The following is a 136,871-nucleotide window of genomic DNA, read 5'->3' on the forward strand; positions in this document are numbered from 1 at the left end:
ACAGATGTGTAGACGGAGAGGTCTGGAACGACTGGATAAAATAAGATAACTTCCACGCAAAAGATGAGATCAAGATGAAATTTTAAGACAAAATAGGCCACAGGCAGGTACTTGACATCTACACAACAATATGGCAGCATAAAGAAGGATCATGATGTGCAATTTAGGCTGGCACCCTAGCAGCTGCACATGACAGTCTGTCTTAAAAGTCAGTCACTTTCTAACCTGCTTTGTCCTGAGCAGGGTTGCAGGGGTATGCGGGAGCCTATCCCAGCTAGAACTGGGTGCAAGGCAGGAACAAACCCTGGAAAGGGCACCAGTCCATCACAGGGCAAACATACACATACACACACCCCAACCACACACTTGGGCCAAGTCAGTATTGCTAATCCACCTAAATTTCATGTCTTTGAACTATGGGTGGAAACCCACACAGACATTGGGTTAGGGTTAGTGTTAGGGAGAACATGTAAACTCCACTCAGGAAGGAACCGGAACAAAAACTCAGGCCCCTTTACTGCGAGCAGCAACACTACCATTGTGCAACCATGAGCCCCATTTTAAAAGATAAACATGTTATTACTTGATCAAAGTAAGGCCGATACATTGTGAGAAGGTAAATTGAAACACAAATTATATAATAATTCAGTGTATTGTGGTGTTGAAGAACAAATGGAGTACATACAATGACAATGTTTTTCTTTAATGGCTTTATTGGTCTTTTTTAAAGTAACAATTCTTTAGTACATACAATGACAATGTTTTCTTTAATGGCTTTATTGGTCTTTTTTAAAGTAACAATTCTTTAGCCTGAAAGCAGCTAACAAAAGGCAAATAAATAAGAGCAGCACAAAATCTATGCTGATGTTTTTCTTGACCTACTTTCTCGATTGTTGGAATATTCAATTTATATACAGGCATACCACATTTGAAAATTTCAGACAGAAAAAAAAGGCTGCATTGAAGTAAGTGTGATAAAACAAGTGACATGAATGTGCGTACATCAGTTTTTTTTCTTTTTTACATACTAATTTAACAATTAAGCCAAAGATTTTATCCTTCTGTTTTTTTCATGAACACCTCACAAATTAAACAGCAGACTATTGCAAATGGTTTGATATCCTGCTTTATCAAACATGGCAGGTGAATACATTTAATTATAAAAAGTGCACATATATTAGATATATAAGTGTGTATTATACAGTTGTGCCTTCCACGGTTACTAAAGTATAGTTGAATATAATCATTTTCAAGCGTACCTTCCAGTGGCAATAGTGATACTGGCATGGGCTACACTGCAGTGCATATGCTTCATAAATCCATCTCTAGAGTAATTGCAGCTTATGTATCTGTTTCCAGCTACTGACATGCAATGGCTATAATAGAATAAAAGAGGGGATTAACAAAATGTCAGCAACAGAACAGGAACCTGAATATACTTTAAATTTTTGCCCTATACATTAATAATACCAGTCAAAATTACAATTGCAGCATGGGATTTTCAACCCAGGTGGAAAATCACAAGTTACTGAGTGGCACTCTTTTTCCAAAATACGACAAGAAACAAACTTACAAAATTCCTTTTGTATAACAAGCTAAGAGGACTTATTTAGCAATTGGTTTGATAACAACCATTACAATACAAACTTTTATATAACAGAAAAAACTGTTAACCTGACTGTACAAATGACAATTTATTAAATGGATAAATTTGCTACTACATTGAACTGTCCAGAATGGCTAAACTCAATTGACTAACATATTCTGTCTTACCACAAAACACTTTATCTTAGTTTTAACATAAGACATAAAGTTTTACCTGTACCTGATACTAGGAAGGTTCTGCTGCACTATTTTCTGCTCAGGATAAAGCAAAATGTTAAAAACAAAAGGAAATGCAGCACAGATAACAAACAAACTGGTGATGAATAACTATGCTCAACTGAGTCAGCACGTTTTCATATATGAGCAATGTATTATTCAGCAGCCAGAATCAGTGATTCCAAATGCAATGCTGTATACTTCATCAGTCCAAAGGAACTGAAATCAACCTAACTCGGACAAAACTGATATAGGAAATGACTACCACCTTTAAAAAATGTCTTTCGAGAAAAAAATTCTTAGTTCAACATTTGGATCATTTTCAGGTATTTGTATAATTTACATTTAGAAGAGTAATTTCTGAATAGCATTTCTCACTTTTCTGCCTGTTTCCCTTGACAATTTGGACTTTAAGTGTGTATCTTTTATCCAAAATCCTTAAATTATACGGAGGAGGTTGACAGATCAGTCACTTGAAAAATATCAAACAAAAAGGGACAATTATCCTGAATATTCTAAAATCCATATACTAAAACACAGTACATCATTTGGCTTTCTTAAAGTCAGACATGACGTTTCCTGTTCTCTGCTACATATCAAAGCAAATTTGAAAAGTGAGGAAATAGGATTGACAGTAAAAGAAGACGAATGTGGCACATAAAGAGAATAAGAGATTTCTTGTCATTTATGATGTCTCAGTCTGTTACAATATCAATGTCCCCCTACAGCAGGAAAAAAAATGAGTCACCTAAAAAACAAACAGGCCAGCAATTCAGCTAAAAATAAGCACATTGACTGTTTCTCAGTAGGCATCTATAACTCCTACATTCATCCACATTCCTGCAAACTGACACCTTTATGTACAAATTATTACATGCCATAACGTAAAATACAGTATGTAGCTTAAAAGTCAACCAGAAGCATTTCCCTCTTCAGAATAAGTACTGTATGAACACTACTTTACCGAATTGATCACTCTTCTCCCTCCCAGGTTCACCACAGTACAGTATACCCTTCCAATTTAAAATGTATGACTGTCAAAGTCATTTCAAGGCCACATCTGATGCATAGCAGGCTGCTGGTCTGGCACATCCAAAGCCATTCTAGCATGATACCTGGTAAGACTCGGTTTACACACATTTAAACATGGCAGATGCCAACATACTACATCTCAAGGCACAGCAGAGGAACTGCTTTCCACACGTTTCATGTATATAAACTACAGGTTTATTGTCTGATTGCTGCATCTAAAGAACAAAAAAAATTAACAATGCCTACTGAAGACTGATGGGAGTGACCTTGGTAAGGCAACTGCATTTCATCTAATTAAAGTGCTGGAAACTATAAAGAGAGCAAAATGGTTTACTGGAAGTTAGCACACCAGCAGTGAAGGCTACACACAGCCTTCTTCTGCTACAATATTGTAAATATATATGCCATGCTACAAATTACAACAAAAAAAAAACAATATATGACAGTTTGGTATAAAGCGTAAAGTCCATCCGACTCTTGGTTTTGTGTGTAAACAATACTATAAAAAACAACTGAGGACACAAGAAGAAAGAAAGAGTTTAGCTCATGAAGCAATGAAAAGTCCAGGCTTGTTCAGGATTACACAGGCTCCATGGTCAGTTCACACTCATCTCCTCCCTCAATTTCATGGAAGGCAGCATGAGAGCCAATAATGGCCATTGTAGCACCTGGGTAAAGAAAAGAGAGAGACAGAGAAAGTGAGCAATGCCACTGATTATTGGTGTTTGTCATATATGGCTATTGAGTAACAATTAAGAAAATTAAGTATTAAAATGAGCCAACAGATATTATTTGACACCAGTAATGGATCACTGCACAATAGTGTGCAGTGAATAAATACACTTGACTTGAGCATTCCTAGTTTTCATACTTTTTCTCTGTATGTTTAGCATTCGTTTGCTCAGAGGTTGATGCGCTAGCTGCTTCCTGAGCAGCTCTCCCTTTCTCCACCCTAGCGGCCCCCTTTTATCTTCTTTCGTCGCCATCTTTTCAGGTGAAAAGTGATTAAATCAGTGTTTGTGTTGCAATTGCTTAGTACTTTTTCCTTAATTTTTCACTTAAGCTGGCACATAAGTCTCCAATCTGCCTCAAGGTTCAGAAAACCTCCTATGATGCATACAAACCTTGGATGGCATTTTCCCTCGCCCGGACGCAAGTCACCGGGGTACACCCTCTGGAGCCAGGCCTGCACCCATGGGGCTCGGCCAGGCACAGCCCAAATAGGCAACGTGGGTCCCCCTTTCTATGTGCTCACCACCTGTAGGAGGGGCCAAGGAGGTTGGGTGCAGTGTGAGTCGGGTGGTGGCTGAAGGCGGGGACCTTGGCGGTCTGATCCTCGGCTACAGAAGCTGGCACTTGGGATGTGGAATGTCACCTCTCTGAAGGGGAAGTGTGTAAGGCCTGGCTCGCAGTCTCCGCTCTAATTTATACCCAAGGTGTTCTATCAGGTTGAAATCAGGGCTCTCTGCAGGCCAGTCAAGTTCCTCCACAACAACCTCACTCATCCATTTACTGTATTTATAGAGCTTGCTTTGTGCACTGGTGTGCAGTCATGTTGGAACAGGAAAGGGCCATCCCCAAACTGTTCCAACAAAGTTGGGAGCATGAAATTGTCCAAAATGGCTTTGTATGCTGAAGCATTAAGAGTTCCTTTCACTGGAACTAATGGGTCAAGACCAACCCCTGAAAAATAACCCCACACCATAATCCCCCCTCCACCAAATTTTACAATTGGCAAAATGCAGTCAGGCAAGTACCATTCTTCTGGCAACCGTTAAACCCAGACTAGTCCATCGGATTGCCAGACAGAGAAGCGTGATTTGACACTCCAGAAGACATGTCTCCTCTGCTCTAGAGTCCAGTGGCGGTGTGCTTTACACCACTGCATCCGACGCTTTACATTGCACTTGGTGATGTAACGCTTGGATGCAGCTGCTCAGCCATGGAAACCCATTCCATGAAGCTCTCGATGCACTGTTCTTGAGCTTTTGGAGGTCTGTATCTATTGACTCTGCAGAAAGTTAACGACTTCTGCACACTGTGCATCTCAGCATGCACTGCTCCTGCTCTCTGATTTTACATGGCCTACTACTTCATGGCTGAGTTGCTGTTGTTCCCAATTGTTTCCACTTTGTTATAATACCACTAATAGTTGACCATGGAATATTTAGTAGCGAGGAAATTTCATGAATGGACTTATTGCATTAGAGGCATCCTATCACAGTACCATGTTTGAATCCACTGAGCTCCCAAGAATGACCAATTCTTTCAAAAACGTTTGTAGAAGCAGTCTGCATGCCTAAGTGCTTGATTTTATACACCTGTGGCCATGGAAGTGACTGGGATACCTGAATTAAATGATGTGGAAGGATGTCCCAATACTTTTGGCAATATAGTGTACATATTAAACAGGATGCTGAAAATGAAATTTGCCCACTTTTACACAGATTTGCGAAAAAGCATTTAATCCAGTGGACTAACAACACTTGTTCACTTAAACCCAAGTGTTTATGACACTAACGTAGCACACTAAATTGCAACATGAGAATTACACAACCATATGATATACCTAGACTTCATAACTCAAACACAAATCTTATTTAGGAATTCCAAAAGCAATTAAGGAAGAAAAAGGTTCAGAACAGTGAGTTTTTATTTGGCATGCTGTCACTTTGAGACTGAGCAATTATTAGTCATATCATAATTGAACACTGCGTAGCAATCCAGCCCACGTGCCTTCATCAAGCGAGTGCTCTTAAGAGCAACTGATGGACGTTTCTATTTTACATTAGTAGACAGAATACTGTAGGTATTGTTCTCTTGTACAAAACTGATTTGCATTTTCAGGATGCATCCTGTTGTGCTAACAGGATGTAAATAATAGCTGCTTATAACACATGTAGAATGCTGACAACAATCAGGCTTAAACTATCATTTTTGGTTCCAGAATCTGGAAGAAATTGTACCAGTGCTGCCTACTAGTTATTTACATTAATAAAAGTAATTTTCTTGTATCACTGACTTAACTAAAACAACAAAATGTTCCTTTTGTCGACTGTTTCATCTACTGACATACAGTAGATAATATGATTGTAATTAACACCTCATTAATTCCTCCTGTCCCAAGTCTCAGGGACATTGTTGTACATATTAAACTGGTGACTTGCACACAACATTTTCATTATAGCCTAATGGGTAAAGTTCACTTCATTATATTGATAATATGTATTTCAGTCCGTGCTATATGTTCTGTCTCTTGTGATACTCCTCAGTACCGGCCAGTTTTACACTTTCTGGGCACTATGAGGTGGTGCCTACAAATACTTACCAAGGACCCAGAAGACAGCAGAGCCTGCTCCTGCAAGCCAGAAAAAAGGGAATGATACTCCACCAGCTAGGCCATACTGGTGAGCTGCGGTGACCTCACGACCTGATAGGAGACAGATTTGAACAAATTTTAGAAAATGTTTACTAAAGATCAGTCCATTCATTTTCGTAACATATTTAAAGTGATACAACTTGATAGCACTAGGTGCAGGGCTGAAATCAACCCTGGAGTGAGTATTAGTTCATCAGAGGACAAACTTGCACACATACAACACATGTTGAGTCTTTCATAAACCTAACCTGCACATCTTTGTAATATTGGAGGAAACAAGAACACCCAGAAAAAAATACTGTACATCCAGGTAGAGAAAGAGCAATCCAATAATTGAGCCAGGATTCAGATCCACTGTCCAGTGGGTAAGAAGCACTAATAATCATCTAATTGTGTACCACACAACCTACCGAAAACTCATTCCTCAGTCCCATTTGCAATGGTGTTTTTAACCAGCATGGGGTTACAATTAAAACATATATAATGAAGACATGTCAGGAAATTTAGCAAGTTACCTGTAAAATGCAGGACAGAGACTATAACTAATCAGAGAGAGTTTATATAAGCTCCTATACTATATCACTGAACAATCAAAAAGTGGCTTTTACTATAACTTTTTACCACAGTGATATGCACTGCTGCTTTGTAGCTCTGTAGTTTGGAGTTGGAATCTCAACTGGTCCCTGTCTGTGTGGAGCCTGGACATTTTAATGTCTATGTGCATGGGTTTTTCTAGGTGTATCACAATTTTCTTCTCACATTCATGCATGCCTTGCAATAGCCAAACACCCATTTCATGGGTAGGTCCTGCTTTATGCCCTGTGCTACTGTGATAGGCAGAGGCTACCCATGGCCTTTACGTGCCTTGCAGGTACGAATACAGATGGATGGATTGATTTATGCAATTAAACTGCATGAAAAAGCTTATGTTAGCTTTTTATCATAAATTTTAGAATGCCATCGTTAATCCTGAATTTAGTCTGCACTAGATGTGTCTTGTTCATCATTTACTAGCAATGCACTGTATATTTACTTTGGACATTTCCTGTCCTGTCAGATTAATGCCACAGTTTCTGTCAAAGTTGTGACATTTATAATAATATTTCAAAATGTACCTGAAAACATCAATATTAATATGAAAAAGTACATTGTGCATTTGAAAATATGACAACACACTTTTCTGTTAAAATTCAGAATCCCTAATTGCTTATTTTCAATTTAAACAGCTGAATTTAGGTTTTAATTGGTTGTTATTTTCTTAACCAGTCACAAGTTAATAATGAGATTTAATGACAAAGAAATAGGCAGTTCTCCAGCTAATCCATTTAAAACTGTGTACAGTATGTACCAGAAGGAATCCGTTTTAATAAAATAGTTAGAAGTAAATCTGAGAAAGAAAAAGGGAAAGTCCAAGAAGACTCTGTTCCTGTCTCCATAACATTATCCTGAATGTCCTCAGAGAAGGAAAACCTACAATATGATTAAGAAAAAGGAAAAATTAATTCACTAAAAGCCATATAATTAAATATTATGTTTCATTCTCAGCAAGGACTGGTGTCTAATTATGAAACTTTTTGGAATGAAAACCTGCAAGCACTGTGGCCCTCCCGGGCAATAATTGAAGATCCTGCTGTATGCCTTAGTAGGCAATGAGGGGGACTGGAGACCAATTCTTGCCTGCCGCTGACTCACTATGTGATGAAGAACGAGTCACTCCCAATGCAAGGAGAAGTTACATTTATCAAAATGTGCTGTGCTACTTGAATAGTGTTAACCATCAAGGCACCACAGAAAATAAAGCTTAGTTCTTAACACACCATATAATACTACCAATAAAACTACTGACCCTCAGTTTTAATATTAGTGTCACATGCATTGTGAATTTAGAAATTTTATTTAGGTTAAAAAAGTCAACCACTGCGATTAAAATTAAAAATTATTAGACACTTGTTTCTTTTTTTATTATTCTATGAAAACAGAGCCTAACACACACTTACTACACACACTATTTTATATATATATATATATATATATATATATATATATATATATATATATATATATATATATATATATGTATATGTATATATATATATATATTCACGGCATTCGTCCCGAGGTTCGATTCCCGAGAGGGAGTGCAGTGGAGTGTGTACGCCTGATGAGCCCAGAATGAGGGCGAAACACGTGTCGCGTACTCTTTGCATTTATTTGACAGTAAACTATTTCAACCATATATTATATTATATATATATATATATATATACACATATACATATATATATATATATATATATATATATATATATATATATATATATATATATACACACACACACACACTGCCTGGCCAAAAAAAAAGTCGCCACCTGGATTTAACTAAGCAAATAGGTACGAGCCTCCTATTGGATAATTACTGCATGGGCGATTATCTTTCAGCTGGCAACAAGTTATTTAACCCCAACTGGTGCAATGAGTTGCTTCTCATTTCTTAAACAACCATATGGAAAGACACATCTCGTGGTCGTGGAAAAGATGTTAGTCTGTTTGAGAAGGGTCAAATCATTGGCATGCATCAAGCAGAGAAAACATCTAAGGAGATTGCAGAAACTACTAAAATTGGGTTAAGAACAGTCCAACGCATTATTAAAAACTGGAAGGATAGTGGGACCCATCGTCTTCGAGGAAGAAATGTGGCCGGAAAAAAATCCTGAATGATCGTGATCGGCGATCACTTAAACGCTTGGTGAAATCAAATCGAAGGAAAACAACAGTAGAACTCAGGTCTATGTTTAATAGTGAAAGTAAGAGCATTTCCACACGCACAATGCGAAGGGAACTCAATGGATTGGGACTGAACAGCTGTGTAGCCGTAAGGCACGGGCATATTCCAAGATGACAATGCCAGGATTCAGCGGGCTCAACTTGTGAAAGAGTGGTTCAGGGAGCATGAGACATCATTTTCACACATGGATTGGCCACCACAGAGTCCAGACCTTAACCCCATTGAGAATATTTGGGATGTGCTGGAGAAGGCTTTGCGCAGCGGTCAGACTCTAACATCATCAATGCAAGATCTTGGTGAAAAATTAATGCAACACTGGATGGAACTAAATCTTGTGACATTGCAGAAGCTTATTGAAACAATGCCACAGTGAATGCGTGCCGTAATCAAAGCTAAAGGCGGTCCAACAAAATATTAGAGTGCGTGACCTTTTTTTTTTTGGTGGCAACTTTTTTTTTTAGCCAGGCAGTGTATATTACACACACACGCAAATTTAATACTAAGCATACAGTAGACACTTTTAGTCCTGGTGGTTAAGAGGTCATGCTTGAAACAACATAAGAAGAAGATATACTAAACAAATTGCTATGTTTCACTTGCACAGATTGTGTTATACATGTTGAATATTTATATCTGCCATTTATGTATTTATTTGTATACTAATGCTCATTTACTTACACTTATTGCTATGGTTTATTATTTTGTTTTGTTTAGTAACTTGTGTCTGTTGTGTCACTATATATATTTGTGTCTGCACCAACTTAAACTTGGCATTTTAGGCTTTTTGGTTTATGCAAGGTTATATGCGTTTTGCTTTTGTGTAGTCCACCGCAAGTAGCTCCTGTTATCATCATTTAATTTAATGGTGCCCCGACTATGGCATGTCCATGTTCCTTAGCCATCCTGTTAAACTACAGCCTCAGCATGTTTTCACCAGAGCAGATTTTCAAATTGCTGAATAATGCAGTAAAATTGACTTTTCTGTGATTGTGATTTTTTTTTAGGGTGCCATCACCTTTTGTGATCTGATATGCAAGACAGAAGCAAACAGATATTTAACAAGAGTGAACTGACAGATAAATCAGTGAAATGTTGTGGAATAAAACAAAAAAAAAATGTGAAAAACACAAAGTCAGGAGACTTTGATAAGAAATGTGACTGAACAATCAACTGACATTTCATTAAATATTGAATATATGGTACTTTCCCATCCACTTGGGATTGTCAACACATCGGTTATCAAGCTTAACACAATTTGGACATTTTTGCTCAAAAATTTTAGAGTAATTATGCAACATGAAGACTCTAGTATTGCAGTGCATGTTTAGGAGACAGCTAGAAAATACAGAAACATCAAACTATTAAACTTGTCTGGAGTTCCCCATTTTTCCTTTCTCTGTAACCAGTTTTATATTTTTTACCAAACATCTAAACAGTTACTTATTCATTTGAAGTAGCATATACACCAAAATGTACATAGTTGGAAAAACTAATGATCAGGGATTTTCAGCAGTGAAATCCTTACCAGAACTACAGAATGCTCATGTCATCAGCCTTAAAATGCACCAAACAGCACAATCACACACTCGACCTGACAGCATCAGCCTGCGTCTTTCAAGGTGACTGTGATTCTGAAGATCATCTATCAGGCTATAAAAAAATAAATATTGGAGAGCCTGCATAGCTAACAATCTGAACAATATGTAGGCTGAGACCGCACGTGAGCTTTTTTTTTAGCCGCAATGGTAATGGTTAATTTCCACCACTGATAAAAGTATGTGATCCTGAGGAAATCACGTAAACCACCAAGAGTTCAGAATTATTAATCACTCTTTATTTTATAAAATGAACAGTCACAATGTATTTTATATGGCAACTGTGCTCTTCCTCTGCAATTTGTGAAATGAAATGTGTCAAAAAAAAAATTGTAACCATCAAAAAGTGATTACTTCTGATGTTTCCAAACATTTCTGTTTGTTTTTCAAACATTAGTTTTCACATGTAACATGTTTTCTTCTTTGTGCAGTAGTATTTGATCTATGTATTATCTCCTTTTGCTTTTCACCAGTGGCTGTCTAGCTCCCTTTATTTATTGTCACCAGTAAATCTAAAAGCTTACTACTTTGCAGTAAGGAGACTGTGGAAGATTGTGGGTTCACTTCCCGGTTCCTCCGCTTTGAGTACTGAGAAAAGCACTATATAAATGTAATGAATTATTATTATTATTATTACTACTTACTACCTATCCTGCAAGAGTTACGCAACATATTTCTTCATGGAACACCACCCCAGATATCTTTATGTAAGTAAAAAGCCTTACAGCCTTAAAGAATTTCCAGGTAGGTTAATTGACTTATTCAGAGTCACATCATGAGCCAGTCACAGAAACTGAAGTTACAGTGTAAATTCCTAGAGCACTCTGCATAACAAATACTTTAGAAATAAGATATTGAATGTGTCCTTTTACTTCTGTCTGTAATAACTACTACCCAGAATAATTTCTCAAATGTTTAGGGTAATGTTCACAAAGATTGCTATATACTGTAAAAATACACTACTACTTTTTAGATGCATTGTGGCTAAAACTTGTATCACTTCTTAATATTTACCTGTCTGCTTTGAGATAAAACATTAATTTTAAATACATAGTTATGTCTAACTTTTTGGGATTCTGTCACACAAATAAATATTCTGCTGTTCTGATATTCACTGGTTGTACTTACAGAGAGCATTTAAATGAATAAATAGCACAAACAAGTTATACACTTGAATGATCAATTTAAGACTGGAAAGGTAAAACATATTGCACAGTATTAATGGGTGTAATTTGTTGCATTCATTATTTTAAATGATGTCTCCAATTTCAATAAGATATGGTCCATTAGTCATACATTACAATAAATCTTTGCTGCAGGTGAGGATTTTTTCCACCCATCTCCCTTTAAGAAATTATTGTACAGCAACTAACACAAAATGACAACTGGATCCAGGTTTCTATGTAGTGAATGATTATTTTGTTACCCCATTTGAAATCATAACTGCTGTATTAATTCAGTAAAATGACATTTGTGAAATTTCACAAAAAGGAAAAAATGGTGTAGGAGTTAATACAGTAATCCCTCCTCCATCGCGGGGGTTGCGTTCCAGAGCCACCCGCGAAATAAGAAAATCTGCGAAGTAGAAACCATATGTTTATATGGTTATTTTTATATTGTCATGCTTGGGTCACAGATTTGCGCAGAAACACAGGAGGTTGTAGAGAGACAGGAACGTTATTCAAACACTGCAAACAAACATTTGTCTCTTTTTCAAAAGTTTAAACTGCGCTCCATGACAAGACAGAGATGACAGTTCTGTCTCACAATTAAAAGAATGCAAACATATCTTCCTCTTCAAAAGAGTGTGTGTCAGGAGCACAGAATGTCACATAGAGAGAGAAAACAATCTCTAGCAAACAAATCAATAGGGCTGTTTGGCTTTTAAGTATGTGAAGCACTGCGGCACAAAGCTGTTGAAGGCGGCAGCTCACACCCCCTCCGTCAGGAGCAGGGAGAGGGAGAGGGAGAGAGAGAGAGAGAGAGAGAGAGAGAGAGAGAGAGAGAGAGAGACAAAGAGTTTGTTTTTCAGTCAAAAATCAATACATGCCCTTCGAGCTTTTAAGTATGCGAAGCACCGTGCAGCATGTCGTTTCAGGAAGCAGCTGCACAAAAGATAGCAATGTGAAGATAATCTTTCAGCATTTTTAGACGAGCGTCCGTATCGTCTAGGTGTGCAAACAGCCCCCCTGCTCAATCCCCATACGTCAGGATCAGAGAAAGTCAGAGCAAGAGAGAGAGAAAAGTAAGCAATCTAGCTTCTCAGCCATCTGCCAATAGCGTCCCTTGTATGAAATCAACTGGGCAAACCAACTGAGGAAGCATGTACCAGAAATTAAAAGACCCATTGTCCGCAGAAATCCGCGAACCAGTGAAAAATCCGCGATATATATTTAAATATGCTTACATATAAAATCCGCGATGGAGTGAAGCCGCGAAAGGTGAAGCGCGATATAGCAAGGGATCACTGTATATTCGTATGGCTTTTGAATATTAGTGTTTGAATTTGTAGACCTAAAGTATAGACCTCGCTGTGCCAATTTATCTCTGATCACAAAGATACCTGTGTGGTTCTACAGTACAACTAATTAAATATTTAAAAGTGGATTTTCTTAGGAAAGTAAATCTCATTCTAGTAAAATATTTTAATAGACAGAATGTGACAAATAAAACGTCAGTGAAAGTTTAGTTAGCATGAATACAATTAAAAGTGAACAGTCAGACATAGCATTCTTTCAAGAATCCCATTTCACTGTACTACTTGTTTTAAAATTGTTAATATTAATTTTAAATTTAATGCAACACCAGGGGGTACAGTTCTTGCTTTAATCAAACAAGATATTGGTTATGTACAAGGTACAGATGCAAGTCACCCAAAGCTTAATGTACATCAAAGAAATGTTTATAAAACTTGAGTTACTACCGCAAAAATGTTTCTGTATAAAGGCAAAACTTTCTGGCTTTAATGAGCTAGAAAATTCATAATAAAATATAAAACTTTAACCTAAAATGTACAGACATCAATTATTCATACCAAATATTAATATGGCACTATTTACATTAATCAATTATTAAACCATTTATGCATTTCTTTAACCTACTCAATTTAAAAAAAGTTAGTGAGAAATTAGAGCGTATCCCAGCAGTTATCAGCCATGAGGCAGGAATCTTTGTCATTCATATTCATACAATTTAAGCACAGGCATGTTGAGAGACTATCCTTACAGGTAACAGACGCAATGGTGCCAAGTGAATCATTGACTTTGGAACACGAAGTATCATTCCTCCATTACTCAGCCACATAACCAGCAATATACATATTATTTTGTAAAATCAGCTTCAAAAAAATTATTATGCAAAATAACGTGGTTAAAAACAACAAAAAAAACACAAATATTACAGCCAATGTTCATGAGGTGCTAACATCTCCATATATAATAGGCAACATTTACAGTCTGAAAGCTACAATTACATCAGGGTAGTATGCTGCAAATAAGGTCAAAGGGACACTTTGCAGTCACTTCAGGATCAGTACACCAAAACATGACTCAAACTGACATCTTGTGGTTAGGAAAGTTATAGTACATCTTTGGTATTAAAAAGTCAACAGCTGAGTTACAGTGACACATTGTGGTCAGGAAGTGAATAGCATTGAGAAATGCAAAAATTTCATATTGATCCTTAATAAGCATTATGAATGTTTTCTAAAAATGTAACCAGATTTGTTTCAGAAACATTTATGCTAATGCAGCCTTCATACAGAAGCCTACTACTATTGACTCTCAGATGCAACTTGGTACAAGCCAAATTTCCCCCTGGGAACAAATAAGGTTCTATCTATCTATCTATCTATCTGCAGGAGAGTATCATACAAGATGCATTATAAATTAAATGAATTATAATAATTGTTAAAAGCGCATGACTAACTCAGAAAGGTCTGCAAGAATTGCCTTTTTGACAAGAACCATCAACCGTTTAAGATTTATTTTCACAAATCTGCATTATACAGAAGCCTTTATTTTACATGTAGAAACCACTTCATTAAAGTCTGTTCCTAAGACTTTTTGTTATTGTACATTTGAAATGATTTTCTTTTTGGATAATGTGTATAATACTGTAAGCCAACCTAATGTGAAAATGATCTTTTCTATAGGTAATGTAAACTTGTCCTTGCTGACAATTAAAAGTTAAAGTAGCAAGTGTATCTTCCATAATACACTGACTTTTGGTAATAAAGCATGCACATACATTCCAACCACTGATAAATGTTTATATACCTGAATTAGCAGATATTATTTACATGTTCACAAAACAGAAGGAAAAGTAGCATAACATAATTATGATTCTTAACCCCAACAATTTGGGGTCATGGGGAGCCAGAAACTATCACTTGCAGCAAAACTTGCCATAAGGTAGAAAACAGCCTTGGATAGGGTAACAGTCCATTTCAGGGCCCACACACACATACAGTCACATTTACATTCATACTGTACATGGATTGCTTGAAACTGACAATCAACCTAAACAGTAGATCTTTAGAAAACCGGGAGGGTCATCCTACTCAGATGCAGAAAGAGTTTGTGACAACACAGTAATAACTGGACAACAATTGGGCATAGGCTTTGAACCAAGGGAGCTGATCGTCAGCTCTCACATATACAGAGCCTATACCTAAGACTTGAGGAAAAAAAAAAAATCATACTGGTTTATTTTGTCAGGGCAAGTCGCAGACCTGATTGACTAAGTCACTGGGGATGTCAAGCTATGCTACTAGCATGTGCTACATCGATCCCCAGCTCACTAAGATTATAGAAATGAAGTTAGCATTTCTGCTAACTTCTGGGACTGAAAATTTTTGAAAAAGTCATGTGGGGTGTGTGGTAAAGTGGGTCCATGGCTAGCAAATTAGTTGCCAATTTTAAATAAATAATTGAGTCCCGAGGATGTGTAGGTGCCAGTCAGGTGCAGGTGTGTGTCAGTATGATTCGCTCCATGTTTAATTGGGGAACTGGCTGGCCGCACTGCATACACCTGTGGAAGCAGGCAGATCAGTTAGCTGCCTCAACCATGCAACAGAGGGAATGGCTCTTCGCACCTGCACCCAATTTAAACAGGCAATATAAAGGAGCCTGCATGCAACACAATGAAAAAGAAAGACAAAACAAAAGAGAAATGAAAGGAGGTTAATGGAAGGAAGGAGAAAAGGCGGGAGGTGGAGACAGCCAGTGCACTAGCAAGCCAGAGAGAGAGAGAGAGAGAGAGAGAGAGAGAGAGAGAGAGAGGAGGCAGGCATCTGGAAGGAGAATCCCGTGGGGAATGTGTGGCCGATGCTCAGGGATTGGAGGAGGCTACTCCAGCTGAGCAACCAGGAAGCTAGAGTTATCTGCCAGTGGGACTCACTGCAGAGGTTCGGGAAAGCAATGGGAGTTGGGGAACCCTGTCAAGGCCATGAATGGCCACAGGGACCTAAGCTTTCACAAGTTGAGGTTTGGACTGGGAGCCCTGCTGAGAGCCATGGGAGAGCAGGGACCCAGACCAGTAGGGGTTGGATGGCTGTGCCTGTCGGTTGGGTGTCTCCTCTGCTGCAAGGTCCCTTTTGGGGTTAGCAGAGGAGATGTTGATTTTAAAGGATTGTGCCAGGGTCTGAGTTTTAAGGACAGCTTCTTACACAGTGTTTTAATCCTGTTTTAATGGAATATTTGCTTGACTGTGATTTTAACCTCCATTTGTTCACTGACTTTTTATGGGATTGTTTATTTATTACAGAACTTTTTGCACTGCACTATTTACTTGGACGCTGATTTGTTGTTTTAATTTTTTTTTAATAAAGGCACTTTAGCACCTTTGCACCTGTTCCTTGCTATGTGTAAGCATCCTCATTTGCCTGGCTCATCTCTTTGCTACGTTATTGGCGGTAGGTTTGAGAGGTTCCTAGAAGGACCCGGTCACGTGGAACTGACCCACACCGTCACAGGGTGATGTAAACAAAAGAGGTGACAGCAAATCTTAACATGATGTAGAAACAGATCCTTGGTTCGCTGTGCCATGCACAGCATCAAAACAATATAATCTTCCCAAATTGTGAAGTCACCATTGCTTCAAAGCAATAAGGGGTTTGTCCACTGTAAGCTCAAAATCGTGCCACAATTTGCATCACATCACTCTTCACTGCTGTGCCATGCACCATATCGAAGCAATTGGCGGGGGCTGTTCGGGGCACCATGAAGTCCCAAATGCACCTCATTTCACACCACATCACTCTTCTTTGCAACTCACATAAGTTTCAGAAAGGTTACAGTTCCTGCTCTCCGGCGGGAACGCAATACATGAAAATCGTACAATGTACAGTTGCATAGGAACTTGTTGGTTCCTTTTAACAAAGTTCCTGGGGTGCGAAGCAACATATTTAAAGCAGGGGAAAACTTATTTAAAACATTATTTTCCAGATGTATCTACAATTAGGAATAATTTCTCTCTTTCATACCATATAAATGTGATAATCTTTTAGTACCATGTGAAATGTATTGTGTGCTTCATGTTATTGTCTGATTTCCATGATTTATTTAATGATGCGTCATTATGAAAACTTTTCAGAACTTACTCAGTGACTCATCATCAAGCCATTTTTGAAATCTGAAGCTTTTCAATCAATATACCATACTACAAAATTTAATTTAAAAAAAAAAAACAAAAAAAAAACTTTGTCCTTCATTGTTTACCTGTACAGACTGAATAAACCTGTCTTATTGATAAGGCAATGGAAACACTGAATGCTTTAATGTTAAAAATAAAGTGAAAAATGTCAACAGGAGTATAGCTGATCATTGTTAACATTTGAAACTCTTGAAGGATCTGTGCATTAACAAAGCTTAGAAAGTGTACATATTCAAGATTCTTTCAGAAGTGTTGTGAACCAGAGAACAACTCCATTCAGTTCTGTTGATTAAGAGCTACTCAAGTCATCGAATTGTATTTTCAGTCACATGCTGTGACAGCATCCCAAGCTGTGGAACATAACCCATGAAAAGAATGATAATGTTCAAAACTATATGGAGCAAGCTAAAAATGATTCATTTTGCTTATGAATAATTTTCAGTTACAGCAAAAATCTCATGACTGTTCCCTGGAATACATTGCATAGGGTATGAATTATACTTCTACATTTCTTCTGGAACTATTTGTGTTATATGGTATTTTATCACATTTATTATCAATACACTGTTTTTTTGGAAACTAACATAAAACGATTACATAAATAGTTCCACTAAGCTGTACATGTCATTGAACTTATGGAATTCAATCTTAGGTTGCTGCCAGTGTTAAGTCCAAGTCTCAGCATGATGATGTAGATATTCAGTGCTGCCTAATGTAATGGCAATCTGTCCCTGGCACACACTCACTTACTCCCACAATTATAATTATAGTACAAAGCCTTTAAAAAGGAAATTAAGAATAATCCTAATGGTTAGGTTACATATATCAAGTATTTACTCATTATCACCTCAAAACCACATACATACTCTCCATATGTTCCCATAGCTTTATACCTACAGAGGTAATCTATACTTATACAGTGGATATAAAAAGAATCACTCCCTTCGAAATATTCCCTTTTTTTGCTTTATAGCCTTAAATGAAAACACACAAACCAATATTTTTTCCAGCTTTACTTACTCAATGCAATCTATAACATCCAAGTGAAAGATATCACAGCTACAGTTCAGAAGAATTTAAAAAAATAAAAAACAAGAAATACGGGGATTAATAAAGTAGCACAAAACACAATATTTGTAAACTCAATCAGGTGTAAGTAACCACCATTATCATTGCAGACCATGGTTACTGGCTTCCACCTGTGATCAACTGTAATCAGTGTGATTACTGAAGCATAAAAACAGCTGTTCCTGAAGCATTCTCTTTTTTTGGTAGTGCAACTGACAGCAAACAATGGACTATGGGTGACAAGCCACTTTCAAAAGATCTCAGGGATAGAGTTGTGGACAGACTTAAGGCAGGAGGTTGATACAACAAAAAAAATCTCAAAGGCTTTATCAATCCCAAGCAGCCCAAGTAAAATCCATAATAAAGAAGTGGCAAGTGTTTGGTACTACTAGGACCCTCCCTGGATCCGGCTGTCCCTCCAAATTGGATGGAAGAGTAAGGAGGAAACTAATAAGAGAGGCTACCAAGAGGCCAATGGCCACTTTGAAGGAGTTACAGGATTTTATGGAAAAATGTGGTCATTGTGTGCATGTGACAACAATTTCATGAGACTCCACAATTGTGGATTGTTCAGGAGGGTCACAAGGAAAAAGCCCTTCTGAGGAAATAGCCACTTCTCAAGAAAGGACACATTAAGGCTTGTTTGAGCTTTGACAAAATGCACCTTGAAGATTCTGATGCCAAGTGGAAAAAGGTCTTATGGTCAGATGAGACCAAAATCAAACTATTTGGCCTCAATACTAAATGGTACACCTGGCGGAAATCCAATGTACCCCACCATCCACAACACACCAAACCTACAGTAAAGCATGGAGGTGACAGCATCCTGTTGTGGGGGTGTTTCTCTGCCGAAGGGCCTGGGGCTCTCGTTAGGGTAAAAGGAAAAATGGATGGGACAAAATACCATCAAATTCTTGAGGAAAACATGCTACCCTCTGCCAGAAAGTTGAAGATGGGCAGAATGTTCACCTTTCAACACGACAATGACCCCGAAGCACACAGCAAAATTGACCACACAGTGGCTGAAGGGGAGAAAAAAGTGAATGTCCTCGTATGGCCCAGTCAGAGCCCAGACCTAAATCCCATTGAAAATCGATGGAAAGATTTGAAGATAGCAGTCCACCAATGCTCACCATCCAATATGACTGAACTTGGAACAGTTCTGTAAAAAACAATGGGCAAATATTGCTCAATCTAAACGTGCAAAGCTGATAGAAAAGTATTCCAACAGACTCAAGGCTGTCATTATATTCCACCCGGGGGGGGGAGGGGGTAAACATTAAAATTATACAAAGTTATTGTCTGTCTGTATACCTGCATTGTTATCACTCTTTAATTTAATAATTTAATATTGTTCTTTATCAGTATGCTGCTGCTGCAGTATGTGAATTTCCCCTTGGGATTAATAATCTATCTATCTATCTATCTATCTATCTATCAAAGCAAAAGGTGGCTCAACAAAATATTGACATTGGGGGGGTGATCCTTTATTAATCTTAGTATGTCTTGTTTAGATTTTTCATAATTTTTCTGAACTGTAGCTGTGATATCTTTCACTTGGATGTTATAGGTTGCATTGAGTAAGTAAAGCTGGGAAGAAATATTTTTTATGTGTGTTTTCATTTAAGGCTGCAAAGCAAAAAAAACGGGAATATCTCAAAGGGATTGATTCTTTTCTATACCCACCGTATCTCCTTTGTAATGGATGTTCTTCTCTGATTTTGTCTATATTTACATAACAAAAACACAATTAAAAAAAGAATATAAAGGCACTAAAGATATAAAGGTAATATACATGCCTTCACAGTTACACTTATTTTAAGAAAAACCTTTATCTGAACAGTACAGCAGGGAGGAAGCAACACATTGCTCATTAACTGCAGAGACAGAGAATGTGAGAATGACAGAGCTAAAAGTGACTCAGAATTACTATTTGTGCATAGCCAGTTAACATGGCAACAGGAAGACAGCAGTTATGCCACAATCCAAAAAATGAGTGAAGCAGGCTTGATGGACAAGCAACACTTTGCAAACTGAATTGTGCTTACTTAACCACAATGGTAAATAAAAGTTCCAATAATAGATTTAATGTTTAAAAATGAATTATTGTAGTAACAAATTGTATTATTTTATCCATCCATCCATCCATTATCCAACCCGCTATGTCCTAACTACAGGGTCACGGGGGTCTGCTGGAGCCAATCCCGGCCAACACAGGGCGCAAAGCAGGAAACAAACCCCAGGCAGGGCGCCAGCCACCACAAGGCCTACACACGCACACACACACACCAAGCACACACTAGGGACAATTTTGAATCGCCAATGCACCTAACCTGCATGTCTTTGGACTGTGGGAGGAAACCAGAGTACCCGGAGGAAACGCACGCAGACACAGGGAGAACATGCAAACTTCATGCAGGGAGGACCTGGGAAGCAAACCCGGGTCTCCTAACTGTGAGGCAGCAGCGCTACCCACTGCGCCGCCCCTGTATTATTTTATTTTGATTTTAATTATGTTATGGATAAGAGTACATAAATAAGGCAAAATGATTCTCAAATAGCACACTTTAAGGCAAAAGGCACTACTACCTATGACACAGGCTCATATGCAGGCAGAGAACTGAAATGGACAGGTAGTATGGTATTAGGTAGAACAAGGTGTGGCATCCATTATAGGGAATGGAATGGGGTTTTCACCTCAATGGAAAACTGTATTAGCAAGTGACCATTATTAATACTGCTAAGGATATATATCATTGTTTGTAAGGTATAAATATTATATCATCTTCCTTGGAAGATCTCAGCATTAGCCTGTTTGATGACTTTTGCTATGGTTTTGCCATGATTGATACCCTGCCCAAAGAAAAAAAAAATCTTAAAAGTGGGTATCCGGAAAAACAAAAACGGGGGTTGGTGAGCGAAGCCCCCTAGTATTATTTAAAAAAAAAAAAACTGTAACGTAACATTATATATCATCTATAGTCAGCTTTAGTCATATTATGAAACAATTTAACACTATGTTGTTTAATGATACTAAACAATAAAAAAAAAGTGCAGAATTTGTTATCTTACCAAAAAGTACAAGTTTGGACTCCTGGGCTTTTAGATGTATGATGTACAGGGCTCCAAAGAAGACAGCAAGTGCAATAAGCAGCATAGGTGAACTGATTCTATAAAACAAAAGAGTTAATAGCTTTAAGTGTTTTGTTTCAGGCTATATCAAATTACCTCAGGCAATGTTCACACTAGTTTAACCTGTTATATTTACATACTGTAAATACTATAAATTGAACCTCTTTGGTAAAGTTATTACAATCGACAATGTCAAAATAAAATTAACATAAACAAGTATTAGTATAAAGGAAACCAAAATTTCACACCAAGGAATTAGGAGTTGATCAAATACTAGTAAAGAATTTAAACTCGAGAAGGTTAAATTAGGTTGGCATCAGCTTGCTTTTGAATATAATCATGAATGTTTTTTTTTCAGATGATGACAGCATAGCTCTCTCTCTTTTAAATCCACTCAATGTGACATTATACTCTTAAAAGACTGATCTAATCTGTTTTCACAGAATGCTGTACCTTTTGTACCGAGCTAGTAAATAAACTTCAGGTATACAGTATCCTAGGCATTCCTTTTACTTACACACAGTAGGCAATTAAGCCAAGGAAGACAAAAATGTAGTTGCTCTGAAAGTGGTCTAGATTCTTAACCAGTCTCTTGCAAACTTCACCAAAGTTCTTTGGTTTTGAGAAACGTCGCTGATCACCAAAGCTTGACCATGGTCGAATTGATGACCTTCGTCGGTCAAACCATTCCTTAGCTGCACCTCCTGAAATAACCTTGGGAATGTTAAGCCTAAAAAAAAAAAAATCAAAACATTCAAAATAGTAAAATGTGTGCCTCAGTTTAAACATTTAATGCCTAAATATTCTTGATTGTAATAAAATTTTGTTATTTTTCATCTTAGACTCCAAAGGCTAGATCCATAGTAAAGGATCAAAAATAACATATTCTTAATCACTGACCTTGATATAGTCTAAAATGATAACTTACATGCATATGTTTGAATTTGTCATTTTTTACTATGTGGAAGTAGCTCTTAGAGGGCTAGGACCACCAGTAAAGTATTAAATATCATATTTGTGATTGGCAACCTCAAAACAGTATAAAACAACACTTCACATGTCAATACTACTGATCCCCATATTTGAAGTTTTGTGAAATGGAGTAAATTTGACCCCTTGTATCCCATTAGTGGGCAAATCCCTGGGATTGGTTATGACATGCACAACTTCAAGTCCTTCTGATCATTTTTCCTGAAGACATCTATTGGTTTACTTTTTATCATAAGGGTGTCATTTTCTGCGAAAACTGTGGTCCAGAATGGTATAAAAATAAAGGTTTTTCAAGTCTAGAGGGCCGAAAATAGAAGGACTCCCAAAAAGCTTAACATCTTGCATAACTAAACATCAAGATAAGTTGAATGGTATATCATATGTGGGAGTTTTCTTGTACCAGTGAGTCAGGAGGAGCCGGGCAAAAAAAAATACTGAACTGATTTCAAAGTATTCATTCATAAGTAATTGCTATGGACACAATGACATGTTGAGAAATGATGGAGAGAAACACCTACCAGCATTTACCTATTGCTATATTAAGCATTTCACCTCAACACATTAATTTTCAATTACCATTCCCCAGATAGTAACATATTAGTTGATGTATTATAAAATAATAATGAAATACTCTTACTACATTTTTTAATGCACACTACAAGTACTGCTTCCACAAGTGTCCTACTTATTATCCAGATTCTTGTCTGCATTTCACATACAGGTGTTTTTTTAAAAGCAGTCAAAGGTTCTGCTTTAGGTATTTGATTTCAGTTCTTGGTTTCAGATTCCTATAACCATTTGTGTGAGGATTTACTTCCTGTCTTTAGTTTTAGCAGTGTTTATCTTTAATTTGTATTTGGCTATTCTGGAACAACTTTATCAATGCCTTTAAGAATATCAAAGACCTAGATTAATTTGGACATTAATTTAAGATCAAACAGCATCAATTCCCTTAGTAAGTCTGTGTAGAACTAGCACTTAAGTGTAAGAGGTCTAAAGAGTTTCTCTTCTCTGCATAATTTATAGTTCTGCTATGTATCTTTTGTAGCATTACCATTGCTGCATACAGTACTCCAGATGACGTTTCATTAGTATATTACAAAGTCTGAGCATAAAGTTCCTTGATGTATATTCAACAGATTTTACAAGAGCTTATTGCATTTTTAATTATGACTGTTCATCACCTGAATGAATGTAAACCCCAGATTCTTACCAATGTTTCCATTCAGTGTAGCCCCTCTTGCATTTAAAATGAATGCTCCTTTTACCTACAAGAAACACTTTCATCTTGATTATATTTTTTAAGTGTTTATCTAATTTTAAAAATTTTCCTCTTTTAAAATGTTTTCGCTGCCTACTTGCTGTTTTCTATTCTATCAATTTTGATGTCAACTGCAAACTTCACAGGTTTTTTCACTATAGTATATCAGTATTTATTGCGTTTTGGCCAGTGTTTAAACCCTGTCTTAGGGTTTTATGCCCTTTTCATTAATATTTGAAATTGAATTATTTAGTATGTTTATTTCTGTTAATATTGTTCTGTTCATTTATCATTTAGTTTATATGTTTAATGTATTTTTGTTTTTTGTTATTCTAAAAATACTTAGGTACCGTTTCGTTAAATGTCTTTTTATTCTTTGTATTTTGTAAGTGGTAAATTTCGTTATACTTGTATGTTTTACTTTCAGCTACCACCCCAGCTGCCTGTGCAACAGATAGGCCTCATAGAATTTTCCTCTTGAAAACACATTCTGAAAAGAACCTAAGTCAAAGAGGTACACACAAGGCAAGAAACGCAGTGAACAAGTATTTAAAATATGCTGGCTCTGCTCTGGCAATAAAAAACTAAGTTGTGTATTTAAAAATAGCCACCAAACTTCACAGCTGTACACATACTTTTAAAACTAGAAGTGCCATGGATGACACAAATGAGTGTGGAGTTTTTACATTTTTAATTACTTTATTAGTGCACGTGTCATGCTCATGTCCTTTCTTAACCTTCCATAAATAAATACACTGCAAGTGTCCATGTTGTTATATCTTGAAAATGCTATTCAGAAAATTTGACTGATATTTCTCTCTCTCTTTTTTTTTTTAAATAAAAAAACACCAAAGACTATTGCAAGCAAATTAACACAAATACTCCGGTGTAAATCTCTGTCTCACTCACACAGGCTTGCACTAGACTGCATTTGTGTATTATTTTTACCTTCACAAATCCTCTATAGATGCTGTTACTAAAATTATTGAACATTAATTTTGAATTTCCCCCTGGGATTAATAAAGTTTATCTAATTTAATCTAATTATTGCAAAAGTAGTAATAGACAACATCTGAAAAACAGGTTGATGCTGTAGTTAGTTCATTTAGGTAAAAAACAAACATAAACTGACTAGAAATGGCATTATAATATTTTTCACACAACTTGGAATATGCTGTTCACAGCCAGCATCAGTCTGACGTAGGGAAAGAAGAACCTGGGAGATAGCACATTGTTGAAGGAGCAAGCTACAAAGGAAGAGCACAGCGCTGGTAGGAATCTCACTCACAATGTTTTTTTTAGAGACCTAGCAGACCCTACAATGTTTGCAAATATGAGAATTAACTGTCAACTTGTGTTACATGAACATGCTGAATACTCATCTGAGACTATGCTAAAGCTGGAAGGACCTTGGGGCTATGCCTTCAACAAGGTGCCACAATGAGGATTAAAAAAAACATATATAATTGTAGAAAAGCTGTACAGATATTGGGGTACATGGACTGGGTACCATGTCACACATTTGTATTGTTTTATATAGGAAACTAGGGAGCTTCACTTGCCAACCCCCCTGCCTGCGCTACGCGCCAGCCACTTCACATCTCTTCTGCTCGCTTATGTGGATTTCACTTTCACCAAACAACTTCATTGGGAAGAAACACTACTTTTCCCTGATGGCAACACAAAGTAGACGATCTACAAGTCTCCGACTTAAAGTTTAAATCCGAACAATATATTCGATCTCTTTTCACTGTTCCGTTATTTCACCGAGTAATAATTTCCGTTTGTTTGTGCTAATGCGATCTTTACTATCATTTTTTTTGAGACTTTCGAATTTTAGTACTTTCATTATCTCTAACCTGCTCTGCATGTGTATCGCGCCAACGTTTTTGAACCTCTTTACGATGTTCTACTTTGTCATCTACTCTTTGTCTTTTATTTCCGGCCCCGGGCATGGTTAAATCTCTTGGCACAAAGTCTCGTCTTGCGGGACTTGAAAGTATCTCTCTAAAAAAGTCACATCTCATCCAAGGCTAAAAAGTCTTGTCTCGTCCCTGGATTTTTTTTATATAATAGAGAGATATGGATGATAATGTTGTTTGAACTACTTACTGGCCTGTAATGCCTCCAAGGTCCAGGTTGCTTTCCAAAGACTTTCCTTCCATTGTAATGTTCCTTCAGAATCCTCGTCTTACAATATTTCCAGGGATTTTCTGTTCTAAGAGAAGAACATACAGTAAGTGTATCAGTAGTGCATTTACTGTACAAGAAAAAAGTGTAAAACTGCATACCAAGAAAGGTGTTATTTAGTGGGTGTACACCAACTATGAGAGTTCATGTTCTTCAGTTAAGCATTTTTTTTTTTTTTTTTTTACTTTCTTCTCTGTTTTGTATTAATATCATTCTGACAGGTCTTCAGATTCACTAGATAATGTATATGTGGAGCTTGCAGGTTCTTGTGCACACATGAATATTCTCTAGCTGCTCTACTTTCCTGTCAATGATGGGCATAGTAGTTTGGCATAGTCATTTAGGGTCCACTACCTCTCGTCAGACGATCAAATGAATACTACAGTCGTCTGCTAGGATTAAACAACTGGCTGAAACGCTTCTGCGAGAATCAAGACATCGGGTTCAGCGACAACTGGGACCTCTTTTGGGAAAGGTCGCGTTTCTTCAAGCGGGATGGCCTGCATCCGAATAGATTCGGCGCCTGGGTCCTCTCCGAAAACATCGCTAAGGTAATTCGTTTATCTTGACGGTCTATTTCTACTCTTAACCTCTTCCGTAATGCTATTGCTGTGCTAGGACATGATAATTGCTTAACAAAGTCTTCTGTAAATGTGCACAACATTAATACTCTAATAACCAATCTCAATGCACCTAGAAAATCTAGGCAACACAGCATAAACACCAATAATTTAATTACAATTACTACTTTAGATGAACAATGTATTAAAACTATAAAAACAGACTATAGATTAAATAAAAAATACACACAGAGCGGCGCTAACAAAAATAACTCAATAACGCACATAGTATTCATCTCTGCCCCTCTGAAACATTAAATATGGCACTATTAAATGTTAGAGCTTTAACTAACAAGACGTTTTTTATCAACAATCTTATTAGTGATAGAAAAATTGATTTTACTGCACTAAGTGAAACATGGCTTAGCTCAGATGGCGTGGCTGTTTTAATCGAATCTGCGCCTCCGGATTACAGTTTTACTTGTGCGGATCGCCAAGGTAAAAGAGGCGGTGGCCTAGCAAACATTTACTCAAGCCGGTTAAAGTGTAAAGATGTCAGTTTTGGTAAATTCAAGTCCTTTGAGTATCTCGCCGTTGTCATTTATGGAGATTCACACGTTCTAGTATTATCCGTGTATAGCCCTCCTAAATTTAACGCGTCTTTCTTTGAGGAATTCTCTGAATTAATGTCAATTTTAATTACGAACTATGACACACTCTTAATAGTCGGCGACTTTAACTTTCATATAGATAATCAGTGTGACCAAAAAGTAAAAGAATTCATGAACCTCCTGGACTCTTTTGATTTGAGACAGCTCGTTAATCAGTCTACACATAAAGCAGGTCATATGTTAGACTTAGTAATTACTAAAGGACTAAAAGTTGATGTAAAGCAGGTCATTGATATTGGTCTATCAGACCATTTTCTTCTACTATTTAATACAGAAATATTGATAGAAAACAGTCATGAGAAGCATATTGTTAAAAAACGCTTCTTTGACTCATCAGCAGCTTTAAAACTTACAAACATTCTAAGCAATCAGTCCGTTTATAGTGCCAACTATAATAGTGAGGATAATGTAAATAGTAAGGTGGAAAGATTTAATACTAAAGTGAGAGCTGCTGTTGACATAGTTGTACCTGAAAAGACAGTTAAAAAATCTTCTAGCATTGTTATACCATGGAAGACCCAAAGAGTGTCTGATTTAAAGAGAACATGCTGTAGAGCTGAGCGTAAATGGAGGAAAACTAAACTAACCATCCATTATGAAATATTAAAGGTTAAAATAACAGAATACAATAACAGTCTGTCTTGAGAGGCACTGCTATTTCTCTAAGATTATAAATAACAATGGTAGTAATCCCACAGTCTTATTCTCGACGATTGATCGTCTGCTAAACCCAGGTAACTCAAAGGAAAGCCTCCAAAGTACTTCCAGTAAAACCTGTGAGGCTATTACTGTATTTTTCAATCAAAAAATTAATGATATTAGAAATAACATAGTATATCTCCCCAACACTGAGAATCCTCCTAAACCCCAGTACTCCGTTACAAACAAATTAAATTCTTTCATCAGGATTGATTTACATAAAATAATTTCTCAACTGAAACCCTCCACCTGTGTTCTTGACCCAATACCAACAAGTTTTTTCAAAGAAGTATCGGGCGTGCTAATTGATAATATTCTTGACATAGTAAATTCATCATTAGATATGGGGGTCTTCCCAGACTGTCTTAAGACTGCTGTAGTTAAACCCCTACTTAAGAAAAATAATCTTGACCCCTCTGCTCTTGAAAATTTTAGACCCATCTCTAACCTGCCTTTCTTAAGTAAAATTCTAGAGAAGGCAGTCATTATGCAGTTAAATGACCACCTCAATAAACATGTAATTCTTGATAAATTTCAGTCAGGTTTTAGAACAAATCACAGCACAGAAACTGCACTCGTTAAAATGGTAAATGACTTGCGGGTAAATGCAGACAGAGGCCATGTATCTGTTCTTATCCTCCTAGATCTGAGTGCCGCATTTGACACCATTGATCATAATATTCTTAGAAATCGCCTTAGTCAATGGGTGGGCCTCTCTGGCAGTGTCTTAAATTGGCTTGAATCCTACCTAGCAGGGAGAAAATTCTTTGTTAGTTGTGGTAATTACAACTCAAAGACACATGATATCCTATAAGGTGTTCCACAAGGCTCTATCCTGGGTCCGCTGCTCTTCTCAATCTACATGCTTCCGTTAGGTCAGATTATATCAGGGCACAACGTGAGCTACCACAGCTATGCTGATGACACACAGCTGTACCTATCAATAGCATCTGATGACCCCGATTCTCTTGATTCACTAACACAATGTCTTACTTGTATTTCTGAATGAATGAATAGTAATTTTCTAAAGCTAAATAAAGAGAAAACTGAAATTTTAGTGATTGGCAATAATGGATACAATGAGGCCATTAGAAATAAACTGGATGCATTAGGATTAAAAGTCAAGACGGAGGTAAAAAGCTTAGGGGTAACTGTTGACTAATCTGAATTTTAAATTGCATATTCATCAGACCACTAGGACAGCATTTTTTCACTTAAACATAGCAAAAGTTAGACCTCTTATATCACTGAAAGATGCTGAGAAATTAGTTCACACGTTTGTTTTCAGTCGACTAGATTACTGTAACGCACTCCTCTCAGGACTACCCAAAAAAGACATAAATCGTTTGCAACTAGTGCAGAATGCAGCTGCTAGAATCCTAACTAGGAAAAGAAAATCTGAGCACATTTCTCCAGTTTTGATGGCACTACACTGGTTACCTGTGTCATTCAGGATTGACTTTAAAATTCTGCTTATGGTTTATAAAGCCTTAAATAATCTTGCCCCATCTTATATATCGGAATGTCTGACATCTTATATTCCAAATCATAACCTTAGATCCTCAAATGTGTGTCTCCTTAGAATTCCAAGAGCAAAACTTAAAACAAGTGGTGAGGCGGCCTTTTGCTGTTATGCACCTAAGATCTGGAATAGCCTGCCAAAAGGAATTCGCCAGGCTAATACAGTGGAGCACTTTAAAAAACTACTGAAAACACATTATTTTAACATGGTTTTCTCATAACTTCACTTTAATTTAATCCTGATACTCTGTATATTCAATTCATTATAATAACTATTCATGGTGGCTCTAAAATCCGTACTAACTACTACTAACTAACTAGTTCCAGACAGGTCTAGCAGACATAAGGAATAGTGAAGTAGGCTCAAAGGAGTAGTGAGGCAGGCTCTTAATTGAGAAGGGTTCAGAAATGATGGTTCACTGCATACTGCACCAGCTACTGTCATTTTATATACAAAGCACTGTCAACTCTTGTCAAGCAGGCCAGGTGGTATGAAAGAACAGAAAATTTCAAATACTTGCACAGACAAAAAAAAGTTTAACAAAGATTGCTGCATACCAGCTGTCACTTGCAATCAAACAACCTATCATACGAAAAAAACATGCAAAAGAAAATGGGCAGCTGTCTGAAAAGTAGCTGTTCACAGATTAATCTAACCATTTACCTAAAATTAGCTTTGAACAGTTAACATACCATGTGTTTGTAGTTTTATTCAGGTTCACTGCACATTTATTTTAGGAAATTCTCAAAAACTTAGCTTCTCAGTGGTATGCATTATGTTTAATAAAACAAATAATGGCTGCATAGTTTTTACTTTCATTTTTTATGTTTTTAGACTTAGTGACCTATTAATTGACACCATGAACAGATTAGCAGTGTGGAAGGCATTCAGAAAGCAAAGGGTGTTCATTTTAAAGTCAAAGTGATTCAATGAACAGAAGGAAAAGAACCTACAGGTACATGGGTTACTGCTGCTCAAGCCTCTGAGTACTAAATTTTGCTAAAATATAAAAATATCTTTTCTTTTTTGTCTTACGTAGACCAATGATATGCATAGAATTATAATATTCTTCATGGATATGCAATCATTACTAACCTCTACTTTTCTCAGCTTTCTTTTCAAGTTTTTCTGTGGTGGAGTTTTGTGCTTCCATCACCTGATGAAGACACTGTGCAACCCCCTATGATGCACAAATGAAGCTGGATACACTTGCTGTCTACGAGACCCACTGCATCAAATCATCTTGGATGTAGCCTAGAAACAATGAGGAATGACGCAAGTACATTTATGTTAGGTCAAATACCCACTGGGGACTAGGCTGTCTTTTGGCCTTTGAACCCCTGCAGATTTTGTTTCGTTTTCTCCAGTGTATCTGGAGTTTTTTTTTTTTTTTTTTTTACTTTCTCTTCTCCCCAGCCATCTGACTCTATCATTACACATGTCTTCAGAGTAGTGCTGGGCAGTATGACCAAAATTCTATATCACGGTATTTTTCAAAAGTATACCGGTTTCACGGTATTCAACGGTATTCTGTCATGAGAATTGTACAAAAAAATATTTTAATGTGCACAAAAGTATTAATACAGGCTTGTATGGCCCCATAAAGTGATAGTTTTCAAGGGGGTGGCACTAATGAAGAGAAGGAATCACATTGCATGACAGTTGCAGTCGAAATATTGAACCTTTTTATTGAACAAATTTTGCAAACAACTTATTTGACAATATTTTTTCAACTATCCAAAGAGGAATTTTGACTTAGTAAAATATCCAGAGGTGCTTGTCAAAAGTTGTATTGCACTGAACATGTCTTAGAAAAGGAATAAATAGTAAATATTATTTGTAAACCAACTACACTTTCTGTTAATGTTAACAATCTCTGTCCACGGACATGTTAAAGTGACCTTTTTAAACAACTTTAACATCATTAAACTGCATAATATTTAAACTAATAAATAATAATAAAATAAATAATAGTGCAACTTCCAGTAATAATACTATTATTTCCAAGCCCAGGTGCATTACACAGTATTCACCAAATAAAAATAAAATGAAACAAAACAAGTGCAACTTGGTGATGACATCTTTACCAACTGAACCATCATTAAGGTAAATTGCATTAATATGGACCTTGCTTCAAGCTAAGCAATATACATAAAAAATAAAACTGCAACTTGCATTTATAATGCTATTTGTGGTATAGCCCTACGGAAGCATATTAGGGCCATGGTGAAGAAACAAAATACGGACACAGTGAAGAAAAAAAAAAACTATATGTCGGGAATAAAGTCGACAAGTTGACTTTAATCTCAACGCTTATAATGATAATAAAGTCGACATGTTGACTTTATTATCGACATTTCCACTTTATTCTCATAGTTTATTTTGTCATTAAAGCAGAATGTCGCAAACTAAACTTCATCCTGAAATCAATGATTAATTTACTAGATTTTCTCAAACCCCGTCAAAAGTTAATGTAGCACATTAAATGCTTTGTGTTAAATGTTCCTCGACCCAGTTGTTAATCGCTACGCGCTACTTAAACTGACTTCCTCTGCACTAAGAGGAGGCGCAGGCAGCGATCGCCACACAGAATACATTCAGTTCATGATACTCCTGCTCTCTGAAAATTTAGAAGATAAGATAAATACTTGATATCATTTTCATGATGAAATGCATTAAAGCAGGTATTAAACATGCTCAGTAGTGTGGCGGTAGTGCTGCTCCCTTGCAGTAAGGAGTGCCCAGGTGTACACTCAGTGTAGAGAAGTTTATGGCAGGTGTGAGGAGGCTCCAAAAAAAACTGGATGTATCAATGAGTATCGCACAGGTTTAACTTAAATATTGTGTAAATGTTGGGTTCGTGATCTGGTGGTCGGTGACACAAACAAAGAATTCAATGGATGTCCTTCTGAGCGGACTTTCTTTATTACATGCGTGCTGTCTCCGTCTGACGTACCAAACCCCCAGTTCTTATCCTTCCTTTTTCTTTCTCCACATAACCAATCACAACACGATAAACATCTTTGTAAAATTAAAACTAGTTATAAACTTAAACCACAGATTGTTCAGAACTTTAAAAAAATCTTCATTATACATGTTCAATTATGCCAACCATTCAGGGTTGCGCCCATCACAGCAAGAATTGTGTGCGAGGCAGGAGCAAATCCTGAACGTGGCGCCAGCACATCGCAGGATGAATACGAGCAATACATACACTAGCAGGGTCAATATAATGTAGCAAAACCCCACATCCTACATGACTTTGAAAGGAAACTGAAGCATGCCGAGTAAACCCACCAGAAAAACATGCAAATTCAAGGCAGGGAACACCCGGGACCCCCTTGCTGCGAGGCAGCAGTGCAACCTCCATGTCACCGTGCCCCCACAGGATTAATACATGCTTTAATGCATTTCATTATGAAAATTATATCAAGTATTTATCTTAGCATTATAAATGTTCAGAGAGCAGGAATATCATGAAATAAATGTATTCTGTGTGTTGATCGCTGCCTGCGCCTCCTCTTAGAGCAAGAGGAAGTCAGTTTAAGAAGCACGTATCGATTAACATGGCTCCGGGAACACTTAACGCAAAGCATTTAATGTGCTACATAACTTATGACGGGGTTTGAGAAAATCTAGTAAATTAAATATTCATTTTAAGATGAAGTTTAGTTTACGATGTTCTACTTTAATGACAAATTACGAGAATAAAGTCAACATGTTGACTTTAATCTCGACATAAACGGCGAGAATAAAGTAAGAAATGTTGTCACACTATTACACAGTACCTAAGTACATTACACAGTATTGAAAAAAAAAATAAAAGAACTACAACTTGGCTTGCAGTATTATCCAGTAGTATAGAAACAGTATTCACACTTTTGAACATAATGGTCCATATCCGACCTTTTAAAACCAAAGTATCTCCAGACAATAGACACGGCTACTTTTTTCGGCAAAAGTTCTTCTGTGTCATCATGTTCAACTTTATTGTCTGCTACTGCTTCAGTTTCGGAATGTTCTCTGTCCATTTTCACTACTCAATACCTCCACTAACGCATGTACTCTGTTGCATGCATGTTTAGCGGTGCAGCAGTGAAAAAGCTCCCTCCTTAAACAGTTTCCTGCTGCACCACGTTGCAAACATTGTTAAGTCTATTTAAACCGGTGTTGCGGTATAAGAAAAATCCATATCATAACAAAAAAAAAAAAAAAAAACGGTTTTGGTATGAACCGGTATACCCCCCAGCACTACTTCAGAGACTTAAAAAAATGACACTATATATAAAGACTCTACCTTTCTACTAATCATATATCTATTTAAAAAAAATGACACTATAAGGACTTTGCCTTTCTACTAATTATATGTCTATTTTATGTAAGTCCGTATTTAATTTGTTTATCTTTTTGTTTTTTAATCATTATTATTCTTACCTAACTTGAATTTCTTTTTGTTTTCTTGCAAATATTTCTTTGGCATCTTGTAAAGTACTTTGAGCTACAAACTGAGTATCAGTATGTGCTATAGAAATAAATGTTAATATAAGTTTTTGCTTAGTCATTGTTTAAATCAGATGACTGATTTCAGTCTTACATAGCCAGAGATGCACCCTAAAGGCCATGTCATATCACACAACTTTTCCAGAGATTTCAGTCGTTCTATAATCTTAGAGAGTCAGACGCAGTTGATAGTGCACTCCTGTGAAGCCTGTTAATAACGTGACATGCCTAGCCACTAAGTTCAACTTATCTGTGACTCACTCGGACAAAATTAAACCTATTTAATTTTGTCTTTAGTCGTGGGGATGGCCTGTGTGTGTGTGAGAGCCAACAACCACCAATGAATCCCCATCTTGAAGTACAATGCATATAATGCAGTGTAGAGGAATAAAGAATGCAGCGTTACTTTGTAAACAGAAGAAAAGCTTATTTCTCTGATGTCTAATGTTTAATGTACCAACGACAAAATGGAAAGAAAAAAAGGCAGAGATCATGATTGAACTTGCTGGAGATGTTCATAGAGCATTGGGTCCATCAGGCAGCACTTTTTTGGCTGTCACAAAAGTGAGCACAACTGTGCTGGTAGGTCACCACGTAGTTGGTAAATATGACATGACCAGCAAGTTTCAGTCACATAAACTTAATTCTCCAGCAACGCAATCAGCATCAGCAGTCGACAAATCTTATATGACTCACAACTAGAAGTCGTGAAATGTGGCTTTGTGTGCAATCTTTTAAGTTTGTTCTTTGTTTTATTCTCATATTAATTTCAAACATCTTGCTTATAGATTTTGTTTTTCACTATTGCTAAACCACTTAAGAATTGTAGGTTACAAATAACCATGTAATCATCTCATTCAGTGTCTATACCACCAGTATCCTCACCCTTGTGGATTCTGTGGACTTCACATAACAAAACTTTCACAGATACTTATGTTTCACTTTATACTCTAAACATGACAAAAGAAGACCATAAAAAAAAATCTTAGTAAAAAATGTCAAAGATCAAATTTTTCAATGAATAAACTAAACAAAGGGCGGCATGGTGGTGCAGTGGGTAGCGCTGCTGCCTCGCAGTTAGAAGACCCGGGTTCGCTTCCCGGGTCCTCCCTGCGTGAAGTTTGCATGTTCTCCCCATGTCTGCATGGGTTTCCTCTGGGTACTACAGTTTCCTCCCACATGCAGGTTAGGTGCATTGGCGATATTAAATTGCCCCTAGTGTGTGCTTGGTGTGTGTTTGTGTGTGTGCCCTGCAGTGGGCTGGCGCCCTGCCTGGGGTTTGTTTCCTGCCTTGCGCCCTGTGTTGGCTGGGATTGGCTCCAGCAGACCCCCGTGATCCTGTTGTTAGGATATAGCAGGTTGGATAATGGATGGATAAACTAAACAAATACCCAGCACAATACAATGGAGGATAACCAGGAGCACCATCACATTGCCATATTTGTACAGTTAAATTTATTAACACATTTTATGCAATAGGCGTCTATTAGGAAAGACAAATAAAAAAAATGTAAATGAGCTTAATCATGCATTTTAATTACATGACTTTTATGGAAATGAAAAACAGATACAGTAATGATTAGCTTCTCTGCTCTTTATCATCACTAAAGAGCTCCCTTTGAGGTGAAGCTACCATAAATAAAGTTGTTACTGTGGATTTCTTATAAATAATCACACTGAAATCATTCCATAAGGGCTGTTTCTTTTAATAAACAGATCTACTTCTTAAGCTTCTCTGCCTAGACAAAGACATTCTTTAACTTATATAGGCATACAGTGCATCCGGAAAGTATTCACAGCGCATCGCTTTTTCCACATTTTGTTATGTTACAGCCTTATTCCAAAATGGATTAAATTCATTTTTTTCCTCAGAATTCTGCACACCCATAATGACAACGTGAAAAAAGTTTACTTGAGGTTTTTGCAAATTTATTAAAAATAAAAAAACTGAGAAATCCCATGTACATAAGTATTCACAGCCTTTGCTCAATACTTTGTCGATGCCCCTTTGGCAGCAATTCCAGCCTTAAGTCTTGTTGAATATGATGCCACAAGCTTGGCACACCTATCCTTGGCCAGTTTCGCCCATTCCTCTTTGCAGCACCTCTCAAGCTCCATCAGGTTGGATGGGAAGCGTTGGTGCACAGCCATTTTAAGATCTCTCCAGAGATGTTCAATCGGATTCAAGTCTGGGCTCTGGCTGGGCCACTCAAGGACATTCACAGAGTTGTCCTGAAGCCACTCCTTTGATATCTTGGCTGTGTGCTTAGGGTCATTGTCCTGCTGGAAGATGAACTGTCGCCCCAGTCTGAGGTCAAGAGCGCTCTGGAGCAGCTTTTCATCCAGGATGTCTCTGTACATTGCTGCAGTCATCTTTCCCTTTATCCTGACTAGTCTCCCAGTTCCTGCCGCTGAAAAACATCCCCACAGCATGATGCTGCCACCACCATGCTTCACTGTAGGGATGGTGCCAGGTTTCCTCCAAACGTGACGCCTGGCATTCACACCAAAGAGTTCAATCGTTGACTCATCAGACCAGAGAATTTTCTTTCTCATGGTCTGAGAGTCCTTCAGGTGCCTTTTGGCAAACTCCAGGCGGGCTGCCATGTGCCTTTTACTAAGGACTGGCTTCCGTCTGGCCACTCTACCATACAGGCCTGATTGGTGGATTGCTGCAGAGATGGTTGTCCTTCAGGAAGGTTCTCCTCTAACTCCAGAGGACCTCTGGAGCTCTGACAGAGTGACCATCGGGTTCTTGGTCACCTCCCTGACTAAGGCCCTTCTCCCCCGATCGCTCAGTTTAGATGGCCGGCCAGCTCTAGGAAGAGTCCTGGTGGTTTCGAACTTCTTCCACTTACGGATGATGGAGGCCATTGTGCTCATTGGGACCTTCAAAGCAGCAGAAAGTTTTCTGTAACCTTCCCCAGATTTGTGCCTTGAGACAATCCTGTCTCAGAGGTCTACAGACAATTCCTTTGACTTCATGCTTGGTTTGTGCTCTGACATGAATTGTCAACTGTGGGACCTTCTATAGACAGGTGTGTGCCTTTCCAAATCATGTCCAACCAACTGAATTTACCACAGGTGGCCTCCAATTAAGCTGCAGAAACATCTTAAGGATGATCAGGGGAAACAGGATGCACCTGAGCTCAATTTCGAGCTTCAAGGCTGTGAATACTTATGTAATGTACATGTGTTTTCTCAATTTTTTTATTTTTAATAAATTTGCAAAAATCTCAAGTAAACATTTTTCACGTTGTCATTATGGGGTGTTGTGTGTAGAATTCTGAGGAAAAAAATGAATTTAATCCATTTTGGAATAAGGCTGTAACATAACAAAATGTGGAAAAGGTGATGCGCTGTGAATACTTTCCGGATGCACTGTAGATAAGAAATGACAACCAGAGAGCAGTTAATCATCTATAGACTGCAGAATGTTAGTAGAAAAGTTACAGACTTATAAAGTAAACAGCTTATTATATTGTCAAATCATTGTTATTTTAAGGTGTAGCTAGCAATGATCCATGCATGCGCATGTGCACACACACACACGCATACATACAGTCACTGGCCACTTTATTATATACATCATGCTAGTACATAGGTAGAACCCCCATTTTGCTTTGAGAACTGCCATAATTCTTCGTAGCACAGATTCAACAAGGTGATGGAAATATTCCTCATGGATTTGGGTCCATATTAACATGGTAGCATCATGTAGTTACTGCAGATTTGTTGGCTGCACATCCATGATGCAAGTCTCCTGTTCCACCACATCCCAAAAGTGCTCTATGTCATGTTCAAGAAACCAGTTTGAAATGATATGAGCTTTGTGACATGGCAGTAGCCATGAAAAGATGGGTACGCTGCAGTCATAAAGGGGTGGACATGGTCAGCAACCATACTCAGGTAGGCTGAGACATTTAAACGATGCTCAGTTGGTACTAAGGGACCCAAAGTGTGCCAAGAAAATATCCCCCACACCATTACACCACCACCACCAGCCAGAACCATTGATATAACGCAGAATGGATCATGCTTTCATGTTGTTGATGCTATTCCACTTATGAGGCCCTTTCACCTTCCATTTTTAAGTTTGTAAATTACATGAGAGATAATAAAATTTTGCTAACAATTTGAATGTAGGCCCCTCTTGATCTTGAGGCCCTAGGCTGAAGCCTAGTTAGCCTATAGGAAAATCCGGCCCTGCAGTACCACCCAAATGCTGCAGCAGAAATCGAGACACATCAGACCAGGCAATGTTTATCCATTCTTCTATTGTCCGATTTTGGTGAGCCTATGGAAACTGTAGCCTCAGTTGCATGTTCTTAGTTGACAGGAGTGGCACCAGGTGTCACTACTGTAGCCCATCTACTTCAAGATTCCATGTATTGTGTGTTCAGAGGTGCTCTCTTGCATACCTGTTGTAATGAGTGGTTATTTGAGTTACAGTTGGCTTTCTATCAGCTCGAACCAGTCTGGCCATTCTCCTCTGACCTCTGTTATCAACAAGGCATTTTTGCCTTCGCAAAGAACTGCTACTCAGTATATTTTCCCTTTTTTTGGACCATTCTCTGTAAACCCTAGAGATGGTTATGAATGAAAATCCCAGCAGATCAGCAGTTATAATACTCCAGCCCATCTGGCACCAACAACCATGCCACATTCAGAGTCACTTTAATCATCTTTGCTATGTGATTGGCTGATTATATATTTGCAGAAACAAGAAGTTGCCAGTGGCCAGTGTGTGTTTGTGTGTGCAGTTACATATATATATATATATATCTGTATCATAATAAAAAAAATCCTGGGACGAGACAAGACTTTTAAGCCTGTGACAAGAGATTTAACCACTCCTGGGGCCAGAAATAAAAGACAAAGAGTAGATGACAAAGTAGAACATGGTAAAGAATTCAAAAACGTTGGCGGGATACACATGCAGAGCAGGTTAAAGGTAATGAAAGTACTAAAATTCGAAAGTCTCAAAAAAAAATGATAGTAAAGTTTGCATTAGTGCGAACAAACGGAAATCATTACTCTGTGAAATAATGGAACAGCAAAAAGAGATTGAATATATTGTTCGAATTTAAACTTTAAGTCGGAGACTTGTAGATCATCTAATTCGTGTTGCCATCAGGGAAAAGTAGTATTTCTTCCCAATGAAGAGGTGTATCCGCGAGAATTAAAAGATTTGTTGTTTGGTTAAAGTGAAATCCATATATGCGAGCGGCAGAGACGAAGCCCCCTAGTGTATTTATATATGGAAAAATACAATTTTCTTCACACTACTCATCAGTCTAGAAAAGATTTTATGGAAATTTCACAACAATTTGAAATCTATCCATCTGCACTGAGAAGGCGAATTTTAGGAAACATTCAAGTTGCCTGCAAATTTTGATGGAGTGAGCTAGGAAATTCACCCAAATGAACAGTCACCAACAAATCAAAGACGACCATATATAATACATAATCAAAATATCACTATACTTTATTCTTTAAATGGTTATGTTGCTATATACACTTAGATTTAGTATTCATACACAAATAAAAAGGTATTTAGCCTATACAAGGAAGAATATAAAATTTAATTAACTTAATATGAACTTAGTTAAGATACAGTATAAGAATGAATTCTGAGTTATAGGACAAGTCCCTTTTTCTTCATATCTCTTTATTAATAATAATAATAACACATTTATATAGCACCTTTCCCATGCTCAAGGCACTTCACAGAGTTTAAGAAAGAACGGCAGGGTATACAGTACATAGCATTGTACTAAACCAAATAAATAAATAAAGAAGAGTAAGACAGTAATTCAGAGAAAAGCCTAACAGACATAACATAATTGATGGTCTAGCACACACATACAGGTTACATGAGCATCTTGACACAGAGGTAAACTGAAAGAAGGGTAATAAAGTCAGGTAGAGCTAAAAGCCTTCCTGAACAGATGAGTTTTGAGTTGTTTTTTTAAAAGAATTCATGGAGTCAGATGATCTAATTAATTTCGGTAGGTCATTCCAGAGTCTGTGTGCTATATAGCTGAAGGCCCTTTCACCTATGGAGTGTAGATTAGTGTGGGGCACAACAAGATTGCCAGAATCAGAGGATCTTATTGGGCGGGCAGGCACATAGTGATGGAGAAGGTCACTGATGTTGTTTGGCGCAAGGTCGTTTAAGGCTTTGTAGGTTATTTAGCAGAACTTTATATTCTATTCTATTAGACATATAAGAGGATGTTACAGTTAGTATACTAAACAACAACTGAGCATAACATAAGTAACACAAGATTCTGTACCAAATCCAGCTTCATCAAAATCTCTAGCCCATCTAGGGAGCTATGAAATCAAATAATATGTGTGTGTCTCTATCACTCACAGTTGAAACAAATTAAACTAAGTACTAATAAATTCTTGGTAAATTCTAAGGATGCTTTGGATAGTTTATTGGGGAGAATTTTTATTTTTTCTGATTTAACATAGAACAGGAAGCTCTTTTTCTAGCTGTGTTACAGTGAATGGGATCAGATTTTTCCAACTGAATAATAAGAGAAGGTCAGTGTGCAATGCAATAAAAAATTATCAGAACAGACTTTTCACTGTGCAAAATATGCCATCCAGTAATACTCTAAACACTGTGAATCAGGACTAATAGTGAATCCAATACAGTATAATAGGTAAGCAAAGATTTATGAGGTGCAGAGCAGCACCAAAACATGTAGCTGAGATACTCCAGATAACAACTTGCAATTAGGATGTCAGCAATGGAAATCTTTCAGTAATCAAAGCTGAGATAAGTGTGGTATATGATTTTAGTTGAATTATATTATGCTTTGTATGGTGAGTGTATCTCGTTAATGGCTGATTTTCACTTTTATCTGAGTTTCTCATTAAAATATTCCTTTCCAAATGCAAACATCCGACAAAACAAGGTAGAGCTGACACACAAGCACAAGCCCTTTCATATACAAAGGATGTGTCAAAATATGCAGGCTACAGAAGGAAAATGAAACAAGAAATGGCTTTTACAGCAGCTACAGAGGTTATTCTACTAATTATTGTAAACACAATAGCACTCTTAAATCTGCTTTACACCTGATTGTTAGTTACCTGAAAACTCAAACTTCAGAAAAAAAATATCACTTAGCTGCCCAATGCTGCCTTCATTTCTTGAAAACAAACAGCTGTTAAGAAACTAGAAGACAGAATATCATCAGAGAAGAATTTCTGATTCAGTAATAAAAACAAAAACACAGATGAGCTTCTTGGAGTCTACATTGATTACTTAGATTTCAGCCCATCTTATACAAGTAGTAGAGCTAGTGCTTTATTAAATAAATAATGCCAAAATAAAACTTATTGTGCTGTTTGTCACCTCAGCTTAAACTTATTTAATTTTAGGACATGTGCTATATGTTCAAAGTTTCACATAATAGGATTTTAAATAGTAGTGTTGAGCTAATCCCTAATATGGACCCATGTTTTGACTGACCCACAGTGATGCCATGTATAGCTACCCTGATTAGTAAGGTGGTGGATATATATCTACCACTTTACTTTCCAGTCAAGTTTTAATGGATAGCTTACCTACTGTAAGCTAGTTCAATGTTTCCTTTTTATAGAACAAAATGTCTCCTAAAAGAGGAAAGTAGGCAAATTACTGTCACTGTAAACAATAAATAGCATCCTAACCCTGACACTTTACTTCCCTATAGTGGTCAATCTGTTGTGGGGTGACACAGCATATGCTTACATTTGTTATTTAACAATTTTCATGTAACCTTCATATGTGATACATTTACTAAGCTAAAGATAAAAATGATATTATATATGAACCTGAAGCAAATTAATTAAATAAATAAAATAACAACAGTAATGCTAAAGAGTTAAGTGCAAAATAATCAAGTTAAAAAAAATTACATAGTATTGCACTACAATTAAAAGAATTTACTTTAAATCAGTCCTGGAGGAGAGTTTGGCGTTGCATTTTCATTGTAATTAATTTTATGAAACTTTTAACCCCCCCTCCTTTAACCGCCACCTTATCATGGTGGAGGGGTTTGCGTGTCCCAATGATCCTAGCAGCTCTGTTGTCCGGTGCTTTATGCCCCTGGTAGGGCCACCCAAAGCAAACTGGTCCTATGTGAGGGATGAGACAAAGAGCGGTTCAAACCTTCTATGATGAATGAAAACTTTGGACGGCGTTTTCCCTTGACCGGACGCGGGTCACTGGGGCCCCCCTTTGGAGCCAGGCCTGGAGGTGGGGCTCGATGGAGAGCGCCTGGTGGCCGGGCCTGTACCCATGGGGCTCGGCCGGGCACAGCCTGAAGAGGCAATGTGGGTCCCCCTTCCCATGGGCTCACCACCTATGAGAGGGGCCAAGGAGGTCGGGTGCAGTGTGAGTTGGGTGGTGGCCGAAGGCAGTGATCTTGGCGGTCTGATCCTCGGCTACAGAAGCTGGCTCTTGGGACGTGGAATGTCACCTCTCTGAAGGGGAAGGAGCCTGAGCTAGTGCGCGAAGTTGAGAGGTTCTGGCTAGATATAGTCGGACTCACCTCGACGCACAGCTCGGACTCTGGAACCAATCTCCTTGAGAGGGGCTGGACTCTCTACCACTCTGGAGTTGCCCCCGGTGAGAGGCGCCGAGCAGGTGTGGGTATACTTATTGCTCCCCAACTTGGAGCCTGTACATTGGGGTTTACCCCGGTGGACGAGAGGGTAGCCTCCCTTCGCCTTCGGGTGGGGGGACGGGTCCTAACTGTTGTTTGTGCGTATGCACCGAACAGCAGTTCAGAGTACCCACCCTTTTTGGAGTCCCTGGAGGGGGTGCTAGAGGGCATACCTTCTGGGGACTCCCTCGTTCTGCTGGGAGACTTCAATGCTCACGTGGGCAATGACAGTGAGACCTGGAAGGGCGTGATTGGGAGGAATGGCCCCCCTGATCTGAACCCGAGCGGTGTTTTGTTATTGGACTTCTGTGCTCGTCACGGATTGTCCATAACGAACACCATGTTCAAGCATAGGGGTGTTCATATGTGCACTTGGCACCAGGACACCCTAGGCCTCAGTTCGATGATCGACTTTGTGGTCGTGTCATCGGACTTGCGGCCACATGTCTTGGACATTTGGGTGAAGAGAGGGGTGGAGCTGTCAACTGATCACCACCTGGTGGTGAGTTGGCTTCGATGGTGGGGGAAGATGCCGGTCAGGCCTGGTAGGTCCAAACGTGTTGTGAGGGTCTGCTGGGAACGTCTGGCAGAGCCCCCTGTCAGAAGTAGCTTCAACTCCCACCTCCGGCAGAACTTCAACCACATCCCGAGGGAGGTGGGGGCCATTGAGTCCGAATGGGCCATGTTCCGTGCCTCTATTGTTGAGGCAGCTGACCGGAGCTGTGGCCGTAAGGTGGTCGGTGCCTGCCGTGGCAGCAATCCCCGAACCCGTTGGTGGACACCGGCGGTGAGAGATGCCGTCAAGCTGAAGGAGGAGTCCTACAGGACCCTTTTGTCCTGTGGGACTCTGGAGGCAGCTGATAGGTACCGGCAGGCCAAGCGGAATGCGGCTTTGGTGGTTGCTGAGGCAAAAACTTGGGCGTGGGAGGAGTTTGGGGAGGCCATGGAGAACGACTTTCGGACGGCTTTGAGGAGATTCTGGTCCACCGTCCGGCGTCTCAGGAGGGTGAAGCAGTGCAGTGTCAACACTGTATATGGTGGTGATGGTGCGCTGCTGACCTCGACTCGGGATGTTGTGGGTCGGTGGGGGGAGTACTTCGAAGACCTCCTCAATCCCACTAACATGCCTTCCAATGAGGAAGCAGAGCCTGGGGACTCGGAGGTGGGCTCCCCCATCTCTGGGACTGAGGTCACCGAGGTGGTCAAAAAAACTCCTTGGTGGCAGGGCCCTGGGGGTGGATGAGATACGCCCGGAGTTCCTCAAGGCTCTGGATGTTGTAGGACTGTCTTCGTTGACACGCCTCTGCAACATCGCATGGACATCAGGGACAGTGCCTCTGGATTGGCAGACCGGGGTGGTGGTGGTCCCCCTCTTTAAGAAAGGGGACCGGAGGGTGTGTTCCAACTACAGAGGGATCACACTCCTCAACCTCCCTGGAAAAGTCTATTCGGGGGTTCTGGAGAGGAGGGTCCGTCGGATAGTCGAACCTCGGATTCAGGAGGAACAGTGTGGTTTTCGTCCTGGTCGCGGAACAGTGGACCAGCTCTACACCCTTAGCAGGGTCCTGGAGGGTGCATGGGAGTTTGCCCAACCAGTCTACATGTGTTTTGTGGACTTGGAAAAGGCATTCGACTGTGTCCCTCGGGGAATCCTGTGGGGGGTACTCCGAGAGTATGGGGTACTGGATCCCCTGATAAGGGCTGTTCGGTCCCTGTATGATTGGTGCCAGAGCTTGGTCCGCATTGCCGGCAGTAAGTCGAACCCGTTTCCAGTGAGAGTTGGACACCGCCAGGGCTGCCCTTTGTCACCGATTCTGTTCATAACTTTTATGGACAGAATTTCTAGGCGCAGCCAGGGTGTTGAGGGGGTCCGGTTTGGTGGATTCAGGATTGGGTCACTGCTTTTTGCAGATGATGTTGTCCTGTTTGCTTCCTCAGGCCGTGATCTTCAGCTCTCTCTGGATCGGTTCGCAGCCAAGTGTGAAGCGGCTGGGATGGGAATCAGCACCTCCAAATCCGAGACCATGGTCCTCAGCCGGAAAAGGGTGGAGTGCCCTCTCAGGGTTGGTAGCGAGATCCTGCCAATTGGAGGAGTTCAAGTATCTTGGGGTCTTGTTCACGAGTGAGGGAAGAATGGAGCGCGAGATCGACAGGCGGATCGGTGCGGCATCCGCAGTGATGTGGGCTCTGCATCGGTCTGTCGTGGTGAAAAAGGAGCTGAGCCGCAAGGCGAAGCTCTCAGTTTACCAGTCGATCTATGTTCCTACCCTCACCTATGGTGATGAGCTATGGGTAGTGACCGAAAGAACGAGATCGCGAATACAAGCGGCTGAAATGAGTTTCCTCCGCAGGGTGTCTGGGCTTTCCCTTAAAGATAGGGTGAGAAGCTCAGTCATCCAGGAGGGGCTCAGAGTAGAGCCGCTGCTCCTTCGCATCGAGAGGAGTCAGATGAGGTGGCTTGGGCATCTGATCAGGATGCCTCCTGGATGCCTCCCTGGTGAGGTGTTCCGGGCACGTCTAACCGGGAGGAGGCCCCGGGGAAGACCCAGGACACGCTGGAGGGACTATGTCTCTCGGCTGGCCTGGGAACGCCTTGGGATTCTCCCGGAAGAGCTAGAAGAAGTGGCCGGGGAGAGGGAAGTCTGGGCATCTCTGCTCAAGCTGCTGCCCCCGCGACCCAACTTCGGATAAGCGGAAGAGGATGGATGGATAGATGGATGAACTTTTAACCCAATACTGCTAAAATTTGTTAAACTCTTTCTTAAAGTACTTTTTTTTTTTTTTACTTTTTGCTCTCAATTCAATATTAATGAAAAAAACATTGCCTGGAAAGCCAGAGTTAACACTAAACTGGCACAGATGAATTTAAAAGCTGCCCTTCAACTACATTTAAATATCATTTAGACAAGATGAAAGGAATACACATCCAGCACACAGAATATACAACGACAATTAAAATAGTTCAATTTTCAACATTTTAATGTGCTTACTGTTGCATGTAACCACAGCATAAATCACAAGGATTTTTTGAATTCTGCATTCAACTGACTGAGAAAGAAATGAGTCTAATTAAGCAAAAGATGTAATAAAAGGCAATCATGCAGTGCATGGTTCCATTTTTCATATGATTTGTATTCTTCTGGTGCTTGTTTATATAAACTAAACCTGGGCCTTCTGAGCTATGAACTTCAAAATTATTATTATTAATATTATTTTTTTTTTATCATTCACTGCCTATTAAAATTATCAACAAGAAAATGCTAGTTACTGAAGAACTGTACTTGCAATGGGCAAGAAACTGCAACTGTAGCTTGTATATTGTGGCTGATTAATGTATATCTAATAGCAGTATATCATCTATATTAGAGGTGGGGGGAAAATCTATAAAGAATTGTAATATTTTTCAGGGTGATATATTGCCTGTCAGATTTTTTTTCAGGCATGGGAATCTGTGCAGCAGTGGCAATGTCTGCAGTATGCCTTCTCTTGGAATAATTCTACATTGCCTTGTATACTACTTGAAGACAAAAAGCATTCCAGAAAATGAGAAAGTTCCTGCTGCAGAACCAAAAGTGCAGCTGGAGGGAAGGGATGGTTGTTCAATTTAAAAGCTCAATCTCATTTCGTAGCACTTCCCCTTCTGTACCCAAGAGAATTTTCAGGAAGTATTTTATCTAATAATATTTTAACAAAAATAAGTGTATTTGAGACAGGTGTGAACAAATGAATGGCTAATCAACATATGGAATACCTGATACAAGTAATTTAGGATTTTTTTTCCCATGGATGTTTTGATATTGTTTGCTGTTGTATGACATTGCCCCCATTTGATGCTCTCTGTATTATGAACTTTATCATCTCTTTTCTTTAGGAAAATGCAACATTAAACATCACTGCAAACAACACAGTGTAAGCAGCAGATATGTTTTTGGCTGGAATATTCTTTAAAACTGTACTTTTTTGTAGATAAGGAAGACAGAAGTTTCAAGGTAAGCTGTAATGCTTTAATAGGGTAAAGGCAGAGATACTATTAAAATACAGGCGAAAGATCACAAAACAAAGATCAAAGCCATGAACCTTTCCTATCTGTCAACAACGCCAAATGACTAACTTTTAGGTGTCTATCCAATAATCAGGCAGTACTTGACCCCTAACCTTTATACCCTCTATATAGTGACATCACAAGTTGTGGCCTCTGGTTGTCCTATATAGTGACTTGAGTAGCAACTGTACACATGTCCAAAATAGCTGTGCCTAAAAGAAATAAAATGGCATTCCAATTAAAGGTTAAATATTTTTAACAATTTTAATGATTGCCTTTAGCACAAAATAAACTTGAAATATGAATACTTCATATTCTAAACATCCAAACAGACACAAAGAATATGAAATAAATGCTAAATGCATTCATACAAAGTTAAAAGAAAAAAACAGAATCATAATAGAAGGTAGCTATACTCACTAATCATGGCACCAGGAAGTGTGAATGGTTGATTAGCACATGTACAGTATACATGCCATTTAAAGTTTGACATATGTCATTAAAACATTACATATAAGCTTTGGGCTGGCATGGCAGTTTTATAGCTTAGGTTGGAAAACCTAGGATGGCCTATGTTATTCCTCAAAATACCTCTTTTTACAGGGGCCACCAAGAACTACTGTGAGGGCCATGTGCAACACGGGCTATAAATGGAAGGATATGGACAATTCAAGCTAACTTATCTTTCTGTTTCTTTAAATCTACAACCAGTTTCTTGATTTTGTCACCACTGTTGTCTTAGTACTATTGTGTCAGTAGGAAAATCTGTTCTCTGTAAGTGGCTCATCATTGTTGGTGATTGTACCTACAATGATGGTGTCATTAACAATGATGAAACTGGGGCGGTGTTTGGCCATGCAGTAATGGATATAAATGAATTACAATAGAGGATTTGGCATTCTATCCTCATATCAGCATGGAGGAAGTAATTCTGCCATTCTGCCTATGCTGGGTGGGATCTGCCAATTAGGAATTCTAATATCTTGTTGTAAAAGGTGTCACAAATTCCAAACTCTAAAAATTGAGTGATCTGTTTTGATCTGTTTAATTCAACTTTGCTAAATGTTGATCTGTACACTATAAACAACGCTATAGCACTGTAGTTTTTATCATCCAGGTGTGCCAGGATGATTGTATCTATTGTATAGTCATTAAGACAGCCTGCTTTTGTTTTCTTTGGTACAGGGACACTTAAGGTATCTACTTGCTTCCAAAAAAGACAATTAAGTCAGATATTAGGATTATGCCTGCTCTTCTACTCAGTCTCCAGTTTATCTCAGTATTGACATTTAGTAAGTTCAATTGCTTTTCTAAGCTCATAACTACATTTACTGTGTACCTTAAACACCAACCTTAAAATCACTTACGTGAGCCAACAGTAAATGTCACTGGTTATGCAGCTTGTTATTAGGAGGTACGCAGATTGTTTTCATAGGCACACAGTACTGCATACAATTTTTGATTCATAATTTAGTAACCAAACTGTACTGGGATATGAACAGTACAAAAGGAATAAAGAGTGAATGACCTAGTATGTTGAGATACATGTACTTTCTCATTTGCACTTCAAGTTAATGCAGTTTTTGAAAAAGTCTTCTTAAGTATTTTGGTCCAAGGGAAGGATTACGTGGCAATAAAACTGTGACTTTACCAGATATCGTCACAGAACACATAAAATTAAAGCAATATAAATATAATCAGAACCCATTTTCAATTTATTACTTTAAAAGAAATCTTCACAGTTCAACTTGTTAAATTGCCCTTAGACATTCCCCTTTACTACTACAATAGTTGACTTTACTTACGACAGTTTTAATATTTAGCTCGGTGAAAACAATTATTTGCATATCTTAGACAAGCTATTTTTGACAGCTCACTAATGTTCAGTTGTAAGATTTGTGATCAAAATTGATCTATGCATTTTCCAAATCTACTATATATTCCACCTCCGGTTCACATGGAGCCAGAAGCTATGACCATAGCATCAAGCCAAAAAAAACAAACTTTAGATGGCAAACCAGACAACCATATGATTCACTCACATTGTACAAGTGTGACCTACTAACCTAACCAAACATCTTTGCGACATAAAAAAAGCCAAAAGGTCATTGGGGAACATTCAGACTCCACACCAACAGGATCTGTGTACCCTAAAGTTCCACTGTAAACAGTAAGCAGTCTACCCTAAAGTTCCACTGTAAACAGTAAGCACACACAAGGTATTTTTTAATGTATCAAAAGTGCTTAACTTTAAAGCACAATTTCAAGTGGCAAATTAATATATACCATGACTGTGAAGAAAAAACTTTGATTTGAAAAATACCAAACTTATCCTTCAGGTTAGATCTTCGAGCTTTAAGGAAGCAGAGCAACATACTGCACCAGCCTAAGCATAACAAAGGAAAGTCCACAAAAAATAATGAAAAGCTGTTGTAAATATTTTAAATATCTACTAGAGGTCATTTGCAGGTCTGGCAACATGTTTCTAAAGACAGAGGCAGCAGAGCTAGACTGACGTTTACAATCAGTGGGAGCTTTCCCGGTGGCCTGTTGCCTGGCCTGGCATTCAGAGTAACCAGTGAAATAAACTAATAGTGAAATTATATAATGTTATTAAACTGGAAAATGAGCAGGCATTATTACTCTGTAGTGGGCACAAATCCTTTTGGTTTAATGTTGGTTTTTCTGGTTGGATAGTTTCTTGTTTTTGTTCAAGTCTAGTTTTTACTTTGCATGCGTCTCTCACAGAGGTGTATAGTAACGAGTTACATTTACTCCATTACATTTACTTGAGTAACTTTTTTTAAAAAAAAAAATTGTACTTCTACGAGTAGTTTTACTGCACCATACTTTTTACTTGAGTACATTTGTGAAGAAGAAACGCTACTCTTACTCTGCTACATTGGGCAACACTTGAATCGTTACTTTTTTCCATTAGATACAGTACGCTATATTTTTGCCAGAGAGAATCCGCCAGTGGACCTACTGCATGACTGTTTCACCAATCAGACGTAACAACAATAATCACAAGACTCTGCATTGTGACTCGCATAAATAAGTAGAGCCGAATAATGCAGTCAAGGACGTAGCACATTTCCTCATGTTTGGGTACTTTCCCTCTGTGAGTAAGTTCCAAAACTGTCCATGAGCCCCATACTTCAGCTGAATGTCATCCTGCAGTGTCAAAATCTCATCCTCCACTGTAGAGGAGTTTTAGGTGAAACAATGTTGCAATTTTTGATGCGGGTGAATCACCCTTAACATCTTCCCTAAATGGATAGCATTTAAATGTAGCGATTGGCTCAAGTAAAGCCGAGTCTTGAAACCGTCTGTCAAAGTCTGACAGACAATTTTCAATCTGTTCTGTGTAGCGTATGCTGTCAAGTTGCGCACATGCCTTCCATTGTGTCTCCAGCTCTGACGCGAGGTTTTGGATGTTCCCCAAATCAAGGTGCTGCAGCTCTGAGTACAGATGTTGCATTTTTCTTCTGAAAGCATTGACTGAGCTAATAATATTGACCATGGTTTTCTCTTTTCCTTGCAGCTGTAAATTAAGCTCATTCAACATGTTGGTCAGATCGTAAAAAATGCTAAGTCTAGCGGCCATTGATCATTATTAAGTTACTTGTATTATGCATGTTTAATGACAAGGAGAAACTCCTTTTTCTCCGGCCAGGGGTCTTGAAATCTCAGCAGGAATTTCTCCCTAGCCATCTACCTCAACGAAGGCCTCTTTTATCATCTCTCCTTCTTGGAAGGACTTCTTATGCTTAATGATTGAGTGACTCACCTGGAACAATGCTTCAGTGTGTATGCCTTTGTTTTTGAATTCAGCGGAGTGAAAAATGACGGCTGCCCTATTAACTGTGATTTTAATTCCCTCTCCTTTCTCTTTCTCAGATCGCTTTTCGGACGGAAGTCAGTTTTGTAGTTTTTATGAACAGTTCTAAAGTGCTTTTCCACATTTTCCTTCTTTGGAATAGCAATGATAGATTGACAGATCAGACAAACGCACTTCGATTGTGACATTGTGAGACAAAATAATCCTCTTCTAATTCCACATCCAGCAATTTATTTTTTTTTTAAATCCCTTCTTTAGTCGATATAAATTGGAAGGCTAACTAGATCACTTAGATAGCCGGATTTTTGCAGTAGCTCACGTGTTTGATCATGCATGCAGGATGACCAGTGTGTTAGAAGAAAAGAGATCTCAGACTGGCCGCCCTGTATGCCAATCAAGTGGCAAATGCCATAGGGAGGATATGATAGACTAACATTTATAAAAAAAAAAAAAAAAAAAATTTTAATGCAACGCGATCTACCTGCACTACCTTTCCGATCTACTGGTCGATCACGATCAATGTATTGGGTACCCATGGTGTACAGTATATCTTGTCACTATAAGTAGTTTGCTCTGTTCAAACATACAGGTTACCTACTGCAGGTATTGGCTTCAAAAGCTTTGTTGTGAAAAACTGAGATTTGGAACTTTGTGTTTATTTATTTGTGCATCTTTATTTTGTAAAGATGTTATTTATTTTTACTCATTTTTTATTTTATTATTTGGAAATGGCACAATTTGCACATTATTTTATATTTTTGTCTGAATTACTAAAACATTTCTAAAAAATAAATAATTTATTATGATCAAACAGTTACTCAGTACTTGAGTAGTCTTTTCACAAAGTACTTTTTTACTCTCGAGTAATTTTTTGGATGACTATTTTTTACTTCTACTTGAGTAATATTATTTTGAAGTAACACTACTCTTACTTGAGTACAATTTTTGGCTACTCTACCCACCTCTGGTCTCTTGCTCTGATAGTTAAATAGGAGCGCTATGATGAGAGGTGCGTCTGTCTGTTGCTTTTATGATTAAAGTTATATACGAAGATTCTTTAAAAGTTTATATTTTGAATTATATTTGGACGTTGTATGGTTTTTGGTATTTGTTACTGTGTATTTATTTAGTTTTATTTTTGTTTCAAATTTTAATGAAGTGTGGCGTATGGTCATATTTTTAATGTTTTTTTCTCTTTTCCCTCAAGAGTGACTGAATAGGCTAGACAAAATATTTTATTTTTTTTACTAATGAAACACATATGTGAGTGGAATGATTTGTGTTTTTAAATGTACCTGTTGTTCTTTATTTCATGATAAGTTTGTTAATGAACGTGTCTTATTTTTACTTTATTTTAATATTTTTAAAGTGCGTCTCTCACGCTCGGACACTTAAACCTTAAGCGTAGAGAGAGTGACTGAATAGGCTACACGAAATGTTTCATAGTTTTTTTGTTTACTAAGTGCATTCTTTAAAAAATGCTTGACAGAATTCTGTGGCACTGAGACACTGTTTGAGTCTTTTGTCTATTGAACAAATTCAAAGTGGCCTTTTTTGACCAACACTTCAAACTTTGTAGAAGACCATTGCACCATTACCATCCAGACACTGACAGCGGCTGTATAGATTCCAGATTCACACTCCATCAGAGGTTGTCTTGAGACTAATATTTAAGAGTGAAATGTATGTGTAAAAGCTGAAGCTACTGTCTCCTCATTCATAAAAAATAAGACAAAATGATGTTTGTTGGTTTTTGAGTCTGTGCCTTTACAAGAAAACTGATGAATATTGTGTGGCCGGAATATGTTTTCCAGTATTATTTAAGTTAGAATTGTTTCAATGAAGGTAAATCTTGCATGTAAATATTTACTCTAGCGTTATTTTAAAACTGTGAGGTATGTTTTTATTTATTGAGGTGAAATACTAAATGCTGGCAGGGATTAAAAGCATACTTTACTCATTTTCAACACGAAATTGTAAAGAATTCGTACCCTTGGGTGGAGCTAAAAAACAGCCCTTTCTTTTTCTTTGCTTTAGGTTTTTCTCTCTTTTCAGATCATTCATATGAGGGCATTTACTAAATTCTGATTACTTTCATATTGTACACCTTGAAATTTACACTACACTTGTTTTCTACTGTAGCTTCGTGTCCTACATTCAATGCGGTTTGCAAATATGTAATATGACGTACCGGTAAATGATCATTAAACGGTAAGTCTGTGTTAATGCAACATTTTAAAATGTTTCCTTTTACCTTTGAATATTATATCGTCAAGCTCACTATGCTCGTTGCCAAAATCATTAATTCCTCCTTTATTAAGAGATTTCCTTTTACATAAGACTAAACCTGAAGCAGCTCTTCTTTGAGGATGCTTTATGACGCAGGTATGAATCCCAACTTCTTTCGACAACGACCAAACAAAAAGCAACATACAAAACTCTAATACCAATAGCTTTTGCTCTTTCTTAACATTTTAAGACCGACGCGCGGACATTATGTATGCTTGGAGGTAGTTAAACTAAATTAAGATGTGAATTAAAATCAGACAGTTTCAAATACAGTACATTAAGAATGCGAGTCACAAAAACCCACCCTGAAACTCCCTGTTGCTGGAGTGATGGCTGCCGATCGCTGACGGATGGAGTATACCGAGTCGATGTTTCCAAAAATGAGTAACATTCAGTGGGATTTAGAATGTGATCACATAAAACGAAAACAAGCTTTCAAAACGTACGGCCCTGTAAATGCAACTATATGTTTGTTGTGAACTGCCATGTTTCGCAACAGCTGGTCATCGCGTTTCGTAGGCTGGTGGGAGGGGCACAAACGCTGGCTGTCTTTAGAGTGAGTCACGCAGCGCCACAGTGATGGTCGGTCTTCCAGAAAGATCTTGTCCTTTTTTTTTTTTTTTGCCATATCAGTAAAGCAGGCCCTTTGTTCTTTGCTTAAGCAATTAATGTACCCCTCTCCTGAGGGCTAGAGCCATTGGGGAATTACTTCCACATATTGTTTTCCGTAATCCTTTGTCGCTGGTTGCCATTTATTATCATATAGTGCTGCTTAGCGCTGTTCCGCCCCATCAAAACCTGTGGCATGATTGCAAACGTACTAAAGGATTCTGGAATTTCTCATTGGGTAGTAAGTGTGAAAAGGACGCGTTCACTCACCGGCTGCCCCGTTCTTGTGCTTTCTGTTTTCAGACGTGGCCTTCGTGACGCACCCGGACGTGCTAGACGCCTCTCTAGACTTGTCACAATGGGGGGCGGTGAAACGCACAAGCCGGCCCGGCCCATACGGCAAACAGGCTGGGCGCTGTGGCGAGAGGCCTGTCATTAGGACAAGTGGGGCGGTACTCTCTCATTTTGTCTGCTTGCTCCGAAATATTAAGTGAATGTAAATTATATATAAATTCTCAATGTTTCGATTTAACAGCATGTCCGGGTCTGTCAATGTGTACTGTATAATGTAATTGGCAGAGCATCATGAGCAAAGTCAAATTCGTAATAATCACATAATTATACTTAAATGTTTTATAAGTTACTCCACACACCTAGAATAAATACATAATGCAACACAACATTCTTAAACCTGTATAATCTAATGCAGGGTTACAGTTAGCCAAAGCTCATCTTGACAACAAAAGCAAACACAACGCACGAAACAACTTTGGATAACAAGCAAGTTTATTGCAGGGCCCACTCAAGCACACACCCACATGCATACTCATACAGGGTCAGGCTCAAACTGCAGCTCAACCTAACCAGCACACACCTTAATAAAAGGATAAATATGTGTCCATTTGGTTGCTATCTCTCTTATTTCAATAGAATGTGCATCACAAACATTTGTAGTAATACAATGCACTGCATTTATCATTCCAACAGCACACTAAAAACATTAACACTGCCTTTTCCCATACCAAATGGCATATAACTGAAGACACACGCATTGCACTTGTCTTTATGACAAATGGAATATCACAAACACTTTAAGTGATGCAATTTTATTATTACTACAAAGGTTTGTGCTGCACTATCAATTGAAATGACAAATGTAATGCATTTTAATACATTTCAATAGATGTCGCACTTCGAAACCTTAATATTGAGGTATACGTTGATTACTTTGATTCCAACTCATTTTAGATGGGTAGCATGGCTAGAATATATACATTTTCATTTTTAATTGATATTTTTTTGATAAACATAACATAAAATTTCTTTACAAACACAGTCAAGAAATTGCTGGTGTTGTTAAAAGCTATTACTGCCTGAAATTACTTATTTTTAATTTATTATTCACATATGACTGCAAAGCCCCATTTCAACAGCTATTCCATCAGCACCCTAATGATGAATTCCCTTCACTTATCCTTAATGACTCCTATATAAATTCTAACTAGTTATTACAGTGCATTAGCACTGCTGAAACCGGTTATTCTGTTAAAAAAAAGTATAGGAATTCCTAAAGTTCAGGTACCATGCCACAGCTTGCCAAGAAACTGAAGATTTCACACAAAGCTGTCTATTATGGAAAACTGGATCTAAATAGATTACCTAAAAAAGTGGCCACTGTGTATACAGTATTTATAAAAGCAAGATAAGGTAAAAGGAAAATAATTTATAAAAATATCTGTAAAAGAGAGTTGAAGATTCAATTTCAAATTTATTGTCAAATGTACAGAGTACAGTATAGTGAAATTATTTGTACACCTTATTAAGCACATTCCAGAATCCATCTAAAAAGATGCAGGAAATAAAAAGACAAAATTGGCCCCATAGGAGTGTAACCAAATTGGATTAGACAGACAACATGATGGATAAATGGATTGGAAACAAGTAAAATGTATAAAATGATACTCAGGCCTTTGTAAATGAAGAACATGAGGGATATATGATTGTATGCATAATTAAAAGATGCTATGAGAAAGACCCTGAAATCAGAAAAAGGCAATTCATGTGGGAAGATTGCAACACAAGAGCAGATACAAATGGCAAAACATTCAGGGCACTTGGGGACTTAGTTAACTGTTTTAATACTGGGAAACTTCTTACTTATAAAACTGACAATAAATAGCAACCAGCGACAACTTACTTATAAACTCTGCTTATTTACTTAACCAATGACAGAAAAATCACATTTTTATGTATTATTTTTGTAACAGTACGTTGTAGTCCAAAATGACAATAATAATGGAAAATGTGTTTTTCAACAGCATTTTACAATATCATGCAGTTAAATACTACGCTCTGATATGTTTATGATTGCTGAAATAGCTTTTAAATATAATCAGATTGCAACTCATTTTAGTAAGCATTGTATTGATTTATGTACTATTATTAGTTTTTGGCTGGGGCGGGTTAAGGCGAATTGTAGTTCATGTTTCCTAAAACATAAAATTGTTGAAAGAAGTGCCCTATGGAGAGTTAAAATATGCTGAGATTTGCCCCCACACAGCCAGACGATATGACAATAAGTTCCCCACCACATATGCAACCCCGTTGGCATTTCAGTAACTTGTACAGGGGATTTCTTTTATCAGGATAATTCATCGGACATGCAAAAGGAAAATAAACAAATGGAAATAACCTCTCTCAAGGTAAATGTGAGCAAGTAAACGAATCAGCACTTGAGGTTGCAGAGAATGATTCTCTTTTAAGACAAGACAATTCTGAAAATTTGGCAATGCTTGAAATTTCAAAAATGTACACAATGTGATATGTTCAAGATATCTCAATTACACTGATTTTCCCAACAAAACTGCTTCAAGAATAAGTGTACCAAAGTTTAACCAAAATTTGTCAACTGTGAGTGGAGTTGTTTCATGTGGAGAGACAGACATGAAGACAAAAATAGGTGCTTTTGCATTCTACATGAAAATGTAGAAAAATGATGCACAGTGTAAGGTATAGTAAATGGTGGTGTGTTACTTTATTAAAACAATCAAAACTAATCTTAGGTAATGGAATGGTATGATATTTTAATTCACTGAATATGATCTTTAAACCATCCATCCATTTTCTAAACCTGCTTCATCCTGAGCAGGGTCCCAGGGGAGCCAAAGCCTATCCCAGCAAGTATAAAGCACAAGTTAGAAATAAAACTTGGAAGGGCTGCCAGTCCATTGCAGGGTGAACATACACACACTCACGAAGGCCAATTTAGCATTGCCAATCCACCTAACCTTTACATCTTTGGACTGTGGGAGAAAACCAGAGCACCTGGAAAACACAAACCTGGGGAGAACACGCAAGTTCTACAAAGGAAGGACTCAGGATATGAACACTGGTCTCCTTATTGCGAGGCAGCAGCATGACCACTGTGCTACCATGCCACCCTCAAATTTTAAACCATTTAACCTTCAAATAAACAAGACACCTAATCTAGTTGTAATTTCGGTAACTGTTTTTTATTCATTTTTACACAGCTTATAGCATTTTCACTAGAATGGCATTCTTCCACTACTGGGAGAAACCAGGTATAAGATCACTATCCAGGTAGTTCACAAACGGAGTTTCATGGAAGACTGACAAAGCACAAGAAAACATTAAACACTGAGTATTGATTTCTACAGAATTTGCTGTGTCACTTCAAAAATCAAGTGGTGTTTTTTTCTTCATAATCAACAAGAGTTAAAATTGCTTTTCACTAACATACCCATCTAACCTTAAGGAAACTCCTTTTGTAAAGACTGTCCACAATGATGTAATCATAGCTTGAACCGGTTTATGCCAATTAGAAAGGTCACAAAGCATATCCTGGCAGAAGTTGACATAAGATAGGAAGCAACCCTGAAACAGGTGCCAGGCAATCACTGGACACACTCATGCACTGCCACAGCTTAAAAAAAAAAAAAAAAGATTAAAATATTGTGAGATAGAAAATACATTTACAAAATACCAAAAACCTAATAAAATGTTTCAATAACATGCATTAATTTTAACTATAAACGGCTAAATACAAACATCAACAATGTGAAGCACGTTTACAATCTACATAAATATACAATGTACAAACATACATGGAGAAATAGCCCTTTACTCTAAATGTATTTTATTGTTCCTTGTGAACTAAACATCTAATACAACTATACACCCACATACACCGACACAAATAAATAAAACCGTTTACATCAAATCCATTAATTTTAGGAACCATTTTGCAATATAGCTGTTTGGGGTAAGAGTCGCCAACCAACCAACCTTGTGTGGACTTTACAGACACATACACGGGGAGAACGTGCATACCAAACCAAATCATTTGAACCTTAAACTCCTTCGACGTAGAACACTAGAACTAGCCACTGTGGCCATGGACCGAGCACATTCAGAACATTTATTCGCAGCTGGAAAGTAAGAAGTTATACCGGTTTAAAATGTGTCGGTCAAAAAGCGCAAAATATTATATACTACACTTTATGTTAAAATAAAAATATCAGTATCGTATTTAAAAAAAAATCTTCCTTTCCGCTAAATATACTGAATCGCAACGTTCTCGGTGTTTGTTGCCCTATACTCAAATATAGTCAAGCATAAAATTACACTATGCATTACCGTCTCTAAAGCAACACACCACATCCACCATTTTGAGCACTGAGATTTCGATTCTGTTCTCTTTTCCTTTACTAATATGGCGGCAGCGTAACCTTGCCCCAGCTGCGCATGGGCGGAGTCTCCTTTGTGATTGGTGCAATTTACTCTTCTTGCATAACAGTCTTCAAGTCACGTGTATGACAACCCTCGTGCTGTTGGAAATTACCAGAAAAGCAAATAATCCGAGCCCTGTGAAGTCAGAGGCAGAAGGCAGTGGTGGGTGTATTGCAGATAGACTTTAAGCATATTACAGAGGAGAGGACATTTATTAGTTGTTTTTGAGCCGTAGTGGTATCTACATGAAGTTAGTTGGGTGAATTTGAGAGAGCGCGGATATGTGTATAGCATAAATTTGAGTAAACAGAACGAAAACTATTAGTGTAAGGGTCATTTTCTCGAAAATTCTTTTTTTCTTACACTGCTTTGAGCATTCGAGAAACGAGCAATTAGCCTACTTTCAGTCATAGTTGAAACTATAAAGGTGTTGTTACGGAATTTTTAGACGTTTTTGCAAACGACCAGGTATTTCTGGAAAATCGTTAGGGCGATTGGTTTAGAAAACAACATATTAAGTTAAAACGACTTGTGTTTAATGGGCATTAAAAGCGGTTGTTTTGTGTCATAATTGCAGTTCGCTTGATTCGTTTGCAGGGACTGAACGAGCTTGTGTTCGATGTTAAGTTCTTCACGTATATTTTTATTTGTGTATTATTACAGCGATAGCACACTATAAAGGTGTTGGTATTTTATGTTAACTGGCCCGTGGTTGCTATTTAAAGGGTCATAAACTGCACTGAACCTTACTTGCCGTTGCACGGCGCTGTTGAGTGTTTAGGACTGTTGCAGCATGTCGGGGCAGCGGAGACCGCTGATCGCCCATTCTTGGGAGGAAAACGAGTGCTTAATCTACTATGGAATGCAGTCTCTGCACGAAATGTTTGATGTGATCGGCTCTCATCTGACGGACTATGATGTTGAGGCCTTGTCATTTTTATTAGAAGAGCTTTATCCGGCTTCTCACCCGTTGGACCCAGCAACATGGGTGGTGGACCGGGGCGCTGAAGATGATTTGGGCCCTGAAGATACCGGACCTTCGCCTAGTCTCCTGCGAGCTTGGCAGCGGTACCAACGCACAACAACAACCAATTCTAATCAACTCTGGTGTAGTTTCAATGCACTCCGACCTAAAAACGGTGTAGAATTGCTCCTGCAGCTTGAGAAGCGAGGCTTGTGTAATGAGTCCAATTTCAACCATCTACTACAGCTGTTGCGCATCCTTACTCGGCATGATTTGATCTCATTCGTCACCCAAAAAAGACGAAGGACAGGTATGTGCAGTACGGTAAGAAATTGGATTGATGTAGACAGGCTCGTGAGGAAGAGGATGCTAAATAGAATTTTTCTGTACTTGGCCGGGGGGGTTAGGGGTTGTATTTTCTTTAGAAAGTTAATTGGAAATTTAATCGTTTTGTATTATAGATTTATTGTTAATGTTTTAATTTTAAATCTGTCATTTCCTTAGTAATGTATGTTACATTTTTGACCCCCCAAACACTGTGTAATAATTGCCGTTCAGTATTTGTTTTAAAGTCGTCATGAATATAATCTGAGAGGTGTTGTGTTGTATCCAATGTGATAGACTAACCCTCCTAGAAAATATTTGATGTGTGCATCAATTATGTGTGTGTGATTAGTCAGAATAGACAGAAGCCTGTCCACGTAGAATTTGGTAGAAATTAGACAGAAACCAAATCAATGAAATGTTTTATAGATGCACAAGTTGATAAGTGCCAGGAGCATATTTCTGACTGTATTTTATATATTTGACAATCCTAATATGAAATGCATTCTTTACCTTAAGTATATAATTTTCTTACTTGAAATATACACGCCCTTGGCCATGTTTTCTTGAACTGTACAGCCTGCCCACTGTGTCTGTTTTTACACAACTCTGTAGTCACTTGTGTCCTTTATAGTAAAACGTGACAGTACTACTTATTTCTTGCAACGTTTGCTCCCTCGGTGCTGGGCATGTTGACATTAGATTTCATAGTAAACTTAATCTCTCCACCACCTTACATTCCCTTCTTTCCAAATACCGTTCATGGAGTTGTCAGTGTAGTTGTTTACAATGGATGTTAGCAAAAAATAGGGTTATAATATTTTAAAATAAAGGTGTTGTATTGTATAGCATTGACTTGGTGAGCTCTTTATGACAGTAGTTGGCACGATAATCATTTGTATGCACGTATCTGTATATGTTCAAACCAGATTGTTTTGAATCAAGTTCCTTTCCATACCACAGAAATGTGCAGCTTAGGTTGAATGGAGTCACTAAATTGGTTTAGAGTAAGATGGTACTTGAGAGGTGCCCTGATCAGACCCCCTTCAAACACAGCTATTACATCACTCTTTTTCATGTAGTAATTATAATTTTATAAAGATTTTGGACATCTCTTGTGTGTTTTTGTTATAGCCATTCATTTAAGGTGTAAAGAATAGCATTAAAGTTAATTGTGTAAATGTGTTTTACTTGCAGTGTCTCCTGAGCGATATAGTTATGAAATGCCCACTTCTAACTCAAAGGAGGAAGGAATTGAAGTAAAGCATGATAAAAGCCTCAAAGAGCCAATAAGTGGAGAAGGCCAGTGGAGAGCAGGTCAGTGAATTGATTTTCTTGCTATTAATTTAATTTTGTTAATTCCATATTATTTCATGAACATTTTGGGTTTTCCTCTACGTCTCCTGTTTACTGAGAAATGTGTGATTTTTGTTTTTAACAACTAAGGTAGAGAATGAAATAACATTTTTAAACTCTACTAATCCAATTTAAAGATATCTGGGGACATCAAGCTTATTCCACTAAAACTTGGTAGGGGGCATGGAAAGTCCCTGGACTGGTGCCAGTCCATTACTGGGCTCACTCACATACAGGGCAGGAGTTCCCCACAGACATGGGGAGAACTTGGAAGCTTCCCACATACAATGGAAAGGCATGAGAATTCTGCACAGAATATTTTATTTATGTGAAAAAGCAGTAATTACCCACATTTAGTGTAACTGTATTAAAATTGTGTCCATAGGTGTGGATCCAAACTTGCCACATTCCACCAGTCATACACCTCGGCGTGGTAAGAAGCGTCGAAGTGGTAAACTCCATAAACCTAGAGCAAGAGGAGGCGAATCGACCTTGCTGCAGTCTTCACCTGTCCAGGATAGAGTGACATGTGGTATGAAACTTGCCTTTCTTTTTCTCCCACTTTCTTTAGCTTGATTATTGTTGGTAGACTATGGTGCGACAGTAACCAGCCAAATCCTTCTGCATTGGCTTTAAAGTAGTTTTAGTATTTCAGAGAAAAGGCTCAGGATTGTTTTTAGCTGTTATTTCCTTCGCCACCCCCTCCCCCATTTTCTGTTTATAACATGGATAAATGGGGAGAAAAACTATTCTGAGGTGTTTTCTTGAACAGCAGTGACAGACAACATACATTTATTTGTACTAGTCTGATTATTTTTGCTCAGAATGCTAGTGAAAATTGCTGGCTTTTCCTGTTTAACCCCAGAATTAAGAATTGTTTAAGGCTAATATCAGAGTATATTAATCTCTTTGATGTGTCAAGGCTGATTCAAGACAATGTACAAGATCCTGTAATAGTTACTTGTAGATTTACCAGAAATAGGTGTGTTACACTCCACTGATACCCCATTTTTCTCACTTGGATGTAAAGGGAAGATTAGATATAATCAGTAACTATGCTTTAAAGCTGCTGTCATCTGTCTAAAGAAAATGTTTTTGTATCCGGTATCTGAAAATCTGTTCTTTCATTTCCTTTACTCTGCTTGTCTGCTTCACTCCCTGGAAATGAGACAAACATACTGGTTTCTGAGGAATTTAACATGTGGTACACATGCCTACATGGAAACCCAAAGCTCGGTACACACTTCAGTTACTGCTTGCTTTGTCTGAATAAGCTTCAGCAGTCTGCTTGAAGAGCAGGCCAAGTTAGCTGCCCATATGTCCTTTGTGAGCAAAAGTATAAAATCTTTACATATCAAATTATCACCTGTGTTCAAAGTTATTTGCTGTTCACTGCTACACTGCATGGAACTTGTTCAGCTGGGCAGCATTCAGTGGAATTTTGACTTCATTTGGCACAGTGACACATTGGATAGAAAGTACTTTCTATTGACTTGAAAAGATACCTAACTTGTCATGCCCTAGCCCTACATTATTGTACACCACTGGGACACATCATTTATTAAAATAAACCACATTTTTGTGTTCTGTGACTAAATTACAAAAAATAAGTTAGCTTTTACAGTTAGAAGTTACTGCCCCATTTGGACGTTTAAATGAGAAGAAGGCATTTGATGTGCTTTTTTTTCCTGTAGAGGTTTACTAAGCATGCTTTTGTGTTAATTTAATCTGTTTCAAGTTTGTAAGTAGTGGCCATCTCAGTCAGTTTGTCTCCTACTTCAACATACAGTCCCTGTTTGATTCTTATTAAATACATTGATTTCAGAGAGCAGAAAAAAATACATAAAGCCTTAACCATGCATCCTCGAAAAAACCAGTGTGTGACTCTTGTTTTGTGAAAACCTTCATTAAACTTATAGAATATCTTGAAGGTTTTTTTTTCCCTCCCATGTTGTTGGTTTTTTTTTCCCTCAAAATATTGTGTTTGTACTTTTGTGTTTCTCCATTAGCATTGTTGCCTGCTACATAAAGAACAATTTTTTGCCTTCTCAACAGTTCGCAGGCAGTGATTCTAGAGAAGAGCGAGTGTCTGTCAGTAATGCTCTCGTTCATTCACAATTACCATTCACGCAAACTACCTCTGCTGCTACCCAGCTTTTTCTGGTAGGTTCTCTCTCATGGATCAGCACGTAAGGAACTAACAAACTGCATCTCTGTTCAAGCTTATAACCGTTTGCTTAAACATGGGGAAGTCAAAATCCAATAAAAGTGTTTTACTTCCTGTCTGCTTGCTCATCATGTACTCAGTAGTTTGCAGATGAAACATCAGTTTTCTTAATAATGTCTTAATGAAAACAATCAATGTTGTTTTATTAAAATTCTTATGGGCTCTAGTTATCACATTCCCACCCCCTTAAAAACAAAAATTTCATGGCTTACCTTTAAGCACTTGAATAGTGTTCACCTGTCTGTCATAGTTGACATTCTGGCCTTTGAGTGGCATGAGAGATTGGGCCATTCTTTCCGAATCTCTTTGTTTAGAAGTGTGATTAGCCACTTATTTTTGAAGTAGCTTATACTTTAAAGTTGGTTACTGCTAATCCTGTTTAGGATCACACAGTTATGAGTGTCATTTTTTTGACACTTTAAGCATAATCTTTACATTTCCAAAGCTCATTGTTGTAGAAATAAGATTTGTTCCATATGCCACGCCAGAAATGCCGGGGTATAATTATTATACAGCCAGGTATATTCACTGATTCAAAGTAGTGAATGATGTGGTACAATTATTTAGGGCCAGTTGTGCCACATTTCTTTTCACTTTCAGATGGAAAGGTATTTTTTCTAAATGCTCAAGTTTGGCTGTTTAAATGATCAGGGAAATGGGGAGGGGGATGGGAAATAAGATGTTGCCTGAAATGTTCTTCCGATGCAATTTTTGTTTGATCCCACGTTTAATTCCAGCAGGTGTGCAATGAAAAATTGATGGTCAGAGAGACAATCTCTAAAACAGACTCAAAGTGGCGCTCAACAATAAAGTATGTGCTCTGATACAAGCATTCACCAAGGTAATCTTACATTCTAAATCCTGTGAAAGCACCTCAATAAAACAACCTTTAAAGTGGATGCATAACATTTACTTTGTAATTGGAACAGATTGCTATCTTTTGAGTCATTTGGTGCGGTTCTTTGACCTGTGCTTCAGAATGTTCCTCACATTATTTTCCCCTACTCCTCCAGGCATTGCTACTTCTGCTTATTTTAAAGCCTATGCAATTGATTATATCATTCATGGGTTTTTGGCAGATCTGGCTTTTGAATCTGTGGACTTCAGAGAATTCACTGAAGTTCACACATTACCTCTCAAAATAGCAGTTGAAAACATTTGAATTTTTTTTAAACAAAAAGGAGCTTAATTTTTGTGATCTTATGGAAGGAGGGAGTATAGGCAAGGCAAAAGGGCTACTTGCTCTACAATTGTATATTCTGTAGTTTTATTTGAACTGCCTGGAATCCCCTACCTGAGTAATACTGCTCAGGCCGCCTCCTTTTTTTATAATATGTACACAGACATGTGAATAAATAAAGTAACTTGAATGCTATGATGCTGTAATGCACAAGATTTTGAGATTTTTCAGGATGAGTAGAAGCAGCTGTATGTAAGCTCACAGTGGTTTCAATTTACCCGGCTTCTTGAGCTGACTACAGTACAATGGATGCATGTACATCCCCTTTAAAAATATGTATACATTTCTTCCTTGGTTAAAACCAGTTACTATAATAACTCTCTTATTTTTGAGGTTCACAGTGAACTGATTTAAGAACACCATGTGGTACTGGATGATTTGTTTTCCGTGCCTTTTTTATTGTAACTGTTTGGCAGTGAAAGATAATGATTTAAACATGCTATGTTAGATTTAAATATGGAGCAACAAGAGAGAAACTGGTTTCATTTAAATTCTGTCCAAGAAAATAATATTCATATCCGCTAATATTCCCCTTTAGAAATATTTTTTCTCTTTACTGGCTAAAACAATCCTCCACCGCTAGTGTTCTTAAACAGAAATGCCCAGTAAAGTTTTTTTTTTTAAACTTTATAGAGTGCATTTTGTTTTCTTTTGCAGGGAGATGTCAACATCTCCAGTTTATAGGTTGCATGCATCCTTCAGATGTCTGTCAGAGTTGATAAATGTCTTGTTACATTTTTTGGTTAATTCTTCAAGCAAGATTGTAGATACTTTTTATTCTGAATAGTTATAGCAGTTAGCTTTCATGATTTCAATGTTATTTTTTCATCTGTGCTATAAACCCAACCTTGTTTTTTTCCTTGCTGTTTGCAGTTTAAAAGACCAGCACAAAGAGAAAGATTGCGTCTACTCAGTGAGAAAACACGTTCATTTAGGAAAAAAGACACCGATTTTCTTTCACCGCTGTTGGCTGTGCTGCTCAGGTTTACATTTAACACGTGTATTTTCCATTTCCCCCATCTGATCAAGTTCAGCTCCTCAATGAAACAATATCTTAAAAAGAAAATGATTTGGGGAAATGATAGTTACTAAAGAGTGTATTGCTCACTAAGATGCTCTGTTGATCAGTAAGAGTGAAAAAGCTACCCTTACTGATAAGAGCATGCAAGGCATTCGGCTGTCTCTGTCAGGTTAATGCAACACTGGATTAATAAAAATGTTGGAAGACCTCTTGGAGAACTGACCTTTTGACAAATCAGTGAAGATAACCAGTTGGCTGTTTTTGTACCAGATTCATCCTGGAAGAAAAATGTTCAACCTAAAGGATGTAATTAATTATAAAACTGTTACAATTTCATGAAAATGTAGATTCCAGCCAAAGCATGACTGACTACCTTTGGCAGCTGCCTAGGCTTTTCTAGGTATATAGTCATTGGATGTAATGTCATGTGGCCCAGGGTTCATGTTCTGTAATGCAGCAACTGTTGCTAGAGGCTTGTTTTGTGGCCTTTTTATTCCATAGCTGATGTGGAATTCTTTCTAAAACAAAATAATGCTTCCAAATTTTAGTTCTTACCTGTTTTTTTTTTTTTTTTAAATTTTTTTCTAAATTGATTGATTTAGAACTCTTATTTTTCGGTTATAAAAAAAAAAAAAAAAAGTTGCATTCTGTGAATGGTGTGTTTTGAGTTTTCTCCACAGTGTAAATTGCCTTGTAAAAATTCCTTGGTTTATACCTGATACATACAAATGACACAGACTACTTCAGTTTACTGGAGGTTATTGTTTTGAATAATGTGTGGTGAACACAAACTACTTCAGTTTACTGGAGGTCATTGTTTTGAATAAATGCGTTGTTGCATCTCACTGTTGTAACCTGAATGTTTGATCTTCCAAAGAAATTCTTAGGAATTTCTGCCTACATAAATTGCATTTCTTTCCTTGGTTACTTATGGGTTAAATATAGTTGAAGATTGTAATATATCTCTTTAATTACTTTGGATTTATTGTATCAGGGTTTTATTATGCACCAAGTTCTGCCCCTAAGTTTGCAAGTTCTTTTCATGAAACTTCTCAAACTGCTCAAATTAGCCTGCTTCTTTCCTGAGTGTAATTCTGCATTTAGTAATGTGAAAAAATGCTATTTCTAGTCTGTTTCATTGTTACGCCTTTGTAAAATGTTTCAGTCTAAAAGACAGGTTTTTTTTTTTTTTTTTTTTTTGTAAATAGGTAAAACCTTTAATTCAGTCCTGTCCATGGTTTATCCCCCTAGTTTTCTGGTTTTCATTCACTTTTTAAAGTCTTAAGTTTGGTATATTTAAAGTTGTTTCTTTACAGTCGATGTATTTATTTTGCAACATGAAATTGCATTCTAAAGTGAAGCATATTTTATTATAAAAAAAAAAAAAGAAGAAGAAAGAAAAAAAAATAGCCCATTATTGTGTTTTGTAATGGAGCCAATGGGTACCAAGGTCCCTTTATACAAAAAAAAAAAACCCCTTAAAATGTAAAAGTGCATCTATTTTTGAAGTAGCAAAAGTTTTGACTTGAGAAAATGTGCCTTTCTTGTTTGAAGTATGCATTGACACAACAAACGTAAACTGAAAGTAATACATTTATTTTATCAGAGATTCTTGGGACTATTTTCTTAAGGTATGTTATGTTTCTTTCTGATTTGTTTGCTGACCGACTGTTAGGGGTGGATTTATTTCATGACAACACTGAACAACAGAGCCACCCTCAGCCATTGGAATTCTGTATTATTTTACAAAACCCATGAAACAACATGTACAAGTGGCAGTTTAGTGAAATGCACACACAAGTGTTCAATGATACATTGCACACATAACAATAAACCTGAACTGCACTGATTCCACTGCCTTTTAAATTAAATTTTTGAGCCAAGTGACCTTTACTATGGTGTGTATTTCACATGGACAAAAATAAAATAATAAAGCCAAGTGTACTGTAAAGCATATGGAAGCATCACAAACCAGTTGCCTTTTTTGCTGGTAGTAAAAGAGCTGAGATAATGTTTTGAGTGTGTAAATTCACTTGACACTGATTTCAATGAATCTTTAAATGCATAGAGAAAACATGCAGCCTCCATATTGAACGTGGTGCTCTGAGGCAGGAATGACAGCTCTGTGCTACCACTCTGCCTATGTTTAAAAACATCTGTACTGAACTTGCTAAACTTGAGCCTGATTAGCAACACCAATTCACCAAAGTTTAAAGTGGCCCAGGCATGTGTCTATGTTCGTTCGTTCACCTTGGAATGGACAGCAATTGTGCCTGCCTTGCATCTGATGCTCGCTGGGATAGGCTACAGCTGACCTGCAAACCTGCCCTGGACAAGTGAGTTAGGAGGATGGATGCCTGTTTACATATAATATTTGTTTAATTCTTGTCACTTGATTACAAGCAACTCGCCTGCTTAATATTCTCTGTCACTAACACTGTGCATTATCAATCAGTCTAGGGCAGCAGGCAGTATCTTTTCAAAATAGAAGCGGTCACAAGTGTGACTTTTTCAGTTATTGTCTGTTTCTCAAACATACACAGCAATTCACATCTGGGCATCACAATTTAATAATGTTAGTAAAAAATGGTGATAACTTTGAGGTTATTCCAAATCCATGGTGTTAAAGGGGTGCAGCAGAGGAAAATTAATAGGGTAGATGACGATGTGAAGCACACAGCTGGTCTCTTTAGAAGTATGATTTGCATTTGTTGTCTTGAAACAAGACAGTTGTTTTGCAAGAGGTTTATGATCTCTATATGGATCAGAACTCTTAACATTTGGTAAGTTTTACACCTTTTCTTTGTAATGTGACTCTAGCATCCATAATAATGCAAGAGCATGATGGTAGTTTTTTTTTTTTTTTTAAATGCATAAAATATGCTTCATTTTAGAGTGCAGTTTCTTGTGGCAAACTAATATATATGATTGTGAAGAGATAACTTTGACTGGAGAAATACCAAAGTTATCCTTTAATGGTTCATTACCACCATGTCCACTGCTGCTTTAACTAAAAAAAAAAAAAAAAAATTCTGTTGAACATCAGAAGTTCAACTGCCATGTTTGTACAAATTTAAAATGAAATTGTCTGTAGTGCTGCATATGTGTTCCATGATCAAAGTAATCGGCATAGAGAAGGCCCATTCTTTTGATGCAAAGGCTTTCAGATTTACATAAACGTTGCTAAGCCTGATAATAAAATTGCAGAATTACTTACCAGTATATTGCAAACAGTTGCCAGTTTAAAAAATGCTTCAATTTCCATGAAACTGACGTGGCAGTTTTCAGAGGTATGTACTTTTAATATGAAGATTAAAGCTGGAGTATACATTTGAAACAGTCTTCTTAGTCCTTGACCCTGGTACTTTACTTGACTGTAGGCACATTTCATACCCTGCTAGTGCTCTATATGGTTGGCTGTTATAATACATTAATGGGGCTGTTATAATACATTAATGGATGCAGTGTTCATTTGTAGTATAACTTTAGGCCAACAGTATTTTGTAATCATTATAAAAATAATTAGAGGAACGCAGTTGTTTCTGCTAGTTATATTTTTATAGTGATCTGTTTCTAATACATTCAAAGTTTTACTTTAGTCGTATTCTGACATTTGAGACAAATTGGCATATTAAGAAGTGTGAAAATTATTTAGTGCTTTCTATGATGTCTGTTAAAAGTAAATACATTTCATTCACAAGACTAGTTTTGCCAGTGATTTTAGAACAACCTCATCTCTCTGGCAGTGCTGAATTAACAGTGACTCAGTACAAATTACTGACAAACTAGTTTGTTTTTTTTCACAAAGTGAAAAATGCAGTTATTTACTCATTGTCTTCAGTACATTCTGACCTGTTTTCATTCAGAATACAATTTTAGGGAGCCTATGTTTTATATTTCAAAAGTTGTACATGTGTTGCAACCCCCATACTCCTCCCCCACCCCTAAAGGTCTGTAGCTACAAACTATTTAAACTGTGTTCATTCTGAAAATGTGACATTCTATGATTTAAGAACTTGATTACAGTGAAAACCAGCAGACATGGGGGGTGTGGGGGATTGGCACCAGGACAGAAGTAAATGTGGTGTATAATCTCTTGGAGACGAGCTAACCTTGCTCATACTTTTTTTTTTTAATTAAAAAAAAAAAAAATCTTAATTTTAGAGATGTTGTATTCTCATGTGCTCATTAAAATTTCAGATGCAAGCTATAAGATTTGTGTCATGTTACTTTAATATATACAGATTTAGTAGAAATGTTCATTGATCTGAAGCTGCAGCTGAAACCCCTTGTTGTGGATTGATTGTTGTGATCGTTTGTGTTCTCAAATGCACTCTTTTATGCCTTCTTTATACCAGTTGACTTTACAGGGATCCATGAACTTCATAGAGGTTCAACAGCTGTCATTAATAGTTACAGTGAAATGATTTTTACTGATTTTTGATTATGATTATATTCTTTAGAGGAGAATTGTTTTTGAACCCTACATAGTTAAATATACTATTATTTACTGTCCTGTTCATGAGAAAAATCCACAACAAGTTTGTTTCAGAAGAGTTGTTTTTTAGCAATAAAATATTTGTTCATATTTATTTTTGATTGACTGGAAGTTGATATAAATATGGCAACATTCACATTTTAACTTGTAGATTTTAAAACATAGTTTTAAAATACAAATGATCATTTTGCTGTTAGCATTAGGGTGGATCTTTTGGGTCCGCTTTCTGTTATGTTCTTCCTTGCAGCCCTTGGACATGTCATTAACTGAGGAGCTGCCTTGCATCTTTTTGCAACAACTTTTATGATTCAGCGTTATAGCAGTTGGAATCCAAATGTGTGATCCTTTTTACTGGTCAGAATCTTACTTTATCTATTTTTTAAACAAACCATGTAACAGTCTGGGCCTTAATATTTTACTTTAATTTTCCACATTTTTATTGCTGTTTACAAGATAAGCTTTTAACTGTCTTCTGAACTGCTCCTGAACATTTTGACTTCAGATGGCTCTTACTGCAGTAACATCGATAGATATTTCTCAAACTTGTTGCTGCCTCTGTTACTGACCCAGTATTGCTTAAGAAAGTGCATTCCTTGGATATTGCATTTTCATCTCCCTACATATATCCCAGTTATTTGTCAAAACCTTTCTTAGTGGCTGCTTTTATTCTATATTTTATCTATAGTTGCTGCTGTAATTTTTAAAAACAGTGAAGTACTTTTAAAGATGTCTACCTGTGGAGCATTTTGGTTGGGTCTTAGAATCCTGCTTTGAACAGATTCAGGAGTCTGAGAGCACTGACTTTTTTTTTATATATATATATATATATATATATATATATATATAAAAAAAAAAAAAACCCTCCCGATTAAGTTTGGGTGGAGGGTGGGGGGATTGGAAGGGATAATAGATGACTATTGCTCTGCTGTACAAGTTAATGATTCCGCAGGAGATGTACCATCAAGCCACAAAATCTGAACAAACAGTATGAGGAAAAGCTGGACATAGTGTGAGTGTAAATTACAATCTTTCACTTCCTGTATCTAATTAAAATCTCATATCCAGAACTTTTCAGCATACATACATGCATAATGCTGAATTTAGCACTCTAAAATGCCCACAAGGGTTGATTTTTTTTTTTTGTTTGTTTTTTAATATTATTTAGAGCCTTGGACCATGTTGGGTGTTCTGCACATCCTGTGATAATGATGTGAATTGTTTTTTGAAAGAGCGCATAACTTGCTGACTACTTTATATCAGTGCCTGTGGCTCTGTTTTTGGGGCTCATTCAGTACTTTTTTTGTAATTTACTAGCCAAGCACAACCAATGGCTTTCTGTATACTTATGTAGCAATATGTGTTGTACTTCATATATAGTAAGAAGTTTTTTTTTTTTTTTTTATATATATATTTTGCAATGAATATTTCTTCAACTTTTATAAAGGCTAACATGGCCAAATCTGGGCTAAGAGAATGCTATGTTGTCATACTGGTCTTTATGTATGAACTCGCTGCTTGGATTTCTTTCAGTCATACGATCGTGAGCCCCAGCAATGAACGATAAACTTTGTAAACACTTTTTTATGCCTATTTCTTAAATTATTTTAAGCATAAAACATGTTTCCCCATTTTTCATTTTGGGAAAGTAGTGATTTCATACTGTTTGTAACTTGCATTGATTTATGTTTAATAAGTGTGTTTATATGTATGTATGTATGTATATATGTGTATGTTAACTAATTTCCCCTCTTTCTTTTTCTTTTCTCCCACCCCTCCCTGGGATCTTGGGTCCTGTGTTACACATTTTCATTTTAAACAGACATCAGGCTACGTGTTCGTGCAGAGTATTGTGAGCATGACAGCATCCTCAGTGGAAATGTTGTTTCTAATAAGCAACATGCACTGGAGCGCCAATTTGAGCTCTTCAACCAATCCAACACTATCCTGAAGTCCCGTGACCTGGGGTCCATCATCTGTGACATCAAGTTTTCAGAACTCTCCTACCTTGATGCCTTCTGGAATGATTACCTTAATGGATCTCTACTTGAAGCTCTGAAAGGTGTCTTCATTACAGACTCTTTAAAACAAGCAGTAGGACAGGAAGCAATTCGGTTATTGGTTAACGTTGACGAGGATGATTACGAAGAGGGTCGACGCCAGCTTTTCGAAAACCATCCTATGCAGTGACTCAGGTTTCCACTGGAGGGCAGAGTCCTGATATTCAGAGTATGTGAATGTTGCATAGTAATTGCTTTTGATTGTAGAATGTGTTTTATCTACCCAAGGTGATAATTTTGTTTCTGTTCAGTTAAATAGTACTCTAAATTGCATGGGCATTATTTTATTTTTTTTGTTCTTAATTTTGTTGTAATTGTTCTGCTACATTTTTTGATAAGTCCATCCATCCATTTTCCAACCCGCTGAATCCGAACACAGGGTCACGGGGGTCTGCTGGAGCCAATTCCAGCCAACACAGGGCACAAGGCAGGAGTCAATCCCGGGCAGGTTGCCAAACCACCGCAGATAGTTAAGTCCATTGTGACGTTGATTTTTTTTAGTTTTATAGTCCCAGTAATTTGATGCTGCTGAGTCATGGCCCTGCATGACTGGGTGTAGATCCCAGCCCCACTCTGTTGTCAATCCAGAGTCTGCAAGTTCTGTCAGTGTCTTACTGTTCCTGGTTTCCTCTCGCATTCCGAAGGTTTTGTGTATTGGATGACTCTAAATTGTTTTGTACTGTATTTGTATGATTGTACTGGTTTACACATAAACACTGTTCAGGCACACATTAAAGAAATATGTTGTGTTCTCTCGGATACACTTGACAATCCTAGTCCTCCTATAGTAGAATCGTTCTTGCCTTCTGTCTGAACTTGCCAATAAGCTTTATTTTAACATGACCTTGATGTTAGAAAATGGTTTGAATGATTGAATAGATTTTTCTCTAATTTTGTTGATATGTCAATCCATCCATTTTCCAACCTGCTGAATCCGAACACAGGGTCACGGGGGTCTGCTGGAGCCAATCCCAGTCAACACAGGGCACAAGGCAGGAACCAATCCCGGGCAGGGTGCCAACCCACCTCAGGACACACCAAGCACACACTAGGACCAATTTAGAATCGCCAATCCACCTAACCTGCATGTCTTTGGACTGTGGGAGGAAACCGGAGCGCCCGGAGGAAACCCACGCAGACACGGGGAGAACATGCAAACTCCACGCAGGGTGGACCCGGGAAGTGAACCCAGGTCTCCTAACTGCGAGGCAGCAGCGCTACCACTGCGCCACCGTGCCGCCCTTTGTTGATATGTGTATTTTTTAAATCTTTTATTCTTTTCATTTCTGCATCTGGATAAATATGTACAAGGAGTAATTTGTAGAGTAGTTATTTGGCCAGTATGTAAACCTGAGTTTTTGTGGATGGAAATTGATAGATTTATTTTAAATAGTAGAAAAGGCCATGCAGGTCCAGTGTTGCATTTTTTTTTTTGTTATGCCTTTGTAGTTGCCATCACAGGGCATTCTCCAAAATCCTGTTTGTTGCATCACAATGCTAATGCTAGGTACATGTTCAAGTTTTCCAGCTACAGATTAAGTAACTGCAAAACAATCGGATACATTCATCTGTCCAGCAATCTGTGCTACAATATGAGTTTTGCTGGCCAGTGTCAGGATACATTTTTCAAAAATTCTGAATTATTTTACACTTGTTTGGTACTTTGAGAAAAGGTTATGAAGGTTTATTTTTTAATGTTTGTGATCAAAAATTCTGAATTATTTTACACTTGTTTGGTACTTTGAGAAAAGGTTATGAAGGTTTATTTTTTAATGTTTGTGATCAAAAATTCTGAATTATTTTACACTTGTTTGGTACTTTGAGAAAAGGTTATGAAGGTTTATTTTTTAATGTTTGTGATTGGAATGGTTAAGAAAATGTTTTAGATGTGTTTGTGTATGGCAAATGGTAGCTCACTTGCTCCTTTTCAGGGTTGTGGGTGTGCCAGAGTCTTTCCCAACAGTAGGTGCAAGGCAGAACTAGCCCGGCCAGGGCAGCAGTCTACCATAAGGCCCACTCACATAGGGTTATTTTGTAATTACCTTGCCAAAATACAGTATCTTGTGGGATGTGAGAGAAAATCAACCAGGCTTAGATGCTGAAAGCTCCAGCTCCACACAGAGTACCATCGTTTTTGCCAGGTGGGCAGTGTAAAGCAAATGTATTAAGATTTTATGTTGGTATTATCTGCTTATATGGCATTTAAAGCTACTGTGCTTTTGAAATGACCCAACTATTTTCCTTCTATTAGCATGTTCACCATATCTCTGCTTATTTTATCTGAATATGATATAAAATACTAAATAAAATATCTGGTAGAAATTCAAAAGTTATGAATGTGGATGATTTAATCAGGTGTTTAACAAAAACCCAACTTTCTTGAATATTTTTAATTGCAAACTAATATATTTTTTTTCCTTGATTTCAGGCTTGCACTTTTAATTTCAAGATGATTTGAAGGAAAGGAAGTGCAATTCATTGCAACTATCAAAATAAGGACCTTGTGGAACTACTGTTCATTTTCCCCTCCCCTGTGGCTGCCATTAACCTTGACTTTTGAAGATTTATCTTAAAGAGTACTGGTTCATTTTGGTGCACACAGGTTGTTCCCACAAACATCCTGTTTGAAATCTAGTAAAGTCTTCAGAGGGGTGCGGACAGGTTTTTTTTTTTTTTTTTTGTAGGTATGTCTCCTTGATAGACCATTATTTGGCTTTTTTTTTATATATATATCTTCTTGGTTTCACCTTGTAGTACTGTCAAGGTGCAACGTTCCTCTGTCACAAAGGTAATATGATTAATAAGGTTGCATGTTGCAGTCTTGTTGATCTGTTAAGTGTTAGACGAGTTGGGAGAGGAGGGGAAGCAATGACTGATAAGCCTGGTCCATTTATTATGGAAGCCAGATGGAATAAGTTGTTCAGACTTGCAAAATGTTACCTTTTTATAATAGTGGTGCTGTAATTCTCAGGGCCGTCCATGAAGTAACCCTATGTTGCTTAAAGAGGACTAGAGAAGTTACTTGCCATGATCTGTAAGAACAGATGGGGGTGGCAAGTGACCTATACCTCAGTTTAATTTTGCAACATCTAAGCCATCTCAGTCCTCTAAACTTCTACCAATCGGTTCCTGTGTTGAAATGCAGTGGATTGGTCTATGAGAAACCTGGAATTTTAACTTAAAAGGGAATTAAGTTTGTGTCATTGCAAGTGAATCGTAGATCTGGTTTTAGCAGATAGGCATCTGTGAAGCCAGGTGTACTGCTGAACAAATATTTATTGGCTGCCAATAGTTTTGGAACATGAATTGACCTACTGAATTTTGTGCCTCACAACCAAGCAGGGTAAAGAATATGACAAATTACCCTTGATGGAAACCCTTAATCCTGTCGGTAAAGGCTGTGTTTGGTGTTTCTACCTCCCACGTCACCTGCTTGGCTTGTGTACCTTTTGAATTGGCCAAGACTGTGCTCTAGATGTGATGTGTTTAGTATGGCAGCAGTTGGGACATGTGGAGATCAGTCCCAGCCTCACAAAATTAATTGAATTGATTCATTGTAGCATTTCCCTGATTAATTCCAGAATTGAAAAAAAAAAAAAAAAAACGATTTCTTGTCTTATTCAGTCTGACGTGCAAAAGGTGTAGGACTGAAAAAATATGTATATCCTAGTTTTAAGAAGAGCAGGGTTTTTTTTTTTCCTAATATAAATTGAAGTAGCGTTTATATGAAGTTGGATGATAGCGTTTTGTGTACAGATCATTTCTGATAGTTGTTTTGACTATTATGACTTAATATATTTGTATGAAAAATAAAAAATATATTCATTAAATAAACAAAAGTCTGCATTTTTCTGCATTGTAAATTATATGTAGTTGTCAGTCTTTTTAACTTTTATATCATTCCCTCCATTTCCTAGAACGCATTAAAAGAAGTGAAAGAAGCTGTTGGTTTTATTGTAATACTGCATTACATATCAACCTGCACGCGACAGCTCTCGTGTTACGTTTTTGACTTCCGATTAAAACTTCTACATTTACTAACTGTGGTTTCCACATTTGTTAGTGATTTGGACGATGGGTTTGAACGCACTTTACCTTTATGATTTTTTTTTTTTTTTTTGTAATTACACTACTAACCTTCTCCTTTGTTAGAGCAATTGTCTTCGGTTCACACTTTGAAATGAATGGAGTTTCCCAATACAGATTAAACAGTATATGAGAGATGCCATGTTAGAAAACTTGGGGTGCACGGTTGCTACGCATTGGAGACCACTCAGTATTGCATGCTTATCCATCTGTCACCAAATATGAACGTGACGAAGTAAAGATTGTGACACTGAAGTTGTTTGAATTTGCCCGGATCGCAAGGCCCAAACTGGACATCAAAACGTAATACGGTACATGAACGCTCTTGTCTAATGCACTTGGAGACCAGGGTGTAGGCAGAACGCGAGATATCAATCAACAATTCACTATGTCAACGTTGTTTGCATAGTACAGTTCGAATTCTTTTAAATATATATTAGAAAATATAAATGCAGGTTTATTAAGAATACGTAATAGCTTCACCTTCTTTTTGCGCAGCGTTTTTGAAGTTAAATCGAAAGGATGTTGCCTGACCGCCCCAGGAAACTGTTAGTAATGTTAAGCAAATCGTTTGCTTTTAACTAGTATTTGTTGTAATTTGCAACTTGTCATAACTTGTTGTAATTGCGTTATAGAGACGGTATATATTTTAAACCACCTTTCAATAGATCTTCAGCAGAAACCTTCCCTTGTAATTGTGACACCCAAGCCTTTCTTTAGCAAAGTGCTGATGAACTCAACTTCACAAGTGTCTTTACATGCTTGTCCTTGGGGTAACATTATTTGTTCACACCGTCAAGAAAAACGTGCTGAAGACCTGCTGCTTTAGCGTTTGAACTCCGATTTGCCTGCCGGCTTCTTGTGCTTCAAGAGTCCAAAAAGGGATAAAGCAGGCCTAATCTGTTGTAAGCCAAGAATATACACATTTGTTGCGATATTCGCGCGTGGAGCGATCAGGTTATGTTGAATTTAAAAGGCATTTTTGCGATTGTCGGGAGGGGAAGTACTCGAAACTGTTTAGTTATCCTTCCATTCGCAAGTGCATGCAATGAGTGAGCATAGACACCGAGTGGCGCTGCGTGCTCTTCACGCAGCTCGCGTCGACTTTGTGAACAGTGGCGGTCGCCTTGGAAACTTAGGAATTGAACAGGAGGTGCGCGTACCCGCAGACGGATCGGCTCGCGCGCAATGGCTGAGACCGCGGCGCCCACCGATGGATGCGCGGGTAATGTGCAGCTTTTTTTTCCTTTTAGAAAAAAAAATCTTTAAAACTTTGCATATTAATGTCGGCGCTTTGCATAATCTCTCCCGCGCTTTATTGATTGCAAAATGCTAACTGCAGCTCCTGCCTCTTCGCAGGCACCGAATGGGCGCGTGCCTCGCTCTGTCAAGATGAAGATTTCTTATATATCAAATAAAAAAAGAAAAAAAAAAAGCCGGAACGATAGCAAGGAATATAACATGTATGTTAGCAAAACATATTTGAGCTTTGGGGGCACGTTATCGAAAACGGGTTACTTACTTAAAAAAAGAGACTCTCATTCTAGAAACAGGAGATTGATATACTTTAGCGTTCGGCATAAAGCTGACACACCGCGGGAATATTTGATTTGGAGAAAGAAATGCATCTATTTACTCGTGTTTAGCGGATTAGGTAGGCATGCTCTCTTTGATGTGCTCGACAGTCCGGCGACCCAGCAAACCTACAGAAAAATGCCCAGTTTTTAGCAGTAACGGTACGGTACACAATGCGTCTAACCTATTGAACAACAGTAGAAAGAATAATACGTTTGAATATTATATACGCTAACGTGACCTGTCATATATGCAGTCGTCAGTCTCGCTCGTGACAATTGAATATATATTTACAACATAAATTTCAGCGGTTAAGTGCATACCTGTTCATTTGGCTTCCGACAATAATGAAACTCGAATTTTCTTTCTTGCGTGTTTTCTTTTTTGTTAATCCTAAAATGCCGTCTGCCGGACAGCTGTCTCTAAATGCGGTGCGGTTCTTTCCTTGGCAGTGTTTGCAGCACGAAGAAGAAGAAGACGCTAAAATATTTTAAAACGCTAATCGGATAATTGGCCGTCGACAACCGAGGGTGTGTTCCTTTTCATTCTCTCTGATACGCTGACGATGGCAAATCGATGAAAAAACGGAATTAATTTTATGAAAATCAATTAGAAGGAGTGGATTAGGGGTTTTATTGGAGCCAGAGAGAGAGCGAGGCGCTGTTGAAGCCGCGCCGCTCGCTCGGCTACCTGAGACCGGTGGAAGAGCTGAGCTCTACAAGGCACCGAAAGAAACGAGCAGATGCCGCTCAGTTTCCACTTTTTGTTACTTTTAACATCCCTGGTGTCTTACTGGTAAAACCAATGAATGGACATAAAACGACAGCAAAATAAAAAATTAGAATAAAACTAAACGTAGCTGTTAAAGTGGAGACACTGTACTTATATTACTTTCTCTTTATCATATATATTTTCTTACACTGTAATTAAAAATATTTTGGATTACTATAAAATGCGGCACGTCTATGTCTTTCACATAACATGGACATGTGCTTCAAAACGCACACGCTCTCCTCTGTTACACACCTTACTTGATGTACAGAGCAGTAAGCACGTGTGTGCCCGTTCGTTTGTACGGCTCGGTGTCAACGTTTCGTAAAGTAACCCCCTCACAAAATTCCAGTCTGATTGCAATCTTGTCTGGTCAGTACGCCACTTCGCATTGGGTTGACTGCAACAAACCTTTCGGGGCTTCAACTGCTGAAGTTGGGAAATGCGACCTATGGAGTAGGCAATTCAGGGGTCACACTTCGTGCCTACGATTTCCTAATATCATCCCTTAAAATGCCAGCGAGCTCTTTTAGCCGCGTACCATTAAATATGATTATTATGATGGGGATACAGGGTCGTTCAGTTGTCCAGATGTTGAAGGTGGAACGAACAGACTTGGGTCAGGCAGGAAATCTGCGCTTTGTATCGTGTGGAAATTGCAGCAGTGCTTTTATTGTATTTATAGACAAAGGCACTATTATTATTATTTTTGCTGTCTTTGGTTCTTGGTGGAATTGCATGCGCTATGGACTATCAGCAGGTCGCCTTCTAAAGAGAACCTTCTCGGTGCTCCTTTGTCCTTTTCATTTAATACAGTCACTCTCTGCTCTGGTCATTGTACAGTGTACATAGAGCAGCTACTGCGTGCGGCCGACTTTTATTTTTGGTCTTCCGATGGTCACCCAGTTGCATTTTTAATTATTATAAAGCAGTAATTTCAGGCTAAATGCCATATTTCATATGTATTTTCTGTAACAGAATTGCCTTATTTATAGGTGCGGTGAACCCTGGTCATTATAGTCTCTTTTTGGATATTGCGTTTAAAAGTATTACATGCTCCCCTTATTTAGAGATATACTCATAGACTCACAATAAAGATATATATAAACTGTTTAAATAAAAGTATCGTTTCCCTTTCCATTTACCCTTTATTTTCACATTTTCTACTTCCTTTATTTTATGTTTTCAACATTCAAGTGTCATGGCTTGCTGCAGTACAAGGCGCTATATTTTAATATGCACAAAAGAGTGTTCTTCTTTGGGAACTGAACATTGTACTGTAACTACGCACACACTTTCCATCTATCAAGCGAAACGATTGTTTGAAATTCTCTGTTTTCATTTTAAACGGAGACCGCATTATTGTTAAAATATATGTGCACGTTTTCTTTTCATATTAAAATATTTTCACTTTTGTTTTTATTAAAAAAAGTTCGAATCAGAACAGATTGTTTTGTGTTTATTATAGATATACATTGTTTTGGGATTTTTTTTTAATCGAGTGCAGAGGTTAGATTGGGAATCGGCCGTGGATCTGCAGCTGTCCACCGGGGGATTCTGTGGGGTCAGGGGTGACAGCTACTGTCACCATCCCTCCTCCTCCTCTGCAAAATCTATTGATAACGAAAGCTGCTAATCACTGCAGCGTTTCTGTGCCTGCTTCGAATGTCGCGCATGAATTGGATGAACCTGATTTGGGAACGTTACGTTATGTCAGGTTTATTTCTCGAACGCACTGTAGTTTAGTGAACCATTCGTTTGTTTTGCAAAAAAAAATGTTAAGTTTCGGCTTGTAGCGTTTTCACACCGCTTAATTCCCATCCATTGGTATTTTGTGCACGCGGCTGTATCCGTGAAGGAAGGGGCCCGTTTATCATGCTTTTTCGGGTATGGATATTGGCAACACGCATCGACGCATCTTGGCAATCGGATGCCGGCGACGTCACTCTGATCTATAGTAATAAAAACGCGCAAAAACAAAGTGTCATTTAATTGAATTGGAATAAATCAATAGATTAAGACGGCGCAGGAATCATGGTCGAAAGGGCTGCTGTCAGTGTCGAATTTTAAAGCCCAGTGGCGAGAAAATATTTCCTTTAAATTAGAGCCGGAAAAATAAAATGAAAACAAAACTAAAACAGGACTCGAACAAGAAGAAAGTGTGTCTTTTTTCGTGAGCGTGCTGTGCCCGAATATTCATTTAAAGATTTTCAACGTGAAAGACAACACCCGAGAGAGATTTTGGTTTTATTGAATTATTCGTGAAGCGACCATCTTTTATTAAAGCCATTTTCTGTTTAGGTATTAAATAGAAAAAGGGAGGGATTCAATATAAAATCCATTTAGGAAGGATTGTCCGCATCCATCCATTTTCTGGGTCTTTGACAGGAAAGGCGTCAAAAATATAAAATGACAGTGCGCAACTCATGAATGGCAAACAGCAGTTAGGCAAAATGATGCTCATTTAAAATGAGTATTTTTAGCATTTTTACTTTTTTTATTTATGATTTAGCAGACACTCTCATCAGATATAAAAGTGATCAGTTCGTGAAGGCAGATGTGAGGAAATTATGCAATAAATGAGGATGTGGACGTTGTGATTTGCGGGCTGGAGTCCACAACACCGAGCCCTGTTTTTGAGTAATAAAAGTGCGGCAGTACAGACGGACGGAACTTCTCGATTGAAAGACTTAACGTGATGTTTTGATGGAGACGGAACCCATTTTTTGGTGTGATGCACATTACTGTTTTTTTAAGGTTTTCGCAGCCTTTAGTGAATTACGCCTTGCTTACCAAAATCGGTATATTTTATTTATCCTCTATTTACAGTTTTTGGGCTTTCTTGTGGGTCTCATACAGATCTAAATGTACCTGCACATATGGTGCCATTTAATGAACCGCATAAACCCAGCCATGTATTATACATTTATTTTCGGACAAGGCATTTTCATCGTGTAATCTTCAGGGTGATGGATGTATTCATTAGTTTGTTTTTTCCTCGTAAACCTTGTCAAGGCGAACTGTTGGGATAAAGAACATGAACGGCCATTGTCAATGTCACTGAGGGGTAGTTCACTTTAACTTAATTTATAGGCACTGGAGCCTCTGATAACCCATATAAAAACACTGCCTGCCCACACGCATCTATCCGAAAGTACACCTGGACGACACACCGGTTGCCCGTCCGGATCGGACTGAATGAGGCCCCGTTTAACTGAAAGCGTAAGACATTTGACACTGACGTTTAGGTTCAAGGACGATTTTGTACACCAGCAGACCACAACATCACAAAATTGTACGTTATCATAAATGCTAGCCGTCGGAGTTAAACAAAAACAAATTATAATTTACACTCGAAAAAAAGTTTGTTCCCAATCACAGCATTACAAACTTTTATTCTATTCATTTTTTTACCGAATCTTTAAATTAAGTGTCCCTGTAGTGATGAAATCGTTTACATTTATCACGAGTTAATAATAAACCGTCTGCGTATTACTTTTTTAACAGAATTTTATAGTACATGCATCTGTTTTATGATCCCGGTTTGTCGTTTGTTTCTAAGAGGGAAGGTTTCATGGAGGAGACAGCAGTTCATCGTTGGACGTATCTCCTCTTGGAGGAGACGCAAATCCACCCTTTGAGACACATTGGCACAATTTTGAGTTGCCGATTTGGCTTAACTTTCAAATTTAAAGATGTGGAAGTAAAGGTAAGGAAACAAACAGAGAGCGGCCTCGGAGTCTAACCAAGGTTATGCAAGGGAGCAACACTAAACCCTGCGTCACCTTGCCATCCGTCCATATTTTAATCAAGCCAGAAGTCACCCATCCAATACACTATTTTCTATTAATCCTGTTCGGATTTTCCTGTTTCTCTAATCATTTTAAAGCGACCAGGAGTTATCTCTGAAAGAGAATTAAATCGGACAGTCAAGACGGCCTGAACATGTTTTAAAACTGATCTCTGGTGTATCGTTGTTGAGAAAAGCCAAGCAAAATGACACCTTTTATTGGCTAACTAAAAAGATTACAATATGCAAGCTTTCGAGGCCCCATCTTCAGGCAAGAAGTATCGCTGTAATTGTTTAATTTTAAACCAGAAATCGATAATATACGAATGTATTTTAATTTGCACACTGGTTGCGTTTAAATTGAATGTAATTTTATCATGAACTGAGTGAGAATCAGTCGTTGTGAAGGGCATCCGACTACAACCCTCGGGCTTTTTTTCTTTCATTTCTGTGTTCTAATGTCAACCCAAACGTTGCCCCAATGATGACCGGTTTCCAACAAAGTAGAGTTTGGGAAACATTAATGAATGGGAAATCATTCTAATGTTTCGTTTTGAGAAGCAACATGATCTTATTTTATGGTCAAGTTAACTAATAATCGAATATATGTTTTCACCCGGTGTAACTCGTATCTACCGTTTACTCGTTCCATTGTATGCAAAACGATTATATTTCAGTAAGGAAACTGTATCTTCGGCAGGTGAATTAAAATATGTGTAACTGCAAACATTTGGATACGATTAATTGTAGACTTAGTATTTCCAATGCAAGAAAACGAAACGTGCTTTGCCTGTATTTCCTTTTAAACGAGTGGTCTCTCCGGATAATTTTTAATATTTAGTATAAACCCAATAGTTCTTCTTTAGTTAAATTTTTAAATGTGCATTTCCCTTTCTTTTTCCATCAATGCGTTTAAAATAATGTGTTTCATTCTGAAAAGTTAATAAAGGAAAGCTAAACTTGTCATAGATTTTGGTTATGTTAGATAGTCAGCCCATAAGATGTCTGTCTGTCTTCTGTCGCTCTCACTGGCGAGCTACTCTCAGGTTCACAGGGAAAACTCAACAAATGTTAAAAAGCAGGAGTCAAAGGGTGCAGTTAGGGAACCTTCCTCAGATGGGGTATCAGCTCATCCTATTTAGTAAATCATAGCTCCCGTTCAAGAAGCTGGAGATGAAACCGGACTCTAAAGAGGAAAACGACATGTATGTAACAACTTCACACAGAGCATCAGCCGGGGACTGTCAATGAAGTCGAAGCGCGTATGTGTTTTAGAAGCCGGTCTCGTGAAAATGATCACACTCGATGACCTATTGGTCTTCCGGATTGTTCTTCACTCGGTTATATGTATGCATCAGTAATCGAAACTATTTTCAGGGTCGCAAAGGAACTATTTCGGACAGGACCCCAGTCCACACAGGAAGTTCTAGCGCCCATACTGACAGTCAGTCATATTGGACAACGTCAATTTCGTACGTGCATCCTTATAATTTAGAAGAAAGGCAAAAAAATGCGGGTCAACCTACACACAGATAGTGGCGGGTTGTAATTTAAATCCTTCTAACTGACATTCTGAGGAGCAGTGTTCCATCTATTATATTGTCTCGTATTTACACCCCAGAATTAAGATGACATTCCCAGTTTTGCAGGTGTTAGATCCGGTTAATTCGCAAGGTTAGGGCTCTATTCATTGAGGCGCCCGATTCTGCTGACTTCACGAGAGGCGTGCAGACCATTGCACTTGTCTGATGGACACTGGCCAGCTGGCTAACTCTAGGTGGGAGTGGTCCATGTTGCTTCCAGCAATAGTAATCAGTTCCGTTAGCATCCGAAAAAACTACAAAACCAAATCTGCGGCTACAATATATGCGTAAATCAAGGAAAAAGCAGAAGGTATTTTGAACAAAACGTAATCTGTAAACTGTTTCAGATTAAGTAAATACTCCATATTGATTGTTCCATTTTTAAATTATATATATTTAATTTTATACATATACACCCAGTTTATTTTGAAAGTATACTATCATTTTTAAAACGTTTTGTTTTATTTAAGCGCATTTTAAAACTTTGATCACTTAGGTCTCCAAAATAACTTCTATTTAGCTGCATTTTGCTTTTAATCTGTTCGTTTCATTTACAGGATAGGGTAATTTTCGATGGATAAGCTAAATTTCCAGCGACGACACCCATTCATTCATTTACACCACAGTGCCCGTTAATTTTTTGTTTTTGGAATACTAATTTAGGTGACTACTTTCCATATTTGCATAATTTGACATGCATAAATACCGATATGCTTTGCAGAGGTCCAAAAATAATTATACGTGATTTGAATATAATTAAATGTAGCGTGATAGGCCTGGTCTATCTAACATTTTATAAAACATTAATCATACACTGCATCGTGATCCACAAGAAATGTATTTTTACAAACTGCTGAACCACCCGAATTGCACAAAATAATGTAGAATATTACACGAGAACAGCGTACACGATCGCTATTAATGTTCTGATAATGCAAGTGGTATCGGGTCGCCCAACAGGTAGGCTAATTACATTGTACATTACTGGGTAGTTTTGAGTGAATAAGGCATGTGCTGTTCTGTGTACAGTTTAGGCCTTTAAGGCGCTTACCGCAGTTCGTGCTGTTGCGTTTTTAATAAAGTGGCGTTTCTTCATTGTGTGCAAAATCACATGTGCGTTTCCGGTTTGTGACCGCATTGGCAGAATACCGACCTTTACAGTCTGTTCAGTGAATTTCGTGTGAAGCATTGTGGTGTGTTAAATTAATCGGTAAGATTGTTTTTCATAGATTGATTCCCATTTTTTAAAACGAAACACATACGGGAACAATAAAGCGCAAAATATGGATGGTTGCTGCAGTGTTAGGTAGAGCGCACATGAGTGGAAGGTAAACTGACGAGCCAAACCGGTCATTAAGTTCCAGATTCTGTGTCTGCTTATAAAATGTCGGGATCCGTGTTCAATGGAGTTATATCTATTTACAACGTTTGCTTTATTCGTGCAGTTTTAGTTTGCATAAATTAAGTTTATTATACCTATGTGAGGATTTACCCATACAACCTTCATAACAACTGGTGTTATTACCAGAGACTGGACGAGGTGTGCCTCATTTATTATTAAAAAAGTAGAAAGGCGACAGAGAGAATCATGGCAGGCTGCAAGAGCCCACAGCGTAGCACTTAGTATAAGATGTCAGAGGTGATGCACATTACTACTACCAAAGCACGCAAGTTAGTATGTTGGCTTAGTCAACTACAGAGATGCATGTCACTCGCAACCACATTAAGCCATACTACACACGAGCACTATACATTTATTTCAATATTGCTTTCACATCATTTCATTTTCAGTTTAGTTTTTTTTAGCTTATGAATATGTGACCATTTCTATTTTAGATTTTATTTTTGGTGGCTTGCCTAACTTTGTGAGAATATAATTGTAGTTTTAAAATAGCCATTTGATGAAAATTAAGTAACTGCATATCAGAGGCTATAAGAAACATGCAAATGTACTCACAAAATTCTCAGTAAGTGGTTTTTGCTTCGATCATCCATGCAGAGAGTTATCTTCTGAACATTTTATAAAGTGTGCCTCACTCACATTACTGCAGTGTCAAGGAGAAGGCTGTTTATTTTAGCAGTGCTGGGCATTTAAAATTTTGGATCAAGTACTTTACAGTAGGGTGGCACAGTAGTAACTCTGCTGTCCTGCAGGGTGAGAACCAGGGATCCCATCCAATGTCCCCCGTGAATGAAGATTGCATGTTCTGCTTGTGTCTATGTCGGTGTTCCTGGTTTTCTGTTCTGGTTTCCTCCCACAGCCCAAAGACATGCATATGTGAACTGGAGATATTTAACTAGCCCTAGTGAGCGTGTGATGTTTGACTGTGTTAACCCTGCAATGGACTAGCATCCTTTCTCGGGGTTGTTCTTGCCTTGCGTCAAATGCTTGCTAAGTTTGGCAACAGCCCCCCACACCCCTTCTCAGGATTAAGCTGACTTTGAAAATAGTATGGTATGGTATAAGTTGTCACTTTACCTTTTTTGGTAGGTTTGTGATTTTTCAGCTTGTCACTGTCTTCAACCTCTTTATTGACTTCTGTATGAAATCAATTAAAAAGTGTTTTTATATTTGTTGAATTGTTTAATTTTAATTGAGCTCCTCAAACTAGAGTCTTGCTTCATTGATAGCATATTTGTAGTGTCAAATTTGCCAGATTTCTCCCTAGGGGAGAAATAAAGATCTATCTACAAATTTCTCCATGGGGGACAAATAAAGATCTATCTATCTATCTATCTATCTATCTATCTATCTATCTATCTATCTATCTATCTATCTATCTATCTATCTATCTATCTATCTATTTGTCTGTCTGTCTGTCTGTCTGTCTGTGCTTAAATATTTCTCCATCGCTGCAACAGGCAACAGCAATATTTCTTCTCATTAAGAACCAGGTTGGCATGAGCAAACATTTTCTTACATTACTCTATGAGCATGATTTACTGTGCTGCACTATAAATATCTGTCCATAATAATCTGAAATGTTTATGCATTCCAGAACACACTTGAAGGTGTATTTTTTAAAGCTGCATGTTTCTTTAAACAATATGGACACAGTTTATTAACTCATTCGTTAAGCTGAATAGATGTGTTATAGGTTGCTTATGACTGAAAGTTAAAAATAATTGTGCAGTCCATTTAACCTCATTCCTTTTTAAATTGCATATTACATATAGTAACATCATTCAAACTTGATTTAAAAATTACTGCAAATTACAACTCTGTATTTGTATAAAAGTCTAAAGCAGGGCCACAATCATGGACTTGCAAAGTTATGCTAATAAATAATGTTTTCCATCCATCCATTTATTCATAATCAAAATCTAAATTGACAGCATCAGGTGCAAAGGAAAAATCAAAAGAAGACACAAAAAATTACTAGTTGTCAAAAAAGACAAAAGTAGTATAAGAAATTTAAAAGAAAAAATTCTTTATCAACATCAAAAGTATATAGCCACCTCAAAAACACTAGTGACAGAGAGCAAGGATAAGAAAATGTAAAAGCTTACTGTAAACGAGGTCTGATGAGCAGGGCTCAGTGTTAAACTCCGTATCGTAATATAACAAGCTCCACAGTTCATGTTGTTTAACATGCTTTGCAATCCATGCTTTCCCATATTTATGTTTACAAAATGCTGTCTTCAAATTAGTTGTCCATCGCATATCAATGCAAGGAATGAAAACCTGATGATTATTTTTACAGATCTTGTCAACTTAGGTAGATCTAATTTCTTCCTAAATGGACAACTGTAGTGCTCTTTTGTGAGTCAAGGCTTTTGAGCTCAGATCAACTTTGCTTCTCGTTGTTTCACAAACCAAAGTTGCCTCAAAATAAATAACCACGGAACTGTGCATGAATATTGTTTGCAATGGATAGGCACAAGATAAATAAATGTAAATAAGAAATCCAGCAAATGAGAGAAGACTACAAGATGAACTGAATGGATCAGTTTCATGTCAATTTTCCAAGGATTTGCAAATGTGCTTTCCATGCCAAGTTTTAATAATTTACTACCTGTAATGGTGGTGATGTGCTGTTCTTCCTTTTTAAACTTTTGTTATTCCCTACTTTTAGTGTAATGGAAAAATTATTTTAAAGACGCGTGTCCTTGCATATGTGTGCACCTCAGTGGGAGCGTTGGTCAAGAGTAAGTGCTGGCAATTGGTCTATTTAAAAAAAACAGAAACAATATGCTTTCTTATGCTTCCATTTCAATTTTATTTCAATTCATTTACAATTATGAACTTTTAATTTCAGTTTAGTTTTTCTTTTTCACTTAGCCTCTAGTTTCATTTCTATAATTTTAATTAAATGCTTTTTTGTATTTTAGTTAAAAATCTTGCTGTATAACAGATGGCACATGAACTCGGACTACAAAAGGGACCACCATGTTGGATAGCTCATTTATAAACTTAACGGAAGCTATAACATCAGCACAAAGTGCAATGATACATTCCATGGCATTTAGTACATTAATTCAGAAGCACGAAGTGTACAACACATAATAAAAAACAAAGATTCCTCAGAAGTTATTACATCAACTCATACTGTGTAAATGAACGTACAGCAATTAACGTATTCACTCAGACTACAGAGGTGCAGCGCACAGGCGTTTAGAAATTAGTTATCTGTAAAGTTGTCATTATACTTTACCTGTGAACTTGTTATAGAGTACTCCGAGTCTGCACTCAGTGAAGATCACTGCACAATAAGAAACTGAATTAAACTTAATTAAAAGTTAGTGCATTCAATTAGTACATTAACTCAATCTGCAGTGATACACTGCATTGCACGTGGCACATAATATCAGACTGAGGAGACACACAGAACATACATTATTAAAATAACATTAATTTTAACCTTACTTGTGGAGGTGCACTCCATAGCATTGGGCACATTAAATCTGACTCCAAAGTGTGCAGCAAGTGTTGAAACAACAAAGAATCTGTGCTCAGGAGTTATTGCATTAATTCAAACTGAAGAGGTGTGCTGTACAGCAGTTTGTACATTTAGTAAGTTTATCAAGTAAACCTGCAGAGATGTAGTGCGATATTTAGCTATATTGCAGAGGTAGACTACAAAGCAGTTCATCAACTCACAAAGCATCCTGTGGATGTATTATATAGAACTTGGTGCATTAACACAGACTAAGAGAAGGGACACTTTAAAAGTAGTTACTGTATAAACAGACATATATACTGAAAATGCACTGCACCTGGTAGTTCATCTGAGCTCAGTAAGGTGCATTGTAAGCTAATGAGTAGAAGTGATCTGACTATTTACAGTGTCTAGTGATTAGTACATTAACTCAGAGTATAAATATGCACCGCAAAGGTGTTGGTTTTAACTAGGGCTGCAGAAATCCACTGCACAGCAGGTACAGCATTAACTCAGGCTGAGAGGGAAAGCACTGCAGATACACTGCAGCTGGCAGATTAGCTGAACCTGGGAAGGTGCATTTGCACAATAATGAGTAGAAGTGCATTGAGGAGGTGCATAGCATACAGTAGTACTACACTCAAATTACAGAGATGTTAAGCAATTAGTACACTGTATAGGACTGAGGAGGTGTGTTGCACTGTAGTTTTGCTCAGGCAGAGGAGATACAATGCATTTAGTGGTTCATTCGGTGCATTTAGTGGATTAACTGAACATGAGAAGGTACATTACACAGTAGTTCATTACAACAGACTGAAAAATTGTCATGCACTTCATAACTTTTCTAAGCACAGGGTAGTGCAATGCATAATAATAAGAAACTGAGGAGGTGCACTGCATCCCATTTAGCCCATTACCTTGCACCTAGGAGGTGTACTTCACAGTAGTTAACAGATTAACTCTGCCTGAGAAGGTGCAGTGCTCTTGGTAGATTATCAGAGTTTGAGGATTAGTGTATTCAGGCGCTGTACTGTGTAGCAGTTAGAAGTTTAACTCTGTCTGCCGAGGTGCACTGTACAGCAATTAGTGTGTTTACTTTGAAGTGTGTTAATTCTAAGTATGGATGTGAACTCAACTGCACTGGAGTTATTTTAGCACAGCAGTATGGAGTGGTAAATAAAATAGTATGGTATGGTATCTTGCATTGCTAAAATAAGGAGGACTAGAGTGATGAGGTGCAGGGCACCACAGTAAATAGGCTAATTCTCACTGAGGAGGTACAGTGCACACTTTGTATATTTATAGGGCCTTTATTGACCCTTGAAATTATTAACATGCAACACATTGCAACTCTCCAGTGCCATGTTTAGTGAGACTAGCTACATTACTTCAAAATGTATGTGATCTTTACCTGAAAAATGTCAGAATATATTTGCCATTAACAGACAAACAGAATATGGAAATTTATATTTATCATATTAGAGTTTACATCATTTGCATGAGTACAGTACACTTCTATATGGCAAAAATAAACTCTCTTAAAGAATAGAAAATGTGTGTCTGTGAATACAGAAGCAAATTAATTAGTAATTTCTGTTTGTAGGATTGTTATATAATGATTTTGCTTTTAGTGTTTTAGTGTCCCACAATGTATTCTAAAGGATTTGTGTCAGAACGAAGGGATGCTTTGAACAGCATAATGTAATTGAGAATTGTTTACTATACTGTACAGCAAATTGGTTAAACAAATGTTGAAGCAACTTGGTCAGAGGAATTGTATTGCACAGTAATTCATATATTACACCTAACCGAGGGGGTGATTTGCCCAACAATAAGTGAAATGTAGTGAAGAGTATGGAGAACATATCTCACTGGGGACATTCACTGTGTAGTAGTGAAGAGAAGAGACGCAGAAGAGGCCTACTACATAAAAGTAGGTGGAATATTTTAGGCTGAGGAGTTGACTGCACATTATTATGTAAAATGTGAACAAAGATAACTCATAAAGAGAAGTTATATGGAACAAGGGAGTGCACTGCATATTGAACATTTTCAACATATCTGTAAATTTTAGTATGAACTCTTTTAGTGTCCGCTGACATTTTATGAGACCTAAATAACTTGTTTTACATAAAGTCAAGCAGCTCAGGACAAAAGCTCAAAAGTGGGAGAGCTCATTAAAGTACACTTAGTTGTATTGGAGTCAAATATGCATGCATTGGAAATAGGTGGCTTTTCATGAAAAAACAAATGGAGTGTAAATTTTGCAGTATTATGTGTTCTAAAATTCCAGCAGGAGTAAAACCCTGGGAAGATGGGCAAACAGTTGTCAGTCGGCTAGTTCAGGCTAAGAAGTTGCCCCACACTATTTTAAAATGGTACAGCACAGAATGAGGATGCTTATTATGTCAATGTGAGAGTAACACACACCAAGAAAGTGCTCTTCACATTAGTGCACAGAATAGCTCAGAAGTAGGTGGCACATCCTTTATTTTGTAGCAGTAGAACTCCGAATACAGAGATGCACTGCAGTTTAGAGAGTGGGGGGTTGGTACTGCAATATTGAGAATTCAGAAGTGCACAGGTGCATGGCCATCACACTGGAACTCAGGCTGTGACCTCATTTCTCTCTTGTGACCTTGCCGTGCTTCAGAATTCATTGGAACATTTGTTTAAAAATGAATTCTTGGATCAATAGCTTTGCACAGTATTGCAACAGAAATAAGCCCCGATAGTTTGGGACCTTGGTATTGCAGATCTCATACAGTGGGTTGGAATACTTGTTTGCTACGCAGTCCTGTGACTTCAACCAAGAGTTCAGAACAGAAAATTTTGCATATGACATTTGTATGTTGATTTAAGAATGTTAAATAAATTAAAATTAACCCTTCCTGTTTAAAGCTAGTCTGTTATAAATCAATTGTGTTACAGTTACCTGCAGTCGAGAATTGTGCACTGTAGCAGAATTTTCAGTCATGCTGTAGTTTTGCTTACAGAAGCATTTTGTAAAAGCATAGAAAATGCAGTCAATTTCTTTAATTTGATATTAATTTTTCTTCTACTGCACAGTGCTATTGGAATGGCATGGCAGTTAGCGCCGCAGCCTCAGATCTCCAGGGAGCAGAGATTGATTTGGACCTTGGGTGTGTGCCTGTGTGGAGTTGGTTCACTGTCCCTTTGTGTATTCATTCAGTCCATGGTGGATTTTCTCCAGATGCTTCTGTTTTCCCCCTCTGTCACAGAAGTACAGGCTAGGTTAATTGGCCGTGTTGAGTTGCCCCCAGGGTTATTAGTGGCATGGAGCCTCACCTTGAATTAAGTAGTTTTGGGCTGTTTCAGTGACCATGAAAGGGAATAAAACATTATAGGCTTTACATGTATATCAAACTTGGGACTGCTGGTCATTTAAATATCTAGATACTGTAAAAAAATTTGAATCTATAGATAGATAGATAGATAGATAGATAGATAGATAGATAGATAGATAGATAGATAGATAGATAGATAGATAGATAGATACTTTATTAATCCCAATGGGAATACGGATAAAGAATTTAAGAAACCCGAAACAAAAGAAAAAACATATTTTTGTAGAGTTCTGATAGAAGCTAGTGGTTTTCTGCTTGGAAATAGACCACTATATGGATAGTCTTTCCTTTTGGCCTTGGAAGCTGCTGATATTCAGTGTATTGTGGAAGGAATATTATTTCTGTAATACACAGGCTTGTTATGTGGATATAAACTAAATCAATGTTCAATAATACTTGATGTTCATAGCATAACACCAAACAGAGGTGGCAACTTGTTCAAGTTGCCACATTGGCCCTTTCATGGTATGAGTGGATCCCTGCATCCCAGGTTCTCCTATCAGTCATGTAGCATGGAGTTTGATATGATTAAGTTTTAGTGAAAGTGAAAGAATGTCTTTATATCCCAGCAACAACCCACAAGCTTGGTTACTTTCCTACTTTCTGAATTTCTCAGTGAAAGTGTCTGTGAATATGTCCTACCGCGCATTATTGAATGTTACACTTTTTTCTCATGGTGAACACACAAAAACTGGTAGCTGAGCTACAGTCACTGAAACCATTTACTTGTTGTCCAAATCTTTTAATGAAGTCTGCAGAAGTGCAAGCAAATTTTCAGGTTAGCACTTAGTTTTCAATTTTAAAATGCACATTTTGCAAAACACTACACACAGTTCTCTGTATTAAGCAAAATTACCCAAACTGAGATCTCCTTTGTTTTAATTTCGAAAACACTACCATTCAAGATGGCACATCCTATGGCTAATTGCCTAAACCTAATTCTTTTTCTTGTTTCTTGAACGATAACATGATATCCTCTTCCCACTTTGTTTCTGGAATCCTTTTATCAATGAGGGGTGGATGATGCCACTGCAGTGTCCTTGCCACTTTTCCCAGGTGTGTTTTTTAAAGTAAAGACTGAGTTGTAATTATTGAATTCTTACGTCTTTCAACTGTTATGTTTTCATGGTAATCTTGCCTTTGCTCCTTCATTTAGCCTCTTATATCTTTTGCTATTTGAGGTAATTAAGTTCAGTTTTCATTTTTGTGCTTCTGAAAAGCCAAGTGAAGAAGTCAGAATTAGACCTTGACTCCCTGCCTCCTCTCTTTTTGTCTCTGTGCACTGTTCCTAGTACAGCAAAAATAGAAGTTTCTGCTGCAACATTAAAGAAATTTTTTTTTCTGAGATGCAGTGATTGTGTTCGATCTATGGAATAAAGTAAAGGCAGTGTTTTTATTTAGAGTTCCTGACAATACATCACAGAGATATATGAAACTGTCTGTTGACACATTATGACAGAGACCACATATTCTTGCATAGCCAGATTGCAGAACACTTGAAAGATTTCAGGGACTCTACAGACTGTCATTTTCTTGGAGAGCGGCTATTCCTCGGCTTCTTTTCCCCTAATTTTCTCACTTGCTGAAGTCTATTTTTTTATATTACATCCCCTTTTCAAGAGCACACATCAACTGACTCTTAGCCCCAGTTTTATATTCACCCCCTAACATTACACCATTATTGATTAATTTATAGTGCACACTTAAAAGCCACAAAGTGTGCAAGCTGAAGAGAACCACTTATATTCCTAATCAGGACTGAGTTGGCATGGAAAAAAAAAAAAAGATGGATTTCAAATTTGCTTGAATGTGTCAATGCCATTGCCCTGTTTTCCTGACATCTGCTATAAGACTGTCCACCAGTTTTTTCTGGCAAAAAGCTAGTTTCCTTCAAGCTGATTCCGCAACTATTTTGAAGATGATGATAGGAGACACATGTCACAAATCAGTTTAAGTTGTTTCAGGCTGTTAAACTGTGTGCAGTTAACAAAATAGGAATAGTTCATCCAAGTGGGTTTGAACTATTTAATTATGTGCCTTGATGCTGATGAAATTCTCAGCAACCTTAAACAGCAGATGTTATTCTCACTTTTTCCTGTAGTGTGGAGACATGAAGTGAGGATGAATTGTGGGAACTGTAGGGCTTTGCAAACCACAAAAAGGCAAATGTAGTGGACACTCCAGAATGTGTGTGTATATATATATATATATTTTTTTTTTTTTTGCATGGCCGGCTAGTCTGTTTTCCTCCTGCACCGGCTGCACTGCCTCACTGCTCACAGGTTTTAGAGCAGCAGCAGCAGTAGCAGCAGTGTGTTGCAGGGCTGTGTTTAAGTGCTGGTTGCAAAGGTCATCTTCATCACAGAGAGCCAACCTCATTTCACACTGCGACCTCTGCCGTGACCCCTGCCAGCGGTGACAGCAATGCAGAGTGAGCAGGCGGGGCAGGTGGGGGATGTCAGTTAAATCCTGCTTTCACGCTTGGAATTGTGCAAACTGCTACCCTATTTCTCGCATCCGGTTTCTTATCTTTTGTATTTCTCTTCCCAAATTCATTTTTTATTCACTAAAACAACTTGGTTTGATTTTTCATCCTGAGCATTTGCCACCTTTCAATATTTGTCTTGTCAAAATGCAAGAAGTGGAGCTGTTGCAATGGGGACAGTATCTTCTTTTTTGGCATCATCTAACTGCTTTTTTCTGCCATTGCTAGACACGAGAGTAAATTCGACCCCCTGGGGTCCGCCGAATTAACCTCTGGCTCTCCCGGCAGTCCAGATTGTCTCTGAAAGACAGTAGCTCACAGGTGTATTTCTCCATTGCAGGAAAGGGAATTATGATTTTTTTAACAGCTTGGTCAGCATGTCTGAGCCATGAGTACAGGAATAAGGAGTTTTTCTTTTTCTTTTCTTAAACAATGACACTGTTAATAAATAAAGCACTGGTGTATAGTATATTCACATGGGCATTATTGCCGGCAAAGCCCACAGAACAGACTTTTGCTAATTAGCTTGATGTCTATATTGTTAATTTATTTTGTAGCGCAAGAACACAGGTTTAATTTGGTTGAGTGCTGCAGGGTGTAATCCTATTAAAAGTGAAAGAGAGGAAGAGAGAAGCACCCAGAGCGTTGAGAGCTGGGGGGAGGCAGTGTTTCTTGGGGTCAGGCTTTATGAATTATACACGGGGAGAGGGGGAAGGAAGAATGACCGTAGGAGGCAAAAAGAAGCCAAACTTGTGATAGCTGTGTTTCGATTTGTGCAGAGTCACAGAGTCACAGTGTCCACAGCATTTAATTACCAAAAGAGCAGAGATCATATTAAATATCCTTTAAATAGTCCTGTGTTGCTATTAAGTCCAGACTGAGAAAGGTGTATCACTCCAAAGTGTTGTTTACGGTCAGATCATTTACATCTTTTAATGAGAAATGATGTCTGAATACACTGGACATTTAGGGAAATTAATTGATTTGGCAAAACACCATTTTGGTGGGAGGTGGACAGTTTAGCTGGTGGAGGAGTTTGTGTGACTCCAATGTGTGCCACGGGCAAAGCATGTAAAGAGATTGGTAGAAGAAAAGATTTGCCTAGCTGAAAGAGAGGAGTATTAATAGGGGATCGGTCTTCCTTTTGAAACTCCCTTTAAAAGGGGGCATTTTTATAGTGGAGACAGCTCTTATATTGATTAGGAGAGAGTAAACAAATTAACAATGAATTATTAGTCTGTCCATGTGTTTGACAGCATGTTGTCTTGGCCAGACAAAGCTTGGTAATGTTCTCCCCTCTTGTTATTTGTGCTATTACAAGACAGTTATTGGAGGAACAGGAGATAAGTTCAGAATTTGTGTAGAAGCTCCATCACGGTTAAATAATTAAGGCTAAGCTCTTTGAAAGGTTAACTTTCCTCAAGAAGCTTTTTTGTATGGGGTATTTCACTGTTTTGGATAACCCCAATATTAATTAAGGGAGTGAATGTTTGAAATAGCAGTCAATGCATCCTTGCGTTTAGTGCTATACTCCTTCCCAACACCAGCAGAGGTGACTGGTAATGAAAGCAGCTAAGCAGATTTGTGAATTGTAACTAGATGTGGAGAGATTTAGGCAGGGTTAAATCGTCAAGGCTAATGTTTTTTACAAGGCAGTCCATCCTCTTGAACTTTTATACGATTTTACAGAATTAACACTGTGGAGACATGTTGTGGAAATTGCCGCTCTCAAGCTATTCAACAATAGCTGAAGTAGACAAACTGGTTGTGAACTCCTAGAATTATGAGCTCTTGACTGCACTGTTTGGTAAGGTACACTGTCATCATCTAGCAGATTGGCTAGTGCAGGGGTGGGCAGATTCAGTCCTGGAGGGCCGCAGTGGCTGCAGGTTTTTGCTCCAACCCAATTGCTTAATAAGAAACCCTTATTGCTCAAGTAACACTTCAGCTTCACTTTAGTTGTCTCGCTCGTTAAGATTTTGAACCCTTATTGCTTATTTTAGTCTTAAACAGCTGTATTCTTGGTTTTTAATTGCTCCTAATTAGCAATGCCATGCAAATGACAAAAGAGACCAGCATTTCTCCATTTAGCTTGTTTTCATTTACACCTGTGTGTATTTATCACGCACTATTTGGTTTAATTAAATACTTGGAAGGAAAGTGAAGAGAAAAAAGTGAAGCACTGAGAATTACTCATCTGTTTTAGACTTCAAATCATTTGGATGATATCCTTAGAAAGGAAAATAAATCTAGGATATGAGAATGACCTGACATGGCAGAGTTAAAGCACTAACAAGCCATGCAATTAAATAATTGACAAGGATTGGTTTTTAATTAAGCAACTGGGTTGGAACAAAAACCTGCAACCACTGCGGCCCTCCAGGACTGAATCTGCCCACCCCTGGGCTAGTGAGTACTAGGTGAGCTTCTATGCATTGAATGGCCTCTTATGTCTTTTATTTCTTCAGTTCTAATACTTTAGATATTCATTGAAGGAGTAAATGAATAAACACATTAACAATGAAGGATTGGGTGAGAATGCGCTTAAAGAAATACTCTTGAGGCAGACTGATTAGGATGCAAGACAACCTTTTGGCCTGAGTACAAATATGCAGCATGAAATGAGAAAGAAAACGAGCATTAATTCAGGCCAGGCAATATGAAGTTATGTTTATCTGATTTAAAGTGAGAGTTGCCATCACTTGTGTCCTAACCCACTCTGAGCCATGTCTCCCACTTGTAACAGCAATTATTCATTTGTTAGCCAGGGAGTATTATTGTATTTAAGCAGCCTTTTTAGTTAGTTGCCACTCAATCATGGAATCAAAAGACAAAGTTTTAAGTTTATTGCACTTTTTCTAACCTTGTTAATTCATGTGCTTGTGGGTCCTCACCAAGTATTTTTTGTCCAAGTTCAATTTTTGCCTTTGTTTGATTAGTATTTTGACTTTTGCTTGCTAATTATGTTTTTGTGCTTGCTTGCTTGGATTACTTATATTTGCTCTCTGTACAATATCCTCCACATCTTCAGCTGCCTGTCTTAGTATGAATTATCAGGTGTTGGCCATTTCATCTTTGTTATGTCTAATTTGCTTTGGTATATCTACCTCTCATCTGGAGGTATTAGATGAGGGATTGACAGCAACATTTTGACCTAGGTTAGTAGGCATGCAAAAAATATGATCAGTTAATGTAATAGAATAAAGCACATTGATCATGGCAGTAGGATAAACCTGTTTAATGTCACCATCCTTTGTCCTAGGGGCTGCAGTATTTAACGCAATATAATTGTCTCAGCGTTATTCATTTCATGGTCATGGCATGCCTATTTCAGCAGTATTGGGTTCCTAGGTAGGAATCAGGACACCAACCCATCACAAGATCCACCAACACTAACACAGGGATGATTTAGAATTGCAAATTAATAAGCACATAACAAGCACATCTTTTAGGCGGAAGGAAAACCTGTGACAAACCCAGCAAATACTATATGGAGAGTGTGTGAGGTTTATCCTTCCTTATGAATATTGATGATAAAAAAATAAAAGTGTACATTTTGATCTGAATATTTGGTATGAATCCTTTAGGGAAACATTCCTTCTTGTCACATTAAGATTCAGTTTTTAATAATATTCTTTGTTTGTGTTGTTTGCAGTTAGAGATTCCTTTTTAAACAACTTATTTTTAATACTAACTAGTGAAATCTAGCTTGTTTGATTATCTTGTATAAACATCTAATCTGGTCTAACTCTGCAGGCACAGATACACATGTTTTTTTTTTTACTTTTTATTGTGCTTGCAGAAATTATAATTATAATTAGCTGCATAATTTTGAAAGCTATTAAATATTGTACAAATATGTACTGCAGTGAGATTCAAATAACCTCTGCCTTCTGTAAAATAAGTATGTCAGCAGAGGAGCAATGTTTAAAATTAAAAATTTTAATTAATGTGTTAGCAGTAGCCTGCAGTCAGCATGGCTTCCATTAGGTGGAAGCAAAGAGAGTCGGTGAGAGGCTGAGCCTGCATCCAGTAAAGTGTCTGACTGTGTTTGCTGCTAATCTGTCATGTCCCCCTAAAGCCGCAATTGAAAATGCTTGAGATAATTTAACAGTTCATTTTTATATATCTTGGAGAATTGGCTGGAGATGGGACTGTCTGTTATTGTCATCTTAGTGAAAAAAATTATTTTTTAAAATACAAAATATTCTGCCTTGGACGACTGCTTGGTTGAAATGATATTTCTTCTTCTCTCCCTCTCCTTGTCTTTTTCATTTTTAGTAACTGAAAAAATGGATTTTGGTAAGATTTGGTCCGTAAATTCCAACCTTGCAAGCAGCGAGGCGTCCTTGTAAAATGAGTGAAACTGACTGGGCAATCCTTATTAAAAAGAGTTAATTTTTTTTTTATTAACAGTAGATACTTGCACTCGGAAGCCCGAAAGGACAATAACATAAATCAAAAGGCAGACCGACAGTTGTCTTTGCAATGTTTTAATGTGATTCAGTCAGCTTTATAATGGCAGTGGCAAATGGATGAAGGTTTCTTATTGGCATAGTTTGCTGGGCTAGTTCTGCAGTGCTGCAGCACCATACCAGACAGTTTGGATGCTTCATGGAAGAAACTGTGTTTCATTGTCATGCAGCATGGAAGCAAGGGGGCTGCAGGGATATTCTACTGTGGGTTACTAAGCAGCTTGATACTCTTCAGACACATCTTTCAAGAAATTGTCACCAAATGGTGATGTGGGCCTTTTCAAGTTAAGGCTCACTAAATATTGTGTCAGCTAAATTATGAGAAACAGGGAAATGTGGTCACTTATACACAAGTAGGTGAATGACCTATTGGAGTCTGACAACTGCTTTTAGTTACAGGTCACTGAAGTTTATAACATCTCCATCAAATGCCAAAGTATTTTTCTTCTCAAGACTGCAGGATAGGATCAAGTGGGCTGCAGTGTTATACACATTGCAGGTTATGACTTTAACCAGAAATTCCACAAATCACAGCAAAACCAATCCTACCAGATTAATGAATGTTCACCAGTTCTGTACAGTGACAACTGGGGAACTGGAAAATGGCTGGCTGAATGTCACGTCTTAAGCTTTGAATGTATTCATACTGGGCATGCTCAGCTATACTGCAGTTCTTCTAAAGCAAGCTGTCACCTGGGGACTACTTTGAATTGTTTTATTTCAAAGATAATATTGTGAAATAAAAACATTATTAATTCCCCAGTTGTATTGTTTCATAAAAGTCTAAGTTAATAGCTTGTAAATAGGGTGACTACTTTACACAATGTGAAAGGGGACTGTGCCAGTCTAATTTTAGTCATAGTATAACCTCACAGCCAAGTAAAGCAATAAAGTTACATTTCCATATCAGTCATACAGTATCTGAGTATCTTCAAGGTAGACTGCAGTGCTGATCAATCAAAAGCTAAATGATGCCCATGTGTATACTGAGATTCGTAAATGGTTAAATACATAGCATTATTGCACTAAGTTGCCTTTAGTTACAGGTCACTGACCATGCTAATACATCCATACAAAGATGCATTGTTTATCAATGATGACTTAGTTGTGGGTGAATTTTCATTCAATTGCAGGTCACCAGGTACCATTAAGGCAAACAAAGATGCAAGCATCATGCATAGACGTAGGTTAAGAGGGACATTGCCACCTTTGTAAGAAAGAGTAGGGCCTGTTATTAGTAGGTCAGAGGAGGAGTGCATTGTTACTCATGGATGGTTGCTGCACAGCCCCACACATCAATAGAGGAAAATAACTGCTTTTGGATTTAGGTCACCTAACATGTTTATGCCAATTTAGAGTGCATTTTTTCTCATCTTAAAAGGTGTGTTTTCCGCCGGTCCTAGTATTTTGGGCAAGTTCATAGGAAGGTGCAGAAGACCTGGTGGATAGACATTCAGGAAAAATTCATTATGTACATAGCATTGTAAAGCTTGGAAGGTGAAATCACTTTTGTTTAAATCTCACTATAATAGCTATCATTAACAGGCCAAATGTAGGGTCCATTATCATTTAATCAAAAGCTACTGTGTAATCTCATAGATCTCTAGAGTCATATTGGTAGTTTTGATCCCAGTCCTCCAAACATTATAACACCACCATAGTTTTTAGAGAGTTGGAAACCTAATTTTGTAAATAAGGGCATTTTGTTTTGTCCCAGGTGATAAACTAACATCATAGTCACAATGGACAAATATAATATTTTTAATATGGGCAGTTATATTCAGGTATTGCATCAGCCCCCTACAAATCTGCAAAATTTCTCAGTCACACTGCGTATGGCCCTATAGAAGAAAGCACTTGTGTCATTGTTCCTGTGTCTACTAGCATTTAGATAATAGTAAGTAATAAAGGATTATAGTTTGGGATGGTGTTCGGAGGCTTTTTTAGTTCTGTGTCTAGCACTTATAGATTATAGATCATCATTGCCATCAGTTTTCTGATTTAATGCAGGTTTAAGATGTCAACTTTCCCCAGGTATCTTTCTTAATGGTCACTTGATGTCAAGTATATATATTTTTTCCTTTGTACCATTTAACAACATTGCTTTTGGTTGTTGTCTTGGTCTCTTTTCTTTCTAAATTGTTCAAGAATACTTCTCTCACCACACTTTCCCCACTTAGAATTTGTCTGAGCCATTTTTCTTTCGGTATAGAATAGTACTGGAAAGCTTTTTGTTTTTAGTTGCCATTCTCCCATCTAGTGGCCTGGCAGTTGCTTCCAGCCTGCTTTTTCCATGCTTAGCACTGAAGTGTCTGTGTGGTTAATGGTAGTCTTGGTGGTCTTCTTGCTCACGTAATCCATATGTTCTAACAAAACACCATAATGAGAGGACTTCAACTCTACAATACAATACAACTTATTTTTTTGTATAGCACTCTTTACTGAGTGTAGGCACAGAGCCTTGCACACAATTCTCAGTTAAAATACAAGTATAGATTATACTAATTACTAAATGCAGAACTGGTAAAAATATAAATGCATATTTGTTGAAACACAAAGAACAAAGAAGTATGTGGGCATGTGCACATTGCCTTGCTAATCACTATCCCATGACAACTTTCATTACCTTATGGCCCTACACAGTGTGAAACTCTATGTTTAGGTAGCTCATAGTAGTTCTCAGACCCAGTCCTTATGACTCCCTGTAGCTGCAGGTTTTTGTTCCAACCAGTTTCATAACTAATAGGCCATTTTACCTCTAGCTATCTCACTTAATTAGATGGTCACTTTTCTCTTCCCTTATTATTCATTCAAAACAGTACAGTAGTGTAATTTTTACATTTATAATGCATTTCAAAATATTTTTGTGTTTGCCCTAGCTTTAATTGCTTAATCCTGTTTTGTTGTTTTCCTGTTAATTTACCTTTTTGTGCAGTCTCCATGCTTAATTGTATTCTAATATTGACACACATGTGGAGTAGCTGGTGCACTTTCCCATTCTCCCCTTGCTCTGTTCAACTTACAGTCCCAGTCTACTGATTGAAAGGAGCTTTTAAGTCTTGGTCCAGGAGCATTTCAGGTAACATTCATAAGTACATTTGGATTACCATTCAAAGACCTGTTCTTGCTCACGAGGAACTCCCCCTAGCAGTACCAGGTTTGTCTGCAGGCTCCCCATACTACAGAGTGTGACTTGGAAGCGCCAAACTGGCTGCCATCTCATCTTGGGAGTCCCTCCTACAATGTCCTATAGTGGCTTAGGGAACTTTTATGAGGCTAAAAGTTCTGACTTTTACATTGGGCATTTGATGTGATCCAGTAAGTACTTTTCCAGTTCAGTGTCAGCAGTACCTGTTAGGTGAAGGTCAGTAGACAGCAGGGATAACGTACAGGTATGTGTGTGTGTCATTCCTGCTACTACCTCCTGTAGCATGTTGTTTTACGGTAGTTCATTATACAGCCTATTGTGAGAGTACCTTCCATTTTTATCTTAGTGCTTGGCATCACAACAGTTTCTTGGGAAGCTGTCAAGTTATTTTTTCATAGTCTGTCCTTCAAGAAAAGTGAATGACATCTCTTTCTATAACCACAGTGCTTTTCAGCTGTAGTCTTTTTAAAACCTGAGTGGTCTATCCCGTCTTAGTGCCAGATTTCTAAATAACCAATCATATCTGATCCCAATTAAGTGTGCATTTCTGTGCACTTGTTGGCACAGTGATGGCTGAGTTTGATGGGAAATCACACCAAGGAGCTTCCAGAGCCTTAAGTAAGCTGCCATACTGTTCAGAAGCCAATGAATGTGACTTGCATGCAAAAATCATTGAGCTGACCTTCTAATTTTGCTCTGTTGTGGTGCCTTAGTAGCCACGTGTGCTACTCATGTGGATGTTGTTGTGTTTATTTCCTTTTCTCTTTTTGTCAATGGCAGGCTTTCTCTCTCTCGCTTGGCTCTGCAGATTTGATAGTTTATCAATAGGTTAATAGCTGCTGTGTCACAATTATTGACTGGCTGATTAGGACGGTGTCAGTGAAATTCAGACTTAATCTCCCTCCCTCGGCTCAGGAAATATCAACTCCCCGCCATTGATTTTCTCTACTAAAAGGTGTTTCTCTGTATTGACTGACCCCACGCTTGACCCCGCACAGGCCGCCAGCAACTGCAGCGCTATTGGCCAGAATCAAAAGTTCTACTCACCCATGATTGGAGGTTTCATTGCATTTTCTAAATGTCTGTTAATTTGGATTTTCATTTTTTGCCTATAAGCAACCATTACCTGGAGTAGCTTAGTATTTTAAAGCTTATGTGTGTCAGCTACAAGTACACACTAAAACATGCCCTGGTGGGATGACCAGGAAGCAAATCCATACATATCCCCATCCATTTTCCAAACCCTCTGTTTCCATAATACCTATTAAAGAAATATGTTAAAACAAAGAAATGTAGGGAATTTTAGATGAACACTAATCCCAATTTCCTCCCCTTCATCCCACCCAGAAAGTGAATGTTGCTTTTAATTACTTTTTCTATTTCACTCCTGAATTCACAATTTGAAGTGACCATCAAGACACAGCGCACTATAGATGTCAACTTTCTTTCCACATAAATAAAAAAAAACAACTGTTTACGGGCCTAGTGTCCAAATTTTTCTTTCTGTCCTTCCATTAAATAGTGGCATGTCTCTCCAACCCAAGGCCTAGAGACAGAACTATTTAACAGGGCAGGTACATTACCTCCTGGGGTCTACCACTTTTTCCTTTTTGTTTCCAGTTTAGAAAATAAACCTAAAATGCAATGGCCAAAAAAAGAGGTTCTCTGCCTCAAAAGAGGGAAATAAAACACAATAATAAATAAACAAATACATAAATAAAATAAACCAACCGATCCTATTTGAAAAGAAGTTGCTGTTATATTTTGTTCCTGAGATTCAGTTAAACTCTCCCGCGCTTGTACATAGCGCACGCTTACATTCCCACGCACATTTTGGGATTCCCCGGCTCTCCAGAGAGGTAGATCCCATCGCTAAACACTAAATATTGATGTGAACTCTGTATGTGCATAAGCGTATGTGTGTGTAAGCGTGTAGCAGGGGATGCTAACATTCCTCCCCTCTCTAATTGTTTTGACTGCCACGATTGGCAAGGCGATTAGGCTTCATTGATTTCCTGGTGCTAACTGCATTGATTTTTAAGTTTCTTATTGATCCCGGCCTTAAATCTCTGCGAAACAAGACTTTGCTAGGCTCTGATGACACTCAGCTATTGCTTTCCGAAAAAAAAAGACCAAACAGTGGGACTTGGCTGGTGGCTGGTGTGCAGTGTGCTAGGAGGCTCAAAGCGGCAGATCCAAGGGGAGCAAAAGCAAGAAACGCTGAAGCCAGCAGCCACCTCATAACAATTACATTTTAATAGCTTATTGACCAGAGGGTGCCAGGCTCACAGCCATTTTGACTCTTCACAGTTTCTCTACAGAGAAACAGAGTTTTATTTATTTATTTATTTTTTTAACAAATGGACAGGATGGGGGCACAAGAAAACACATTCCAACAAAGAGCCCCAGAGGCTTATTTTCACCCTTCAGTTCTCTCTGGTCCTTTCACAGTTTTTCTTTGAGACGGCTGAGACTTTTATCAAACTCGTGGCAAAACAGTTCATTTCGAGGTCTCAGACTCTTGTTCAGGCACTTGTCACTTTTTCCATAAGGTCGATGAGAACTGTGTCATGGGGTTCAAGGCCTGTGACTAATATTTTATGTGTGCCAGGACTTGAGCATAGCCTTTGGAATTAGGCTGTAACTTCACATTTGCTTTTGTAAAATGATCTCTTGTGCTATCAAACATGTACTCCATAGTGCTGCATTAAAGATAAACATTTGGAACTGCTCTCATTTAGTGTTTGCAAATTCCTTACACCCCATCTAATACGCTGTTTTTCTTAACGGGAATATTCTGATACCCTACCCAATTTGTAGGGGAGCCATTAAAGGTTCATACTCTTTTGCATTGAATTGTGGTCCTGAGGCTAATTTAACAGGAGGACCTATTTTCACACTAAAACATAGGATGAGCTACAGTTTCTCCCCTTGATGTAACCATATTTCAGGGTACCTTTCAGTGACCTTTTTATTTCTCTTTCAACTTATATAAAAAAACTTACATAAATATGACCTTTTGTCACAAGATGAAATAGTATTATGTGCAGTCATGTTATTTACATAAATGATTAGAGATTTAATATTAACCAAGAAAATACAGTCCATAAGTGCCATAATGACAGGTAAATGGCAGGCCATGAAGGTGCTACTTTTAGAGAGGACCAGGAGATAAACATGGGCAACATGGAAATTGCAAGGGTCGATACTGGAAAATCAGAAAATACAAGCAACTAAACCAAAACGCCAAGCAAGATTTGAAGTCAAAAACTATGCAGTAAGAAGATTTCTATGAAAAGTATTTCATAGTGCTAAGTTTGTTTTAAGGATATCCCCAGTCTTGAATGTCACAGTCAGTTTGATGTTATACTGTATCATGAATGACTAGTTGTAGCTCAACTTCCAAGTCTATGCATCTAGCATCCGACTATCGTGTCTAGACAACAAAAAGTGTCGTAATGACAATGGCATTGCAGTAACCAAAATATAGCTAAAATAAAAATGTCTGTGTAAATGACCCAATCTAGAAATGAGACGAAATTGGATTTCAATTCTCCATGTAACAGCAAAAAACAAACACTTTAACAAACTCAAAGAAAATGTATCTAAAGAGAAATATATTTCAAAAGTTCACAGGTCATAACATTTAGCAGGCTTGGGAACAATTCATGTTACAATTATGAAGTTTTATTGAAGTTGTTGGTTTTCTGGTGTGAAGATGATGGGCGAAAAAGAGAGATTTGAAAGAATGAAATCAACTCATCTTGTGACAGGAAAATATGAAAACTTGCATCAGTTGGTAATAGATCCATGAAAGTCAGACCTCTTCATGCAAATTAAAATAAAGGGTCATTTCATGTCAAATCAATCAATTTTCCAGAAATCCTATGCACTATGGTCTCAAAAAAACTCTCAGGTGTACCCATGTTATCTAGGCGACACCTTGTAAAATTATTTTGATGTCAGATCAATACTTTCCAAGATACAGTGAGTTTTGTGAGGGGAGTGGGGTGTCAAATTTGACATAACTTTATTATTTTCATCAATTTCACAAGACCATACCTCAAGAGCTAAACCACCCAGCAGGCTCACATTTTACATACTGGTACCTTTTTAGGTACAGGTATAGTACATAACAAAATGAAAATGTTTGGTCCAGATGACATCACAGACCTTCAAAGAGCAGACCTTCAAAAATGGAAAAAACATATTTTGCATCTTTGGCTTTGCCATGTTTAGGCTTTCAGAATGCGTACTTCTAACTGATACAGCCTGCTAAATTTTAAATTTTTTCCATGTTTAGATACCTACAAAAGGCTTTTCAAAAGGTTATAAACAAACAAAAAAATGCATCAGGGTTTCACCAGCAGACCTCTCTAATGTGAAAAATCACTTTGGGTCTAATTTTCAAACCAGCTTAATGCACTGTTGGAAGGACCAGTTTCACAATTATTTTTCCTGTATCCTACATGGTCGCTTCTTTCTCAAAAACAAGTCTTGCTTTTTTATGTGAATCTTTCATTTTTATTTTCCACTCTAGACATGGAGTCTAGACATGGGTTCACCATTTGCCAGTAATGATAATCATCAAGTTCTTCATCAGTAACTTTGGTATTTGATTAATGGTAAAAAAATAAATCATCAAAGGCACATAAAGCACAACACATCAACAACAGTTAAATAAAATACAAGTTATAATGAAATGTTAACATCTTGGTATTGCAGCAGCAGGAATGTGACCCGTTTCATTTCTGTTTCAATCAAAGAGCAGAGTGTAGGGCATCTTTGTCTTTGAGATCAAAATGGTACTGTCTCCCACTGACCGTTTTGCAGTGCAATGACAGACTGTAATGGGACCCAACAAATATCATCTCTAGGTCATCAAAGGAAAGACTGTATGAAATATATCAGGATGACTGAATCCACTCCACTCTTGTCAGGAATCACACCAATCCAACATTTTTCATCATTCATGCACTCAACATAGCCTCCAATAGGGAGACATCTGATCCATCAGGAGTGTGATCGTGAGAGGACAGGATCTCAGCTGCTGCTTTAGTGGTGAATATCCAGACAGCCACTTGACTGTCTTCAACAGACACCCAGCTGACTTTGAGTTTGCAGTGTTCTATAGGGATGTAACAGTGGTATTCTCGAGTACCAGGTACTCCTTTGGCCATGGAGAACTGCATTCTCTGTTCAGCAACATGAGATAGAACATCATCATTTGATATGATAAAAACTTTGACATCTTTGAAAACTTACTGATTGAAAACTCAATGATTACCATTATTGACACATGGCTCATTCAGCCTATGTTTAGGATGGAAAATAAACATGACAGATTTGCATAAGAAAAGTAAGGTTTGTGTTTTGAGAAAGAAGGGACAATGTAGAATAAAAGAAAAATATAAAAAAAAATTATCTGCACATGGCTCCAGCAGACCCCCGTGACCCTGTAGTTAGGATATAGCAGGTTGGATAATGGATGGATGGATTGATGGATTATATGCACATTCCCACATACTGTTAGAGTGCTCTGAAAATGAAATACAAAATGATTTTTTGGAATTGTGAGGTCTGCTGTTACGTTTATGTTTATTGCTGTTTTAGAAAGCCTATATAGTTATCTGAATAAGGAAAAAAAATCAAAAGTCTGTGTTGGTTACAAATATGTGTTTCTGTGGCCTAAACATAGCTAAGCCAAAAACTCAAATTAAACTTTGTACATTTTCAAGGTGCTGTTTTGACCATACAGGATCATCTAGACAAAATGTTTTAATTTTGTCACATACTGTACCAATTAATGTACCAGCATGCAAAGTCTGAGCCTGCTCGGTGGTTTAGTTCTAGAGCTTTGGACTTGTGAAATTTGGTGAAAAAATGAGGCTGGATAAAATCGACACCCCCTCCCCTCGGTAAACTGGCTGTATCTTGGAAAGTTTTGATCTTACATCAAAACATATTTACGTGGTGTCTCATGACTAACATGGGTACACTTGGAAATTTTTCCAGACTTTTTTGAGTCTGAAGTGTGTGGGCACATCATTTGCCCCAATATGTTTACTGCTTCTTTTACTGCTTCAAGTTTATCTGCTTTTGCCATGGCCCTGTGCAACAGTTGATTTTGGATTTTCAAGGTGTGGGATGAAAGGGCAGTGCCATTTCAATGATGTAAATACAAATTAACTTAGTTAGATAAACTTTATTTGTTGCCAGGGGGAAATGTGGCATGATAAATAGTTAAATGTAATGTTAAATTTAGATGTAGAGTTTAACAGAGGCCTCCCACCCATAATAGGTCTATGCATTCAATCCAGATACCACCCTTTCGTAGCCCCAAGCACACAAAATAATGGAGCCCGAGTGTGGTGGTGTCCAATATCCTGAAGCCATTAATAAACCCACCCTACTCCGTACTGAACAAGACATCATCAAACCCAAGCAGTGGGTCTTGAACACTTGGCATCTTACATACTTAATATGTTGTTATCTTAGTGCTGAATCAGACTATTTTTCACTTCTCTATAGCAATACACAGTCAAACAGGGTGTTTAATAAAGAACTAAAATATTGAATAAAAGTAAGGTGCAGTGTGTCTCGGGGACAAATTCAGAATATTATAGAGCTTCATATGACAGGGTTATTTTGGGACCTCGTTGAAATGTTGTCGGTAGTGTAATCGAGCAAATTGCTGAGATTTAGTCTGCAATTCCCACCGGTTCTGCACAGTAAGAGGCGTGCTTCACATTTTCAAGCCAGAAGTGTGCAAATCATTTCCAGCACCAGACATTACCCTGTGCCTCTCTTCGCAGCTGGCGCTGAGCCGGCAGATCGCTGTGTCTGCTTTTTTGTTCCTGAAGCATGTCTGTATTTTCACACAAGCATTTAATTAGGTAAAAAGCCTTAATTTGATAGAAGGTGTAAGTTAAATGATTTCCTATGCTCTACAGCTCAGAATTCCCAGTAGGGATTATGCACACTGTGTTGTAATAAAGAAACATAATCAGGCTTCACTTAATTTAAAATTCTGCTTTGCCCCACTTTATTTTAAATGTTCAATTAATTTTAGTGCTAATGCTGCTGAAAACATAGCACTGGAGGAAGGGAAGAAACAGCCATATGGAGTGATTGCTTTCAAGCTATAAATGAGATGGTGCATGAATTTGGTGTTGATTTTCTATCAGTCAATGTGTGCTCATCTTTATAGTGCCTTTTGTGAGGTGTACTTTCACTGTGTTATTATTGTTGCAATGACTACCTGACAATTTGTATGAAACAGAATGTATGAAAGTGTATGAAAAATGTATGTAACAGAAAAATAGTAGCATATAGAAGTACTAGGTACATTTGCATGAAAGCAAGAATTTGTGAAATGTTCGTAAGATATTATTTCAAAATCAGAGCAAACCAACAGAACATTTTTTCCAGACTTTGTGTATGTGTGATAGTCAGCATTGGGTAAAATAATTTGATTGTCAGCTATTCATTGCATTTTTGAGTCCATCAGGTGGTGAATGATGTTCTAAAGCACATCCAGCCAAACAAAACACTGGGCTATGTAGGATGTGAAGTAGACTGTAGTTGGCATCCTAATATGCCCCATATATGCTCAGTCAGTGAGAGGAAAAGATTTAGATATCACATGAACGTTTTTGGGGAGATGTCAGTCCACGTAATTTAGGCAGAGTCCCTGACCACAGTGTGTTAGCCAGCCTAGCCCAGTCGGCTAACACCGTTGTTAAATGCGATAATGCCGTTGTCAACTTCGGTCTGCTGAACATCCACTCACTCACGAGCAAGGGGACTCTCATCCACGATCTCCTCACTGATCGTAAGTTTGACTTTTTCTGTCTAACCGAGACATGGCAACAACCCCATGACTTTTCCCAACTTAACAAATCCACTCCCCCAAGGTTTGTTTACATCTCTCAACCCCGTGGCTCTGGCCGAGGTGGAGGTCTCGCATTAATGTATTGTGAGAAATGTAAAGTCTTGCCGTTGTCTGTCCTTGCCTTCAATTCTTTTGAATCTCTTATATGTCAATTAAATGGACCTATTCCTACTATTATTGCAACTTTTTACCGGCCCCCTAAACCAAATAATGACTTTCTGAACAACTTTGCTGTTTTCCTTACACACATATCTACTGTTTCACCCGACATAATACTTCTGGGGGATTTCAATATAAATTTGGTTAATATCAATGTCCCTATTACTAGAGATTTTACATCCTGCCTTGAGAGTTTTGGATTCCAGCAGCATACTGATGTTCCCACTCATTCCAAAGGACATATCCTGGACTTGATTTGCTGTTCTGGAGTTACCCCGCTTGATTGTACTGCAGATGAACTTCCCATAACTGATCACTTTCTAATTTCATTCAATGTTAAACTTGCACTTTCCAACACTAAGATTTCCCGTCTCATGTCTTTCCTTAATATTAAGAATATTAACTTAGAATCTCTTTCCTCTAGTATTCATTCCCTTATGGACATTCATAATTTATCCACTCCTGAAGAACTGGTCTCACACTATAACACTGGACTCAATGGTATTCTTAACTCTGTCGTTCCATTAAAAACTAGATCTGCTTCTTTCTCCTTTTCTGCTCCCTGGTTCATGCCTGAACTTCGGCTTTTGAAAGCCAAAGGCCGGCATCTTGAACGGTTATGTAAAAAACTGGACTCTTTGTTCTCAAATAGATGTACAAAAGCCATATACTTTATTACAAGGACTGTATTGCCCAAACTAAATCTAACTATTACACTCACATTATTTCCTCCAATGAAGGAAACACCAAGTCATTGTTTTCACTACTTAACAATATCACACAACCCCTGGATTCCTTACCTTCTCACCTTTACCCAACTTAAGTTTGTAATTCCCTTGTGTCCTTTTTTAGTGAAAAAATCCAGAAGATTCATCAGTCTCTTTGTACGGATTTCTCCAGTACTTCATTTGAATTTCACTCACCAACTCACTTATTTTCCTCTTTTCAGCTTCCTGCTTTCTCAGAAATCTCAGATCTCGTCTGTAAGTCTAAGCCATCCACCTGTCAACTAGACCCTCTCCCTACAGTTCTAGTCAAAGCCTGCCTCCCCTCTCTGGTCCCCCTTATCTCTGCTATAATCCACTCTTCTCTCACTACTGGTACTGTTCCTTCATCTTTTAAAACTGCTGCAATAACCCCAATACTGAAAAAACCTGGTGCCGATCCGACTAATTTCAGTAATTTTTGTCCTATTTCTGATCTACCCTTCATTTCCAAAATTTTTGAAAAAATAGTGGCTATTCAACTTCATTCTCATTTATCTCAAAATAATCTGTATGAACAGTTCCAGTCTGGTTTTCGTTCCCTCCACAGTACAGAAACAGCACTTATAAAAATTACTAATGACCTCCTTATGACAGCTGATTCTGGTTTAATTACTATTCTCATCCTCCTTGATCTGAGTGCAGCCTTTGACACTAATTGTCACACTACTCTTCTCAATAGATTATCTTCGATTGGCATTACCCACACTCCACTAGATTGGTTCAGATCCTACCTCTCAGGCCGTACTCGGTTTGTTCAGCTTAAAACTTTCACATCCCAACCCACTGCTGTTACTTCAGGTGTGCCCCAGGGCTCTGTCCTGGGACCCCTTCTTTTCATTATTTACCTCCTTCCCCTTGGTAATATCTTTTGTAAATATGTCATTAGCTTCCACTGTTATGCTGATGACGCCCAGCTCTATCTCACTAGCAAACCTACTGCTTCCTTTCCACCCTTCTCACTTACCAATTGCATAGCAGAAATCAAATCCTGGCTTTCTTCAAATTTTCTTAAATTAAATAGTGACAAAACTGAGGTTCTCCTCATTGGTACAAAATCAACGTTATCCAAAACTGATAATTTTTCATTTGTTATTGATAATTCCTCTGTCTCCCCTTCCCCACAGCTTAAGAGTCTGGGTGTCATCCTTGACAGTACTTTATCCTTTCAGTCCCACATCAATAACATCTCCCGGTCTGCATATTTCCACTTGCGTAACATTAATCGTATTCGCCCCTCTCTCACTCCCCACACCACTGCTATCCTTGTTCATAGCCTTGTCACTTCTCGTCTGGATTATTGCAATTCCCTTTTCTTTGGTCTTTCTCGCAAATCTTTTTATAAACTTCAACTGATCCAGAATTCAACTGTCTGCATCATTACTAGAAACCCCTCCGTTCACCATATCACTCCCGTTTTGGAGCAGCTTCATTGACTTCCAGTTCAGTTCCGAATTCAATTCAAAATTATATTACTAACTTTTAAGGCTATCCAAAACCTCGCCCCTCCATATCTGTCTGACCTCCTCCATGTTGCAATTCCCTCCCGTACCCTTAGATCCTCTTCCTCCATTCACTTGACTGTCCCCTTCGTCCGTCTTACCACTATGGGGAGCTGAGCATTCAGTTGCTGTGCTCCCCAGCTTTGGAACTCACTACCACCTAAGCTTAGAAATATTGAATCATTTTCACTTTTCAAATCTAAACTTAAAACTCATTTGTTTAAGACTGCTTTTCTCTTTGATTACAATTGTTCTGTCTGATTTTAACTTTTGCATTTTACTTATTGTTTATAATCTGTGTTTTGTCTATTGTTCGGTGTCCTTCAGTGTTTAGAAAGGCACCTACAAATAAATAAAATGTATTATTATTATTATTATTGTGTGTGGTCAGTCTTTGTCCTGTTGAAAAATAACTCCAATCAGATGTGCCAGAAAATATCATTAAGCATATTACTGCGTAGTCAAACTTCTTAGAAAAAAAATTACAGGTAACTGGTCAATGAATGGTAACATCACACTTAATTTCGTGGTGGCGAGGATGTTCAAGATTTCTTCTTCCTCTTCATCTTTTCCGTCTTCTGTGTGGTGTCATGTGGTTGCACATCCTCCTCAGTCAAGCCCTTTTCCTTCCTTCTTCTTTGACTGTATCCATCCACCTCCAATGTGGCCTCCCACGCGTTCTCTTCCTTTGTACTTCCATATTCATCACTCTTTCACCTACATATTCATTGTCTCTCCTCTTCACAGGTCCATACCACTTCAAACTGCTTTCTTGTACTTCTCAGATATCTCTCCCACTTTTGTTGTACCTCTGATTGTCTCATTTCTTATTCTGTCCTTTTTTTGTATCTTCTCACATCCATCTCAACATTCTCATTTCTGTGACATCTAACATCTTGTTCTGCACTCTCCATGCCTCACCTCCACACAACATTAATGGTCTTACGACTGTCTTAAAAACCTTACCTTTAACCTTTGCCTTAATTCTTTGATCACACCGTACTGATGCCTTTTTCCAATTGTTCCTTTCTTACTGAACTTGATATGTTATCTCTGTATTTACTTTTCCATCTTGGGCTACCACTGATCCTAAATATGTAAAATTATCCACTTTTTTCAGTAGCTCTCCCTGCAGATTAACTTCCGAATCCTGACATGAGTAAATAAAATGTGGAGAGTAAATTAAAGGTTTTTGTTATTGTCATGTTTACCCTACATGATATGAGTTCAGAAATAAAACTATTACAGACTTTGTACTAGCTTTAAAAATATGATGAAGTTACTGATCAGTTGTGAGTTGCTGATGCTGTTGCAGTGATAGCAAGCTGGATCTTTGGCTAATAAGAACAGCATACGTAGGCCCAATAAGGAAACAGGATCTTCATTTTCATCCTCTGTCCTAACTCCCTTGTTAACTTCAGGCTCATGTGGAGCACTCCTATTTGCATACAGGGACAATTTAGAGTCATCAGTTAACCTAACACATTTTTCGGAAATGGGAGAAACACCTCCACAGACAGAGGGAAGACAAGCTTTAGCAAATAAAAATCTGAGACACGTTTTAAGCCAGGTGACTGTCTCTGTATCTGTGACCTGGCCACAAAATAAATTGCTGTCATGTGCTAATGTTACAAAACTTATGCATGGACCAAGCGTTCATGTGACTCCGCTCACATTGCTGCTTTGATGTACTAGGCAGACTGCTCTAATGATACAAAATATCCAGTAAATTAGTAGCAGCACAGAATCATATAGAAATGTGCATGTAGTTGGGCTGCTGAAACAGAATACCTTGTTGCTAAAAATGAATTAGCAAACTCTAAATGTGTGGTACTCGTTAGGTTTTTGAAGCCATTGAAATACAGTTTAGTATAACAACTGTCATGAGATGAGCATTGTGATACAGGTACAGGTACATACAGCACATGTTTGAATGGTATGAGAGCAACTGTAATGCAGTTTAGTTACTAGATCATTTCTACAGCTAAGGAAAGTCACATTATGTGGTTAAATTAATTTTTGATGAACCAACAAGCATACATAATAGCAAATATGTGACTTCTTATGTGTGGTACCTTGGAAACAACCCAACAAAGACTGATTTTACAAGAATTTTGAAATAATAGATTGACCTTCAGTTTAGAAGTTTTATTTTACAGAAGCAGCCTAAACACAGAAAAAAAAAACATAAAAAAGGATTTGGAAAATTAAATAGTCGGCCATTTATGACATTAGAAACTTCAATTAATTTTTACCTGTCTTTTGAAAGCTATTTGTAAACACTAGCAAAAATTATGGAATCACCACACTTAGAGGATGTTACTCCACTGTTTTTTTAACTTTGGAGCAATTAAACAAATCACAGATATAACCCAAGATAATTTTTGTTTAATAGCTGAACATTCTGACTTTGTGAAACATACCTCAAACAAATTAAATTATTATATTGAATGGCATATGTTTTACCTAACCAAGTAGCAGAGAAAATATGAAATCAGTCAATGTTGTGTAAAAATTATGGAATCATCAACTAAAAAAACTCATAATTAGTACTTTGTTGCTCCTCCTCTGGTTTTTTCTTTGAGTCATAGATTTCACTAATGAAAAACAATATTCTAAATCAAGCTGGTTCCAACTTTCTTGAATAGTAGTTGACAGATCAGCATCGCAGGATGGAGCGTAGTCATGGACCAATGTTTTTAATTTCTCCTTTAAATTTTCATTCAGATTGAGATCCAAACTGTTTGTTGGCCATGTGATTGAAATGATATGCCTTTTCTGAAGAAAAAACATTGACAGTCTTTGCTCTGTGGCAAGATGCATTATCATCCTGAAATATGACCTTATCCTCACCAAACCTGTTAACTATCAGTGGAATGAGAAAAGTGTCCAAAATTTCAATGTACACTTGTGCATTGACTGTTTAGGTAATGATTGCTATATATCCCCTGGTCCTTTACCTGACATGCAACCCCGTATCATAAATAAGAGGGGAAATTTGTGTTCTCTTCAGGAGGTCTTCTTTATATGTTTCATTAGAATGGCACCAAACGTAAGTTCCAACATCTTCTCATTGGCCAATGCGGATTTCAGATTCATCACTGATTATCATTTTCCACCAATAGTCCACACTCCATGATAGGTTCTGTTTAGCCTACTATAACTTTGGGTGTTGGTGCTGGTTTTCGTTTAGCTTTTCTATATGTAAATATCATTTCATGCGGCCGATTTTTTACAGTTCTCTCACAAACATTAGCTCCTGTTTCTGCCCCTTTGTTTCTTATTTGTTTTGTCGTGTATTTTCTATTTTCAAGGTATACTGCTTTGAGTTTTCTGTCCAGGTGCTTTGACATTTTTCTTGGTGTCCCCATATGTTTTCATTTTGTTACCTTCCCATTTTGTTTATACGTGCAACACATTTCAGACACAACTGACTGGTGACAGCTAGCATCTTTTGCTACACTACATGTTGGACTTCCTTCTTGAAGGAATTTTATCTCTTGTTGGGGTCACGTTTCCTTTCAATTAGCCAAGTCCATCAGCTTCATAAGATCTGTAAGCAGTCTCTAAACTAGAGACTAATTTGCTTTTTTCAGTCTGTGTCAGTATTTATTGTAGAAATGCAAATTACAAGGTGATTCCATGTTTTTTTCCACAACATTGAGTGCTTCCATAATTTTTTACTCAATCTGGAAAAAAATTCCATTAATTAAAACAATTTAATTTGTTTGAGGTGTGTTTCACAAAGCCAGAATGTTCCGCTAATAAACAAGAATTGTTTTGTGTTGCAGTTGTTGTTTATTTGCTACTAAGTAAAAAACTAAGTGAACATCCTCTAAGTGTGGTGATTAAACAATTTGATCCTGCGGTTGTAGTGTTGTTACTCAACTAATGTTTCCCTGCATGTACTGATTGAAAACATGAACATTGTGATATCAAATGTAATAATCCTGACAAAGTAACATGTTAACAAATCTGATTTAAAAATGTATTGTTAATAAAATAGCTTTAAAGAGGTTTTTGCAAGTTAGATGCTCTAAATGAAAACATATTGAATAGGAATAGCATTTACCTGTTATAATAATACTTTTTTACTTTTGATTTTAAGTAGTATTTATTTTCAGCTACTAACCGGAAAATATCAGTGAATAAATTTGGTATGAATACATGTTTCATGACCCCCTAGTGTGTAAAATGCCCCCATTTGTAGTTAAATGGTGAATTTCCCCAGATATGTTTATGATGACAGAAGCAAATATCACATATTTTTGACACAGTTTTCAGACATAAATATAGTTATTCTCATTCCATTCACAACCACTAACGTAGTGGTGTTTTCAAGTCAATAACAATAGATGAATGCTAATGAAGCCAGCTAGACACAGTCTGCAGTGTAAATCAGAAATAATCCAGAGTTTGTAAGGCAGTTAAGATCTGCAATGACCTGTCAGGTCCTGGCCACCCTGTCTACCTGGTAAATGGCTCAAGCCAGTCAGGACCACGACAATAACTTTTCATAACAGTGCTTATCCCCCAAGTTTAAGACATGCGTGAACATAACATCCTGATGTTATATGTCCAAATGTATTTGTGTCTGTTGGGGAATAATCATTAGTGTCATCCTTGTGTTGTAGGTTTGCATCAATTTCTTAATTATTCAAGCTTTTCCAAAATAAAATTGTTATGTCAATGAAGCATTTACTTACTTTATCTCAAAATAGCAATAATAGTTGAAATGGTGTTTAAACGTACGCTTTCAGGATGGGAAGACACAATTAAAACATGGTGTGCAAATACTTCATATCAGCATCGCTTCATTAATGCTGTTAATTGAATATTATGCGTAGTAGGCATTTTAATACTTGTTTAAGTTGTCTGTCATGACAGAAGAGTTTTAAGAATATGTATTGTGAAACTAATGAGATCTTTCCAGTCAGGCTGCATTGTAGCGGGATTGAAAATGAAACTAAGTCTAATTAAAGATGTTCATTTTACCCTTTTACTTGCAGTTGCTCCTTTCAGTTTCTCATAAGAGTATGGAAAACATCTTGCAAAAGGAGATTGCCTTAAACTCATTCTGTTATTGTCTTGCAAACTGAAATGTTCATGTATCCCAACAGAGAAAGTTGTAAGTCCCCCACCCTACAGCATAGGCATTTGATCTCAGTGTAATGGATCTGTCATATTTATGGCCAAACCTCAAATCTGTTTGAATGTTTATTACATAAAAGGAGAAGTGAACATTTCAAAAATCTGTGATCAGGGCTTTGTTTTTTTAACATCACTATGTAATATTTCTGTTTTTTGAGATTGTCAGCTTCTATTTGTACATTATATCCAAGAATAGGCTCTATTTATTTACATTTATTTATTTATTTATTTGGCTGATGCCTTTATCCAGGGTAACTTACAAGTTTTATGTTCCAATTGGTTAAATTTCTTTTTGGTTTTGCAATTGGAACACAGGCAGGTCAAGTGAGTTGCTCATGTTCACACAGTGTGAGTAGTAGGATTTGAACCCACAACCAGAGCGCATAAAGTGCAAAATCTTAAACCACTACACCGCACTGCCTGCCTATTTTTGTTGGTATGTTTACTATTGTCTTTATGAAAAAAAAAATCATTCCTTCCAAAGAGAAAGATTACCCTTTTCTTTTTTTAATGTACAATGGTCTGTAGAGCCTCCCACCCAGATGGAAGAACAGCTCAATGTCTATGCTTTATGGTAAGAGGTGTGACTGAAGGCTGTTTTATCCTTTTTGCTGAGGTACATTTCAGATTCTACATGCAGTATATAAAATCTGATGTCATCAAGTAGAAAAGCATAGAAACACATAATTTGAACAGAGAAGAAGAATTAAAAAAGTAAACAACCTGCAAATTGCTTGTGATCTTTCAACTGTGTTTTACACAGATACTTCTTATTAGGCACTGCCAGAAGCTAGAACAGTGTCACACGCTGTCCATCATTCCTTACTGTGTCTACGCAATCTAATTGAACTTTGCAGGTGCCAAATGCTGCACAAAGAATGACAAGGTCCCCCCAATATATAGAGCTCAATTGTCTTTGAGTCCCCCGCAATGAATCGAACACAATTGTCTAAGTGGAGTGGTTTTGATCCCTCCTGGAACCACCACAACCCACTAACATTTTAAACTCTGAACTTGGGCTCTCAGCCTTCGCCCTTCACAAAGGTTGAGTTTTTTATCTGAATGTGTCATTTTAATACAATGAATGGGTTAACATTATTATTAAACACAGATGCTTTTGTCCAAAGAGAGCTGTAAAAATCAATATGTGTAAAGTATATTTCAGTGATTATTATAAAGGTACAAAGTTAGCGATGGCAGATCACTACATTTAAAAGTAGATCACAAGAGGTCTACTTCTGCAGTTACTTCTAAAACAAGATGAAAAATTGTACTCTAATAAAATGACAGCTGATTGACAGTTAATAGAGTGAGTTCAGGGGTACATATCCAGTAGAGGAGCAGAGAGTAGTGCTTTGTGAAGAGACGTGTCTTTAAGAGCTGTTTGTCACATTTTTCCGAGAGCTACAGAGTTCACATGCATCATTCAAGCAAGAGTGCATCAACTTTTAGTGCTTATTTTTTGAAGGTGAAGTGTAAGTCCAGTCTGAGTTGTGGTCATTGACATATGAAAACAGTGAAATGACTGGAATGCTCTTTTTCCAGTGGTAATTCAACATGGGAGCTTTACTTTTTTTGAGGACCAAACAGTACTCCATCTATAAGATGTTTACTAAAATGAATAATTTATTGAGAAAACAGCATATAAATGGCCTTATTGTTAGTGTTACATTCCTCGTATAAGAATACACTACAGTTACATATAGCTAAAACCCTGTTGTGAGGCTAACGCTTTTGTCACCATCACTTTCGCAGTCAGATATATCCTTGGCATAAATAATTACTTTGTCTAGCTGCCAAAAACCCCTGGGGTGAAAGGGGAATTACACAGGGAAGAGGACACTCAGATTCTAACAGTAACAGTAAAATCTCACATAAATGGAATATATCTTTGTGAAAACCTTTTGCATATACTTCTTTTTATCTTTGCAATCTCAAGGTGTGAATCAATAGATTAGACTGTTACCTGCTTCAAATTGTACATATTTGGTAGGTTTAAGGGTTCTGTTTGTCATTCAGATTGCCCCCATAATGATCCACCACCATAAGCCAAAATGGAGACTTATTTAACCTACTGAATATTCACTTTAATGTAACAAAGCAATTGTCTGATGCAAATGACAGCTTGCCACATTTGTGAAAAGGTAGTATTGTAATAGACATTTAAACTTCAAAAAGTTAACTCCTGGTCATTTCTTCTGTCATATAATCATTTAAGTCTGTGATCATTTCATACCTAAAGGCAATGTCACATTTGATGACTTTCCCAGTGATTTTCAGTTGTAGTCTGACATACCAATCAACTCACTCCGTCTAGTAAGGAGCAGTACAGGAGAAAGCTGGAGCAAAAGTTGCAGAATAACAGCATGAAGGAAGTGTGGGATGGGATAAAGATCATCACTGGCTGCAGCTCGAAGCAGGGTGCCACCATCAAGAGAGACATGGAGAGAGCAAACCAGATGAACAACTTCTTTAACAGGTTTGACCACCCTAACCTACACTCACCTCGGAGTACTGCACCCTCCACCCATTCTTCTACTGATACCAGCATAGGAGAGAGTTTCCCCTCACCCACAATTACAGCAGCCCAGGTAAGCAGAGAGCTGAGGAAACTTCGGGCCAGCAGAGCAGTGGGTCCAGATGGAGTATCGCCACGAGTGCTGAAGGCCTGTGCGCTGGAGCTGGGGAGTCCTCTACAGCGCATCTTCAACCTGAGCCTGGAACAGGGGAGAGTCCCGAGGCTTTGGAAAACATATTGCATCACCCCACTCCCAAAGGTATCACGTCCTGGTGAACTGAATGACTTCCGGCCTGTCGCTCTGACGTCACATGTGATGAAGACCATGGAGCGGCTGCTGTTTCACCACCTGAGGCCACAGGTCCACCACGCCCTCGACCCTCTGCAGTTCGCATACCAGGAGAAGGTGGGAGTGGAGGATGCCATCATCTACAGTATATGTTACACCGATCCCTCTCCCACTTGGACAGAGGCAGGGGTGCTGTAAGAATTATGTTTCTGGACTTCTCTAGCGCCTTCAACACCATCCAACCTCTGCTCCTTAGGGACAAGCTGACAGAGATGGGAGTAGATTCATACCTGGTGGCATGGATCGTGGACTATCTTACAGACAGACCTCAGTATGTGTGTCTCGGGAACTGCAGGTCTAACATTGTGGTCAGCAACAAAGGAGCGCCACAGGGGACTGTACTTTCTCCGGTCCTATTCAGCCTATATACATCGGACTTCCAATACAACTCGGAGTCCTGCCACGTGCAAAATTTCGCTGACAACACTGCTATCGTGGGCTGCATCAGGAGTGGGCAGGAGGAGAAGTATAGGAACCTAATCAAGGACTTTGTTAAATGGTGCGACTCAAACCACCTAAACCTGAACACCAGCAAAACCAAGGAGCTGGTGGTGAATTTTAGGAGGACCAGGCCCCTCCTGGACCCCGTGATCATCAGAGGTGATTGTGTGCAGAGGGTGCAGACCTATAAATACCTGGGAGTGCAGCTGGATGATAAATTGGACTGGACTGCCAATACTGATGCTCTGTGCAAGAGAGGACAGAGCCGACTATACTCCCTTAGAAGACTGGTGTCTTTCAACATCTGCAATAAGATGCTGCAGATGTTCTATCAGACGGTTGTGGCGAGTGCCCTCTTCAACGCAGTGGTGTGCTGGGGAGGCAGCATAAAGAAGAAGAACGCCTCACGCCTGGACAAACTGGTGAAGAAGGCAGGCTGTATTGTAGGCATGGAGCTGGATAGTTTGACATCCGTGGCAGAGCGACGGGCGCTGCTCAGCAGGCTCCTATCAATTATGGACAATCTACTGCATCCACTAAACAGTGTCATCTCTAGGCAGAGGAGCAGCTTCAGCGACAGACTGCTGTCAATGTCCTGCTCCACTGACAGACTAAGGAGATTGTTCCTCCCCCACACTATGCAACTCTTCAGTTCCACCCCGGGGGTAATTTCACATTATACAAAGTTACTGTCTGTTATACCTGCATTTTTATCTTTAATTTAATATTGTTTTTTTATCAGTATGCTGCTGCTGGAGTATGTGAATTTCCCTTTGGGATTAATAAAGTATCTATCTATCTATCTATCTATCTATCTATCTATCTATCTATCTATCTATCTATCTATCTATCTATCTATCTATCTATCTATCTATCTATCTATCTATCTATCTATCTATCTATCTATCTATCTATCTATCTATCTATCTATCTATCTATCTATCTATCTATCTATCTATCTATCTATCTATCTATCTATCTATCTATCTATCTATCTATCTAGCCCACAACAGCTCTGTTTAAATTATCATTGAGTTGCCCATGAACAGATTCTGTCAACTGTAGTGTCTTTGTACCTTCCCTGTTCTTCATCCCCATTCATTGGAATACACCCACCCAAGCACTGTGTGCTAAACTACCCTAATGCAAACACATTTGCTGTGCAGAAATATCATCTGCCACTGGGAAAAGGTGTCAAAAATGCTTGAACTTAGCTATAACATATTTTTTTTAACATGTGAGTTTGTTTTGCCCTTTGGTTTTGCTTATGGAAAGATTAGTTAAGAATGAATGTAAATTTAGATCTAGCAATGAAATTGTAATCCCGTGTTCCTTGAAATGTCCTCTATTCGGTTATGGAATAACTCTTAATTGTATCAACTGGCCTCTTTGATCCAGACACTTGTGGAGGCTCAGCTTCCGTTCTTGATGCAAGGTATAGCTCTTTGGTTGTGTCACAATGTTGCCTATTTCCACAGACACTTTTGTTTGTTGGAGCTAATATGTAAATGAAAAGATAAATACACTTTAAGGCAAAGTTTATTCTTTTTCACATGTGTGGTTATTTTATTACGTATTAAAGGCTGTGTTGATGCCTTAAACTGATTTTGCTGTGTAGTGTAGTTGTTTTCTTGTGTAAAAAAATCTTTACTATGGTTCAACATCAAAATCATTCTTACATACTTAAAAAATGCACTTCTGATTCCCTTTGAACTACAGTTATCATTGTAAATTGGTTGCCTGCTTGATTTTTATTTATATACAGTATACCAACTCACACACACACATTTTGTTCTGTTGCAGCCTTATGCTAAAATTGTTTACATTAATTTTTTTCCACATCAAACAACATATAGAGAATGACAAAGCAAAAACAAGATTTTAGAAATTTTTGATCATTTCTTTTTCAAAATAAAAAAAAATATCACATTGACATAAATATTTAGAGTCTTTGCTATGACACTTGAAATTTGGCTCTGGTGCATCCCATTTTATTTATCGTCTTTAAGATGGTTCTACACCTTGTTTATAGTCCATCTGCGGTTAGTTAAATTGATTAAACATGATTAGGAAAGGCACACACCTGTATATAGAAGATCCCACAGTTGAGCAAAAATCAAACCATGAGGGTAATGGAGTTGCCTGCAGAGCTTAGAGACAGGATTGTGTCAAGACATAGATCTGAGGAAGGCCACAAAAACATTCCTGTAGCTTTGACAGTTCCCAAGATGATTGAGGCCTCCGTAATTCTTAAATGTAAGTAATTTAGAACAACCACAACTCTTACTAGAGCTAGCCGCTCAGTCAAACTGAACAATTGTGGGAAAAGAACCGTGGTTAAGAGCCAAATGGTTACAGTAGCTGACATCCAGAGAACCTTTATGGAGATGGGAGAAACCTCCAGAAGGACTACTATCATTGCAAAACTCCACCAATCTGGGCTGTATGACAGAGTGGCCAGACGGAATCTGCTCCTCAGTAAAAGACTCCCTGGAAGCCACTTGGAGTTTGCAGAAAGGCACCTGGAGGACTTTGAGACCATGAGAATCAAGATTCTCTGCTCTGATGAAACTGAGTTTACTGTCATGTCTGGAGGAAACTAGGTATTTCTCATCACTTTTGCAATACTATTCCAACATTGAAGCATGTTGGTGGCAGCATCATGATGTAGGCTTTTTTTTCATTGACAGGGACTAGGAGACTAGCCAGGGTTTAGGAAAAGACAAACGGAACAAAGTACAGAGATATCCTTAATGAAAACCTGGTCCAGAATGCTCTGGAGCTCTTTCTTGGCTAAAGGTTCACCTTTCAACAGGACAATGACCCTAACCACAAAGTAAAGACAACACAGGAGTGGCTTAGGATCAACTCTGGATACTGTATGTCCTTGAGTTGCCCAGCCAAAGTCTGAGACTTGAACCCAATTAATCATCTCTGGAGAAACTTAAAAAAAGCTGCCCTCAGAAAGTCTCCTGATTCCTAATGTGTGCCCAGTGCTGCTGGGATAGGCTTTACCTTCCATTGCTCTGTATTTGATTGATCAGATTAATTAGATAGATAGATAGATAGATAGATAGATAGATAGATAGATAGATAGATAGATAGATAGATAGATAGATAGATAGATAGATACTTTATTAATCCCAATTAATCATCTTATTGCAGATGATGAAGGACGCCAGCCTTCTAAGGAAGTATAGTCGTCTCTGTCCTCTCTTGCACAGAGCATCAGTATTGAATGAATTAGGTGAATTTACAGATTTTTTTTTTTTGGAAGTGCAACATCAACATTCAGTACAATAATATGGAAAATTAAGTTAATGAGCTATTTAGTGTGTTTAATATTACTTTGAGAAAATGCAAATTAAAATTCCAAGCAAAATATGAAAATATGTTTGAAGTTTCAACACAGATCTACAAATTTTAGGAACAATTACTCTTTAAAAATATTGTTGATCCAGTTTTTTAAATAAGGTTTTTCACTGTTTGATTTTACTTTAGGGAAGGACACTTATGTCTCTTAATCTATGAGACATTTGTACCTCTTGTATTTAAAGATGGGTATTGGAAAGATTATCCCTCTGGTGGTAATAATGAATGTGTACTTCTTTATTCTTGTTTGTTTAGTGCCAGAATCCAGTTCTAGTAATTTCATAGCTGCGTACTGTATAACTGTCTTGCGTGCATTTTACTTTTGTGTAACCCTGTTATTGGATTAAATGGTGGAAAGTGTTTGCAGAAAGCCTCACATTTATAGGTTTATACATCAGCCTAATGGTGTCTGAAAATGTATGGGATGGGGGGATTTGCTTGCCTTAACCTCACATCAATTAAGGGGGTATCTGCCAAGGTTTAACTAATATCTGCATTCACATTATTCAGAAATCTTTAAAGGTTTACAGAGCAAGGAGTTTTTATGTTTGTTTTCCTTGCAGTTTCATGGTACTTCATAACTTTTCTTTATTTTTATTCAGAGGACTAAACTGAAGGTAGTATGTAGACAGCAGACTGCATACCATAGCTGTGGAATTCTTGGAGATGAATAGCAATTGCATTTCATATAGCGATCGGCCACAACATTAAAACCACTGGCAGGTGACATGAAAAACATTGATTATCTCGTTACACTGGGTGGTATACTTGTATACTGGGAAGCAAGTGAACTGTCAGTTCTTGAATGTGATGTGTTTGAAGTAGTAAAAATGTGCAAGCATAAGCATGTGAGTGACTTTAACAAGGGCCAAATTTTGATGACTAGACGACTGGGTCAAAGCATCTCCAAAATGGCAGGTCTTGTGGGTTATTCCTAGTATGTAGTGGTTAGTGCCTACCAAAAGCAGTCTAAGGAAATACAACCAGTAAACCTGGGACAGTGTCATGGGCGCCAAGGCTTATTGATACATAAATAGAAAAGCTGCAGTAGCACAAATTGCTGAAAATGTAATGTTGGCCATGAGAGAAAGGTGCCAGAACACACAGTGCATTGCTAACAACACCTGCAATGGGCATGTGAGCATCAGACCAGGACCATGGAGCAATAGAAAAAAGTGACCTGGTCTGATAAATCACCTTTTCTTTTAGATCATGTGAATGGTTGGGTGCATGTGCATCATTTACCCAAGGAAGAGATGGCAACAGGATGAAGAGGGTAGGATGACTAAGGCAGTGTAATGCTCTGGGCAATGTTCTGTTGGGAAACCTTGGGTCTTGCATTCATGTTGATGTTACTTTGACACATACCACCTACCTACAAATTGTTGCAGACCACATGCACACATCATGGCAATGGTATTCCCTGATGGGAGTGGCCTCTTTCTGCAGGATAATGTGATAAGTTCAGGGTGTTAAATTGGCCTCCAAATTCCCCAGATTTCAATCCTATCTAGCATCGGTTTGATGTGCTGGAAAAACAGGTCTGATCCATGGGGGCCCACCTCATAATTTATAGGGCTTATAGCCTCTTTGTTAAGGTCTTGGTGCCAGATACCACAGGACACCTTCAGAGGTCTTGTGGAATCCATACCTTCACTGCTGTCACAAGACAGGTGGTTGTAATGTTGTGGCTGATCGGTGCATAATGTGGTCACATTTTACATAGCATGCCATTGCTCATACTGCTTATTTATATATGCCATTCCACAAAATGAAGTCTTAAAAAATGAATATTCTTATAAGGTCGAATTTAAGTATCTCTAATGAAAATGCCACTTATCATATTAGAGGGCTACACAGTAGTTGGCACTCCAGTCTCACAGTTCTTTGTAACCTGGTTAGATTTTCTACCCTGCGATTTTTTTGCAATTTTTTTGCATATTCTTCTCAGGTCAATGTGGGCTTCCTCCAAGTGTTGATTTTCCACTGTATTCAAAAATCATCAGTGTTAGACTAATTGGCAAGGTATTAGTTTGCTATGAGTGAGTGGGGAGGTGTGCATTAGTGTGCCCAATGATGGAATAGCATTCTCTTTGAGGTTGGTTCCTGCCTTCTTTCCAAACATGCTGGGGTAAGCTATGGTTCCCTGTGACCATATAATGGCCTAAGCTGTTCAGAAACCAAATGGAAGGCAAGCTAAAAAGAGAGCAGAGTGCTTACATTGAGTTGGATGGAAGAAAAGAAAAAAAAGCAAGTAATTATCTTGAGACATTATTTTTTTACAAATGGAAACTGTATGACTGAAATCATGTTTAATATAAAAAAAATGAAAGTTTTCAAAGTTGAATGATAGAGTATCTTTTGGTTATTATTTTGTTTGTCTGCTGTGTCTTGTGCCCGCCTGGAGTTTGAGGTGGTGATGTGTTTGTTTTGATCCTATTGATTTTCTGTATTTTTTGAGGTTCTGCTTCCTGCGATCGTTTCATTTACACTGGATTAAAAGAGCAGTCTTCGGATGTTGTCGTTGCAAAGCTGTGATGTTGTAAATCAGGACTACACACGTACCTGCAGAGTGATTATGTGAGGAGCTGCCAGGGAGCCTTAGGGGGCTTGATGAAGCTAGAGGTTTCACATTTAATTGGGTTTAACCCTCTCCTCCAGGCTTAGCCTGAACCTAACCATCATTGGATTGCCTGTTCTTATATGGCATTTTGCACTGGAGAGGTAGGTCCATGTCAGCCTTGTGGCTTCCAGTCGTTGTGCTTGGAAGCTAGATATGTCAGCATTCTGTGACATTCTCAAGTCCGTGCTTTGTTTTCTCACAGTGTTGTCATATGCCATAAATATTTTATGCCTCACATCCAATCTGTGCTTGGTAAAGCTGATATGTTGCATTGTGTGAGCAAAATTCTGTGCAGTTGTAAAGAGGATGCAAATTTGAAAAGGCAGGAGAGCTGCTCTAGCATTTTATGAAAAAATCTGCTGCCAACTGTGCATAGAGGGCAGATCTTTTCTTGATTTAAGCTGATCATAGTGCTCTTAGTCAATCAGTTCTTCATTTATAGAAGAACTTTAATATTGAACATTATGTCAAAGCATTTTACATGAACAGTACCAGACAAGTAATCATACATTCTTTTTAAGATAGACAGGCTAAGTGAATTGTTAAGATAAATCAACTAACTGTCATGTGAAAAAATAAGTACACCCCATGAAATGTTTTTTTTCTTTTTTTACATATGATGATGTATCAATTTAAATGTTACCTATAGATAAAAGTGATCTAATATACAAATGCCATGCCAAATTTAAATTTTGTTTTAAATGCTTAAAAGAAAATTTTGCATGTCAAAAATGCAAGTACATCCCAACATTTATTACTACCTCAGCCTCTAAAATTAGAAGCCGGTGCACAGGATTAAGCAAAAATGATTAGAGCATCATTAGAGAGGACCTCTTATTTAAACCTCAGGTATTTAGCTTGGATTGCTCTTTGTTGTTGAATTGTGAGTTGTCACAATGCCTCCATGACTAGATCAAAAGAGCTCTTTGAGGCCTTCGGAACGAAAGTTATAGATGCTGTCACAAGAACGAGCAAAAGACATCAAAAAAGGTTTGGGGCAGTCACCTGTATATTATTCTGTGGCTGCAAATGGGTTATTCTTAGGAGTTGTTTACAGGTCTAAGTGCAAAACAGAACTGAGGCAGGTTGTCAAAGATGTCGGCTTTATTTGCCGAGACAGGAAGTGATGTCATCAGGCCCCGGAACTGGTAGTGATATCATTAAATGCTCTGGTACCGGAAGTGATGTCATCAGAGGCGCCAGAACCATTCAGGATTTCCCATGGATGGTCTGCAAGGGACTGAGAAAAATAGTCAGTGCACCTTGCCGCCCCCTGGTATGGCATGGAATTACTATTATTCAGGCCCTTTAGCTGCCTCCTAATTGCATGTGTGAGACAATGCCTATTATGGTTGATATGAAAGAACACTCATCACATCTAGAAAGTGTTGTGGCACCAGCCAGATCACCCATTTTAATCCAATAACTTTAAACAAAAAGAATGCTTCATGGCATTAAAATGGTCTGAATTTATATTGAGCTTTTAGTCTTCTCGTGACAGAAGTCAAACAGGTTGTTGCTCTGGGTTGATCATAACATGTGTCTGACCTGAGACAACACTCTCTTGGGCACCTGTTCTTTTATAGCGTCCTCTCTCTGCTAAGGATGAGATAAGAGACAAAGATGTTAGCAACTGTGCCACCTCTTGTCCTGGGGTGGTATTACTTACCAATGATAAACCTGGAAGATGATCCTTCAGCATGACCATGTCGATCAAACATAGGAAGTGCTGCAGTCTACTTGTGACTTTACACTGTAGGAAGATAAGTAAATAAATCAAGGTAAATAGGTAAATAACATTTGATCTGGCTTTTATATACTAGGGGGCTCACTTTGCTCGCCAACACACCCCAATGCACTTAGTGCTGTTGTGAAAAGGGGGGCTGAACGCACCCAGAGGAGACGTGGTTGCTCTTCCGAAACCCCTCTTAAACAGTGATACAATGGGAAACAAATACAGTTTTTTTTTTTACCTCCTCTTTGCTCGATCAGCTGCTGGCTTGCTGCTGCTGCCGTGCTGCGTAATCAGCATTTCATTTGGTGCTTCGAACATTTAAAAGCCTGTACAGCAGCTGTCCTTTTGTCTCAGTGCCTTGTCTCTCTTCTCCCCCAGACATCCTCAAACACTATTCGATCTCTTTTTGCTGTTCCGTTATTTCACTAAGTAATATTTTCCGTTTGTTTGCGCTAATGCGATCTTTACTATCATTTTTTTGAGACTTTTGGATTTTCCTACTTCCATTATCTCTAACCTGCTCTGCATGTGTATCGCGCCAATGTTTTTGAATTCTTTACGACGTTGTACTTTGTCTTTTTCCGGCCCCGGGCGTGGTTAAATCTCTTGGCACAAAGTCTATGCATTCTTTTCTCTCTAACGCTTTTGGGTCTCTTTTCGATGCACTGCTCTTTCTTCTTTGTTTAGTCGTTGACGTGTCATCTAGAATGTCTAAAATTTTTAATAGCTGGGAGCACAGGAAGTGTGTCTGCCAAAAGCATTCCAACAAATGAGTGGTTAGATGATCGTGGTCTTGTTTGAAAATGGTTGTAAGTAGGACATGACTTGCAAAAGTCACCGTCTCATGGGACTTGCTTCCAAAGGTTGTAAGTATGACGTGACATGACCGTCTCACGGGACGTGAAAGTGTCTCTTTGTCTCTCTTCAAAAGATCTTGTCTCATCCCAAGATTTTTTTTTATAATAGAGAGAAGTAATATATAAATGTTTTTTTGTTAAAGACCATTACAAAACATAATCACAAACAGAACTTTGCACGATACCTTTGCCAGCTCAGAAGGCCCTGCTGTTTTGTTGAAGGACATGCGTGTGGCAGATTCACTGGTAGGATGATGCCCAACCTCTTGCTGCATCCAAATGGTGCCATCTTTCGCCTTTACACCTGGTGCAGCTATGTTGTTCTTAATTGTGAGTGGACATTTCTTGCAGGGAGGGCTTCTGTTCTTTTTCTCCGTTGTAGAACCCTCATCATCATCTGAGTTCACCTCTGTTATAGCACATCTTTTTTTGAAAACTGACAGTGTCAAATCGGTGGGAGTGTTAACATGACTGAGAGAAAAAAAGTGAATAATAAAACAAAACACTAACTTTTACAAGTGCCATACATTTACACTGGCTGTTACAGACTAAAATAAATCAAATGAATGTTTTTATTCTATATAGTAATAATAATAGTCCCCGCTCACTACTCAAAACAGTTAATACATGAAGGACCCGGGATCGAACCTGAAATCACTCAACTTGGAGACAGCAGTTCTTACCTCTGCACCAGCCAAGCACACATATATATGTGTATGTGTGTGTGATGCACCCTATCCCAATTTCTTTTACTTTGGTTAAGTTCTACAAAAAAGCACACTTGTTTTGTTGCATCTGTGTTTTTTGTGAAAGTGTTTATTTGATATTTGGACTTCAGTCTTCACACATTATACACTTCACGTCAGCATTTTGCCAGTTATTAGTAGAAACTGAAAAAGGTTTCTGTTTTAGTTATGTGTTCAACATTTCTTGCCTCTCATTTCCTGTCATCCTACATTTACTCATATCGTTGTAGACATTGAACACACATGAAATGTATGTGTTCCAAAAAATAATATATTATTTACCCTAAACAACTCTAGGCACCTCACACCCAGATAAACATACTTGAGCTGGGAGAACATTGTGTAAGACAAAAGCTGCGGCTATGGGTGGGAGATGGGATGGCAGGCTGCCTGCTGCTGGTGCTGATCGACATATTTGCAAAGCAATAGACGCTGATGTGGAGGTGTGAAGGAATTTAAGGTGGCCCAGTATTACAAGTTTTTTCCATAGCCTTCAGGGATTCTAGTGTTAAATGCAAGACTAATAGGTTATGCTGTGTCCCTGCTATCCCATCTACAGAGAGGCCATGCTATCTCTCTATCCTTCCAGAGGTCATGCTGGACCAAGAGTCCACACCAAATTAGAAACCACTAAGACAGAGAGCCACCTGGTAGTCCAAGCATATAATAATAATACATTATATTTATATGGCGCCTAATTACTATGCTCAAGGCGCTGTCTTAGACGCCTAGCAAGATAAGCTGCTTATTAACAAGGTTGTATTATTTTGTCAACATTGATTTTATTCTGCTTATATTTTGGGTGCAATTGGAAGCCTTAAGTTAATGTATGCATTAATAAAAGTATAAACATTTTCTCCTGCCTGCTTTAGCACTGTCTTGTTGCATGAAGTTACAGATATAAAAAGGAGTGTAGACATATGAGGATTATAGTTCCACAATGGTAGAATTTAGTGTTTGTCTGATGCGCTTTTATCATTACCGTATATACTTGAGTATAAACTGACACGAATATAAGCCGAGGTACCTAATTTTACCTACAAAAATTGGAAAAACTTATTGACTCAAGTATAAGCCTATGGTGGGAAATGCAGAAGCTAATGGTAAGTTTCAATAATCAAAATAAATACCAATAAAATTACCATACATTAATTTAAATCTTTAAAAACAAGCTGAGTGCATTCTTTAACTGCCTTCTCTGCCTTATGCGGCCAGCCCTTGCTGTCTCGCGCGGTGCACGTGTGTGTGTGTGTGTCTCTTTTGAGTGCTGAAAAACTCGGCTTATATTCGAGTATATACGGTATATCAAATGTTATGAATTATATCAAATTATCAGCAATGGTACATGGCCTCACCACCACTACCCATGAGAAGGACCCAGAACCCAATTATGTGGTCATGGTAGCCTGCATCTCCATTTCTCGCATTACATTACACATGTCACATCATAAGCTCTTGATTAAGACCAAGATCAAGGTTCGCTTTTTGCTCGACAGACAGACAAACCCTAGCATTTTATATATACCGTATGTAAAGATACATAAAATAGAAGATAAGCTCAAACATTCCAACATGACCATTAGCTTGTTGAATTATATTGTGGCTGGCAATAAAGGCACAATGGTTAGCACTGCACAGCATCACTCATAAATATTGGATGTTTATTACCATTTGTATGAAATCATGCAAAACATTCAAACTGACAGCTAACAGTCAAAATTCATATTAAAATTCAAGCACTGAAATATAGTTTATTGAAAGAGAAATATTAAACATGCCTATTTTATTAACAATTTCTAATTGTACAAGATGCAAAATACAAAATAATAAATAATTATGGGACAGGCCTAAGCACTCACTGATCCTGTTTTGGACTGAGCGGGTTTGAGAATGTGGTACTGTGCTGTACTATGAAGGATTTGCAGCACATAGTAGATGAAACAATTAACATAGTAATTTAAAATACAATAGTTATAGTTTGTTTGATTTAATTATATTATAAAGTTTTAAGTCTTTATCTCAAAACCCCTTGGAAAGAAGTATTTATGAAACTGAATGGAAAAATGGATACAGAAATTAACAGTCCCGATTTAGTTCCACCTGCTTTACATACATGTCCTCTAATAATTACTCCAGGTTTGTGCTTGAATGAGAAAGTATTGCAAAGATCTGACTGCCTGTCGCTTTCATTTAATTAGCAAATCACATTTCCTTGTTAAAGCTTCATTCATAGTCATATATGTCAATGTAATACAATTATTTATTGGCTCGGTAACAGCAATGAAAAAATATGGCTGGGCAGAGATTAGACTCCATGTGTGCACACTTTTCAATTGTAATATGAAATGAAAAATTGAGGACACATATACTCATATATCTTGAATTTCTGTAAATACTAGAAGTTTAAAATTGTATTATGTTAAAAAATTAAATGGTATACCTCAGTTGTTTTATTAATTATATCTAGAAATCTACAGGGAAAATAATACAAAACTGTGGGGAGGCCAGTCTTTTGGCTCCTGTGTTTGCTGGTGGCCTGGAAAGCTTTTAGCGTATGCTGCCATAAGTTCATGTTCTAGTCACAAATGGCAATAGCTGAATTCAGATGCCACTCAACTGATGTAATACATGCCTCCTAGCCTACTAGACTGATAGAAGGGTGCAATAACTTCGTCTATCATTAAATGGGAGAGCCCTTCATCCAGTCTGTATAGAAACATTTTAATGCCTTTGTAGCATTTTGAATTAATTCTTTGGCATGAAAAGGTTTTCTCAACGGATTGTGTAAATGTTTGGTCAAGGAAACAGTTTCTGCAGGTGTGATTTCATTTGGTATATGGTGGTCCCTTTGTTACATTGTCTTCTGACATCTGTCTTTGTTTTCTTTTCATGCCGTCTTTAAAAATTATTTGACAGGAAGGACAATCTTTTCTAGTATGCACTTCCTTTGTCTCTTTTTTTTCTTCTGTTTGAAAAGTCTTTACATTTCAGTTGATCCCCTCTTGAATCTTTTAGCTGTTATGATTGTTACAGACGGCCATTGCTACAGGTCCCTTCAGATTTCTGCTGATCCCGTATTGAATCTTTTAACTGTAATGATAGTTACAGTTGGGTGTTGCTAATGCTCCTTTTATATTTCTGCAGATCCCCTCCAGAAATGTTTGTTTTAGGAAAATTTAGAAACTTCTTCCTCCTATGTGAACTGCAGCAATTCTTAGTTTTTGCATGCATATGCATAGTTTGTTCCCTGCTTACTGCTTGGAAAAAAGGGGTACAAATTTCCCAGAAAATAGATGAAAATTCTGTGCTGTATTCAGGGCTGTATTAACTATATCAAGAATTGGGCAAGTTGGGAGAGCTGGGGGGTTGTGGGCACACACACTAAAACTCTTAACACAAAACACCATATTCACATTTCACAAGCATTTCTGCATTTTCTAATCTTAATTTGTTGGTGGGATTATAAAAAATAATTAAAATTATAAGAAAAGTTCTCATACTAATTAAATAAAATAATTAGTAAGTTCTCACGTGGGTGCTAACTTGCTAGGCAACCAGTTTCTGTACAGCATCCGACGGCAACATTTAAGAAAATTAAATCGACAAACATCATCTCATTTCGGTGGTTCTCAACCTACATACTGCATCAGCTAATCATGCAGCCCGCACTAGCCCTTGGATGTTCCTGACATGTAAATCAGAAATTATTTGCATTGGTTATCATTCCTCAGCACATTAATGTTTAGTGGATTTTTAACAGTGCATTACTGATAAAGGCACATAATCATACAGTAATTTGTGTGTTTGTCAAATCACTTCTTTAGAATATTTTACAAGTGCTTTTCACTTCAAGTGCTGTAGGTAAAAATAATTTAAAATCACTGCAACTGCGAGTCACTTACACAGAGTGAGTAGCAGTTACTCCACTAATTACAAATTGCTGTCTCACTCTGTCTGCCGTTACTCTTTGCTTGTTCACTCACATGTGCTATTTTTCTAGTTTAAAAGAGCTTGAAAATGTCTCCAAAAAACTGGAATCTCAAACACTCTTCTGTTTTATCACTTTTTTGTCAAACTCCATCTAAATCTACGGGCAGTCTATCCTCTATCCAGTCTGTAAGTACAGTACACATGTATTGACTGATTCAGTGTTTCTATTTGGGAAACAGGGATATGGCAAATCAATATGGGCGCGTCTCACAGCCAGTAACAAGCAATCACACATTTGTTGTACCGTCACTCACTTGTTTCCAGACCAAAAGAATTAATCTTCTGTAGACAGCGTCAGAATGCTCACCAATAGAAGCATTTATCATTCAGGAAAAGTTAATAATTTTATTTAGAAAGCTCTTAAACCAAATGGATTAGGGTATTTTTGATTACTGTATTATTAATCAAACAGGCATGAAGGAGTTTCAATGCTCTTCTTCATTGGTATTTTTTATTAAAATTTGAATTTTAAAAATATTACACTAATATTAATGTCATTACCCAGTAATTTTTTTGAAGGGTTTTAACAAAAACATCCAGAAAACCAATACAAAACCCATAAAACTGAAAAGTAAAGATAAAATCAAAATGAAAACCAGGTCATCCAAAAACAAATAATAAAAATGAAACATAAATTGCTTAATAAAGAGAATCCAGAAAAGGTAATGAAACAATGAAAGCAGGAGCTAGTGCGTCAGCACTGGCTGAAGCATTGAAGGCCTTTAAAATGGCCTACCTTATCAGCCCACTCAACTGCAGTATCAGCAGGCCTCTACCCTATGGGCTCAATATATAAATGATAAAATAAAGAAAAGACAATTGCTGGATAATAAACAGACTAGAGAAACTGATGAAAAAACAATTATATAAATAAATTAAGAAACTTATATTAATCAATAAAATACTTTACAAACAGCAACATAATAAACAAATGAAAAGAAATTAAGAGCGGAGCCCCAACAAAACCATGACATAAGTATACCTCTAGAAATGAGCTTCTGCTTTAAGAAGGGGAAATGTAATCTATTGATGTCACCACCATGTCTTCTAACCCTTCATCAGGCAATGTTTGCACAATGTGACTTTATCAAATATTTGCCATTTGACATCATGGAATGCAACATTTTAATGCTAGCACAATGATGGAATTTATACATTTGATACATACTGTATAATACATTTTTATAATCATATCAAATTTTATTTAAACATGATAGAACTAGGGTACACTTGCACCTCTGGTCCTTGAAGAAACATGATTCTTCTTATGAAACATATCAGCTCGGATCACTCCACTGTGTGTGCTGACCCCGATTTTATGCCCTATTGGAGCGTATGACTATGTTTTGCGCTCAAATTGTACAATTTGCTTTTGTTGCGAATATGCAAGTATATATAAGTATGACTGGCAGAAAAAAGGCACAGAAAGAAATAGAAAAGACAGCTAAAGCTTCATCTAAGTCTAAATAGTCCTCAAGTTCAAGATACGGCCTGGCAGAAACTGACCTGGAGCAGATAGGCGAAACGGATCTTCTGGGACCTGATGCCATAGCATCGCCTCTAGCTGTGAGTGAAAGTGGAAGTGAGTCGTGCCAGGAGACCTTGTTTGATTCCAGAAGGTTCATTGAAATTGAAAATGGCCTTACTTTCCAAGCTGTCAACTGCCACCGTGAGCCAGCAGCACCAACTCTGACTGGGCTTGCTATTCCACCCTCGGAACTCGGAGTAGACCAAAACAAACAGTCTGAGCCAAAGGTAACCATCACCGCAATGATCACTGCAATATCTACATAAATGAGGACATAAATGAGATAAAGAGCAGTATAAAGAATATCACAAATGATCTAAGGAAAGATACAAAGGACATAAACATGACAAATGTGAAGCTGTTTCAGGATATTAAAGAAACATTTAAGTAATCACTCTGAGGCAACCTTTGAATGCGTGCTAGAAAAAACTGAGGAAAAAATACAGGAAAATGCGAGAAATTTTGAAAATACATGTAGAGCACTTGATGCTCAGCTTGGAAACGTTAAGCAAATGTTCATGATTCGTTCGTATTGAAATAGTCAAACAATTGGCTTTCACTGCTGACGATAAAGTAATGGCTACTAAATCTGAATGTAAAATTCTTGGAGACAGACTAACTGTGCTGGAAGATGGATATAGAAGAAATTATTTCAGAATTGAAGGTCTCCCTGAAAACCGTGAAAGTCCAAACCCAGTGAAATTCATTGCTGAACAGTTCTCTCAAATAATTGGAGAGGACTTCAAATCAGGATATTAGCAGCTTACTGCATACATGGATTGAACACCTCAAAACCTAGAGGCCTCATTGTATTTTTCAATGAATTACAATCTAAAATGAATCTGATGTTGCTTCTCAGACTAAAACAAGAGATTATATTTGAAAATAACCGCATTCGCAGTTTCCCTGATTTGTCATCTTCAGCAGCTGTTAAATGTGCCACATTTTACAGCATTAAACAGCACTTATGCAAAGCCGAATTTAGATACAGCCTCTTGTATCCTGCTAAATTAATTAACAGTGGATATTCAAGGCAAATTCTACATTTTTAGTTAAAAAAAAAAGCAAAAAAAAAGAGTTAAAAAACACTTTTTGAAATACGATTGTGAGTCACATCATGTCCTGGCAAGGCAAAAAAAACTTTACGGGCAATTTGGCCTATTTGCAATGAGACTTTTGTCATAATTATATATTTTATTTCCTTTCCTGCTACTTTAACGTTTTAATTACAATTATAATTATATTTGTATATGTATGTGTGTGTGTATGTATATGTATACTATATATATATATATATATATGTTGTATAGTTTACTGTCAAATAATGCAAAGAGTA

At 37.8% G+C, this 136,871-nt stretch overlaps 2 protein-coding genes and 1 long non-coding RNA gene across 9 annotated transcripts; 2 read left to right on the forward strand and 1 right to left on the reverse strand.

The window, feature by feature from the left end:
• Positions 1-693: 693 nt before the first annotated feature.
• rabac1 (Rab acceptor 1 (prenylated)) lies at positions 694-58,042 on the reverse strand. 5 transcript variants are annotated; one of them, XM_028822484.2, is made up of 6 exons: positions 57,966-58,042; positions 25,830-25,935; positions 21,984-22,196; positions 21,407-21,504; positions 6,182-6,283; positions 694-3,521 (listed from the first exon to the last, which is right to left on the reverse strand). In XM_028822484.2, exons 2-6 carry the CDS (start codon positions 25,880-25,882, stop codon positions 3,433-3,435), a joined length of 555 nt encoding a protein of 184 aa, XP_028678317.1. In that variant the 5' UTR covers positions 25,883-25,935; positions 57,966-58,042; the 3' UTR covers positions 694-3,432. The 5 variants fall into 5 exon arrangements, with proteins under 5 accessions (XP_028678317.1, XP_028678319.1, XP_028678316.1 ...); XM_028822486.2 differs by having other exon boundaries at positions 25,830-25,930; positions 57,966-58,015; XM_028822483.2 differs by lacking the exon at positions 57,966-58,042 and adding an exon at positions 53,580-53,663 and having other exon boundaries at positions 25,830-25,930.
• A 129-nt stretch (positions 58,043-58,171) lies between these two features.
• On the forward strand, positions 58,172-75,584 carry dedd1 (death effector domain-containing 1). Of its 2 annotated transcripts, none has more exons than XM_028822478.2 (5): positions 58,172-59,332; positions 60,544-60,663; positions 61,088-61,234; positions 71,508-71,914; positions 74,174-75,584. In XM_028822478.2, exons 1-4 carry the CDS (start codon positions 58,852-58,854, stop codon positions 71,873-71,875), a joined length of 1,116 nt encoding a protein of 371 aa, XP_028678311.1. In that variant the 5' UTR covers positions 58,172-58,851; the 3' UTR covers positions 71,876-71,914; positions 74,174-75,584. The 2 variants fall into 2 exon arrangements, with proteins under 2 accessions (XP_028678311.1, XP_028678312.1); XM_028822479.2 differs by having other exon boundaries at positions 58,175-59,332; positions 71,508-71,899.
• Positions 61,241-69,322, forward strand: LOC127526191 (uncharacterized). 2 transcript variants are annotated; one of them, XR_007933819.1, is made up of 2 exons: positions 61,241-62,865; positions 63,667-69,322. It is a non-coding gene; the product is annotated as an uncharacterized LOC127526191 (long non-coding RNA). The 2 variants fall into 2 exon arrangements; XR_007933818.1 differs by having other exon boundaries at positions 63,670-69,322.
• Positions 75,585-136,871: the final 61,287 nt, after the last annotated feature.

The sequence above is a fragment of the Erpetoichthys calabaricus genome, chromosome 17 (genome assembly GCF_900747795.2).
Source record: "Erpetoichthys calabaricus chromosome 17, fErpCal1.3, whole genome shotgun sequence".
Taxonomy (NCBI): domain Eukaryota; kingdom Metazoa; phylum Chordata; class Cladistia; order Polypteriformes; family Polypteridae; genus Erpetoichthys; species Erpetoichthys calabaricus.

Excerpts from the sequence above, each read along its gene's own strand:
- rabac1 (XM_028822484.2), bottom strand. The coding sequence starts at position 25,882 with ATGGAAGGAAAGTCTTTGGAAAGCAACCTGGACCTTGGAGGCATTACA. Across the intron at positions 22,197-25,829 it reads CTTGGAGGCATTACAGGCCA|GCTTAACATTCCCAAGGTTA; the intron begins GTAAGTAGTTCA and ends TTTTTTTTTTAG. Across the intron at positions 21,505-21,983 it reads GGCTTAATTGCCTACTGTGT|AATCAGTTCACCTATGCTGC; the intron begins GTAAGTAAAAGG and ends TTTGTTTTATAG.
- dedd1 (XM_028822478.2), top strand. The coding sequence starts at position 58,852 with ATGTCGGGGCAGCGGAGACCGCTGATCGCCCATTCTTGGGAGGAAAAC. Across the intron at positions 59,333-60,543 it reads CCAAAAAAGACGAAGGACAG|TGTCTCCTGAGCGATATAGT; the intron begins GTATGTGCAGTA and ends TTTTACTTGCAG. Across the intron at positions 61,235-71,507 it reads CCAGGATAGAGTGACATGTG|ACATCAGGCTACGTGTTCGT; the intron begins GTATGAAACTTG and ends CATTTTAAACAG.